General features: G+C 49.0%; 4 protein-coding genes and 2 long non-coding RNA genes across 10 annotated transcripts; 2 read left to right on the top strand and 4 right to left on the bottom strand.

The window, feature by feature from the left end:
* Positions 1-16745: 16745 nt before the first annotated feature.
* Positions 16746-39549, bottom strand: LOC309520043 (relaxin receptor 1-like). Its single transcript, XM_082201420.1, has 18 exons — positions 38820-39549; positions 33668-33814; positions 32582-32680; positions 32239-32344; positions 31051-31122; positions 30507-30578; positions 29195-29266; positions 28929-29000; positions 27640-27714; positions 26861-26932; positions 23139-23210; positions 21551-21622; positions 20989-21060; positions 20802-20873; positions 19650-19879; positions 19085-19495; positions 18211-18426; positions 16746-17578 (listed from the first exon to the last, which is right to left on the bottom strand). The coding sequence occupies exons 1-18, from the start codon at positions 38872-38874 to the stop codon at positions 17391-17393; spliced, it is 2175 nt and encodes a 724-aa protein (XP_082057546.1). The 5' UTR covers positions 38875-39549; the 3' UTR covers positions 16746-17390.
* Positions 39550-51396: 11847 nt separating this feature from the next.
* LOC309520156 lies at positions 51397-53868 on the top strand. Of its 2 annotated transcripts, none has more exons than XR_014214147.1 (5): positions 51397-51545; positions 52236-52327; positions 52543-52605; positions 53077-53188; positions 53733-53868. It is a non-coding gene; the product is annotated as an uncharacterized lncRNA (long non-coding RNA). The 2 variants fall into 2 exon arrangements; XR_014214148.1 differs by having other exon boundaries at positions 53077-53194; positions 53738-53868.
* A 2145-nt stretch (positions 53869-56013) lies between these two features.
* Positions 56014-92268, bottom strand: LRRC75A (leucine rich repeat containing 75A). The gene is made up of 4 exons (XM_082201508.1): positions 91081-92268; positions 73389-73517; positions 65547-65659; positions 56014-58218 (listed from the first exon to the last, which is right to left on the bottom strand). The coding sequence occupies exons 1-4, from the start codon at positions 91363-91365 to the stop codon at positions 57606-57608; spliced, it is 1140 nt and encodes a 379-aa protein (XP_082057634.1). The 5' UTR covers positions 91366-92268; the 3' UTR covers positions 56014-57605.
* A 52-nt stretch (positions 92269-92320) lies between these two features.
* On the top strand, positions 92321-96229 carry LOC309520168. Its single transcript, XR_014214162.1, has 2 exons — positions 92321-93075; positions 93791-96229. It is a non-coding gene; the product is annotated as an uncharacterized lncRNA (long non-coding RNA).
* Positions 94685-104887, bottom strand: TMEM248 (transmembrane protein 248). Of its 3 annotated transcripts, XM_082201552.1 has the most exons (8): positions 104729-104849; positions 101563-101672; positions 100642-100818; positions 99543-99828; positions 98920-99070; positions 98215-98398; positions 97863-98006; positions 94685-96880 (listed from the first exon to the last, which is right to left on the bottom strand). In XM_082201552.1, the coding sequence occupies exons 3-8, from the start codon at positions 100798-100800 to the stop codon at positions 96860-96862; spliced, it is 945 nt and encodes a 314-aa protein (XP_082057678.1). In that variant the 5' UTR covers positions 100801-100818; positions 101563-101672; positions 104729-104849; the 3' UTR covers positions 94685-96859. The 3 variants fall into 3 exon arrangements, with proteins under 3 accessions (XP_082057678.1, XP_082057679.1, XP_082057680.1); XM_082201553.1 differs by lacking the exon at positions 101563-101672 and having other exon boundaries at positions 104729-104887; XM_082201554.1 differs by lacking the exon at positions 101563-101672 and having other exon boundaries at positions 100642-100814; positions 104729-104846.
* A 3848-nt stretch (positions 104888-108735) lies between these two features.
* On the bottom strand, positions 108736-122158 carry NCBP3 (nuclear cap binding subunit 3). 2 transcript variants are annotated; one of them, XM_082201167.1, is made up of 13 exons: positions 121866-122158; positions 121197-121262; positions 119463-119568; positions 118084-118209; positions 117696-117827; positions 116338-116429; positions 115088-115196; positions 114648-114747; positions 114411-114517; positions 112651-112945; positions 112001-112158; positions 111148-111315; positions 108736-109644 (listed from the first exon to the last, which is right to left on the bottom strand). In XM_082201167.1, the coding sequence occupies exons 1-13, from the start codon at positions 122115-122117 to the stop codon at positions 109409-109411; spliced, it is 1947 nt and encodes a 648-aa protein (XP_082057293.1). In that variant the 5' UTR covers positions 122118-122158; the 3' UTR covers positions 108736-109408. The 2 variants fall into 2 exon arrangements, with proteins under 2 accessions (XP_082057293.1, XP_082057294.1); XM_082201168.1 differs by having other exon boundaries at positions 116356-116429; positions 121866-122157.
* Positions 122159-122685: the final 527 nt, after the last annotated feature.

Here is a 122685-nt window from a genome sequence, read left to right as displayed (position 1 = left end):
CTACCTCACAGGATTGTTGTAGGGATTGCATGAGGATTAGGAGAACCTTGTATGCCACCATTGAGCTCCTTGGAGGAAAAAGTGGGATATTAATGCAATAAATAAATAAATGTATAGCGCATGGATATATTGCACATTTTAAAGTGTTACGTCTTTCTTTATGTGTGAGCAATGCCAGGAACAAATACATGGAAACATAAGCAGATCCAGTTGAACTGCTTGTCTAGTTCTGTTCATTTTGCAAAGGGGATTCACACACATGCTAGAAATGTAGGTTTGGGCAACTGAAGTAGATTATAGCATTATTTCACCCTGGCACAATAAATCCACTTTTTTGAGATTAGGAAAGGGAAATGCACGGAGGAGTGTTGGGTGAAGGGATGATTAATGGGAAGATGCTGAATCACAGCACAAGGGAATCAGGGCAAAAGCTTGTTGTCACATCAGCTTCCCAGCAAACAAATCAGAACCAACGCTCAAGAAAGTCAAAGCATCGTCTAACTTCTGGAAGCTTTATGCAGGAGCAAGTCAGGGTGAATGTTCCATCAACAAGCCATCTAGAGGCATCTTGTGCTCATGTGCAAAGCACTCAGGTTGGTAGCTGAACACACTCCTGGCCCCTGCTTGGAGAATAGAGCAACTTCTGAGAATACAGAGACTTTGTGGGTCCCTGTTATGTCTATTTTTGGAAGGCCTCTGCTTTGTGATTTCCATACGTAAAACAATTTTATATAGATTTTGTCTATATCTTATGCTTTCCCTCTGGGCTCACAGGCAATGGGGTTATGACCATGTAAAAAGAAAAGGGGAGGGAGGGAGAGACTCCACCTTTAATGCCTGATATTATAACATCCTTGCTCAAAGTCCACATCCTGTTGTCCTTTTAAAAGAAAAAATCATTGCGCACACCCACCCACCCACCCCACTTCTCAAGCTTTCTCTCTCTCCCCCCTCCCATCCCAGTTACTTGTAAAACTGTTCCAACCAATAACCCGCATCAGCAGGAATACACGGAGCAACATCTTGGATTAGTTAGGCACTTTTCGGATGAGCTCAAAGTCATATTTCACTTGCTTCTCCAAGTCATAAGGTTTTGAGCTTGTCACATTTCTTGCCATGAAAAGCAGCAACCACGTTTTATTCATTATCTGTCCTCCTCTGCGAAAAGGAGCACCTGCAAAGCATCTCAGAGCCAGGCTGCCTCAGCCAGGCTTCATTCGCTTTGACACTTTCTCCCTTGCTTATATCAGGAAGTGGAACTCAGAACCTCAGACATGGCTGCTCTGAATTGCGGTGGGATCATCGCCTTGTAAGCATTCAGCCTCCTAAGTCCTAACATGAGCTGGGAAGACAGACAAACACACAAACACACACAGAGAGAGAGCCTGCTGCCTCACATTCTCTCTCCTCTACTAACACTCAGCCTCCGTCCTTGCAACCACTCAGATTCTTCCCAGCTCTGGTCTTGGTGGCGATCAATTATTTCTCAGAGTCAGAGTCAGCACAACTCAGCTCAAATACAGGGAGTCCTCAAAGAGAAGACCATTAAACCCAGCAGCGGATGGCATGGTAAGGTAACTGCGCCAACCTGACCTCCCAACAGGTAAGTCACTGCTACATACCTGAAGGAAGAGAGTCAGAGTGAGGCAACAGGGGGGCTTCTGCTAGTGTTTTTGTGCCATGCCAACCTCCCCACCGCCTTGCACCTCCCTCCCTCCTGGTAAGAAGCAGTAACTCAGCTTCTGGGGGGTCAGGTAAGTGCTGCTTCCCTACCATGCCACGGATAAACCATAAATGATTCGAACCAAAACCAAATGAAGAATCACATTCTCTCATATATACCTGCCTGGACTTGAGGTCTTCTTCGAAAGTCCTTCTCTGAGTTGCCTCACCAATGAAGTGTGTTGGGTGGCTACCAGGGGATCTTTAAGGTGATGGTGCCCCACTTACCTCCAGAGGCTCACCCGACCCCTAAATGGTGGTATTTTGCACCCTAGGTGAAGAAATTCTTGTTTGCCAAGCTCTATCATTGTGGCAAAAACTTTGCTCCAGCTGATCATGGGTGGCTACACGTCCTTGACAACTGTACTCAGCAATCTAGTCTAAACAGGGCAGTGAATGTGTAGCAATGCACACACCTATACCCCTAGTCCTTTGCTGCGCTGTTAATTCCTAAAAGTCTGCTGCTGCCTTGCTACTTGCAAACTCTGATTGCAAAGTCACTGTAACTTAGTGACTTAGTGATCATAATGAAGATTGCTTTTTAACCAAAATCTCTTGGTTGCTTTAGATTTTGATTAAAAAGCAACCTTTATACGATCGCAGATGAGTCACTAAAGATTGCTTTTTAATCAAAATCTAAAGCAACAAATGTGAGCTTTGTGGCCAAGTGTGGGGAGATATGAACGCTGGTCTCCCAGGTCCTAGTCCAACACTCTAACCACTATACCACACTGACTCCTAAAGCTGAAAAGACAGGGTTTTAGAGGCATACTACGTTCAACAGCAGAGGCAGAGCATAACCATGATGAATAGCAGTCAATGACAATGTTTTTGCTAAAACTTGGAAAATTAATAAAAAGCATTTGGCTAAAAGAAGTAGTCAATGACAGTGTTATCCTCCCTGAATTTGCCCAAACCTGTTTTATTGCCATCCAAGTTGCCCTTGTGGGAGCAAATACCAAGAAGATGACTTCGTAAGAGTTGCAAGTTAGGCCTACCTCCTTCATTTAGCAAAGGCCAAGCAACCTTCAGCTTTTGGTTCCTCCCCTTGTTGCTCCTAACCTGACCATCCGCCATGGGCTTCCTTTCCTCCTCCATCTTCAAAGAGAACTTCCAAACCAGAATGCTATGTGCCAACTCAGCAGCCGGCCTCTGATTAAAGATGTCTCTCAGGGACCATTACAAGCCTTCACTCTTAACCCTTCTCCACCCTCAGATTCCAGGCCTCCCTGCCTTTTCCTGTTATTGTGAGGCCAGCACCAGATAAGATTACATCTGTCCCCCTTCAAAACTATGTATGTGTGTGCATTATAGATATATATTGGGCTTCATTGTTCTTCAAAGGGATTTTCAAGACAAGAGCGTGATCTCAGCTCTTGCTGAGGAAAAGCTACAAATTACAGGAACAAATAAATAACCAAGGGCCTCCACACAGTGCCTGGGACTGGAAGGCCCATAACTGTGCCCCATAAGTGAAAGGCATGAGGAGATAAACTTTGGGTCTTTCTTCGGCTTCGTCCACTCTCACACACCATCACATTGGACCAGAGATCCGCAGGCAGCCTGGTCCCTATTTGATCTACATCATCTTTGGATTCCAGTGAGGCCAAAAGTTTATGGCAACTCCTGGGGTTCCATTTTGTTGCATTTCCCTGTAAGGGGAAAGTATGTCTGAGTTTAGAAAACACTCACCTCCAAGAGGATGGAGGTGCTTTGGGTTTTCAATACAATATTGTTAATTTTCAGTGATATGTTTCTAGAAAAGGAGGTGCCAGGACTCACCATGAACGCCTCCCTCATTCTCTTAGGATGGCAATGGTGCTCACCTGAGAGGTGCAGGAACTGAGTTCCAGCAAGTTCCAGCTTTAAAAAATGCCCTATTTATTCCATTGCTCTCCTGCCACCACCACCACCCCCCCAGAGAAGCCCAGGGTGGCAAACACATCACTATTAAAATGTGTTTAAAATAAACAAGCAAGCACATAAATAAATAAATATAAAAACAATTGGAAACATTCTCTCGTCCGGTGATCTCAGGGTTGCTGGGAACAGTATGCTGGGAACAGTACTGCGGTTTAGCCACCAAATGTATGAGTAAATAGGAATGTTTTCACATTCTTCCCGAAAGTCAATAATGATGGAGACAGACACCCCTCACCAAGGAAGGGCATTCCACAAGCAGAGAACCACCACTGAAAAGGCCCTGTTTATGGGTCAACATCAACCTGGCGGCCTCCGGGGATGGCATAACCTTACCTGCCGGTAGTGGGGTCTGAGATGGTTGATACTGGGGGATGTGTTCTTTTGGTTGATACTGGGGGATGTGTTCTTTTATATCCCTGGGTTCCAAGCTGTTTAAGACTGGTACTAAGACTCTGAATTGTCCCGATAGCTCACTGGCAGCCCATGCAGTGCTTTTAGGATCAATGACCCATAGTCCCACTGGACTGCCCCCTTACCACTCAAGCAGCTGCCTTCTGCACTAACTCCAGCCCCCAGACTGTCTTCAAGGGTAGGCTTACTGACAGCACATTGCAGTAGTCCAGATAGGAGCTCACCAGCCCGTGAAATCTGCCAGTCGGTGAGCACCTGGTACAGATACAAGAATGTATCCAACAGTCTCACTGCGCAAGTGGGATTACTTTCGTTTGTGTAACTGAACTTCTCCTCCACCTACTCATCCTGCAGGTCCTCAGATCTGAGCAGAAAGCATATTCCACTGGTGCAATGACTTTGCCATATTCAACGCATAGCTTTTGAACTCCACACACACATCCATGAACAACTTGACATGCCAACTGTTGTGTGCGAGGTCATTTTGGATCGGAAATACTAATTCCTCCCTCTCAGGAAAAACTCCCCTTTAGTTCATTTCTACCCTGTCACTTCCTGGTCCCTTCCAACTATTATTGTCCTAAGTGGATAGCATCAACAGCCAAGTTGGGCACTTGCAATGTGGAATGGTAGCTTCAGTTGCACAATTGCATCAGTTGTGTAGACTCCATGTGTCAACAGACAACTCTGGGGCTTAGGCTCACCTACCCCACTTTGCCATGGATGGCCATTCGTCTCCCAGGTGGTGGTGAAGCTGCAACTAACAGGACACTATACCTTATCCATCTGTTGAGGGATTGGCTCTCAGCAGCTGCAATTTCCTAGCATTTTGGAGCTTAAGTGAATATGAAAAGCCCTGGACACAACAAGGAAAGCCCTTGTTTTTATATATGTTTTTTATTGTTAATTCACTTCTGGATGCCTCTGGGAAGCTATTCATATATGAAATAAATCAGTCTTGAACTGAAAGGTACATCCTCTCCAGCAATTCTGATTCCAATTATATTTTCCATTATTTCCATGGACCTGGTTTTAGTGGCCACTTCTTCCAAATTGCAGACTATTGGCAATCCTTTGTTTTCCCACCTGTATGCCTAAGGCCAAAGTAGGGCAGAGCTCTCCCAAGATTCTGAACCCCCCCCCTCAAAAAAAAGCCCACCTCCAAAGCCACAGTCCAGTTTGTCCCCCATCACCCACAATCCTATTTAATACACTGATTGAGAGGCTTCTTGGATGCTTCTGCTCATCTTCTCAGCTCAGCCAATTACAATAATCACAACCAACAGGTCCCGCCCCTGTCTCCAGCATCTCTCTCCCACAGAAATGGCTTGTGGGGGGATTCTTTTGCTCATTCACACACCCACACACACCCCTTTTAACTCTGTAAGAAGCCATGGAGAGGGTGTGTGCACAAAGATTTATAATGAGGGGTGAGATACTCATAACCTTCTGTGTCAATCAACCCATCCAAAGCCCAACAGAACCACGTCCTCTTCCTGTGTGTGTTCCATTCTCATACTGTTTCAGAAAGTGTGAATTGGATAAATTCCACTATAGAAGCAAACTCAACTGAATCTCTGGACTTCTTTACCCTCCCTCCTCTTCAGCGATGGAGTAGCAGAAGGATGGAGGGGCAGAACCCCACCGAGCATTGTTGAACATGTAACCACCCAAACAAATGGGAGAGTCCAAGCCAAATTAAGGTTTTTCAACTACAACTGGTGTATTTTAGTTGGATGAGGAAGGGTGGAGGGGTATGTGAATTTCCCTTCTTATCATGTTGGTGGAGAAACACTTTTGTACAGTGGTACCTCGGGTTACATACACTTCAGGTTACATATGCTTCAGGTTACAGACTCCCCTAAACCAGAGATATTACCTCAGGTTAAGAACTTTGCTTCAGGATGAGAACAGAAATCGCGTGATGACGGTGCAGCAGCAGCGGGAGGCCCCATTAGCTAAAGTGGTGCTTCAGGTTAAGAACAGTTTCAGGTTAAGTACGGACCTCCGGAACGAATTAAGTACATAACCAGAGGTACCACTGTAATCTTAGCTACAGCATTTAGCATTTACTTCTGCTGCGGGAGCTGGGGCAAATCTCCCAGGGGCGAATGATGAACGAGAAAGGCTGAGCTGGGGAATTCAAGGATCCAGCACTCAAAGCAACTGATGGGATATATATTTTGGTATTCCAGTTACCGTTTTGAAATGCAAGGAAGTCACAGACCTGTGAGGAGCAAAACTCCCTTCCTAACAACCACCCGAAGCCAAATTTCCACCTCTGCTTGCTGTCCCTTTGGAGTGAGACGGCTGCTCAGCCAACATCTAATATCCCCCAGAGCCAGCTTCAAGCCCGATAGCCTTCAGTGGGCTAATTTTTCAAAGCGGTAAGCTGATATTTCTGTATAAAAAGCACATCTGCAGGGTAACTGCCATTAAGTGTTGGTGAATTATGGTCCCAGCTTATGGATCACTTGAGCTTTAATGCTACAAGCACCTTAATGCTTTCCCCCGCTTTTCTTTCTTAACAAAGTTTTGACTAATTGCTTCCATATGATTGGCTTAAAAAAAAAAAACCAAATGCTAGTGCTCCAGCCCACACAAGCCTATGAATAATGAGCTATGAAATTGTAGCTTTTTGATTGGCCTTGATTTAGTGAACAAATGCCGGGCGCTCTTCACGTTTCCTTTGCATCTAGGCAGCCTTTGGGTCACAACTCTGAAAGCGCCACTTCCTCGTGAGAATGTGCTCCACGCTGCAGCAATCTGGCACAGGGCTATGGAGAAGGGGCTTGGCTAGCATTTAGCCCAAAGGAGCAGGAGGCATCCGCCTTTGCGGCTTGCATTTACAAGATCTGGGCTTTTTAAAGGTAGAGGTAAAGGGACCCCTGACCATTAGGTCTAGTTGTGGCCAACTCTGGGGTTGCAGCGCTCATCTCGCTTTATTGGCCAAGGGAGCCGGCGTACAGCTTCCGGGTCATCTGGCCAGCATGACTAAGCAGCTTCTGGCGAACCAGAGCAGTGCACTGAAAGGCCGTTTACCTTCCCGCCAGAGTGGTACCTATTTATCTACTTGCACTTTGACATGCTTTCAAACTGCTAGGTTGGCAGGAGCAGGGACCGAGCAACGGGAGCTCACCCCGTCGCGGGGATTCGAACTGCCGACCTTCTGATCGGCAAGCCCTAGGCTCTGTGCTTTAACCCACAGCACCACCCACGTCCCTTTCTGGGCTTTTTAGCTTACAGAAAAGGGGGATGTGATAGAAGTGCATTAAAGGATGATGAGCATGGAGAAAGAAGGCAGAGGGGTTTTTTGTTTTTCTCCCTTTCACATAACATTAGAACTCATGGACATCCAATAAAGCTGAATGTTGGAAGATTCAGGACAGACAAAATAATTCCTTCAAACAGCACGTAGTTAAACTATGGAACTCTCTCCCACAGGGGGCAGAGGTGGAGACCAACTTGGATGGCTTTAAAGGAGGATTGGGCAAATTCGAGGAGGAGGAGAGGGCTATTGATGGCTACTAGCCAGGATGGCTATGCTCTGCCTCTAGTCGGAGGCAGCAATGCTGCTGAACGCCAGTTGTTGGAAAACTGCAAGAAGGGAAAGCGCTGTTGCACTCAGGTCCTGCTCGTGGGTTTCGCATTGGGGGCATCTGTTTGGCCCCTGTGAGAACAGGATGCTGGACTAGACGGGCCACTGGCCTGATCCAGCAGGCTCTGCTTGTGTTCTTACGTATGTTGAGATCCACCCTCAGGTGGCATGAAAGGCAAGTACACCCTAGAAAGTGACCACTTGACCACAGATGTATACCGCAGGGGAGGAACTGTAGGAATGAGGCGGCCTTTCCTTAATTCCTGATCTTCTCATTGAGGAATGCTTAATAATTGTGGGCAGAACTGCACGGTATCCTGGGGCACATTTTCAAAAGCACTGCTTAGTCTTTGCTAATTCCTCCCCCTCGTTCCAGGCCCTGCAAAGTTGTAAAAATTCTTGTTCTTCTTAGCAGGCTTCCTTGACTGTATCCTGTTTTGGTTTCTTAGGCCAAGTGAGCCTAGTCAATCATTTTCACCTTCTTTGTACAGCAAAGGACGCCGTCGTGAGGTATTAACTTTGGCCCTTAGGTGCACATATAATATTTTTATCAGATAGGTGTGCCACAGTAACCGAGAAAGTTAGGTAACAATATCCACCGATTCATATGGCTTCTGAGTGCAGGAATATCAGACCTCACAAGTGGAATGTGGTCTGAACGCAAAGCAGGATCTGGGCTTTCCCCCAGCAGATAGTCTTACACTTCCACTGAATGTATGGCTGCCTGCATAATCTCCAGAGAAAATTCCAGGGTCTTAACAGCATATCTTGCTACTTATTTGTGTTGGCTCGACTTAGGGGTTCAACTCGCAATGCAATTTAACAAGATAAGGGGCATTTCACACATCCACTTGGGAGTGGGGGGTTCCTATCTTTCTAGTGACCTTTTCTCATTTCCCACAGACATAAAATAGGTCACCATATACGTAGCTGAATCCTTCAACGTGTGCCCCAAGGATCACAGCACCTTAAAGCTGTATTTGTGAAGCACTGCTCAATGCGCCCAACATGGGTGCCAATGTAAATAAAATAAGGAGGGGGAGGTAAGCCCCACCCCGCATAATCCATCACAATACATGGCGCGCGCGCGCACACACCATTTGAATGGTAATGCCTGTCAACTTTGGGGGCCCAGCCCCCTCTAATATTTTATTGGGGAGCCGAAGGGACCTTGGCCCCTAGGAGTTGGCTCCTATAGCACCCTAGTAGACCAGCTTCCATTGCCCTGGAGGATCCCACCCCAGAAATCTGGTGCCGTTGAGAGTAGATGTTAACAGGCCAGAGGTGGACAAAGAGTCTTGCCTGCTTTAAGTTAGCTTCTCATGTGTCCCTAAGTGACACATATCATGAATAGGTGAGCTAGCCTTCCTGTCCCACTCTTCTTCATTTTGCTTATATATTCCACCACAGAGTCCCACCTTTAAAAAAAAAAGTTCTGGGCCTGGTTCAAATTAAGCTCTACATACAGAGAAATGCAAGTTCTTCGTCGCAGAGCTGAGGCATTGATCTTGAAGGACCTTAGCTGCTGACAGGCCACGGATGCAGAAGAATATGAGGTCGGGCGGCTGCAGACCTTGTTTTCTCAAACTCCCAAAGGACAGCGATGCATCAACATGCCGCTCGCATTACATCACGCTTTTCTCATGGCTGTGGAACTATAAGTTTCCTTCTTGAACATTTCTCCTCTGCCACCGTGAAACCCGATTCTCATTTTGCAGCCCAATGTGGCCAGTTCGCCTCTTGTGCAAACACACGGAAACATTTAACAAGGACCTGGCTTGTGACCTGCTTTGACCCTCTGGGCTTTGACATGCGCCCTCCTGCCTGCTATAGCATACTCTGCCCCTGCTGCACCCTCTTTCCCTGCTCCAAACCTCAGCACTAATGAGGGAGATATTTATGACACTGAAAACAGCACAATAAATATTGCACCTTATAATGTGCCTGCAGCCAGTCGTATTCATTTTGGAGATATGAATGTGGCTGTACAGAAATAAACAGTTGTTTCTTGTTTGATTTGTTAAGGAACTTTGACAAGCTATAAGTAAAAAAAATAAAGGGGGGGGGGAGATACCAACCTTTCACATATACAGTGGTACCTTGGTTCCCAAACAAATCGGCTCCCGAATGCCACAAACCCGGAAGTGTTCTGGTTTGCAAACGTTTTTTGGAAGCCGGGTCTCTGTTTCGGCTGCCGGCATTGTTTGTGGGGCCAATCAGAAGCAGCGCCTTGGTTTGTGAACGTTTTGGATGTCAAACGGACTTCCAGAACAGATTGAGTTTGAGGTACCACTGCATTACAACAGATACAGTTTGTCAACAGTGTACATTGCTGAAATCTTCAGAGTAAGCAGTTTGATTTGTTGTGTGAAAATCCCAGGGCAGGGGGGTTGGCAGTGGGTGGCAGGCAGGTGGCAAGTGATGGCAGGCAGGTTGTTGTTTTTAGCTTTGCATTGTGCATACAAACTATAGCATGGCAACAAGTGCAACTGCAGATGTAACATTTCATTAGCAACAATGGTGCATCTCTGAACCATCTCATTCCCCCTAATTGTGGATTCAGGACTGGGACAATCGAGAAAACGAAAGCGAGGTGTGGGAATGCTCGGGTCAATCTTGAGATATGCAGCCCCCCCCCCCAAAAAAAAAAAATACATAAGCACAGTCCAGTAATAACTCAGCCTGTTCAGTTCTTTCCAGAAGCTGTAATGTGCTGAGCGTCTGCTGCAAAATAAAGAATCAGAAAACGCAGGGTGGAGAGAAAGAGTGGATTAGTTTGTTTGAACCCCAGCAACTCATGGTATCTTCACTCCTATTGGGGCAAGGAGAGGCAGAGAGAATACAACATGTTGTAACTGATAAAACTGTGATATAACCCTTTTTGAAGGCCCAGACCATAAGCAGAGCTGAGCCAAAGGTGGAGCATCTGCTTTGCACACAAAAAGTTCCAGTTTCAATCTCCAGTAGGATTGGGAATTATCGCTTGCTTGAAACTCTGGAGAGCTGCTGCCAGTCAGTGTAGACAATATGGAACGAGAGGGACAAAGGGTGTGACTGGGTCAGCCTCCTATGCTCCTAAACAGGCCCTCAGTTTGCCGCCGTTCTTTCCGCACCTCTGCTCCTTCACCTTGAGCCCCATCCTACGTTCCCCTTTCCTGAGAGCCAAACCCAAGCGCTGGCGTTATGTTTCAGAGCTGCTAATAGCCAGACTATGAAATCATCCAGAAAATAATCCCTGAGCCATTTGAACAGATCGTGACAAATTTCCTCCATATTTCTAACCCTGGAGTTGGGGTGAGACAGCCTGGGACTAATACCTGCCCAGGTCCCTTTCCCCTGAGCCTCCAGGCGACTGAAGTCGAAGGGGCCCAGAACAGGTCAGGTTCGGGGCCTGAGCAAGGCCTACCTGGAAGGACAGGCCTCATGCGGGATTGATTAGGGGGCAGGAAGTAAAACTTGACATCGCTGACACTTAACACCCTCTCCACATCCTGTCTCCTAGACGATGAGAATAAAGATATTGTATTTTCAGTGGCACTGACATTTTTATACCTTTTAATGAAAGGAGGAAGCTGGCTCCCCGCCCCCCTTCTCCTTTTCTTGGGAAACAGACCTGCGAGGTGGAGAGAATGTGAAGCATGCTTGCAGTGTTTCAGGAAGAAAGGGGTATTTGAGTCGGAAGTTGTATGAGGAAGGGGACTTGTTTGTTTTAATAAAGTCAAGCGAATTCCCCCTTTCCCAATGCAGAAGAGGAGAGAGAGAGAGAGAGAGAGAGAGAGAGAGAGAGAGAGAAATAACATGGCTGGAAAATGACATTCACAGAAAGGAAGCCCGATGTTTGCAGTTAATAATATTTTCAGGTGGAGAATGGTACCTCTGGAGGGTGGGGCAGGGAGAGATTTATAGTGGCTGCGGCTTGTAACACAGTGTTAAGAAATGACATGAGTCTTCTGATGTAGTAGCACAAAACAGAAGAAATACAGCACAAAGAGTTCTCCGGGTTAGGTAGAATAGAAGCTAATGGAATGGTTTTGCTCTAAGTTAAGCCCCATTCCAAGAAGGTCCCCTGCCTTCCTTTAGAACTGTGGTCTACTGACTAGTTAGATCTGGAACAGGTCCTAATTTGGCCCAGGAGGCCATTTTCCACGGACCTCATCCAATTGTGCTGCACCCGGTGACACTGCTGCCACTGACCTCAGTTTTCTGGTTTTACCATTCTAATGAAATTCTCTGCGCTCCACCAAAGTGCATTGCAGAATTTTGGATAACTTTCATTGGGCCCTCATTGGAAGTGCACAAATCTCAGCCTTCTGGAGAGAGCAGGGTATTTAAGCCAGTGCCTGTGATGGTGATAATAATAATTTTATTATTTGTATCCTGTCCATCTGACTGGGTTGTCCCAGCCACTCTGGGCAGCTTCCAGCATATACATTAACATAATTAAACATTAAACATTAAAAACTTTCCTATACAGGGCTGCCTTCAGTAACGGAGCTGGAGTGCAGCAGGTATAAGCTGCAGTTCCACTGTGGAGGCTGCAGGCAGGGATGATGGGAGTTGCAGATCAACAACAACTGGAAGGCTGCAGGCACCCATTGCTGGCACAGAGCAAGGGTGGGTAACCAGGGATGGGGTGTGTTAGAGGAGTCATTTGCTGTCTGTGAGGGAGCTAGGCAGATCTGTCAATTTTGGTGCTCAAATTTCCTCATTTTTCCAATCTTAAATTCAGTTTTCCACATTTCTGAAGGTATCTGCATTTTTAAAAAAATCATTAAAATTCATGAATTGATTTCTCCTCATAAATACATTTTTCTATTATATTTAATTTTATTATATTAATTTTGATTGATATACATTTTTGCAAACAATTTCCCCTAATATAGTGCATTTTTGTATGCTATTTCTACTAATACACGCATTTTTATGCACATTTCCTCCTAACAGATGCATTTTTGTATATATTGTTTGCTTGGAGAACTGCATCTTAAAACTTGTACAAGTGCAACTTTTAAAGATGTTTCTCTTCTGGTGTTAGTATATTGGCTTGAGAAATGCAAATTCAGAAGAGTTTATTTTCATTAAAATGCAAAGCAAATTTGTCCTCAAGTCTCCACTCATTGCCCAACAGCCTGTTGAAAAAAGGACAGAATGTAATTAGGCCAAACCCAGCTAACATGCAACTAATCTGCTGCCTGTGGCCCACAAATGATAGGGCTGGCTAGGAGTGCAAGATGTTGCTGCTTCAGTTGTGTTTTAAGATTCCGGTGACTCTTTGCTAGCTACATTTGGACAGTTGGATGCATCTCCTCGTCAACTCACATTGGAGACAATCTGTTGGCTATTTAAGTGGCCTCTGGAATGGCTGGCTTGGAAGCAAACAACTCCCACCTGCCTGTGAGTGCAGGGGCAATGTGCTGAAATGTCACCCAGGTTCCCATCTGCTTTTCCACATTGTAATCTGCCCATGATTGATGCGTCGGGAAAGAAAAGAGAAGGTGCAAATGAGACCCAGAAGAACAAAAGAAGAGAAATGGTGAGGGGGAGAAAGAGAAGCAAGCTGGAGAGGGGAGAACACAGGTGTGGCAATAAATTCTGTGTCATAAGCACACATGTGGACATTGCATATGTGCAATGGTTTTCTTTCTGCCCCATTGGCATAATATTTTACAGAAGGGGGCAATCTGGCTTACTGGGGGTCAATTGCTCTGCCTGCAATCCAAACGTCTCTCCTGTTGACTTTGACCTTGTGTGATGAGACTCTGCAATACTTAGGCCACCAACAGCCTGATAACCTTACAAATTTCCATTGGTGCAATCTGCCTGAAGGGTAACGTATCTGCAACTTGGGGTTTTGTGCCGGAACAGTCATTGGTACGACCAACCCTCAGGGAGCTATAATTTCTAAAGGAGGGAAAACAGGCCTTGAAACCTTACAAGATATAGGACATAGTCAATGCCTTAATATCCACAGGCATAAATTGTCTAGCCAGTAGAAAATGAAGGTTTTTCCTCCACCCTCAAAACTTGGAACCTTTTTACTTTTCCTGGGAATATTCTTTAGAAAAGCTTAGCTGCCATCTAGTGGAATATCTATGCAATGCAACAGTGTTCAACGCATACATTTTTTTAATGGAGTCTTAATGGTGCTGTGGTAAACCTCCTCGTTTGGTGTCATCTGCAAATTTGATGAGAATGCCATCAATACCTTCATCCAAGTCATTTATAAAGACATTGAACAACCATGGACCCAGGACAGAACCCTGTGGCACCCCACTTGCCCCTTTTTTCCCAGGATGATGAAGAACTCTTCGGGTTTGGTCAGTCAACTATATACGGTACAAATCCACCTAATAATAACATTGTGTAGCCCACATTTTACCAGCTTCTCTGCAAGAATATAATGGGGGGCTTTTTCGACATCCTTACTGAAATCAAGAAACAGTACGCCCACAGCATTCCCCAGATCCACCACCAACCTTGTAACTTTTTTTAAAAAAAGAAAAGAAAAAATTGGTCTAGTATGACCTGTTTTTGGGAAACCCATGCTGGCTCTTAGTACAGTGGTACCTCGGGTTAAGCACTTTATTCGTTCCGGAGGTCCGTTCTGAACCTGAAACTGTTCTTAACCTGAAGCACCACTTTAGCTAATGGGGCTTCCCGCTGCCGCCGCGTTGCTGCTGCACTATTTCTGTTCTCATCCTGAAGCAATTTTCTTAACTCGAGATACTATTTCTGGGTTAGCGGAGTCTGTAACCTGAAGCGTCTGTAACCTGAAGCTTCTGTAACCCGAGGTACCACTGTAATCACAGCATCCTTTTCTAAGTGCTCATAAGATCACTGTTTAATGATCTGTTTTAGGACCTTTTCTGGCATCAACATCAAGCTGAATGGTAGGTCCTCCTTTTTCCGCTTTCTGAATATAGGGACATCGGCCTGCCTCCAGTGCAAGGACCTCAGCCCCGGGGGGGCAGATTTTAGACCACTTTGCTGGTCAGGTTTAGGCTATTTCCCTCCTACCCACCCCCGTCCTGAAGCGTGGGAGATTGTCAAGGAAGAAGGCCCCAAACAAGATGGCGGGCGCGGGCGGTCGGCCAACCCTCATTTAGGATGTCGGCGCCGACTTCAGCATCAAGATAGCGCTGCTTCCGCCCTTTCTGCTCCCCGCTTCCGGTCCCAGAGCCTCTCCGAAGATGGCGTCTACGCCTTCAGCGTCAATATGGCGCCGCTCCCACTCGATCACATTTCCTCTCCAAAGAAGCCCCTCGCGACTGGCACCTCATCCAGATGGCGCTGCTTCCGCCCTTCCTCCTAGTCCGGCCTCCTCTTCGCCCGCACAGCCTCTCTCAAGATGGCGCTGCTTCCGCCCTTACATCTCCCCTATCTGCCTTTCGCCCTGCAGAGCCTCTACCCAAGTGGCAGCTGCGGACGAGGCAAACTCTAGCGCCTCGGGTACCGTAGAGCATGTGCAGAAGGCGCCACACACACCGGGAGCTCACAAGGAGCTCAGAAAGGAAGAAAGAGTCCAGCCATGCCTTGTCTTCCCGCACCCCCACCCCCACTTTCCCAAGCTGCTCAGATCGTGACACTTCACAGAACTGCTTTTGCAGCTTTTGGAATAAATGCACTTGTATCCAGTTCCTGTCTTGCTCTCTTCCCTGCCCCTCCGTGTTTTAAGAACATAAAAATAGCGCTAGTATATGGAGCCCATGCAGTCCTGTATCCTGTTCTCATAGTGGCCAGATTCCCCAATGGGAAGCACACAAGCAGGACCTGAGCAGAAGAGCGAAACTCTCCTCCTGAGGCTTCCCAGAACTGGTATAAAAAAACATCGCTGCCTCCAAAATAGTGGCTAACAGCCATCAATAGCCCTCTCCTCCATGAATTTGTCTAATCCCCTTTTAAAGCCACCTAGGCCATCATTATGGGACGCAGGTGGCGCTGTGGGTAAAAGCCTCAGCGCCTAGGGCTTGCCGATCGAAAGGTCGGCGGTTCGAATCCCTGTGGCGGGGTGCGCTCCCGTCTTCGGTCCCAGCGCCTGCCAACCTAGCAGTTCGAAAGCACCCCCGGGTGCAAGTAGATAAATAGGGACCGCTTACAAGCGGGAAGGTAAACGGCGTTTCCGTGTGCGGCTCTGGTTCGCCAGAGCAGCGATGTCACGCTGGCCACGTGACCCGGAAGTGTCTTCGGACAGCGCTGGCCCCCGGCCTCTTGAGTGAGATGGGCGCACAACCCTAGAGTCTGGCAAGACTGGCCCGTACGGGCAGGGGTACCTTTACCTTTACCTTAGGCCATCATTGCCTCCTGGTGGAGTGAGTGCCATGGTTTTAACTGCTGCGTGAAGAAGAACTTTGAGGTCCTGGGAAGATAACGGTGGTATATAAAATCTTTACATATTTACGTAAAGATGCGTATCTACGTAAATATAAATGTAATAAATAATAATCAGCAAAACCAAATAAGAGTATTATGTTGCCTTAAAGTCTTAAGAAACATATTTTGCAATAAGCGTTTGCGGATTATGGTCCACTTCATAGAATTATAGAGTTGGAATAAGTCCAAAAAGTCATCTAGTCCAACCCCCTGCAGTGCAGGAATCACTTTGTTGGGTGTGTGAAGCACAGTTATGAGTCACGGTGGGATGGAATTGTCAAGTGAGGTCAAGTGGAAATGAAATGCAAAAGATAATAATACAGACAATGAGAATTACCTTATTAACACCACCATTTTAGAAGGATGTTGACAAGATGGAATGTGTGCAGAGGAGGGAGACCAAGATGATCAGGGGTCTGGAAACCAAGCCTTATGAGGTATGGTTGAGAGAATTGGGTATGTCTGCCCTGGCAAAGAGGAGACTGAGAAGAGAGATGATAGCTATATTCAAAGATCCAAAGGGTTGTCACATGGAAGATGGAATTTCTGTGAGCTGACAAATGATGGACAATTGCCTTTTTTGCAGTGATGGTGCTTTCTAAGCCTGCTTAGAAGTGGTGCTTGCAGGAAATAAGAGGAAGGCTATAGTACTAGCCAAAGGTCTCTCACAATCAAAGAGTCCTGAAACCTACAAAGTTCAAAGTAATTTGAACCTACAAAGTTCAAAGTAATTTGAATTTCCCCCCTCCATATGTGGAATTAAATCCAGAGGTGCTCCATCAGTTCGCCCTGTCCTGACACTGAATGGTGAACAGGAAGATACTGGCCTAAAGCGGATTCTTAATTTTTCTTTTTCCTTAAGGGCAAATACCTCCCCTTTCACAGAATCGTAAAGTTGGAAGGTACCCAAGGGTCATCTAGTCCAACTCCCTGCAAAGCAGGGATCACTGCTAAAGAATCCCTGACAGATTATTATCCAGCCTCTTTAAAAACCTCCAACGAAGGAGAGTCCACCCACCACCATTTTGTCATATGACGAATGTGCTTTCCACTCTGGAGGGCAAAGGAATTCCCACAGAATCTGATCTCTTCAAGAAACTGGGCAGATGCTGTCCCATTCATCTGACTCCTGGAGCACTTTCTTCTGCATATCACCGCTGGCAATATTGACTGCAAATCCCCTGGTGAAATCAAGGAAGGCCACCGAATTGTTCTAGGGCAAAAAAGAAGGGGGTGCAAGAGAGCATGAACGTGGACCCTTTTGCTTGCAGTCAAAGTTTCTAGTCCCTGCCACTTTGGACAAACGGGGAGCCTGCGCAAGTGTCCTTGTACATCTTTTAAGAACACCCCCCCCCAGGCCTAAATGTCAGGTGCTGCTGTGGACGGTTAACAAGACAAAGCTCTTCCCTTGCGTATCCTGCAGAGATGGCTTGTTCTTCTGAAGACACTGCTTGAGCTTCTCCTGGAAGGAGGTGGTGGTGATGGTGTAGAGGATCGGGTTCAGAGCGCTGTTGATGGGGAGGATGAAGATGACCACCCAAGAGGTCACAGTGCCTGTCCAGAAAGAGGAGTTTATATTAATATAATCACCCGCCTTGCACCCTGTGGTCCCAGGGAGTCTCACAACATTACAACACAACATTAAAAACAGCTTACAAACAGAAGGTGGGTCTTAAAATGTGCGCCTCAAATGTCAAAGTCCAGGGTGAAGAGGTGTGTTTTCAGCATCCTCCAAAAGCTGTACGATGAAGGTGCCAGGTACACCTCTGGGAGGAGGGAATTGCACAGCTTAGGGGCTGCCACAAAGACGACTCTCTCCTGGACTGCCACCTCCTGAGCCTTTAAGGGTGGATAAGCTAGCAAGAGAGCCTCCTCTGCTGATCTCAGCACCCGAGAGGATCTGTAGGGAAGGATGTGGCCTTTCAGGTATTTGGGGCTTGAGTTTTTTAGGGCTTTGAACACTTAACTGTCCTCCGACTAAACATTAGGAAGAACTTCCTGACAGACCCCCTTGGAAGTTGATGGACTCTTTCATTGGAGGTTTTTAAGCAGAGGCTGGGTGGCCATCTTTCAGGGATTCTATAGCTGCAGTTCTTGCATTGCAGGGGGCTGGACTAGATGACCCATGGGGTCCTTTCCCACTTACAACTCTATGCTTCTAAGATGAGTAAGGTCAAGGCATCTACCTGGAATGTCCAGGTCCAGCAACGAAAGCAGCTTGAGGAGGAAGATGGGGATCCAGCAAAGAGCATTGGTGAAAACAATGAAGAAGAATCTCTTGGCTAGGGCCACCTCCACAGAGACAGTGCTGCGCTCGCCTGTCCTGGCTGCTGTGGTGTGGATGGAGTAGAACATGCTCACGTAGGCCAGCACAATGATGGCAAAGGCAACCAGGTTCAGACCTGTTGGGCGGAAGGGATAAGAGAAGCCTTAATAGGAGCACAGTGTGGAATCACTGCTTTTGGGAGACAGATTGCTCAAAGAGCTCTGAATTCTGCAGACGCCACTCAGGACTGCTAAAGCTGAAACATGTTTTAAATCTGGGAGTATGTTGACTGACATCTGACTTGTAAAAAAAGCCCTTTGCTTTCATAAACATGTAACTGTGAAGAACATATTTACAATATTCTCATTCTTATTCACTTTGTTCCTTATAGAGAGCTCCGGCACAGGTTTTTCCCTGTTAACGTTTAGGGATCTTCCTCTGTCTGTTTCACGTCAGACAGATCACACTGAAACACACATTGTCCTCAGCAGTATCCAGAGAAACTTCTCTCAGCAACCATTCTCCCTCACACCGATAGAGAGAGAAGACAGTTAAAAAACGAGAGTTACTTGAATAACAGTCACAACAGAATGGAATAGCTCTCTCACATGACTCACAGCCAGGCAATCACATGAGAGCTACTGCCAAAGGAAATTTAACGTAAGTAAACATCCCCATTTCAGGAAATTCAACCATTATCCTTAACAAAACTGGCATCCAACACAGCAGCATAGGCACCCCCCACCCCTCCCTCCAAATCTGTAAAGCTCTCCCGCTGAGTGAGAGGTGCTTACCCAGGAATATCCCCGTGGAATAAACCCGAGCCCCGTGGCGCTCTGTCCCGTCGGATTGGAGCGGAAAGCACACGCCGTTCCTCCCGTAATACGTCCCGAAGGACTCCTTGCACAGAAAGGGCACCAGAGTCAGGGAGAAGCCCAGGAGCCAGATGACCGCCAGGGTGGAGAGAGTCCGCTTCTTGCTGGCCCTGTGGTGGCTGAAGGGGAAGATGACGGAGAAGGATTTCTCCAGGGTCATGTAGGTCAGCTGGAACACCGAGACTTCGGAGGATAGCATGGCCAGACTGCCCACCAGCTGGCACGCTGTACTCGCCATCCAGGTTTGGGCGTGCTGGTTGTACTCTCCCGAGAACCTGAGGTCAAAAGCTCCGAGGAAGAAGAGGTAGATGCCCATCAGGCAGTCGGCACCTGTGGGAGAGGCAAGGAGGAGACGGTCGGGTGCCTGTCAAACTACCACTGCCCTGCTCTTCTTCAGCCTGATCTTAGCTCACAGAGTTGCAGCCAGCTGGACTAGATGACACTTCAACACTTGACTTCCCCTCTCCAGCCCTTCCAAGCTTACAGCAGAGAGATTTGATGGCCAAGGCGTGGTTGCTGTTTTCTGTGGTGATGAAGGACCTGGTGAGGATGACGAAGAGGTTCCCCAAGCAGGTGATGAAGGCGACGACCCAGACAAAGACTCGGAGGACGCCGCTGGCCAGGAGGTTCTCAAAGGAGGAGATGCCGTCGGTGTTGGGCTTGCAGCTACGGACGTGGGGTGCAAAACTGCAATACTGGAACTTCTTGAAGTAGCTGCCGCGGAGGAGGAGATTTAGAGTTGAGAGGGTGGGAGGTAGTCTTCTCACCCAATGCAAATATTATTATTATTATTGGTGGTGGTGGTGTTACTAATTGCATTTATTAATTGCAGCTAGAAGATTGAATTCACCTGGCCTCAACCATGCAAGAAACACTTTCGTGAGAATTCCCTTGCTGATCAGCACTTAATGATGATAAGCTGCGATTCCCTGGGGGTACCTTCCAACCACAATTCTTTGAGAAAACTTCCTGGTTTCTGATGAAGTTTGGGGTAACTAACCCCTGCCTCATTCCTACCTATACACATTTCTTTCCTTCTCCTAATGATATGAGGGCTGAAGCAAAGTATCGCATGACTCAAGTTTCTTCTATCTCTTGATGCACAATGGAAGAAGACACACACACACACATACCCTCTCCCTAAACCCTAGGGTTAAGTTTGCATGAAAAATAAGTGGCAAAAAACCCCTCTTGCCTAAGCTCCACCCACTAGGAATGCTTGCTGTTCCCTATGCTGCAGGTGGCATGGCCACCGTGAAGCTCTTGATGACACCTTGTGTTTCTATGCATATAGGAAGATTGTCATGGAACTTCACGGGGAATTGCCATGGAGTCACTGTATGTTTTATTTTTTAGTCTACTTGTACATCCAGGTCATTGGGCCCCAAAGTTTACATTTTCACCCCTGTTAGGGACGGTGCCAGCAGTAAATAACGAGCAAAATGGGGGTGATGTGGAGGGCTCCCCTACTCTGAAGTAAAGTGAAATTGGGTAAGCCCTGCAGTCCTGCAGTCTGCCCTGCCCATGCCCCACTCAGAAAATTGCAACTACTACTAGCTTGTTTTGTAGGGAGCGCCTGCCCTGTGTCAGAGGGCTGCCCCACACTGCGTTTTGAAGCTCTGAAAGGGTGGCTTACATGTGATGCAGATCGGTGAGCTTCTCAAACATGCGGCTGTGAATGTTGGGGATCTCCAGTCCTTCCAAGCTCCTACAAAACGAACAGCAACAACAAAGGTGAGCTGCCTCTTGCAAGGAAGGATTTAAGGAGGTTTGCATCAGCAGGAAAACCAACCAATCAGGGTTTTGCTGCTTGGGACACTTACAGAGAGCGCAGGAGAGGGACATCGTCAAATTCATCTGGATAGATCTGGTGCAGAGGGTTATTTGAAATATTCCTGCAAGGAGGGGAAAGACATAGATTGGTGGGTGATGCCTTTGAAAGGAATCTGCTTAATAAACATAATTTATAAAAACACAGATTTCAGAAGTTGCATTTGATATTTTGAAAACTTTGACGTTTCGTTTCTGTGCACCTTTAAGTTATTCTTGCTAATGAATTTGAAGGCAGTAACATTAAGCACCTGATGCCTTACAGACAGATGGTTTTGCAAACTGCTTTGAGGTTTGATTACAGTCAATGATTCCAACATTCCAAGGAGTTCAGCTAGATGCCCCTTCCAGCTCTACTGTTCTATGATGCTACTGCCCTGTCCATCATCAAACCTTTGTTTTTTTACATTGTTTTCATATAGAAGCATCGCGCTGCAGAGCTGGAAGGGACCCCATGGGTCATCTAGTCCAACCCCCTGCAATGCAGGAATCACAGCTAAAGGATCCCTGGGAGCAGCTCCCCAACCTCCACTTAAAAATCTTCAAGATACATACAGCTGCTGCAATTCATGCAGACCCTTGAAAGATGACGGCAGGAGATCCTTCAGCCTGTTGGAGGACAAGTCACTGTTGGAAGAGAAGAAAGGAAAGTTTGAGAAGAGCTGATTCATGGAAAGCCAGTCAGCGTACCACATTTTTTTACTGCTGCACCTGATACTAATATATAGGTCAGTACGGTGTAGCAGTTAGAGAGCTGGGCTATGACTAGGGAGACCCAAGTTCAAATCCCCACTCAGACATGAAGTTCACTGGGTGACCTGGGGCCAGTCATACTGGGGCTTCTTGGTGGTGGCTCCAGGGAAACCAATATTTCATCTCCATGGTAAGCAGCATGCATCTTGCAGGTAAGGTCTGTTGCATTCAGTACTTTATTTCCCGAGAAGTGGAATGGCCTGGAGGTTCCAGATTTGAAAGGATGGAGACTTTGGTTGCCATCATTTTGGTTTTGGAAAAAGCAGTTCAGCAGAGGCTGACTGCTGCAGGAAGGGCAGATTCCCCACTCAGACATAAAGGGTCATTGAGAGCAGCAGGGCTGGAGACAAAGACCATGTTTACACCATCCATTTAAAGCGCTGCGATACCACTTTAAACAATTATGGTTTCCCCCCTCAAAGAATTCTGGGAGCTGTAGTTTGTTAAGTGTGCTGGGAGTTGTAAAGAGTCCCACCCCATTCCCCTTCTAGAGAGGTTTAGCAATCCCATGGATGGATTGCATTTCTATCCCAGTTTTTTCATAGAATCATAGAGTTGGAAGAGACCACAAGGGCCATCGAGTCCAACCCCCTGCCAAGCAGGAAACACCATCAGAGCACTCCTGACATATGGTTGTCAAGCCTCTGCTTAAAAACCTCCAAAGTAGGAAACTCCACCACACTCCTTGGCAGCAAATTCCACTGTCGAACAGCTCTTACTGTCAGGAAGTTCTTCCTAATGTTTAGGTGGAATCTTCTTTCTTGTAGTTTGGATCCATTGCTCCGTGTCCGCTTCTCTGGAGCAGCAGAAAACAACCTTTCTCCCTCCTCTATGTGACATCCTTTTATATATTTGAACATGGCTATCATATCACCCCTTAACCTCCTCTTCTCCAGGCTAAACATGCCCAGCTCCCTTTTTCTCTCCAAGGAGCTCAGGGTGGTGGCCTTGGTTGTCCTGCCCCTCATTTAATCTCCACAACAACCTTGCGTAGGTCAGGCGAATATCAGCAGAAACCAGCCCACAAGATTACACCCCGTGAGCTTTATGGCTAAGCAGACATTTGAACCATGTTCTCCCAGGTCCTAGTCTGGCACTCTAAGCACTACACTGCCCTGCCTCTCTTCCCAGGGAACTCTGGGAACTGTAATTCTGCGGTGGGACTTGGGAATCTCCTAACAACTCTCAGCCAGAAGATGTAAGTGGGCAGCAGAGAGAGGGCAATGTAGAAATGTCAAAATAAATGAATCCAAATCAACCTTTTCAGGTTAGGTAACATGGAGCAGGTGTCAGTGGGAGGCACCACTTGGATTTTCTCCCTCCAGCAATAAACTATACTGGCTAGGCAAGGCCTGGCCAGTTATCGTGAAGGCCTGCCGGATACACTTACAGTTCCACCAGGCTGTTGAGGTTGGAAAAAGTCCCTGCCTGGATCCGCTCAATCTTATTCCTGTTCAGCACCCTGGAAGACAAAGGCAAGCAAAGATGAGCATAGGTTTATCATGTGTTATTCTCCCCCCTTCTTTTTTTAAAAAAGGTTATATTATCCATTCATTCTCATTTATATACAGTGGTACCTCGCAAGACGAATGCCTCGCAAGACGGAAAACTCGCAAGACGAAAGGGTTTTTGGTTTTTTGAGTTGCTTCGCAAGACGATTTTCCCTATGGGCTTGCTTCGCAAGACAGAAACGTCTTGCAAGTTTGTTTCCTTTTTCTTAAAACCGTTAATACAGTTGCAACTTGACTTCGAGGAGCAACTCATAGCACGCTGTGTGGTAGCCTTTTTTGAGGTTTTTGAAGACTTTGGTGATTTTTGAAGCTTTTCCAAAACTTTTCCGAAACCGTGCTTCGCAAGACGAAAAAAACCGCAAGGCGAAAAAACTTGCGGAATGAATTGATTTCGTCTTGCGAGGCACCACTGTACGACCTTTCCTTCAAGTCGCTCAAAGTGTTGTTCTCCCCTTCTCCTCAGTTAACCCCCACAACAACCCTGTGAGTTAGGCTAGGCTGAGATGCAGTGGCCAAGTGGAGTTGTCCTAGCCCAACACTCTAACCACTACACCACACTGCCACCCTCAGTCTCGCCACCTTCACAACTGGCACACATGGTTCTTGGCCTCCTCATTTAATCCCCACAACAGCCACGTGAGGCAAAGAGTGATCTTGTGCTCAGGTCCTACTTGTGGGGTATCCCCATGGGGTCATTTGGCTGGCCTCTGTGAGAGAAAAGGATGCTGGGCTAAATGGACCATTGACCTGATCCGTCGGGGCTCTTCTGCTGCTTGCATGGAACCTCCAGACCCAGAGGCAGTCTATCTGTATTCCTAGAATGTTGGCTACCTTGAGAACAGGATGTTGGGTAAGTTGGGCCACTTGCCTGACTGTTATGGAATAAAAGTCCCCTCAAAGTATCTGCTTTATATATATTATTTACACAATGGGCTGCACATTATTGGTTAATTCTGGAATTCTACTGTAAGCCAATCAGGTTGTGGATTCACTTATATCTGGAGCATGATTGGGTGGTTCCTGCCAACCAATCATACTGCTGCATTGTTCTTGGACCAATCAGACTGCTGCATTCTGAATCCTATTGTTCTAGGACCAATCAGACTGCTGCAATTTGGATCCTATTGTTCTAGGACCAATCAGACTGCTGCAGTTTGGATCCTATTCAACTCAGTACATAACACTGACCCAGCAGAGCTCTTCTCATGTGTGGCTCAGAGGAGCCTCTCACAGGGAGGAAAGCCTCTCTCTTGCATCCTGGCTCCTTTGGGATTTAGCCTTCAGCAGTGAAGACAGTGAGGAGATGGAGGGGGCAAGAGCTACATCATTCCCTGGTTCACACAGAAGGTCTTCGTCTGCTTCATCTCCCCTATAAAACTGTCACTGGGGCAGGGTCAATGGCAGGGGGTGTTTACGCCTCCCATCTTCCCTGTGTTTATCTTTCTGCGATGTTGACATGAGAAGGTCTTGGGGATCACACTCCTGGGCAAAGCCACAGATGATGGAGACGTCACGCTGATGGGAAGTCTGATGGCGCAGAGACTCTGGGTTCCATGAGCCCAATTATACCTTGGGGAGCTCTTGCTGAAACCCTCACCTGAGGTGGGGGGGGGGGCGGGGAACGGTGCTTTGTGGAGCAAGCTTGTTTTCTGCTGCTCCAGAGAGAAGGCGCCGAGCCAATGGATTCAAATGACAAGAAAGGAGAGCCCGACTAAGCCTTAGGAAGGACTCTCTGACAGTAAGAGCTGTTTGACAGTGGGACAGATTCCCTCTGAAGGTGGTGGACTCTCCTTCCCTGGAGGGTTTTAAACAAGGGTTGAATGGCCACCCATCAGAGATTCTTCAGCCACGATTCCCACATTGCAAGGGGTTGGACTAGATGACCCTGGGGGGTGCCTTCAAACTCTACAGTTCTATGATTCTGTTAATCCAGTGGTTCTCAAAGGATGTGGTGCACCATACTGGTGTGGCAGGAAAGGATGGTAAGTGTGGCAGGAAGATTCAAGGGCAATCAATATTATATTTTGGGAATGATTCATGTTCTTATGTAGCTGCATTGTTTTATACTTCCTGGATGTCCCACAATCATATTATATGTGTTCTATTTTTGTTTTCCAATGTATTTCTTGTCAATAAAAAAAGTAATTGGTGGGGCATGAGCAATTTTTTATTCTGAAAGTGTGGCCCGTGAAACAAAAAGTTTGAGAACCACTGTATTAATCTGTCAGTTTGGGTCCTACACTCTGCAGCTGCAGAAAACAGGCTTGCTCCATCTTCCATGGGGTATTTGAAGGTGGCTCTCATATCACCTCTCCATCAACTCTTCTCCAAGCTAAACATGTGCAATTCCATCAACCATTCCTCATAAGACTTGGTTCCCAGACCCTTGATCCCCTCAATCGCCCTCCTCATCTTGCTGACATCCCACACGGAAGTGGACAGAGCTCAGATTCAGAGCCAGAAGGCCTAATCCTGTCCCTGCCTACATGGATTTCACGTTCTCTGCACGGAACAAAAAGAGACTGGTTCAAGTGTGGCCAACGACTTGCTAAGGCTGGCTCACCCTCTTTGAATATCCACAGAAGCAAGTCAAGAGCTGTGTTTCTTTTGACTCTTGAGAGCTGGACATGAGGAACTGGACATTCCAAGGCTGCCTTTCGTTCCCCCGTCTTAGGGGAATTTGTCATGTGTACCGGGATGATATACACAATGCAAGGGAAGTGGATTGAATCCTCTCCAAGGGAGGCAACAAAACTGTCACACTTCAGAAAAGTGGAATGTGGGTCAGCCCTGCACGTTCTGCAGAAGAAACTCTTGGCTTCGTCATGGATGAGAAAAAAGGAGCTGAGCTTGAATCCTGGCAGGATGGAGACCTTGTGGATGAGCTGTTCCCGTGTCTGAGAGATTGCTAAGTTGCCTGCCCTGAATGCAGTGGCACGCCCCCTGAAGGAGCAGGCTCGCAGTTTGGGGGTGCTTCTGTATCCAACTCTGTCACGGGAGGTTCAGGTAGCAGACCCTCCAAGTGTCCATATTTCCCAGGGACAGTCCCAGATTTACAGAAGCCGTCCCGGTTTCTGATTTGATCCCATGTTATGTACTGAGTTGAATAGGATCCAAATTGCAGCAGTCTGATTGGTCCTAGAACAATAGGATCCAGAATGCAGCAGTCTGATTGGTCCGCAGGAGCCACCCAATCTAACTCCAGGTGGAAGTGAATCTGCAACCTGATTGGCACAGGAGAATCCCATAATGAGCCAATCACGTGGGGCCCATTGTGTAAATAATGTATATAAAGCAGACATTTCGGGGGAACTTCCATTCCTCACTACTATGAGCTGAATAAAGAGTATGAAATCCACACTCGACTCCGAGTATATTTCATCCCGGAATGTCCTGCTTTTCTTTAGGATGCCTCTATTCTCATCAAAGAAATACTGGAGGGTATGACTGAATTACGTGACCCCTTCCAGCTCTACCATTCCTTGATTCTATTATTCTAATCGTTTGGGATCCCAACAGATTGCGATTTGTGCAGCTAAGGCTGTGTGCATGAAAAACAAAGAGAATTACGAGGGGAAGGAAGGAAGACAGTTACACTCACAGAACAGTGACTTCATTGCATCCTCGGAAGCTGGAACTTTGCAGAGTGTGAAGCTGGTTGCCCTCAAGATCCCTGGATGGTGGAGAAAGCAAGCAGTGAATTTTTTTTTAATCCTGGGAACTGTAGTTTGTTAAGGGCACTAGGAGACCTCTCAGAGAGCTGCAGGTGGTTTATCCATCGTAGAATCATAGAACTGATGTAGTCCAACCCCCTGAACTGCAGGAAACACATCGATCCCTCTCGCCTTCTGGGAATTGTAGCTCCACGAGGGGAAGAGGGATCTCTTAGTGACTCTCAGCAACATTAACAAACTACACTTCCCAGGATTCTTTGAGGGAATCCATGACCACAGAGTGCTTTAAATATATAATGTAGATGGGCCACCACCAGAAAACCATCCTTGCCTTTGTAAAAGGATTTGAACAATACCGAATCTTTCTATTTGATGTTGCCTGTCACAGCCCTTCTCTGCACCCAGCCAGGGTGCCAAGGCCTGACCCCTCCATCCACAACCAGCCAAACCCTCCACAGTCTTCAAAAAGGAGGCTGAGACGGGTGACCCTCCTCTACGTGGGTGCGGGCAGACAACAGCAGCATGTCCCTCTGCGTGCCGTCTCTCCTTAAACAGGGCCTGCTGACCCCTTCTCCAATCCCACCCACCCTCTAGCCAAAGCAGCTCTCCAGAGCAGAGCTGAATGCAGAGGATGGCTGAACCTTGCCCAAGTCAAATGGGCCCCTCCTGGTCTTCTGTTCCCAAAATCCAAAGAGGGGGAACTCACAACCAGTTCAGCTTTGGCATTTCTGAACAAATCGACGTGTTGGGGAGGCCTCTCAGGAGGTTGTTGTGCAGGTCCCTGGAATGGAAGGACAAAGGGATCAATGGTGATGGACAATGTGCACCCATGAAAATAGAAACAGTCCATGCCAGGGATTACAGTGATACCTCAGGTTACATACACTTCAGGTTACATACGCTTCAGGCTACAGACTTCACTAACCCAGAAATAGTACCTTGGGTTGAGAACTTTGCCGCAGGATGAGAACAGAAATTGTGTGGCGGCAGTGGGAGGCCCCATTAGCTAAAGTGATACCTCAGGTTAAGAACAGTTTCAGGTTAAGAACGGACCTCCAGAACAAATTAAGTACTTAACCCGAGGTACCACTGTATAAGGAAAGGAACTGAAAACAGAATTGGCAATGCTGTAATGCAGTTAGGTTTAGGGTTGGTGATGGGGTGTTCAGCAGCAAAACAGACTCTTTCAGGGGGTAGTGAGCTCTCCTATGGAGACTTTTAAACCAAGGCATAATAATAATAATAATAATAATAATAATAATAATAATAATAATAATAATAATAATTAATTTGTTATTTATACCCCGCCCATCTGGCTGGGTTTCCCCAGCCATTCTGGGCGGCTTCCAACAGAATATTAAAATACAATAATCTATTAAACATTAAAAGCTTCCCTAAACAGGGCTGCCTTCAGATGTCTTCTAAAAGTCTGGTAGTTGTTTTTCTCTTTGACATCTGATGGGAGGGCGTTGCACAGGGCGGGCGCCACTACCGAGAAGGCCCTCTGCCTGTTTCCCTGTAACTTGGCTTCTCGCAGTGAGGGAATTGCCAGAAGGCCCTCGGCGCTGGACCTTAGTGTCCAGGCAGAATGATGGGGGTGGAGATGCTCCTTCAGGTATACTGGGCCGAGGCCGTTTAGGGCTTTAAAGGTCAGCACCAACACTTTGAATTATGCTCGGAAATATACTGGGAGCCAGTGTAGGTCCAGATGGCCACCTGTCAGGGATTCATTGTAAGGGGGTTGGAGAAGGAAGCCCAGCCAAAGCCAAGCTTTCAGCACCACAATTCTATGGCTCTATAGTCCGAGTGTAACTTAATATTCTGCCTGTATTTGCTTGCTGTGAATTAAAGACTGTGAGTGTCCCCGGCTTAAAACACATGCAGATTTCATTTAAGCATGACATCATTCCCAGGACAGAATCTGGAGCAGAGGATGTGCAAGCAAGACTCCAGTACCCCCTTCCCTCCCTGCCCCCCCATAAACTCCATACTTACAGAAATAGAAGCGATTTCAGCCCCTCAAAAGCAGTTGCAAGGATTTCAGTTATGTTGTTGTTCTCCAGGATTCTAGGGTGGGGCGAAATGGAGATCATGGTATGGTGAGCTTACTGATATACCTCCATCCAGCATGAGACATTTAATCTCAGGGTCGAGGGTTTGAGCCCCACATGGGGCAAAAGATTCCTGCATGGCGGGGGGCTGGACTAGTTGACTCTCGTGGTCCCTTCCAACTCCACAGTTCTATGATTCTATGTACTTACAGCCATTTGAGACGAAACAAGTTGTGGAAGATGTGAGGCTTCAGATGAGTAATGTTGTTGGAACTGAGATACCTGGAATGACAAGGGAAGGGTTGGGTTTGTTCTGGATAATACAGTCAAGGTTCAGGCTTCCTAACTCCTATGAGGAATAGACAATAGAGGTCTCTTTCCAGCATTCTGGTTTTACAGGTATGTGCCTGATCTGGGGGGGGGGGGGGAGGTCATTATTTCTACTGGAAAACAACCACACCTGGTACCTGGAAGGAGCCTGGTGGGAGAAGCAGATGGGGAAAGGGGAAGGATCCGCTGAGGTGTGGGGCTGGGCTCTCAATGGGGTGAGGGGTAAAGAAGCAGAGCTCTGCATCCAGCAAGGAAGGGGCCACACGAGGGCAAAGCTCTCTTTGCCCCAGACAAAGCATGTGTAGAGCCTCCTACCTCCAAGCCATCCATAGACAATACGAAGTCATAGGCAGCCCTGTTTAGGGAAGTTTTTAATATTTAATACTGTATTGTTTTTAACACTTGACTGGGAGCTGCCCTGGGACGTGGGTGGCCCTGTGGGTTAAACCATAGAGCCTAGGGCTTGCAGATCAGAAGGTCGGCAGTTCGAATCCCCGCGACAGGGTGAGCTCCCATTGCTCGGTCCCAGCTCCTGCCAACCTAGCAGTTCAAAAGCACGTCAAAGTGCAAGTAGATAAATAGGTACCGCTCCGGCGGGAAGGTAAACGGCGTTTCCATGTGCTGCTCTGGTTCGCCAGATGCGGCTTAGTCATGCTGGCCCCATGACCCGGAAGCTGTACGCCGGCTCCCTTGGCCAATAAAGCGAGATGAACACCGCAACCCCAGAGTCGGCCACGACTGGATCTAATGGTCAGGGGTCCCTTTACCTTTACCTTGGGAGCCGCCCAGAGTGGCTGGGGAAACTCAGCCAGATGGGCAGGGTATAAATAATAAATTATTATTATTATTATTATTATTATTATTATTATTATTATTATATCTCTCTGTCCTCCTGCACCTGTTCTTCCCTCTCCAAGCCTGCAGCTTCTCCTGCCTCTGCCTCTTGTCTCCTGGCTGTTACTGGATCCCCCAGATCACTGATTCCATCTTCCACATCAGTCCTCAATGCCACTTCTTCCAGACACCACTCGTGTGTCCAGCCAGTCCCTGACACCCTGTTAACCTACTGGAATGTATAAAGCTGGGGTTGGCAAGGTGATTCCCTGCCCCGCTCCGCCCCCCCCGAAGTCTTTCTTTCCTTTTTGCATGACCTGCCTGATCCCATGCAGCAAAACCAAAGCTCGTCACTCACAGCTTCTTGAGCTTGACAAGTCCAGCAAATGCAGAGGCGGATATTGACTGGATCCTGTTATCTTGTAAGAAGCTGTTTGGAAAGAAAATTATACAAAAGAGAGATATCCTCAGGATTAATATTGAATCCATGGTATTCCTGCCCCCTCCCACCAGGACCTGGGAAATCAATCATGGAATCGTAGAATTGTGGCATGGGAAGCCACCCCAAGAGTCTTGCAGTCCAACCCCCTGCAATGCAATGATCGCAAAGACCAGCGTTCATTGTTGGATTAGTTGGATTTTACACCTGAGGGTTCCACATTGGCTCAGGAACATTTAATTCCAGGCTGGAGACATTTCATTGTTGTTGTTGTTTTAAAAAAGAACACTATGAAAACAGAGGGTTCTAAAATGCAGGTTTTTTTAAGGCTGGTATCAAATCCCCTGCATAGGCCGTGCAGTTCATACAATCATTGGACTGCAGAGTTGGAAGGGTCCAAAGGGTCATCTAGTCCAAACCCCCTGCAAGTTGCAGAAATGTAGAGATTGGGTATCATACTTACAGTAACTCCAGTTGCTCGTAGGCAATGAACTGATAGTCCAGCAGGGAAATGATCTCATTATTCTTCAGATCTCTAGGAAAAATAGAACAAAAAGTGACTCCAGCAGCTGCGAAGGTGGTTTCACACATTACACAGCAACAAACCCAAGTTTGCAAATGAATGTATGTGCACCACAGAGGCACGGTCAATCCTGGCCCTCTTATGAGGGCACCTGTATGAAACAGGTGTCTATAAACACCTGTTGGATGGATTCACACTTTAGGTGTAGACCTAGAGACAGCATAATCAGAAAATTTTGCTGAATGCCCAGAGTCGTCCCTAACAACTGAACGACCCAGAATGGAGGGCTGGAGTGCCATTGGTGGATGGGGTGGGGGGGAAGGAATTAATCTTTGGACAAAAATCAGATGTGACTGCAAAAAAATATATCAAATTTATATATTTTTAAATTACCTTTTCCCAACACTCCCAGTTAAAGATATTGGTGAAATTAACAAAATGACAGACAGAAACCTCCAGGCAAAATCCAGTCAAAGTTGAGCACTTTCCATCCCCACTGATTTCAATGCTTAAATGGCTGCTGGTCAGATTCTTAACTGCTCTTTTTAAAAAGATAAGAAGTTAGCCGTGATTCCTGCATTATTGCAAAGGGTTGGACTAGATAACCCTTGTGGCCCCTTCCAACTCTACAACTCTCCTACCTCGCGGTATCAACCTTTCTCCCTGCAGTTTAACCCCATTGCTCTATGCCTGAATTTAAAATCACCACCCCACTTGTGAGCCCACCTATCAGGAGGATCTGGCAGGTGCCAACATCACACCTGTGTACAGAATCATAGAATCTTGGAAGGGACCCCAAGCCTGGTCTAGTGCAACCGCTTGCAATGCAGGAGTGCCATTTCCTCTGCCCTACATATTTCCACCTGCCTTGGGGTGCGGAGAGTGGCTTTGGCCTGAGTAGCCTTAGCTCCTTGCTGTTGAATGAAGCCACCACCCCACCCCCACCCCCACCCCATGCATAGCTGTCAACATTTCCCATTTTAGAGAAAACTTCCCTTATTCTGAATAGGATTCCTCGCAAGAAAAGGGAAAAGTTGACAGCTATGCCCCCATGGTATTCCTCCTCCACCCCTGTGTCGGCTGCCCAAGGACTAGGATGGCAGGGAAATCTCACCCGCCATTACTCACAGCTCTGTCACGCTGGGTGAGACCTGGGGTACGGCACGTAGGCCCCGATCCTGACAGTTCACGGCGGTCCCCAAACACCCGCATCCAGCTGGGTACTGATTTAGGGCTGAGGGAACAGAGCGGAAGGCCAGCTAAGAGTCCAGAAATGGAATAATGATGATTTTGCACAAGGAACAAGATGGGGGGGGGCAGATTAGGCAGGAAAAGGGATGGCAGGGTGAAGATGGCTATGGATGGAAACAATTGCAGAATCATATAATTGCAGGGACTCCCCCAAGGGTCATCTAGCCCATCTCTGTGCTGTGGATGGTGTGAATGTGGCCGCACACAAAAATATACTCACTGCAGTTGGCCACTCTCGATCCATCACTTGTCCTGCTGCTGCTCTTGCCGTTGTTGCTGAGAAGTTCATTGAAAATCTTGGGCCACCCAACATCATTCACTGTAAGGAAGGATTTAGATTCTGTTATGGATGGAAGTTCGGGCATCTGAGCTTCATCCTCTCCCTCAGTACTTAGCATAGTTAGTTAGTTAGTTAGTTAGTTAGTTAGTTAGTTAGTTAGTTATAGAGCCCACTTTTCCTCCAGGGAGCTCATGATAGCCTATGTACTCCCCCTCCCCATTTTAGCCTTACAACAACATCCCTGTGTGGTAGGTTAAGCTGAGAGGCAGTGACTGGCCTCCAGGGTCATCCAATGAGCTGCATGGCCAAGTGGGGATTTGAACCCTCGTCTCTCCCAGGTCTTAGTCTGGTGCTCTAACCACTACACCACACTGGCGCTCTTTGTCAGGGAGCCTTGGCCCATGTACCAAGACCACCAAGTTCCCTTCTTCCCATACATACACCTGCATTCCCAACTTGAGAAGTGGAAACCAAAGGTTATCCTAAAGTTTCTCCTTAACAGTTGCCACCAACTTTGGACTTCAGGAGGCCTGAACTCTGGGGCCACCGAAAACCTGAATCTCATAGCTGAGCTTTATCTTCGTAATGCTACAATTCTGTGATTGGAGGTTTATAAACAGAGGTTGGATGACTGTCCGTCAGAGATTCTCGACCTGTGATTTCTTCCAGTGGCGTAGCGTGGGTTGTCAGCACCCGGGGCAAGGCAAGTAATTTGCGCCCCCTAACCCATGGATTTGTGCCCCCTAACCCATGGATTTGCGCCCCCTAACCCATGGATTTGCGCCCCCTAACCCTAACCCCCAGATGTTGCGCCCAGTGCAGCCGGGCCCCCCTGCACCCCCCACGCTACGCCACTGATTTCTTCACTGCAGGGGGCTGAATTCGATGACTTGAGGATTCCTTCCAACTCTACTATCCTGTGATTCTAGGAATCTCTGAAGGCTCCCTGAGCCATCAAAGGTCAGAATGCTTTCTTTGGCCACCTCTTGAGAGGGGAAAGCCTCACAGAGTCTAAGAAGAAATTACCACAGTTCTCTTCGTCGGCTCCGTTGTCGCAGTTGATCACCCCATTGCAATGGAGAAGCTGAGGTAAGCAAACGGTCATGTTTTCGCATGGGAACATTCCGGAAGAACAGCCGCCATGATCTGGATGAGAGTCAGCCAGAAAAGCCTCTGTCAAAGGGGAATTTGAGACAAAACACCAGAAATATTATATCCCGCTTCTTCATCCTTAGACAGTAATATTGACATGCTTTCCCTGAGCATATAAAGAGTGCTAGTCTTGCAAGTATAGGGAATGTCCCTAGGAGGGAGTACCAGGAGTCAGGAAGACTAACTCCTGGGGGAGCAGGCTGGCCCTATTCAAAATGATGATGTCCACTAGCCATGGGGGCTTCACAGTCATTTTGCTTGTTTGTTTATGTTTATTTATGCCTTGATAGCCCACCTTTCCTCCAAGGAGCTCCAGGTGGCATACATGGCTCTCCCCCCTCTCATATTGTATTCACAACAGCCCTGCAAGGCAGGTTAGGCTGAGCAGCAGTGACTGACTCCCAACGTCACATTCAGTGAGCTTCATGGCCGAGTGGGGGATTTGAACCCGGGTCTTCCACATCCTGGTCCTATACCTTAACCACTACACCACTCTCAAGGGGCTTGTGTTCCGCCCTTCAGAAATGTGAGTTTTGATCTAGGAGGTGTCGTCACAGGCAATTAAAACCAAAGTCTATTCTGTCACAAGGGCTGTGTTGTGTAGTGGTTAGAGTGTCAGATTAGGACCTGGGATTTGCAGGTGGGACTCACCGTCCCCAGTTGGACTGTGCTATGATTCCCTCATTGCAGGGCGTTGGACTCTACAATTCTTTGAGTCTATGATTCACTGGATTCTTGAGCAGTGATTTCTGCATTGCGGGGGGGGGGGGGGGCTGGACTAGATGACCCTTGGGCTACCTTCCAGCTCTACAGTTCTATGATCCTGTGATTCTAATCTAGCTTGCTCAAACAATGACCGACTGCAGTCCATTAGATGCCCCCGAGCAGGCAGCAAGAAGCTAGAGGTTTGCTCTACTGGGCCAGAGTCATCCTGAGGATTCGAGACCAGGTCTACGTGCAAGAAAGATCATCACATTGGGACGGGGAGGGGGGAGAGGACCTGAAAAAATTCCCAAAGTTGACATCCCATGAGCTATTGTTCGCTTACAGGCAAGGCATTTTTTCCACATCAGCTCTGAATTATGGCCCACATTTCAACTGCCTTGTTGACTACTCTTCGCCAAAGTTAGAAATAGACTGCAAATATTTGGGAAGGCCTGAAGCTCTGCAAAAAAAAAACCTGTCCCTTTGAGGCCCAACAGCAGCTTACCCAAATTTACTATTGTTTGTATCTGAAATGTTTGCTCTTGGGGAGAATTTGGGGACAGGGGGAGGATCCTAAATCCCAACTGCAGGAGTTAAATCAACCTTCTGCAAACTACTTAAAAGTCCTGAGCCTGGAGCAAAAGTTTCCCTGCAGCTTTGATTAATCGCTCTCCAAACATGAGAGCTGGTCCAGGAGTTGTTGGGAGTCTGGACCATAAAGAATACCAGAAGTATGAGTCCAGCTGTCAACATCTGAGCACCTTCTAAAGCGGGGGGGGGGAGGTTTCCAATAGATGGCCCAAGTGTGACCGTTTTTGGTGATCGTCAGCAACGTTTGGACTCTGTCAGAAGGTGGTGCACGCTCCATCATTGGAGCTTTTCAAAGAGAGGTTGGATGGCCATTTGCCTGGGACTGTTTAGCATGCAATTCCTGCGATGCAGCGGGTTGGACTAAAGGACCCTTAGGGATCCCTTTCAACTGTGCAATTCTATGATTTTAAAATGTAACTGCGTTTTGCTTCCTGCAGGGCAGGGCAAAATGGGGGGTCTTTTCCACCTACAGAACTTGACCAGACTGGCAGCTGAATTCTACGGCAAGCCCAGTGAGTGGTCCACACTCTTCATGGCATCTGACGGCAACCTCCTAATTTAGCTGGCCACGGGATACATGTTATGTATTCATTGGTCTGTGTTTGCCTGAGCTTGAGTCTGGACTAAGGAATCTGAGCTCCTGTGTTCTGATACGATACATGTTGTCTAATCACAGAACATTTCAGGATTTGGGCCTCTGCCATTGACCCTTGAACTCTGAGTCATGATTCGCAGTTTGGAAGTTTAGACAGCCAATCATTTTGGGAGTGGGAGTGGCCCAGGGTTTCAGAAATGTATACAATGGTACCTCTGGATGCGAACGGGATCCGTTCCAGAGCCCCGTTCGCATCCTGAAGCGAACGTAAGATGCGACTGCGCGTGCACAGGTCGTGTTTCGCCGCTTCCACACATGCGCGTGACGCCATTTTGAGCATATGCGCATGCGCATGCACGAGCGGCGAAACCCATACGTAACGCGCTCCATTACTTCCGGGTCGCTGCGGAGCACAACCCAAAAATATTTAAGCTGAAGCATATTCATCCCGAGGTATGACTGTACAGTGGTACCTCGGGTTAAGAACTTAATTGTTCCAGAGGTCTGTTCTTAACCAGAAACTGTTCTTAACCTGAGGTACCACTTTAGCTAATGGGGCCTCCTACTGCCACCGTGCTACGGTGACACAATTTCTGTTCTCATGCTGAAGCAAAGTTCTTAACCTGAGGTACTATTTCTAGGTTAGCCAAGTCTGTAACCTGAAGCGTCTGTAACCCGAGGTACCACTGTATAAGCAGTTGCTTTGCTTCTGTTTCCCAGTTATGTAGTTCAATAAAGGTTCTTGCTATTATCACTGTGCCTTGCCCCATGGGAACCTACCTACACTTCAGTACAGAAGAAAACAGCCATGGATCTGCCACCACTGCCCTCCCACTTCCCCCAGCATCTGCTACCTGAGGCAGGCAGCCCACTTTGCCCAATACTAGGGCCGGACCGATTTAATGGGCCAGTGCCATTTGTTTATTAGATTTCCATCCCACCTTTCCTCCAGGGAGCGCAAGGTGGTGTCACATGAGATTCCTCCTCCCATTTCATTTTCTCCCCACAACAACCCTGTGAGGTAGGTTAGGCTAAGAGAGACTGACTGGCCCAAGGTTGACCAATGAGCTTCGTAACTGGGTGGGGATTTGAACCCTAGACTCTCCTAAGTCCTAGGCCAACATTCTGACCACAATACCACACTGGCTGCCCACATTCTGAAGTCTCAGAAGCCAGAGGGTGGCTCAACAGGAAATTTGCCTCTCCATGATTGTATGAATGTACATCTCAACAGTTTGCACGCACAGGCAAGCAAGTGTCGTACACTCATTGAACAAAATGTGTGGATGCAATAGTGGAATATTGTAGAAGACAATCACAGCGTGGAATCGTCATTGCTGTTTCCAGACTCCTAACAACTGTAGGAGCAGAAGATCATTTAATCCATTAGCAGTGGACCAACGTTCCCAGCAAATGTTGACGCAAGCAGACTTCGCAGGATCCGTGCTGAATGGCTGGATCACTCAAGCATTTCTGAGCATCACAGACAGACTCACTCATGCAAAGGAAGGACACGACATCCGCAGAGCTGAAGGAAAGGGGGGGGTCAGCTGCCACAAATACCAAATGGATAAAGAAATGCTCAGGGTTACATTCTTTTGGGGGTGAAGACACTCGAAGGAATGGGTTCACACAATGCTTCTGGTTGAGGAGATCATGGGAGGAGGGGAGATTTAAGGCAGTGCAAGCCCAGAGGGAGACACAGGGCACCACAACTATGACATAGAGAATTGAGCAGAACAGAAGGCAAGAGGGATGCTGAATTTTGGCCTCTCACAGGGCTCTGCTGAAATGTGAAAGTCCCAAGTCCGCTCCTGCTCTGGTCCTGCTTGCAGATTCCCCTTGGGGGCATTTGTTTGGACACTGGGAGAAGAGGATGCTGAACTAGATGAGACATTGGCCTAAACCAGTGGTTTTCGACCAGGGGGCTATGGCACCCTGGGGTGCCTTGAATGCTGGCCAGGGGTGCCATGAGCAACACTGGCCTCTGTCCTTCTTTCCTCTTTCCTCCCTCCTCTGATGCCCTTTTGTGTCTTTGCCTTCCAAAGGCTTCTACAGCTGTTCGTTGCAGCAGCCCTGACCTGACTACAAGTTCCGCAGGCAAATGGTGCCTCTGGGGCTGATTGCCAGGAGCTGAGGAAGCTTTCGAGTAAGCAAGCAAGCGGGTGAGAGAGCCCAGCCAGCCAGTCTGCCAGCCCTTGCTGTTGGGAAGGGATGGACAAGTGGGAGACTGGGCAGACAGGCAGTGTGCTGGCCTATCTTGTCCTTGTTGTGTGCAAGGTCTACCTGGGAGCTGAAGGGGAGTCTTTCCAACATGTAGGCACAGCATGTTGCTGCCTCCCAAGGTAAGGTGCTGGTCTCACGTTCACCTTTGGCCAGCTGGGGGCATCCTCTTTCCAGGCCCCTGTGGGTCAGTGTGAGGAGGCACCTCTCTTTGGGGCAGGGGGTACAGCTCAGAGACCAGGGATGGCAGCAGCGGCTGCTCAGAAGACTGCTCTCCCAAGGAGAGGCGAGAGGAGAGGAGGCTGAGGGAACACTCCCCAAGGGAGGGTGTTCGAAAAAGGGTGAGAGACTGCCAGCTCTGATGGGGGGTGGGGGAGATGTCCTGAGAGAAATTGAAATTGAGTGTCAATGACCAGTTTGCATGAAACTGACCAGGTGCTGCCATTCCCCTACCTGACGCCCTCCAAACTCCCATCGTTTCCAGCCAGGGGAGCCATTTGATGATGCAAACTGATCTAGAGTTGTGGTCCAAAGAGGGTTGAGAGCCAGTGTGGCGTAGTGGTTAGAGTGTCAGACCAGGACCTGGGAGAGACGAGGGTTCAAATCCCTCACTGGGTGACCCTGGGCCAGCAGTCACTGCTTCTCAGCCTAACCAACCTCACAGGGTCATTGTGGGGATTAAATGAGGAGGGGGAGGAGAACCAAGCCACCTTGAGCCCCTTGGAGGAAAAGATGGGCTAGAAAATAAATAAATAAATATTCTGCCTTTTACCAACCCATCAGCGCCAACCCATCTGGGCAACCCAGCACTTAACATTTCCCCTCCCATGACTGATATGTTGGGTTCTGTGCAAGAGGAGAAAAGGGTGGGTTTGTGTTGTTGTTTTTTTAAAAAAAGAAACAGCCACTTACTTGTAACCATCTGGAGGATCACCAGAAACAGCTTCATGGTGAACTTGGAAATCATCAGTCCAGGAAAGGAGGAATCTTTAGAGGCGCCCCCTCCCCAGGAAAGATGCTCCTGCCTCTACTCTGCTAGGATCCCGCACAAGGTGACAGCTGCCTTCTGTGCAAATGTTTTGTCGCTTCCGGAAGAATCCCAATGAGGTCTGTTGATCAGGAACTGCATCCTTGAGTCAAAGAATATCCCCAACCGCCAACCACTCTGGTGCCATCAACAGCTTCTGCTGGGGAGCCCCAGATCCCCTTTCAAGGCTGTTTCAAAGGCTGACATCCACAAGCGCCTGGCTCCCCTTGCGATGTAATAAAAAGTGGAAAAGGAATAAAATACAGGCAGCTTGATGGTTACTTCTTTCTGCTTCTCCTGCTGCAGGTCATTTTGAAACGGAATAAATAAATGCCTTTCCTTTGTGTGTGTGTCTAACTTTTTCTCTGTTGAATAGGGAGCCTGCTGGAAGGTTTCTCTTCAGACTGTCCAGATGGGGACTATGAGATATAGAGAAGAGGAGGCGGAGGAGGAGAGTCCACAGTTCTTCCCCACCACCAACCCTGGTGGCTCTCTCTGTAATACTTGACAGAAGGGCCCTCTGCTGGGCTAGCCACTGAATGAAAACTTGCTACATAGAAACATAGACTTGTGCAATCAGAAGAGACCCCAAGGGGCATCTAGTCCAATCCCCTGCAATGTGGGAATCACAGCTCAAGAATACCTGACAGGTGACCAGTCAACCTCTGCTTGAAAACCTCCAAGGAAGGAGAGTCCACCATCTTCAGAGGGAGTGAGATGCCCACTTTGGAACAACTCTGGGCTGCTGTTGTTTTCCTAATGAGGCAAAGCAGATCTTACTCTGTCTTTATTTCCAAGTTAAATACGCTCTCCAAGGCAAAGTGTCCTTTTTTCACCCTGGTTTGTGTGTTTTTTACTGGACCAGTCTTTTCAGCATAACTTTCCCAAAAGTCTAATGAAACCAGCTCCTGGAAGATTTTAAACAGCTTGTATTTCTGAGACATGATGCTTATTTAAAGTTCAAAAACAGCTTGAAGGGAAATACTACAGAACATCCAGATCGGCTGTAGTGGTTTAATTTTCAAAGGAGAAGCCAGGCTGTTTGCAAATGGCGGCCCGTGAAGATGAGAGAAGGAAGCAGACTAACAGAGATGCATGAGTGGCAGTGGGGAGAGATTTGAAAGCCTGGCTCATAAGTTGATCATGGGGACATCAGAAGTAAATTCTTGGAATGGCACTAAGAACATAAGAGCCTTCTGGATCAGGCAAGTTGCCCATCTACTCCAGCAGCCTAAAATCCTAGAATTGGAGAACTGGAAGAGACCCTGAGGGTCATCTAATTCCAACCCCCTGCAATGTAGGAATCACAGCTAAGGAATCCCTGATGGATGGCCACCCAACCTCTCTTTGAAAACCTCCAAGAAAAGAGAGTCTAACTTCTGGGTTCTCACAGTGGCTGACCAGATGATCCAAAGGGAAACCCACAATCAGGATTCAAGTGCAGAAGCACTCTCCGCTCCTGTGGTCTCCAGAAACTGGTATTCAGAAGCATCATCAGCTTCTGAAACAACATGAGTAGCTCACATAAAGCGAGGGTTCTTAACAGGACTTCAGCAGCCAGCAAAAGTGACACGTATCATTATCAACCAAAACTCCAGGGAGGAAATTCATCCTCTGCATTCAGAGCTGATCATGTTCCTTCTGGTCCTTAGCAATTCTCAGGCAGCTGGCTATTAGGGGTGCAATAAAAGCTACCCTGACTCAGAGAGGAATTACCATAAAATCTTCTGCAAAGGATGTTCACATGGAGTGACTGAAATTGCATCCGGCAAAGCTTGCTTTCCCCAGAGAGCTTATCTCAAGTGGACAGAAAAATCTCACAGGCCTTACTCTAATGCCAGCCAATAAAATAAAAATAAAAATATCAGTTTTAGCTTGCAGCCGGAAATGCAGCCATCACTCACCATTAAGGGTGGATAGATTGGTAACTGCTTGGAACAAATAGTTATAAGAATTCAATTCACATTAAAGCTCCTATATATCTGAAATTGGACCCCGCTGGATCAGGCCAAAAGAGGTCCAGCCTCCTTTTCTCACAGCACTGTGCATAAGAACTGCAACAGGAGAGCAGCTCCAGTCTCTGCAGCCACAAACAGAGCTGGTCCCTTTGAAATAAGTGCTCTGATGTTTTCAGCACCTGGCTGTTGGAGGTGCATTTTCTTATTGAGACAGGTGCTACTTCAGAATGGTGGGCACTCTGGGGTTGCAAGCAGAGGATACAAACAGCCCTGCCCCCCCCTCAACCCGAAAAACAGGGAGAGGGATACCAGGGGCCCATTTGAATCACAGAATCATAGTACTGTAGAGTTGGAAGGGACCCCAAGGGTCATCTAGTCCAACCCCCTGCAATGCAGGAATCACAACTCATTCCATGGAGTCTTTGAAGACCATAGATCTCTTCCTGCAGGATGTTTTCTGCCTGCAAGCGTCTGACGTAGTCAAACACTGTTTAAGTGCTTAGCTGCACTTCTGGGACTTGAAGAGCAAATCTGAGCCATTTAAAGAGGAGGTGGAGGGTCTTCTCTGCAATAGGACAAGGCGCCCCAAACATTTTAACAACTCAGAGGGAATTTGTTAGGCATTTGATAAACAGCGCAAAGGACTTCTTGATTCAGTAATAATAAAACAAACTGAAAGCTTTATTGCCCTTTACACAATCGGTGTCTGTTGTAAAACTATTTTCTAGAATCCATGTCTGGAAGAGCATCTGTACTCTTGCCAAAGTTAATTTCTTTCCTACTGGCCTTAATGAAAGTGTTGTTCCTTGTGAGCCTGGGGCAAATAAAGCAGGAAGCAAGCAGATGTGCAGCCTTCCCTCCAACCTCTGGAACCACTGAACTGTAGTGCTGAAAGGGACCCTCGAGGTCACACAGTAAGGTAAAAAGGTAAAGGCGACGATGGGGTATGGCGCCATTTACCTTCCCGCCACAGTGGTACCTATTTATCTCCTCACACTGGTATGCTTTCAAACTGCTAGGTTGGCAGGAGCTGGGACAGAGCAATGGGAGCTCAACCCGTCACGTGGATTCAAACCACTGACCTTCTTTTATCTGTTTCTCTGCACCTGCAACTGACTCTAATGTTCACTTTTCATAGAATCCTATAATTGTAGACTGGGCATCTTCCTCCATCTCAAGCCCATCCTTCCTTCCCCCCCCCCCATCCCAACTTGCTCCTTTGCAGGGAGAAAAGCCAATAACTTACATTACTCAAGGGATGAGATCCCATGTCCGCTAATGGTTCCTAATTCAAATTATAGGGAGGATTCTTTGTTGAGACAAATGCATTGCGCGCGCGCACACACACACACACATGGGAGGGGGGAAATGCTGATTATCTGCTGAGGGTATTTTTCCACAGCACAAAGTGTTTTTCTTCTTATTTCTCAGAAGAAACTAAGCTATTCTGCTCCTAAACTGGAGAGAAGCGTTCCAAAGAAAACTGAAAATTCTTCCAGGTGAATTACAGTCCGGTAGCTGCGCTTGAACCCTTGGTTTTGTCCAGAATCAAATTTGAGATAAAATCATAGAATAGTAGAGTTGGAAGAGACCTGAAGCGTCACCTAGTCCAACCCTCTGCAATACAGGAATCCCAGCTGATCCTGGCTTCTTACCAATGGAAGAGCGTTGCAAGCTACAAATCAAACCGAAACGTAAACATTCCTGTTAATTTCTAGTCTTTAGTCCATGTCAGGTTTCCAAGCTCTACTTCCTCCCTCCCGCAATTTTTACTGCTGTGCTCGAGACATTAATGCAAGAGGTTCTGATAAATTTGCCAAGGTCACCTACAGCAAATAGCTGGATGCCCTTTATTGCAGCTGGCAGGTAGCAATAAATGGGTCTGAGGGAGTCAGCCCAAATAATCCAGATACTAGCGCTTTGTTGCAAAGCGGTGAAGGAAACCCTTTCATTTTTATTTTATTTTTAAAGTACCTAGTGTCTTACTATATAAAATCTGCTGCCGGGTGTGCCCAGGAACACCCCTGGGGTCCCTTCCAACTCTCCAACCCTGCAAGTCTATTTCCCCCCAGCTAGTGTGTTGTAGTGGTTAGAGTGTCAGACTAGGGACCTTCGAGAGTCCAAGGTTTATTTTATTTTATTAAAATATTAAATTTTTATTATTAAAATAATTCAACATTAATACATACATGTTACGAATATACAAACATACCTACATTTCAAACAATCCTTAAAAATATTCATACATACCCACACTCAATCCCACAAATACTTCATTTTCCCACCACCTCACCCCTCACCCCGCCCTTGTGATAAACTTCCAATCTACACAATTGCAATTTCTTTCCACTTCTATTACTTTCTTTCACATACTTTTAATCCAATTTTCTGCTTCTTTTTCTGTTACACATTGTTATCCATCTTATTTAGTATTTCAGTATTTATAATGGAACTTGTTTATTCTAATAGGAGTTCTGATTTTTCAATATGATTTTGCAAGTATCCTTTAAACACCTTCCAGTCCTTGTCTATCTTCTCTTTTGAGATCCTTCCAATTTCTCCCATTGTTTTGGATATATTGTAATACTCCAGTAATTTGGCAAGCCACTCTGTTTTTGTTGGTATAATACCACTTTTCCAATTTTTTGCAATCAATAGCTTTGCGGCTACTGTTGCGTATAAATATAATGTCTTGTCTTCTTCCTTTAGACTTCCTGGTACTATTCCCAATAGAAAGTCCAGGATTTATATATTCCCCCCCAACTGGGCCATGAAGTTCACTGGGTGACCTGTGGGGCCAGACACTGCCTCTCAGCCTGAGCTACCTCACACGTTTGTGGTGGGGCTTAAATGAGGCAGAGGACCCCAAGGGTCATCTAGTCCAACCCCCTGCAATGCAGAAATCACAGCTAGGTGTTGATACTAGACTCCCTTCAGCCATTAGGTACACCTTTTACGGGTCTGTTTGGTACAAGGGAAGTAGCGTTCATGGTAAATATTTGCCCATCGCTCTCCTCTTTGGATAACTGTAGAAACAGAGATCTTATCAGTTGCTTTATGATCGAGAGCCTATGGTAGTGGGCAGGTGGTATCACTTAAGGGAAAAAACCCCTGAATCAGCCTTATTACACCATCCCAGCAGCCATCTGGTTCAAAGTTCTCTCTGTCCGTCTCCAGGAAAGGGGTAGAAAATAAAACTCTGCCAGTCTGGTAATCCCCTGTTGCAAATGGATGAGGCCACCCATGGAATAATGTGTTGCTGGGTGGTCATCTGTCAGGGATTATGTTATGTACTGAGAACAATAGGATCCAAATTGCAGCAGTCTGATTAGTCCTAGAACAATAGGATTCAGAATGCAGCAGTCTGATTGGTCCTAGAACAATGCAGCAGTATGATTGGTTGGCAGGAACCACCCAATCCTGCTCCAGATTGAAGTGAATCCACAACCTGATTGGCTTACAGTAGAATTCCGAAATTAGCCAATCATGTGCAGCCCATTGTGTAAATAATGTATATAAAGCAGATACTGTGAGGGGACTTTCATTCATTCCTCCTCACCACTATGAGCTGAATAAAGAGCATGAAATCACTCTGCGACTCTGAGTATATTTCACTGGCGACGAAGGTGGGATCCCGCTGAGCTGACTGCCACACACAGCACCGCAGCACCGCCACCTGCCGCACCGCTGCCTCGCACCGTGTATCCAGGCTTCAGCTCCGGGACACAAGGAACTCAGAATGGCAGCCAACAGCAGCTTCTCGCCATTCAACCCAGCATCTGGAGACTGGGAAGCATACGCCTCCCGTTTCACCTTCCTCCTAGAAGCCAAAGGGGTCACCGACGAAGAAGACGCCAAGAAGAGGGCGATATTCTTCAGCGTCTGCGGAGAGGAGACGTTTGAAATCGCCCGGGCTCTCCTTGCACCTGAAGACATCGCTACTGTTCCATACAAAACAATAATGGAACAGCTGAAGGGGCACTTTTCGCCGCAGCCCTCAGTGGTGGCTCGTCGAAATGCCTTCTACGCAAAGCGACAAGCCCCTGGGGAAACCATAACTGGGTTTGTGACCTCTCTCCGCCAAGCCGCCCGGTTCTGCAACTTCTCAGAGCTGGAGAACATGCTTCGTGACCGCCTCGTCGGTGGCCTGAAGGATGAGAAGCTGCAACGACACCTCTACGCTAAGAAGGACCTAACGTTCCAGGTCGCTCTGGAGGAGGCCCTGGCAACGGAAGCTGCCGAGAGGTCGACGCAAGAGGCACGGCCGAGCCTGCCATCCCAACCGAGGGTCCACCACGAAGACCTCACCGACGACTCAGGATCCGACAGGGAGGAGGTGCACCGAGTACAGCAGCGCACTCAAGCAGCGCACAGACCACAGCTGCCTCGACGAGAAGGAGGAAACTGCGCAAGGTGCGGGGAGAGTCACGAGAGGAGGACCTGCCGTTTCCGCAACGCAGAGTGCAGGCAGTGCAGAAAATCGGGACACATCGCCCGGGTGTGTCGGGCTCGGCCCACCCGACACCAGGCATCAGATGACCAACCCAAGAGCCCCAGGTCCCGGGGCCCAACGCACCAAGGCAACTCGACGGAGCTCACGGACTGCCAGGTATACCAGTTGCCCCACCCCAATGTAGAGAAAATTTATGTAGAGGTACAGATAGAGGGGGCCCCATGCCGCATGGAGCTTGACACGGGTTCAACTCTATCCATAATCTCGGCAAAGACTTTAAGGAAACTGTGTCCTACTGGGGGTCCCAAACTCAGGCCGGCCCCATTCACCCTCCGGGACTTCCAGAAACGTAAGGTCCCCACAATGGGGGTGGGGACCTTCAGGGTGCAATACCGAGGGCGGACACGGCAACTGGACTTGCTTGTGGTCAAGGGCCCCTACATTAGCTTACTGGGATTGGCATGGTTTGGACCACTGGGGCTAGCTGTCACCGGGGTGAACCACACTAGCTTACAAGTGGACGTGGACGCCATATGCAAGGAATTTCCAGGGGTTTTCGACGGGAAATTGGGACAGTATACGGGCCCCCCCATTGCACTACAGCTTGACCCCGCAGTACGACCGGTCAGGCTCAAGGCCCGCCGGGTCCCGTTCTCCTTGAAACCCCGTATAGATGAGGAATTGGACCGACTCGTGGAGCAAGGAGTGCTGGAGCCGGTGCCTAATGCCCCCTGGGAAACTCCAATCGTCACACCCGTCAAGCCTAATGGTTCGGTCCGCATCTGCGCAGACTACAAATGTACCATAAACAAGGCCCTCACGGCCCACGCATACCCAGTGCCAGTGGTCAGCCATGTCCTTGCCACCCTGGCTGGGTCGAAAATTTTTGGCAAGCTGGACTTGGCCCAAGCATATCAACAGCTGCCAGTAGATGAGGCCACAGCAGAGGCACAGACGATTGTGACACACAGAGGAGCGTTCAGGGTAAAGCGGCTGCAATTCGGGGTCAGCGTGGCACCAGGCATATTCCAGAATTTAATGGACTCTCTCCTTAAAGGGATTCCTGGTGTCACCCCCTTCTTCGATGATGTGTTGATTGCCGGGCCCACACCAGAGGAGTTTGAGGACCGCCTCCGCACCGTTCTGCACCGTTTCCAGACGGCGGGTCTCAAGGTGAAGCGGGAAAAATGTCTACTAGGAGTGCCTCAGGTGGACTTTCTGGGATTTATGGTGGACGCAGAAGGGGTCCACCCGACTGGGGACAAGGTACGGGCTATTTGTGATGCCCCAGCGCCCAAGAGCAAGACTGAACTTCAGGCCTTCTTGGGACTATTGAACTTTTACCATTCCTTCCTTCCCCACAAGGCGGCGGTAGCGGAGCCCCTACACAGACTCCTGGACAAGCGGGCCACTTGGGTGTGGGGCCAGTGCCAGGAGGCCGCATTCCAGGCAGTCAAGGACTTGCTTGTCTCAAACTCTGTCTTGGCACACTTCGACGAGAGGCTGCCGGTGGTGCTAGCATGCGACGCCTCACCCTATGGCATTGGCGCTGTCCTGGGGCACCAACTCCCGGATGGAAGAGAGGTACCAGTGGCGTACTTTTCCCAGACACTCAACGCAACCGAGCGGAACTACTCGCAAATCGACAAGGAGGGTCTGGCAATCGTGAAGGGAGTAAAAAAATTCCATGATTTCTTGTACGGGCGGCCCTTCACCGTGGTGACTGACCACAAGCCGTTGCTTGGCTTGTTTGCCCCCGAAAGGCAGACCCCCCAAGTGCTGTCTCCTCGCGTCCTCAGGTGGTCAATTTTCCTTGCCAGCTACCAGTATGCACTGATTCACCGACCTGGGAAGGCGATGGGCCATGCGGACGCCCTCAGCAGGCTACCACTACCGGAAACAGGCCCTGACCCAGCACCTGCACAAGAGGTTATGAGCCTGGAGCTGATTCCCGACCGCCCCATTCAGGCACAAGAAGTTGCACACCATTCCAAGAAAGATAGGGTCATCTCCCGGGTCCTGGACTGGGTGTGGAGGGGATGGCCCAGCAGCAGCCCCGGGCCAGAATTCGCCGGCTACACAACCCGCAAACATGAACTGTCGGCCCACAAGGGGTGCCTGTTATGGGGAGGCAGAGTCGTTGTTCCCCAGCCCCTCCGCAAAAGGGTCCTCACAGCCCTACACGAGACACATCCAGGGGTAGTAAGAATGAAGGCCCTTGCCAGGAGTTATGTGTGGTGGCCGGGGATTGATGGAGAGATAGAGGCCTGGGTCAAACACTGCCAGGCCTGCCAAGAATCCCGCCCAGATCCCCCAAGGGCCCCAGTCCAGTCCTGGGAGTCCGCCCGAGCACCATGGTCACGCCTGCATGTGGATTTCGCTGGCCCCTTTCAGGGGAAAACATTCTTCATAGTGGTGGACTCCTACACCAAATGGCTGGAAGTCGCACTGGTACCGTCCACTTCCACGTCCGCAGCCATCCGGGTACTACGCAGGCTGTTTGCAACCCACGGGCTCCCTGACACTCTCGTCTCAGACAACGGGACTGCATTTACGTCAGGAGAATTCCAAACCTTCACAGCACAGAACGCCATCCGCCACATCCGTTCGGCGCCGTTCCACCCTGCCACCAATGGCCAAGCAGAACGCATGGTGCGGACCACCAAGGACACCCTTCGCCGCATGACGCAAGGGGACTGGGAGTACTGCCTTGCCACATCCCTTCTAGCACAGCACAGCACCCCCAGCTCAACGACTGGCCGGAGCCCTGCTGAACTACTAATGGGTCGGCGCCTTGCAATCAGATTGGACCGCCTTCACCCCGATAGAGCTCAGGATGAGGTAGTGGTGGGGGAAGGCAGGAACCCCCGGACCTTCGAGGCCCAGGACCCAGTGTACGCAAAGAATTTTGGGGCAGGCCCAGCATGGGTACCCGCCACAGTCACCAGGGTCACTGGCCCCGTGTCGTACGAGGTGCTAACGGATGGGGGGCAATGCTGGCGCCGCCACTGCGACCAGATACGGCGACGATTCCCGGGAGAAACCCAGGAGGAGGACAGGTCAGAGGAGTCCCAAGGGAACAGCGGGGCAGTGAGACCCATAGAGCAGGAGGGGCCAGCAGGAGAGGCAGAATCAGTAAATACAGAGAGGACCCGTGAGGCCGAAAGGACACCAGAACCAGAACCACGACTGAGCGAGCCGGTTGCACCAGACCAAACAACCCCATCACAGCCAGCATCCTTGGAACACGAGCCAGAACCGGGAGCCCGGACCAGGGAACACCCCAGGCCGCAACGCACACGTAGGCCGCCGGCATACCTTGAGGACTATGAATGCGACCTCCCGGGCAGGACTGGAACTTAGAGGGGAGGGGTGTTATGTACTGAGAACAATAGGATCCAAATTGCAGCAGTCTGATTAGTCCTAGAACAATAGGATTCAGAATGCAGCAGTCTGATTGGTCCTAGAACAATGCAGCAGTATGATTGGTTGGCAGGAACCACCCAATCCTGCTCTATGATTGAAGTGAATCCACAACCTGATTGGCTTACAGTAGAATTCCGAAATTAGCCAATCATGTGCAGCCCATTGTGTAAATAATGTATATAAAGCAGATACTGTGAGGGGACTTTCATTCATTCCTCCTCACCACTATGAGCTGAATAAAGAGCATGAAATCACTCTGCGACTCTGAGTATATTTCACCAATCATACTGCTGCATTGTTCTAGGACCAATCAGACTGCTGCATTCTGAATCCTATTGTTCTAGGACTAATCAGACTGCTGCAATTTGGATCCTATTGTTCTCAGTACATAACAGATTATATAGCTGTGATTCCTGCAACGGCTAGATGACTCTTGGGTTCCCTTCCAATTCTACAGTTCTAGGATTCAGTCTACAAGAGGTGGGAGACTCCAGGGGCATACCCTCCAACATTTCTCCAATGAAAATAGGGAAGTCCTGTTTCATCATCACCATCATTTAACTGGGTTTCCCCAGCCATTCTGTGCAGCTTCCAACATATATAAGAACATAATAAAACATTAAACAACTTCCCTATAAGTTGGCAACCATCACGGTCTCCTGCAGGCATGAGTTCCATAGTTCAACTCCTTGCTGCACAAATGAGTCCTTTGTTTTATCTATCTTCCAACATTCAGCTCCATTGGATGTCTATAAGTTATGATAGAGGGAGAAAAACTTTTCTCTGTCTGCTTTCTCCATGCCATGCATCGCTTTATAGGCCTTTATCATGTCTCCTCTTACTCAACTATTTGCTAAAGTCCCAGGTGCTGCAAATAGGGGTGTTGCCCTTCTCCGGAGGACCCTAAGAGTCATTTAGCCTAACCTTCTGAAATGCAGCAATCAATGCTCTGCTATTCTCTCTGAGGTCAGGTGAACAGAACTATACAGAATATGCCATACAGTGGTACTTCTGGTTACGTACTTAATTTGTTCCAGAGGTCTGTTCTTAACCTGAAACTGTTCTTAACGTGAAGCACCACTTTTGCTAATGGGGCCTCCCTCGGCCGCTGCTGCCACTGCCACGCGATTTCTGTTCTCATCCTGAAGCAAAGTTCTTAACCCAAGGTACTATTTCTAGGTTAGTGGAGTCTGTAACCTGAAGCGTATGTAACCCGAGGTACCACTGTATGCAATTGCACCATAAATTTGTATAATGGCATTATATTGCCTTTCTTATCACTTTACTGAGGCTGTGAATTTGCATTTTGTACTTTGCATTTTGCCTTATTGTACACTTCAACTCCTGACACAGGTACAGTAGTGCCTTGTTAGTCGAATGGCTTGGCTCCCAAACAAATTGGCTCCCAAAGGCCACAAACCCAGAAGTGATCCAGTTTGCAAATGTTTTTCGGAAGCTGAACATCTGACACACCTTCTGTGACTTCTGATTGATGCTCCTGCAGTCAATCAAAAGCTGCACCTTGGTTTTCGAACCATTTCGGAGGTCGAATGGACTCCCGGAAAGGATTAAATTCGAGAACTAAGGTACCACTGTATTCTGCCATAAGTGGGGAAATGGGCCCACATCTCCCCAATGGCTGCTTGATGAACAGCCATCGTCACATTCCTGGCAGCACCACATAATGTAATAAGAACAAGATTGTGACTTCTAATAATATTAGAAAGGCAAAACTGTATTGTATTGTTTGAGCTGAAGAATTTTCTAGGCGCAAATTCAATTTCATTGCATCATATATACACCTACACCCAGTTCTTTCCAAGTCAGGGTTTGTAAACTGGCATATGATCATTTCCAGTTGGAATTATATGATCTGTAAACTGGTATACGACGACTTATTGGATGGTTGAGAAATTTGATTCCATTCAGTTGCAGGCCAGCCTCCCTGATTTGCAATTCCCAGAACTGAAAAACAGCATCCATCCTTTTATTAATATAGTAGTTATTTTTTAATTTATTATTTATTAAATTTCTCTACCGCCCTTCATCAGAGGATCACAGGGCAGCTTACAATATAAACACTCAACAATACATACAGTCATAAACAAATACCGCCCCCCCGAGTTTATTGTGTATTACTTGTCAAAACTGCATAAGTAGAATACTGATTAATTTTCATTATACTGTATATTTTTTGGAAATGTGGAGAACTGAATTGAAACTTGGAAAGATGAAACTTGAGAGAAACCAAAACTGAGAGATACAGCCCATACAGGCTGCGGCGCTTAAGGAGGGCGGAGTTGCAGCCGGCCCCCAACATCTCTGAAATACGGACTAGATCCAGCTCAGAAACGCAACCCCCCGCCGCCGCCGCTGCACAATGGTCTCTTCCTCCCTCTTCGCCCTGCCGAATGACGAGCCGAGCGCTTTTCGCGGGCTGCCGCGGTGCTTGCTGGGAGCCGTACTCCTCCCTCGCTTTCCCGCCTTGCAAGAGAAGCCAGGGATGGGCTTCCCGCCGCGCACGAAATGGAGTCCTCGGCTCCTCCCAGAAGCCGCCGCCCTCCACCTCCCCCAAGATTCCGAGATGGTACGTTCGAGCCAATCAGCCGCCAGTTCCTTTTTGCCACCACCTCCCGCCCGTCTTCATGGTACGTCCCGAGCGCTTAAAGGGAGCCGCACGCGGTTCGTTCGTTCTTTCGCTCGTGCCGCTGCCCTTCTTGCGCTTGGGTCTTTGAAGGGGAGGAAGGAGACGATGAGGCCTTGCAGGCGCCGAGGTTTGTCCGCGGGGCGGGGAACGAGGCCGAGCCTCGGTTCCTTCAGCACGGGGCCTTTCTCTTGGGAGGGGGGCTTCCCTCTCCGCGGGATGATGATGCCGTGATAGGAAGTGCCGTCAGATGCGAGAACTGACGAGAGATTCCCACCGGCTGACCTCGGAGCAGAGCCACGCGGCCCGCCTTTAACCCCCGTCCCGATAGGGGGCCGTGAAGAAGAATGCCCCCCATTATCCCCGCGTGGGGATGGAGGAGGCCGTGGGTGCGCTTGAGTCCCCCCTTGAAAGCACGTGGTGGCGTGATCTGTCCTTGGCTGCGAGGCGCGGGTTGGGCGCTCGTAGAGAGGCTGGATCTGCAGATCCAAACGGAGGACCTGCCCACGCGGTTAGCAGGGGGGACCATATCGGAAGTTATTTTATCTACCCCATTTGAAATAGCGTCCACGGGGGAGGCAGTGGGCTTCCGAAGTGCAGGGTTGTTGCTTTCCAGCTTACATACACCATAAGCTCATGGAATAATAGTGGGGGGTTTTTTGGTACCCCGCCCATTTGACTGGGTTGCCCAGTAAATTGACATCACAGCTGGGCTCCTGCAGAACTGGATTCTTCCAGCCTCTTCCTTGAGCCACTTACTTTTGAGGCGGAGGCAGCCCTTCACTTAACTGCCTTCCTGACATTCGCTCTCTTGTTGTAGGTTTGTTTCATTTGCCACGTGGGGCCAGACCTGAAGTGGCAGGAGGGAGGATGGATCCTGACCCGCCTGCTTAGAAGCTAGCTGCCCTAAAGGTAAGCCTACAAGTCTCTGATACAGAGTAGTATTCCCTAGGGAAAGCCTCACAGTGATGAAACAAAACCTCAACTAAGCTGGAATTACCGTCAGACTTTTGCTGTTGAGAAGGTTCTTTCTGAGCAATCCACACCCGTGGGGAGGAAGTGCACCTGCTTCTGCTCCCTCCACAAAAAATAGCTCTGGTTAACAGGGTTGTCCTTTTTCTCTGCAGGGACCTGAAGCTGTCCTCTTCCCAAGAGGAGCATTCCTGATTCCTGTAGCCCTGGCTTCAAAGGTATGATGAGGCTTTTTTTATTTCAGAAATGGGAGGGGAGGTCCTTCTGTGTCCTGGCTGGTGAGAGCAAGATAGTTTTAATGCTTGAGGATAGCCCAGTTCACATCTAAAGCCATGTTAATGCTCCCTGTGAATGAAAATGTTACAGCCAGAAGATTGCAGCTACTGTCAAACCACGTGGGCCAAGCCAGTTTGGATTACGATAGCACAGTAGAGCATGAGTCTCCTCATCTCAGGGTCATGGAATCGAGCCCCATGTTGAATTTCTAGATGGCCCTTGTGATCCCTTTCAACTACAATTTTATATATCATTGATGTTTAATAATGTCTCTATAATCCACCTGGATCAGGGCTTGTTTGTTTGGAGCACTGTTACAGTAATCCAAACAGATTTAGCACCAGGTGTTGAAGGGGAAATAAATTGGAACTGCAATCCACTGCTGAAAACCATTTGTGCTTTCTTGTTCATAGAGGGTGAAAAGAAGCAACTGTTTGTTTTCTCCTCTGGGTGGCAGCAGGGTCAAGAACAGAGGGCAATGGATTTCCAAGAGCCTGGAAAAGCCAAATGCTTCACAACCAAGAGGTATGTGTGTTCCCTTGCCTACACTTGCTCACTGAGGCCTGGCACATTAGCAGGGCAAATACGTAATGACTGCCTTCAAAGCACTGCACTCTGGTTTCGTAGAGTCTCCTGAATTGCTGTGACTGGGTGTAATTAAGTGTGGTACCACTTGGCCTTAGGCAATCTCTGCTGTAGATTCCTTGTGCCTGCTTCTTCACAGAGTGGAGAGGGGTGAAGATTAAATCATTAGGGCCTATGGTAGGGCTGGGCAATACCTGGTTTTGAACATTTGAATATATCACAAGGTCTGAAATAAGGTTGGAACTATGTAGAAGCAGCGACTGGCTTCAGGTTTTTCCCACGTTGTGATTTTTGCATAGCGCAGACATACAAGAAACTAATATGATATGGACTGGTTTGGGGCAATATATTGCCCAGCCCTAGTCTGTGGTAGATGGTGCAGTTAACTTAAGCAGTGCTGGTCATGGCATTTCTACTGAAATGAGTTTGTTGGAAGGAGTGCCAGTTACTGTATTTACATGTAAATTTTCATGATGTCTTTCAGGTTAGTGGCTGATGACTTGTTACCACACACAGCTCAAAAGCGGCCTCCCCAGCATTTCCTTCAAGATCTTCCCAGGTGCACCCCACCACCTCTATATCTTTGCATATGGCATACCTGGCAGTGTGGCTGTGGCTCCCTAGAAAACAAGTAGAGTCTCATTCCAATCCAACTTCATCTTTGCAAAGTTTTGGGAACAGGGCAGAAGACAGAAATCTGTTTTGAAATGTCTCTTCTGTCTGTATGTGGCCACAAATATTTATAAGCTGTGAGCGAATAAAACTTATTTTTGAATGTACAACTGCATTGCACTGGTTTTTTACGTGTGCCTGAGGGAAAGCGTGCAAACAGGCTACTCTGTGACATAGGCTGTGTTCAAACTAGGTCAAATGCTCATTGTCTGCAGATGTTGGTGGGTTTCAGTTATCACCCTCTGCCAGCACAGCCAGTAGTGTAAAATTCCAGGAGTTGTAGTGTGGAAGGCTACAAGCTAGCCCTTTTAAGTATGAAGCAAGCCAGGAAACATTGCTTGAGTTTGAGATGCTTCTGGGCCAGAGAGGTGGCCCTCAAATCAAATACTTGTGTGCACACAGAAGAGGTTTAGACTTGGTGGTTCTCGCTATCCTGTTGGTGATAGACCAACCGGGCCCATCATATCCTATGAGCAAGCAGGAGTGACAACCTGCCCATTGCTTCTCAGGCTCTTTCAGAACTTTAAATGGCTTTTGCCTTCCCTCTGCTGTATAGCACCAGGCAACATGGTAGCTGTCAGCTATAACACCCTCACAGGGCTAGTGGGAGTGAAATACCGTAGCCATTGTCTTGGGGTTTGTTTTTTTCAGGGAGTGTTGCCACATGGTGACATTTTGCCCATCAACAAAGAGTGAGGCTACAGGGATTTTTTATCCTTTCCTGTGAGTGTTAAGTGGGAGGGGGGGCGACTTATTTAAACATTGCAGTCCTTTGTGTTGCACGAAAGCCACCTCTATTTAGCTTGCTTATTTGCTCAGACACCTGTAAGCGTAGCAGCTCACAGGAGAGAAACTTGAAAAATGTGCTTTTGTGTGAATTGATGCCTTGGCGGATACTTTAAAAACACTTAAGATTCCCTGATGGAAGTTCAGTTAACCAGAGATTTGGCACCAGCAATTTGAGTTAATAGTGTGAGAGAGGCTCATTCTATTTGCTGTAGAAGCTTCATGCACAAGGTATCCATAGTTTTGGCACTCTGCCCCTCCTTTGTTTTTTTTAAAGATATGCTTTTTATTAGGTTTTCATTTCATATACCCCTTGTCCACTCAAAAGGGGCAGTGTGCTCATTCCCTGTATGGTGAATGGTGGGTAGCTGATTGTTCTGAGACGCTTGGTGAGTCTTATCACAGACTTTGCCCTCCCTGAGACTGGCATGCTTAGTAATAATAGTCTTAAGCACTGCAGGCTGTGAGGCAGTAAACACTTTATCTCGCAGGCAGCAGGATGTCGCCTTCATTAATGCACCTGCCTGCATTTCCCAAGCAGACAGGTGCATGGATGATTACAAATTGAAGGCTGAAGCTACACAGGAAGTGAAAATGGAAGGGGTAATGTCACATCTCTTGGGCATGCTTGTGCCATGCAGCTTCCCCTTACTGCCTCCCCCAACTGATTCCATCCAAGGGGAGAAGCTCAATAGATGGCTAAATCTTAGCTGCTGGCATGTAAGCAGTACTGTTAGGCGCTCTTTTGAAACAGCCGGAGCTTGTGGTGAGCAACAGCCAGTGGATTTGCTCATTCTGTTCACGTGCCTGGGAGTATCTGGCTCACAATCCAGCATGCAGAGCATTCAGCCTTTTTCTCACGGCAACACTCATTCTGAAGGTGTCACAGATAAGCCCAGATGCACAAGGGCAAAATCTCAAACTGGAGCAGAGCTTGGACTGCTGTTTGAACACATGAAGGTGATCAACACAAAGTCTCGCTCTTGGGCTCTCAAAATCCTGCATTCGCTCTTCCAACCAGCTTCAGGTAGTGGGAGAAGAGCCTTGTGGCCCTGCTGCTGCCTCCTGGGCTCTTAACAAAGGCCATTGGTAATGCAGTTACACCCCCACTCTGCCAAGGCACCTCCTGTCACTCCCCCTCCCCCTGTGCTAGCCACCCTGGCTAGTAGGCAGAGGAAAGAGCACATTCTTTGGGTCAGTGTCTCCCTGCATCAGCTGCAGCCTTTGCCTCTTAAGAGCACTACTGCAGGATTAGCTCCCAGCACACAAGACGAAGACTGTCACTTAAGCTGACAGCTGAGAAACCCTTCTATTTAAATAAAATACTTTTATTGTTACGCCTGCTTGACAAAGCATATAAAAACAGTTTCAGCTACATGCAAACTATGACAACATTTGGAGCCACCGATGGGGTGGGGGGCAAGGTTAGGTTGGTCCCTCTGGAGTGTAAAAGTGGGCACTCCGGTCAACTGAAAATGTGGAGTTGCATTTGTGCCATGGGGAAAACAGCTGAAATAAGCCTGGTCCAGTGTCCCCCGTCCCTCCCCCGTGGAGAAGAGAGGTGTTGGAAGCTGAAATAGGCTTTCCTCTATGAAGATCCTGGCAGTTGTGCAGGGCCTGTTTCAAATTGGGTGTTTACCCAAATTAAAGCACTTAATGCATATGGGGTTACTGACTTAATCCTGGGTGGGTTGGAGTGGGAAGTGAGTGGTGGCTTACCATGTCCACAGGCAGACTGGAAAACGACAAGAGCTAATATGCTCGCATGGAGCTGAAGTTCAGCAAGGCCTTAGCTGGCAAACGGTCCACTAGTGGAGGCCCCAGGGCTGCGTTTTGTAAACTAGTAACTCCCCTCTACGGTCTCCTCCTCTGTCACAGTGATGGGAAATACAAAAGAACCGAAGACACCACACGGAGAGACTGTTGACACACAGCTATTTCACACCACAATTGCGACATGAACATCTGGAAGCATTGGCTTGATTCCCTCTGGTATTGTCACCAGAAGCCACATGTTGGTGACCCCTGAAGCAAAGCAGGCCACACTTAAGCCCCAGCAGCTTTGGAGGGGAGAGTGAAGCAAGGGGAGTTTGGCTTTTCCTGCTTTACTGGATCGACCAACCTAGAATCTGAGGCTTAGGGCAGCAACTTTTGCACCTGCCTTCACTGCACTGAAACTCAGCGTGTTAAATTGTGAGACTCAGCGGCAGGGGAGGAGAGGCAAAATCCACTTATTTCTTGCATTGTTGGTGCTAGTGAACAGTGTCTGTTCCTCTGCTGCATGTGGAAAGGGGGAGAGAAAGGCAATTTCCCAGTCCTTCTGGATCAGGCTGATGATATGCACTCCTAACATTTGAAAAATCAGCATTTCCCCCAGTTCTGTGGGATAACTGGCCCCCTGCCTTTGATGCAAGGATAAAAATCCTTTCCTGAAACCTCTACCACGAAAATACTTGGGAACTTTTTTTTTTTAAAGCAATCAATCTGTAACCACTATAAGGAACAGAAAATGAGCAAACGTGAAAGTCCTGGTGAAGAGTTCTGCGTAACTAGGAACCTACACCGGACAAAGACTGGCTCAGTTGTGGTGTTGCCTTCTCAGTTTGTCTTTCGTTCTCTGGAACTAAAGAGGCTGCAACACTAGAGATCTCCCCTCTGTGTTTGTCACAAGATCTTGGGAGTTGAAGGGCCGAGAGCATCACTAATGTGCTGAAGGGTGGAGCCTGCCTCCCCGACACCACTTCTTTCTGTCCTCTCATTTATTATCCTCACAAGAGGACCCTCCTCAGTCTCTGGAGTCTGGGGCCAAGATCCTTGCTGCTGATGCTGCTGTCATCGGGGTGGGAAATGGGTGGGTGTCTGCTGAGAGCATTCTGGCCAAGTGTGAGGTGCCTGCACCTCATGTTTGAAGCAGCCCCGGGGGATCCGCCTCCTCGTCTGCCACCTGACTCTCCAGCAGCCTGACCTCAATCGCCTCGCCTGTCTGCAGCTCTCCGGGACTGGCAGTGCCCATGCTGCTGCCGCTGTCACCGCCACTTGCATCCTCATCCGCGGAAGGCAGACCCTCCTGACTCTCCAAGTCACTCACCTGGCCCTCCCCGAACTCCAGGATGGTGGGGAGGTTCCCCTGGGTGGGGCAGCGTTTCTTGAGGCTGACCAGGAAAGGCTGCGGCAGGGAAAAGATGTCGACGTTGTTGCCCAGATCGATCCACGTCATGCTGGGGAAGTTCCTGGGGTCCTTCAGCGCCTCTGTCAGGTCCCGCAGGATAGCCTTGGTCAGCCTGTTGCCGTTGAGGGAGAGGGTGGACAGGTGGGGCAGGGCGCTCAGGACGGGCAGCAGCTGCAGGAACACCTCGTCCGTCAGGTCCGTGAAGCAGAGCTCCACGTTCTCGATGTACTCTGAGGTCTGCTGGAGGTAGGGGATGACCCGGTCCAGCTCCTTCAGGGTCAGGGGGATGCCCGACAGATCGACAGTGTTGTCCCGGGGATTCCCCACCAGGATCATTTTCAAGCTGCAAGAGAAGAGGAAGAGGAAGGGGCTTCGTGAATTGTCTCTGGCCAGTCCCTAACCCACACTGCTGGAAGGTGGAGGCACCATGGAAAACCTCCCGTTAAGGACACAAAGAGGAGGAAATGGAAAGAAACTAGGCAGACATTTCAGGGCCAGGGCTAAGAGAGGCTCAAGCAGCCATCGGTTTTGATCGTGGCTAAGAAATTCCCATGTGTGCTCAGAATTCAGCCCAGGGTTCCCCAATTGGCTAAAGCAGTCCACCTACATTTTTAGGTGAGCAAGCTGTCCTGTAAGGTCAGCAAGTGACAGAGAGGGAGAGAAAACAGGTTCATCTCAACTTCCATGTATGTTTGGATAAAAGGCACAGACAGTGCTATTTTTCTAGGGGGGAAATTAGTTAACCCTTGACCAAATAAAATAGTTAATCCTTGACTAGATAACCCTTAGGGTCCCTGTCAACTAGGATTCAATCCTACAGAAACACATTTTATTTTTTAAGTTGGGGGGGAATCCACCCCACAGGACAAAGAACCTGGGAGCCCCTCAACTCTATAATGCTCCTCAAGAGCATGCTAAGCGGCTCAGGCAGCGGCAGCATCTCCCCCTCAAACGTAATCTGCCGTCCAGCAAAAGGGCTGCAGAGGTTGTGGCTGCCAGATGCTTTCGAGGTGCAAATCTGCTGCCTACGAAATCCCTTCCTCTGGCTTTGTAAGCGCCACCTTACCCCACCATGCTGCAGAGCCTGACGTTGCAGTGGAGAGTCTCTGCCAAGCTCCGAGTCGGCTGCCAGGGCCAGCTGCTCTTCCTCACCCTGCAGAGCCACCTGTGGGCGGCCACTGAGCACCCACCTTCCCTGCTTGGGGGAAAGGGCTCGCTGACTCACACGAGGACCCTTCTGAACACAAGAGCAGGCAGGCACAGACCCGCAGGCGGAAGCCGGCCAAAAGCAAGGCATTCATCACACGGCTCATGGCTGGAGCAGAAGGCAGCCCAGATGCACTGTTGTCGGCAGCCCACACAGGCGCCTCAAGAAGCTTCCTTCTGGGGCCTCAGATGCGGGGGGGGGGGGCGCTGAAGTCAGTGGTCTCAGCAATGATGCGGAGTCACAGCCCCAGTGGCGCCTGGAGAGCATCCAGCCACACTTTGACCACTCAAAAGCAGAACAAGTCACGTCGCTCCCTGAATCAAGTGAGGGGGGCACAGGCACAGCCAGACTCCACCAGTCGCTGCTGGGCTGACTTCTCCTGCTCCAAATCCAATTGTACGACGCAGCACTGCTGAAAAGCAAGGCGACAGGCAGCTGTACACCCTGTACACCGTCACCTTGCACCACGGGGCCCTCTGCTCTTGCTCAGAGGCACATGTGTCGCTGGTTTGTTGTTTTTTAATCCTGTGTTTCTCCCATCCAGCTCAGCCCTTCTGCTCTCGACTGAGCTACTGTCCGTCTAAGATTCGTGGGGGAAGGAATAAAACAGATTATCGGGCATTGTGGTGGCTCTTCTCTCTCTTAATGGAAGACCATCAAATGAAGAGTTGGTCACACAGAAAACCAGAGAGGGTCTGTGCCAGAGCCAAGCCCTACAAGGGAGGAATATTCCTGCCTGCTCCTGCTGCAACCCCAGCCAGTCCATGTCCCCCACTCCACCCCAACGGAGGGGCAGTTGCAGCCAGGAGAGGGTTCTCCTGCCAGGTGCGGAGCCCTTCTGGTGAACATGAGAGAAGCATCCGCTTTAAGACGTAAATAATTTGTCCCCTGTGATGCTAAACAGCAAGGAAGGGAAGCCAATTCAGATGCTTGCCTGCCTGCTCTGACCTTCCCGCTGGCTGGCCAGGAGTCAGCCTTGCCAGAAAGGGCAGCAGAGAATCTGAAGTGACAAGTGCCGTTTGTGCCGCTAAAGCGAAGGCAGCAGCTGGCTGGGAGCTGCAGCCTGGAGGGACACAGCCGAAGAAGCAGCAGGAGGTGAAGGAGTTTGCCACGGAGGCTGGGGTGCGGTGGGGGGAAGGCCACCCCCTGGTGCTCGGTGGCTGAGAACACAACTTCAGGATGAGGCTCAAGATGTCCACAGGATCTAGAGCCCCGCTCAAGACCCCAGGAACCATTCCAGTCCAGCTGCTACCCAGAACGGTTCAAGTTTGGCAAAAAGCAGGGAAGAGGAGGGGGCTCCCTTGGAAGAGTCACCCTGTAAAACGTTCGCCCATGTGGGGAGGATGGGCTTGTCAAATTTACATCCTAAAGTTGTTCCCCACCACTGGGCAACAGAGGATGGAGGCAACTCCTGCGAGAGACAAGTGCTGTCTCTGCTTTTTCCAGAGGAGAGATTCCACCCACCTGGGAGCTCGCCTGCCTCCCATCGCAGGCCCGGCATCAAAACTGCAAATTACTGCATTTAGAGAGAGAGGGAGAGAGAGAGAGAGAGAGAGAGAGAGAACTGCTCCGTAAACAATCCCATTGCACATTCCTTCCTTGCAAAATGGAATCCGCTGCCTTGCTGGCTCCACAGACTGGCTGTAGTTATGTCCGCACGTAAAAATAAACTGCTAGAAAGCAGTGGCAGATGGGACAAGAACCCTCTCTCATTTTGGGTGGGGGAGAGACTTGCAGGTGCAGGTGTCCAAGACTTTTCAAGGGCCTTGTGAGCAGAGGGTAGATATCAAGGCGGCAGCTGTTGGGAACAGACCCTTTCCCTCTTGGGCAGCCCTTGTGGTTCACTGCCTGCAGCCTCTGCCTGGGGCATTGAAATGCAGGCGCTGCTCTGGAAAAGTGAATGCAAGTATTTCCTTTCTGACTTTAGCATGATACACAGACAGAGCGCCTACCAGTTTGTTAGAGGCAGCTGAGGGGGAAATGTCTCCTCCTGCCAGAGTCACGAAGCCAGTAAAAAAAAGTGTGTTTATTTTGTTGGGAAATGTTTTACTTTTTATCAAATAAAATATTTCTTCTTCCAATTGTTCTGAAACTATATAGAAAGTAGGGTGAGGGAACTTAAAAGCCAGGGAAAAGGAGAAGGAAGGAAGGAAGGACTCTAATGGAATGGAAGAATAGGGTAGCTGCAAGGGGCATCAGGGGCCACATGCAAAGGGGTCAAGGGCCGCATGTGACCATATAACTAGACGTTAACTAACCATTAACAGCTAAGAGTAATCTATGTAGAGATGCAAGTATTTTCTTCTGAAATTTTAGCCAGAAGTTAAGTATCTAAAAAGACAAGGGCAGAGTGTTAAAATTTAACAACGCAACAAAAAGCATACATTTTTATTCTCTCTCTTTTGCTGCCTTCAATAATAACCCCACAAAATAGTTCTTTCCAAAAGGTTTCATGGCTTAATCACATCATCTGCTGCTACAAAAACCCACTTCAATTCGTAGGATGAAAATCACAAAGGGGAAGAGGAGGGGATCCAGGTCACTGTGTGTCACGATGAAAAAGAGGCTCTCTGTTAAAGAAATAACTCCTAAATACATTAACATTCTGCCTGAAGACAAGAACACAGGAAGGCAGGAGGCATCTTCTTGCCCCTCCAAGATCAGCAGGGATTTCCCCCTGGAGGGAAACTTCAAAGTGTTTCCAATTTCTCTGACAGCAGGTTGGCAGATGAAGCCAAACAGAAATTAATCTCCAATTAATCTGAACAAAGATTAGAAGGAAGGCTGGTGCCCAAGCCAGGATCACTCAGGGTGAGATGGTTTTTTTCTTTTAGCGGGGGTGAGGGGTGGAGTAAGGAAGCCAGGAAAGAACCCCTACCAACCCCTGTCTTACTTTACCCAGCAACAGAGAATCTCCACCTAAGGCACATCCTACAACCTGCAAGCTCACTCCCTCCTCTGGCTCCTGAGCTCACAAGAGGCTTCAGTCCGCATTTCCCCTGTCAGAGGGAGGGGAAGCCCCGCCTTTATGAGCAGGGCACACTAGGTGCAAAATAAAATAGGCAATAACAATACGCTTAAATGTAATATAGCACTGTGTATTGCAAGCACTACAGCAGGCAGAAAAACCATTACATGTACCCCCTAAGGCCCTCTGAAATTGTCAAGCACTTCTCGGGGGGCAGGGTGTGGATAGGAAACTTGCTTTATTGTATTTGTACATATTTTAAGGCACCTTGATATCCTGTGTGAGTGGGTGGCATATAAATATTTTTTATAAATCAGCAATGTCAGCACAGAGAAGCAACAAACAGCCAAGCCCAGCCACATTTTGCACGGAGAGGCTGCTCTAACTCTGCACTGTTCTTTCTGCAAGAGGGGAGATTTACGGTCTCCAGGTGCTTATGAAGCCAACCCTGGAGGGGGTGGGGGGAATCCCTCCACACAAGAGAGACAATAACAGCCCTACTGCGCCAGGCCTCCTCCTCCTTTACATGGTCCAGCTTATCTGCATGCCCAGCGAGGCCTCTGCAAAGGCAGGGAGGGATTGGCGCAGCGGAGTAAGTGGGGGCTGGAAGAGATAGGAGGAAGCTCCCATGGAGCCAGGCCAGACCCTACAGAAATGGGAACATCCCTAACCAGAGCTGAGCTCATTTGCTTTGCAAACTCTTTGAGCTGTTTGTGTGTGTGTGTGTGTGTGTGTGTGTGTGTGTGTGTGTGTGTTGTGCTTGCAGAAAAGAGAGAGCAATGGAGGTCACTCACTTAGGTCAGCCAAATCTGCTCAGTTCTTGCTGGGAACGCAGAAGGATCCCTGGTGGCAGCAAAAGGCTCCCTTCTCCTCCCAGCAAGGAAAGACTCAACAGCTCAACTACTATTCATCTTTTAATAATACAGTGGTACCGCGGGTTAATAACTTAATTCGTTCCGGAGGTCTGTTCTTAACCAGCAGGCCTCTTGCTGCCGCTGTGCCACTGGAGCACAATTTCTGTTCTCATCCTGAAGCAAAGTTCTTAACCCGAGGTAATATTTCTGGGTTGGCGGAGTCTGTAACCTGAAGCGTATGTAACCCGAGGTACCACTGTAATAGTATCGTCGTCCTCGTTGGCTCGTAATTACATTTGGAAAGGTGGAGGTTCTCTGTTTTTCTTGGCAGCTTCTGACAGCCGCCTTTGCCCACCTGACTCTATTCCACAAAATGTGGAATGCAACATCCCTTTTGTTTTAAAAACCGGGCATTTCTATCTGTACCATTTTGTCTGCTTAACTCTTTGCCCCCCAATATTCCCCAAATCCCGCCCCTGCCAGCCCTAGCTGGTAATTGGTTGGGGGAGGAAGGGGCCCACAGTTACTTCTGGGAAAGATGACTTGGTCAGTCTTAAGAGGCAGAGATGGGAAGTGGGGGCGGGGGGGGGGGAGAGGGGATGGGAAAATGCCAGGAGCTCTGCACCCTCAGTTTCTTCCTATTTTAACAATTTTTCCAACAGGAAGACTGTTGGAAACGGCTGAAAAACAACAGCTCCCTATGAAATATTCTGTTTTCGAAGGATTGACAATTCTTCTAAAGACAAGGTTTTGCTCAGTGACACACTGTAATGTGAAGTTTTGTTTCAGGCCAGACAAAATCTATAGCATTAGAGAAGGTTTTCCTTGAAGTTTCTACCCATTGGGCCTACTTGAGGCGGCTGAAAATGGGTGGTGGTGCAGGGGCAGAGCCAGTCCTAAGGGATAGCATCATCAGCTGGCAACTAGCAAAATCACTTTCAGCCTGCTATCTAATCCATCTTTCGAAACTGCTAAATAGTTCGCCATAGCAGTTGCCTTGTGGCACAGAGTTCCACAGCTTCAAGAAAATGCTGGCTGCCAACTTCTGGAGGGCACGAGATGGGGAAAGGACACCCTAAGTGGAGAAGGCTTGTTCTTTTATATTTTCCTGCCCCAAAGTACTTTTACCTACCCCCTGGAATGTCTTCTCCCATTCTCAGATCTATCTGATAAGAAAAGCCCCGCTTCTGCCAAAAGGAATCATTCGTAGGCAGATCGCTTGGGGGCACGAACTTGGCTTATATGGCTTCTGCCCAAATCAAACCCCGTGCTGGCCTGAGAAGGCTCCTCTGGCTTCAGGGCCAGCCCCACCAAGCCACAGGCTCAAGACGCAAAAATGCCACTGCTAGGAATTTATGTGGAAGGCTTCTGCCATTCCTCTCCAAAGCTCCAAGTGGGTTGCAAAGGTAGAGCTCTCCCTGGGACCTGCTGGCTTCCACATCCCCCCCCTCCCACCCAGAGAGTGGGAGGGACAGCACTGCCTGAGAGGTTTTCTCTGCCCCAGAATAGGCCTTTTGCACTCCAGCCACCGACTTGCATCTCTTGACAGGAAATAATGCAATCAAGTCTGTTAGAAGTCAGGAACACACACACTGAGCAAACTGCTAATTAAAAATGGGGCTGGTAATTAGAAACACCCAACCAAATCCTTTAATTTATGCTTCAGAGAGTTCCTCGGGTCTCTTGTCTTCTCACGGCCACATCAAGAGTAACCAGGATTATATCCGATTTAAGTGGACATCAGCGCAGAGGGTGGGCTGCAGGCCATGTCCCCCACCCACCCCCATCATCTCCAAGACAGACCAAGCTTTGCTGGGCATACAAAAGAAGTATTTGCTTATTCAGGCCATGCTTCAAAGCCACTCCAAGCCTCTTTTATGTTTTGGTGGGGGACATAAAGAGTCTGAAGGTGCCCCAACGAGCTGGTCGCAGCCCCCAGCAGAAAACTCCTAGCCTGGAGAGGGCAGGGCAGGCGACAGCAGGAAGAGAGGCTTCGGTGAGAATGTAGAAGAGAGAAAAGGACCACAGTGTGAGGGTGGCAGCCCACAGAAAGCGCTAGTTGGGCAGCTGAACTGGGCACTCCACCAGCCTCATCTGCTTTCCAAGTACCAGGCCCCGATCCAACAGCCCTCCTGACATTTTGCCATTTTACCATTCAAGCCACGCAGGGGACAGACAGTGCCTCCAAGGAGGGCCTGGCTCACCCCATGTGCTCCAACATCACAGAAAAGGCCAGAAGACAGAGTTCATTAGCTCACAGAGCCCAGAGTCTTTTCACCAAATGCTGCCACCCACTGAAGGCGAGATTTCCTGTCTTTTTTTCTTCCTTGGCTGAACAGACAGACGTTAAATGACTGGGACAGCTCTGCTGGTCGAGCAGGAGACTTTTCATCTCAGGGTTCGAGCCCCACAATGGGCAAAAGATTCCTGCATTGCAGGGGGGTTGGACTAGATGTGACCCTTAGGGTCCTTCCAACTCTATGGTCAGGAGGAGACACAAGTCATTTTGCAGTGACTTGGGATGGAGGCTCCTTTGCACTGCTGGTGGCTCCACCTCTGCCTCAAGCCCGCCCGTCCCACCCTCAGCTCCCCCACGAACGCCCCTCTACCAGTCCTGTCCCCCCCCCCCCAGCCTCACTCACCAGGCCTGCGGCTTCCTCTTCACAATGCCCTGGCGTCGCCACTGAGAGTGGGGGCTCAGGTGGTAAGTCAGCTGCCTGCAGAGCTTCTCCATGGTTCCCAGAGAGTCGCCTTCCTGCAAGAGGAATTGGGAAGGGGGTCAGTTGAACAGGCACCAGTCCACATAGCAGTGATTTCACACTCTTTATTGCAGCTGCTAAAACAGTGATTGAGTTTCCCCCCAAACCTCAGGCCTTTATATACATTATTTACAAAGTGAGTCCTGTCTGATTGGCTGATTCTGCTTCTCTCCTGAAGCCTGATTGGTCTTCTCCTGCAGGCCAATCAGTTGTTGCAATCTACAATCCTACCAGCCTAATAGGCTGATTAACTTCCTCCTGGAGCCTGATTGGTCTTCTGCAGGCCAATCAGTTGTTGCAATCTACAATCCTACCAGCCTAATAGGCTGATTAACTTCCTCCTGGAGCCTGATTGGTCTTCTCCTGCAAGCCAATCAGTTGTTGCATTCTAGGATCCTACTTGCCTATTGTTCTAGGATCCAAGCTTAGTACATAAGAGCAGGCAGAACAGCCTCTGTGCCTCCGCCAGCTCCTGGGGTGGGGGGAGGCTTTGAAACTCCCACCCCCATTCACCTTACCCAGGTCAGCTAGAAAACAAAATATCAGCAGGACATTTCTCCTTATGATGCAACATCACTGGGAGGTTCAGCTAAGCTAAGCCTGGTCGGATGGCTGCCTCTCAAGGATTCTTCAGATGAGATTCCCATATTGGTGGGGCCTGGGCTGGTTGCCCTTGGAGTCCCTTCAAAGCCTATGGTTCCATTACTCAATAAGCTCTTTGCCATCCCACCTAGAACATGAGGCATCCTAAGGCAACTTCAAATAGTGCATCTAATTAAAAAGGGCCCATGCATGCTTTTCCAGCTCAATCCCACCACTCCAAACTTTATTGGAAGACCACCCTCCACCCCGTCCCCCCAAGCATTTGCTGGCTTAAGCAGGCAGGGCGGTTGATGCTGCCAGCTTCACATGGTCAGTTTGGCATCTTCATATGACAATGGCAGTAAAGGTAAAGGGACCCCTGACCATTAGTTCCAGTCATGGCCGACTCTGGGGTTGCGGCGCTCATCTCGCTTTATTGGCCGAGGGAGCTGGCGTGCAGCTTCCGGGTCATGTGGCCAGCATGACTAAGCCGCTTCTGGCAAACCAGAGCAGCGCACGGAAACGCCGTTTACCTTCCCACAGGAGCGGTACCTATTTATCTGCTTGCACTTTGACGTGCTTTCGAACTGCTAGATTGACAGGAGCAGGGACCGAGCAACGGGAGCCCACACCGTTGTGGGGATTCGAACCATCAACCTTCTGATTGGCAAGTCCTAGGGAGGAAGAGGTGGCAGGTGGAGCCCCATCTGACTCCCGGGGCCGTAAAAGTATGTTTGTCTGAGTCAACTGAGGGTTCCCTGCTCAGCCTTCACCAAGCCAAACCAAGATGGATGAGCCTCAGTTCAGAAGATGATGCGGACAGGGAGCTCAGCAGATCCACCTGCCTCTGGCTGCAGGAGCGACCCTCCTGGTGCACCGCAAACACTCACGTTCCTAGCACAAAGGCAGCCAGAGGGAGGAGGCAAAGTCCAGGAAGACACCCTGGTCAGCATCCCTGAGAGCAGCGCTCCCAACAGGACAAAGAAAACACACGGGATGGAGTTGGGAACAGCCTGCTAAATGAGTAGAGCAGAGCTATATGGCTTGGCCTTTTGTGCTGGCAAAGGCAGCTCGCTGACCAGCCCAAAGCCAGCAGCCTGCTCTCACCCATCAAATTTACAGCTCCTTGAGCACCTGCCCTGGTTCTTGTCCCCTTGTCAGCCATGTGGGGTCAAACTCCACTGCTTCCCAAGGGCAAATGGGGGAGCGGAGCACGCTTGTCTCCTTCTACAGTCATTGAAAGGAGGGCAGAGGAGGCCAATGGGCTCTCAGCACCAACGCACATACTTGGAGATTAAAACGTAGCTTACGACATGAAAACAATAGAAACCTATGACAAAATTGGTCATAAACAATAAAGGAAACTAAGCGGTTTCCAGCTGTAATGCTTTAAGAGATATGATTTTTTTTTACAAATGGGTAAAAGTTTAATGGTAAGGATTTGCTGAACTAACAAATCGAACTGGAATACAAAGAAGGGAGGTATGAGGAGGTCCGAGGAAATAAGTGTATGGAAGATATGTTATTGAAAATTAATGTGTGTTTTTAACTGTTTTTTATTTTGTATGTTTATTTTTTCTTTTTCTTGTTATATCTTAAAAACTTTTAATAAATATCTTTTAAAAAAAACAATAAAGGAAACATTTTTTAAAAATACAAAACCAAACCAAACAATTGCCACATACAGTGGTACCTCTAGTTATGAACTTAATTCGTTCCGGAGGTCCGTTATTAACCTGAAACTGTTCTTAACTAGAGGCGTGCTTTCACTAATGGGGCCTCTTGCTGCCGCTGCACCACCGGGACACAATTTCCGTTCTCATCCTGGGGCAAAGTTCTCAACTCGAGGTAACTCTTCCAGGTTAGCGGAGTTTGTAACCTAAAGTGTTTGTAACCTGAGGCGTTTGTAACTCAAGGTACTACTGTAAATCGCTACAAAATCTAAAATAAAGATGCGAGAAACCAACGGCAACAATCCCTCCGCTCCCATAAACAACACACATCTCAGCAAGAAATAGAGAGCTGACACTGGAAATAATCCATAGGTGGTCTTTAACCACTCGCAGACTGGCTTATGCAGCTCCTTCTTCCTTGCAGAGATGCTGGAGTGGTTGCCAAGAAACTACTACACGTATATACATGTGTGGTGGTCCTGTGCCAAAGTACAGCTCTTCTGGAACTCAATTTTTCAAGAAATAGGTAAAATTGTTGACCGTGAGATCGTTGCCTCCCTGCAGATAGCACTCCTCAATCTATTTGAAACTGGAAATGTCCCCACACACTGCAGAGAGATGGTGTTGCATTTATTATTGGCCACCAGGGCTATTCTTGCCAGGCACTGGAAAGACTTAAATGGGGCTGCCCTTTTAGCATAGTACGACAAAGTGGGCGAGATGGCGCTGTTGGAAAAACTTACTTGCAAATTAGAAGCAGCAAGAGGGCAAAATAAAACTAATGAATTCTCTGCAATATGGCATGCTTTTATTAAGCATGTAAAGGATGGTTTGCACAATTTGAACCTGCATCCAGCATTCAGAAGTCTATGGCTGCTTTAATAAAATACAGTGGTACCTCAGGTTAAGTACTTAATTCGTTCTGGAGGTCCGTTCTTAACCTGAACCTGTTCTTAACCCGAAGCACCACTTTAGCTAATGGGGCCTCCTGCCGCCGCCGCACGATTTCTGTTCTCATCCTGAAGCAAAGTTCTTAACCCGAGGTACTATTTATGGGTTAGCAGAGTCTGTAACCTGAAGCGTCTGTAACCTGAAGTGTCTGTAACGCGAGGTACCACTATATAGGCCACAACTTTCCCTCTCCCTATATATGCTCATGTTACTGTTAAGAAATGTACAAATAAGCTCCTAACTGATACCGATCCCCTCCTCATCCTGACCTTTCCGTTGCTTATTGCATAATTCTGTAATATATATCTTTCAAACTAAGTGCCTTTAATATTTTGCAACACTGCATTTTAAAAAAAAATAAACAAAAAGCCACTTCCCTGTCCCCATCTTGCTCTGAGAGAATTAAGACATAATGTCAGTCATGCATGAGTATGATCCAGGTCTCCGCTGCCGCCCCCCCTCCACTTCACAACAGAGCACCTTCCTCTGTGGGTGCCAGAACTAAAGACAGCTGGTCTGGTCTGGCTGGCTGCCATTCTTGGGGGCAGGAAAGGCAAACTGCCACCCCCGTTCCGCTGGTCTCTGGGATTCGCTCTAGGCTAGGCCATAAGGGCTCCCTATTCTCACAGGCTGCAGAGGGCCGAGATCTCCCTTTGCTGGTAGGGTTGTGTGTTGCGTTTGTGGGACTCTGCACAGAAGCAAAACTTGGAATCTCAGGAAGGATTCTCAGGTCAGCAGGCAGGGTTGGGTGGGGGCGGAGCTCCTAGCAGGGACTGGTGACTCAGCCAGGTGCCCTGTGCCCCCCACCCCTCCCCACAACAGGAAAGCAACTAATTGCTCCATCCAAGCCAGCCCCCTGCTGAATTACTGCATGAATTCTTTATCAAGCCGCGTGAAATATTCATGGCGACCTATTTTACAAAGCAAGATATGGACCACGGAGGGCAGGTAGCAGCGCACTGTGGATCATTCCTCCTGCTTCGGAGGGGTTGGAGGAAGGAAGGAGAGCTTTGGGAGGCCTTGGCATGGGACGGGCAGGGCATTCCTTGAAGTGGGAATCTAACTGGTCCTATCAGTTAGGCGACCGCCCAGAGGCCATGTCACCATGTGCAAAAACAAGGCCATGTGCAGCAGCCCTGCTCCGTGGGTGGACACAGGCTGGATGGTGACATTTGGGAAGACTGTGGGTCTTTGTAGACAAGCAGAGAGAGAGAGAAGAAAATATATTTGTGCAGCAAAAGCAAAGGCAGTGGACTGCTAACTGAAAGCGGGTTTTTGTTCTACCAGGAGAACAAATCTTTTATTCAAAGTCCTCCAGCATAAGGCGAAAGCACCTTTGCTCAGTTGTGTCACTCTGAGCCCTTGTGACTTCACAGCGGTGACGCTCCCAGCCCTTCCCAGAGGCCAAACATGCAGCACCTTCCCAGAGAAGACCAGAATGCCAAAGACTCCCGTCGGGGGAAGTAGCAATCTGCTCCAGACTAATTCCGGGCTTGGCAACCGGCTGCAATCCGACTCGGAGAACCTGCGAGGAGAGACTCCGTGTTCCCTTCCCTGCAACATCCTTTTGGGGACACAGAGGAGGCGCTGGCCCAGTTTGTCACCAGCAGACGCCGGGCTGCCATCACGTCCCACAGCAAGAGCACCGGCAAGAACATCTCGCAGCCAAGGAGGCCGAAGGAGAGACGCTAAGCCAGAGAAGTGCTACCTGGCAATGCAGAGCTGAGAGATGGTGCAGGGTGTGTGTGTGTGTGTGTGTGTGTGTGTGTGTGTGTGTGTGTGTATGTTAGGAGCAGACGGAGAGGGTACATAGCAAGCAGGTTTCTGGATTTGCTGTCCTGGAGACCAAACAGAGGGTCGCAGGAGAAGTACCAGCAGATGGGATTGTGTTCTAAGAAGTGCTGGAGCACTTGTGGATTGTGTTCTAAGAAGTGCTGCAACAAAAGAGAAAGAGCAACTGGAAGAATTTACAATGGCAATGGGAACCCAGGGACTGAGACTTCCTTTTTCTTGCTCACACATTTCCAGGCTTGCTTTAACCATCCTAACAGAGAGGCGCTTTGTTTAGAAAGGGAAAAAATGCCAAATGAATAACATTCAGAAACGTGGTTGCTCCACCTGCCCCCCCCCTTGGCCACCACTACTGACCAGGTCCATCCCCAAAACCCAGGTGGGGGGGAAAAGTAGGTATGAAAAGTAAGATGGCCGCCTCCTTGCACACATAGCTACACCCACGCCCAGCTCCATGAATCGATTCCAATAAAATAAAATAAAATGCCCAACTCCAGCAAGCCTCTCTCCTGTAAACCTTGCCCCAGAGACCTCTGAAACCTCACTAACTCAGCCTGCAGGTTAAGGAGCCTTGCTCAGGGCAACTGCATTCACACAGGAGCCCAAATGCTGAAATGAAAAACAGAGTGTTCCTTTTTGCTCCTAGCGACTATCCAAATGCAGCTGGAGTAAACAACGCATCATACGCCACTTTATAAAAAACAAAAATATTGTTAACTTTAAGGAATTCTATTTGTTGTTTATTCAGTTGTCAACAAGCATGTTTTAATGACGACAGCAAGGGAGGAGCCTGTTTCAAGGAAATGAGGGTTTATTAGCGGTCAAAGCTGCATCATTTGGCTGCAGCCACCACTGTGCCCCTGCTTTCCAAACAACACACCCTCTGCATGTATGCCTGTTCCCCCTGCAAGTCTTTCTTCCTCTGCTGCCGCCCATCTCCTTGATTAAGTCGTTCATCTCACCCACATTAAGTCTGTTCGACCCACTTGCTGCACAGCAGGGGTTTTTTTTTGGGGGGGAGAAGAAAAATATCCTGAGCCTTCACTCTGCATATCCCAGCCCCCCGCTCTCAATTAAAGGGAAGATTCTCATCACAGTTCCTCACCTGTAGAAAAACAAGATTTGCCTGAGGGGGGAAAGAATCAATACACTTCTACCTGTTTAGTAACTCACATCCCTCAATTACATTATTAAATGAACTGAAATCAAACGGCAATTACTCTCGCAAAGCATCAATAAAACATTGCAGCACCAGTCGCTCAGAGCTGGCCCATCGCCTCTTTCTGGAGAAGCACCACTTTCCAGGGATGGGATTGCTAGTCCAGGATCCCTGCTCGGATGGGAAGCATTGGCTTGGTTCAAACCCTGAAAACATTATTGTTGGGGGTTTTTTTAAGGATCATCAGCTTATCTGGAAGGCTGTGGGTGCCTGTGTAGAGAGATGTCTTACTGGCAAGGAGCTCACCCTGGAACACACAACCCACCCTGAAAGGTTGGCTCCCAAGGGCAGCGTCTGGTTGACCAAAGATTCACCCACAACCTTCAGAGGCTGGAGTCAGAGGGATCAACCCTTGGAAATTCCAGTCCATCTGCAGCAGCTTTCCCCAACGTGGACCTCCCATCTTGCCCAGCCAGCATGGCCAATGGTCAGAGATGGTGGAAGCTGGAGGCCAAGGCTGGGGAAGGCTGACCAATGGTCAGGGCCAAGACCTTTGGGGGGGACGGACCTGGAAATGGTATTAGCATGGGTGTTGGATGTATGTCAGTCAGCGCTGAGTGGCTACAGTAACAAAGGGAGGTGTGGAAGGCTGTGGCTTATGGACAGGCAAGAAATGGAGGCATGTCTCCCCCAGGAGAGGAGCCAAACCAAGAATGAGCCCAGCCCTGAGCAAGCAGAAAGAGTAAAGCCAAGGAGAAGAAAGTCGTAGACTCTTCCGAACTTCCCTCCCCCACGTCAGAAGAGCAAAAAAGCATCTCCCCTCCCATCAGATGCAGCTGCAGAGAGTAACCCAGAAATCTCAAGAGACTGCCATCGTCAGCTGAAGACTTGTCTGTGAAAATCTCCCAGGAGAAATCTAATCCCATTATAGGGAGCGATAAGCAAAGGCTGCCTGGAGGGAGAGGAAGGCGAGACAAGGAGGAGGGGGCAGCCGGGAGGCAGGTGCGTCGTCACCTTGAGGAGTGCATGGGGGACATTGGGCCGAGTTCACGGAAATGAACGGACCTCACTTAGTCATGCTCCTTTGTTTCAGTAGGGCTAGTCTGAGCAAAGCTTAGTGCAATACCACTAATGAAGTTTATCATGGCAGAAAATTGTCGACTTCTGCCAATCATGTTAACATGCTGCACTCTGCCGCAGAGGAGACTTGGACTTTGAGGGATGGGGAGGGGTGTAGTAGGGTGTCAGTTCCCCAGCCCCAAACAGGCTGCCTCTTCTGCATGTTTTGCTCTTTTAAACGGTAACAAAATGTAGGAATGACTGCAAGAGAAGGAGAGGGGCCAGCAATGCCTGACTCTGGGCTGGGAATGTAACCCTCCCTCCCTCCCACCCCACCCCAGCCAACATGGCCAGACTTTGGAATATCAAAGTTCAGAGCTTATGAACACACCTACAACATGCCTCCTCTTGAGAAGAAGGAAGCAGCAGCAGCTATAGCTCCCCCCCCCCCGCCCCCAGCTTCTCACTCTTCCTTTCAACAGCCCAAAGCAAACCCCACCAAGCACTCACCGGTTTGGGGCAGTGGATGTACCTGGCCAGGCTGATGATCAGGTCATGGGTAATTGGATCAACCAGGTTCCTGAAGCTGGCGTAGCGATACAGGACATCATCCAGCGAAGTTGACTCCATGCCCAGGTCCTGCAAAGGAGCAAAGCCAGTCAGGTGGGCGGGCACCTTGGAGTGCCCAGGCAAACCTCAGCAACTGGGCGATGCCAGCAGCCACAGCCCTGCAATCACACCCAGAGCCGACCCCCAAACGTTCAGGAAGGTTGCACTACAAGGCCACTACCCCACCATACCCCAATATTTGAGGATTCTAGGGTTGGGGTTGTCTTGACCTGAGAAGCTGCATAAGTCTGGACGGGCACCACTAAGTAGGTAAGAGGTGCCAGCTGGATCAGGCCAAAGGCCTGTCTTCAGTGGCCACCCAGATGCCCCCAATGAGAAGGCTGCATTATGGGCATGAGTGTAAGACAAGAGTCAGCAACATTTTTCAGCCATGGGCTGGTCCACCGTCCCTCAGACCATGTGGTGGCACGGACTATATTTTTTTTTGGGGGGGGGGGAAATGAATGAATTCCTATGCCCCACAAATAACCCAGAGATGCATTTTAAATAAAAGCACACATTCTACTCATGTAAAAACATGCTGATTCCCGGACCATCCGCAGGCTGGATTGAGAAAGCGATTGGGCCGCATCCGGCCCCCAAGCCTTAGGTTTCCTACCCCTGGTGTAAGAGCACCCCTGAAGTGGGAGAAGGAGCAGAGGTCATTTGACTCTCTTCCTCACATGCCATTTGTTTGCTGAGGCACCTGATGGGTCGAGTGGACTTGTAGGGCTGTGTGGGTCAAGGAGGGAAGGGTGAGTTTTCCTCCCACTCATCCACATTGCTCAACCAGCCAGGTGGGTCACATTGATACCCCCATGGCCCTGGACCAACTTCTGCTCCCTCACGCCTTGGCAGCTCCACTTGCAAGAGGAGATTTGAACAGGCCCCTCTGAAAGGGAACCCCAGGCACAGGCAGCAATGGGGAGCAGCCCCACACAGATTCAGGCCAATTGCTCAACTGGATCTCCACTCTAACTTTTGAAAACAGGGGGAGGAAGGGGGCGGGTGTTCCTTCCCACAGAAGGGGTCTTGGTGGGTAGGTGGGTGGGAGACAGCAATATGAAACCTCGTCAGCGCAATCAAAAAGGTTTATTTCTGCCTGGGATCCCTTATGCTGCTCTGGGGATCCTGCTGCTTCCCCAATTTCCATTCATTCCAAAGTGTGACCTGAGCAGTGGTTGGATGGAACAGGGTGACAGAATCTGAACTCCTGCCAGCCCTGTCAGCTGGAGAAGGAAGGTGAGCCATCAAGTCTGGCAGAGCCACCCATTGACACTTGAAAACCAGCCAGGGTCAAGTGGAGGTTGCTGGGGGAGCAATTGCATCACGTCTCTGCAAGCACTTCTGGATCCTGTAGGGGATATTCTGAAACACAGAGCCCATAAAATTCTGCCCCTCTCCCATCTTGAAATGAGCATTCAGCGCGCACACGCACAAGCCCCAAATTGCTGCAGCACAGTGATGCTTCCCCTCCCCACCCTATAGTTGAAACCTCCCCAAGTGAGAGCAGCATCCAAGCCAGATGAGCTCATCCCTGGCACAGTCTGTCACTAAGAGTCTGACTTGACTGGGCAAATTGCCTCCCAGCTGAGCACACTGGGCTATCTATCAACCAAGACGGCTGTTAACAAACCTCCCCAGTAAACAGGGGGAAGTAGGGGAGGAAGGAAGGTGGTTTAGGGCCTGTGCCAATGGGCTCCTATATCTGTTCTGTACACTGAGGAGTGAAACCCCCTTCTGTGCAAGGACTCTCAGCAGCCCCCTTTTATTGCATTTCCTGCAAGGAATTTTGTGCAAATACCCCCATGGCAAGAGCACCATGCACCTGCACAGCTTCTCTGCGCATGAAGTAATGGGCTTCAGTGGCTGGGAAGCTGGGACCACTTCACCTGAACCACCTTCAGCTGCACGAGGGACCAAGGCCACAGGGGCAGCTTCAAGCAAGTCATTTGCAACCACAGCAGAAAGTCACAACAAGAAGAGAGAGAAACGAGGACACTCTTGTTCCAAAGCAGAGATGAAATGTGCAACACACAGAGCATCTTTGGGGCAGAATATGCAAAGAAAGAGAAGGAACTGCCAGACATCAGTTGAGCAATGGCAACTGACCGTTTCTGTCAAATTTGGCAACAGCAAATAATGTAGTAACAGAGCTGACACACTGCCTTTCTTCCACGAACAGGAAGCAAATCTTTAAGTGACCTGACAACTTGGATAAGGGCTCCAGAAATCTGGGTTTCTCTACAAGTCAATGGACCTCGGGGGGATGGGGACAGAGTGCAAGGCCTTCCCCATCCCCATCCAAAATAAAAATGCCCATCAAGAAGGATAGATGACACCAGGTGAGCGTCAACCCTTACCGAAGCCATCACCCAGAAGACAGCACTGATGACTGATGCCAGTCTGGGCAGAATTTGGGAGAGCAGCATTTTACCCCAGTGAAAACAGAGCTGCAGGTAATTCTCTCGAGGTCAAACTGCAAGCCTTTCCAAAATAGTGTCAGCTTCTTCTGAGATGTCACATCAAGGGTCCCCACACACCCCAGAGATGAATGCCGACTGTCTGGGCATGTGATTCAAGTGGCCATGAGTCCTTGGTGCCTCTAAGCCTGAACAGAGAGGGAGCAAGAGCAGCAGGACTCAAAGATATGGATCCTAGGAGCTCTCCTGCTCAGAAGTCCCATAGGACAAGGAAGTCCTACCTTAAGAAACATTGGGCTCACTAAGAAACTGACCTGGACACTTTCCCCATTATCTCAGACATTAAAATAACCCTTGCCTGCCTCTCAAGGGATTCACATTTTAAGGGTCTGAGCACCTGACCTCGAAGGGAGGCGATCATGGTGGAACCATGATTAAAGTTGGTGGCAGTCGTGGGGTCAGATGACCTTGACTGATGACGGGCAGGATTTTAAGGATTCCTGTTCTAGAGACTCTTTAGCTTGTGAAGACATCCTGGGAGCAGCACCCACTATTTTGGGGAGCTAGAGATGAGGAATTTACACTCCCACATCCTTTTAACAGCCCAGCCCTCCCAGTTCTCCACTTCTTCCACCTTTCCCCACACCCAAATGACCACTCGTGGGGCTACCACAACCTGATTACAGGAAGGCTGTTATTTCACTCCATATCATCCCCATGAGCTTTTACAATTGGCCTCCCACTTTTTCCCATTAACACACTCAGCATGCAAATATAGGGCTGCCATACAACTGGGATTTCCCAACTGTATATGGGATTCGTCCACTGAAAATAGCATCCGGGCGGAATTTCTGAAAATTGGTAGAAAATGTCCAGGAAAACCTGGACATATAGCAACCCATGTCAGAAGTGTTGGTTTTTTGGCGGATTTCCTTAAAAATAGCTCAAAAACTTCAGTTATGTGGCAACCCTATGAAATAGAACAGCTATCAAACTTCCTTCTGTCTCCCCAACTCCAGCCACCACTGTCTCTTTTAACTACTTTACTTCCTCTTCCTCATAGTGTAGCAGTCTCTTTCTCCAAATGGGCAGCTGCTGTTCCCACTAGATGGGCCCTACTCCCACCGTGAATCCCTTGCCTCCCCAACATTTACCCACTTTAACGGACTCCTCACTCCTATATCCCTTTTCCAAACTCCCGGCTGTTCTCTGGGCCCATCCAGCACAACTCAGGACTCAGGAAGGGGGAGCTAGTAGCTGCCTGCTGGTTCCCAGGCCCTGGGTCCTTGCCCTCTGGCTCCTAGGGCAGCCCTTTCCTTGGACGATGAACCAGAGAATCTCGAACTCCTTTGGGGCTCCTTATGTGAGGCAGCAGCAACCTTCCAGTCCAGGGCTCCGAGGCAGCTGGAAACACTCACTGCCCGACCCCTCTTTTGCTTAAGGCACCCAAATCCCACCTGCCCCATGCTGAAAATTGCCCCCAGCAAAAGCAGCAGCAGCAGCAGCAGCAGCAGCTAGTTCTATTAAATGCTGCGACAGGAGGTCTCTCCAGGGGCTGCATGCCTGCTCCTTGTACCCAACTGGGACTGCTGGATCACAGGGTGCGGTAGGTGGGCCCGTCTCTCCCCCCCCCCAATTCAGCCTCCAAATGACCCACACATCGCAGTCACTCACTCCCAGTTTAGAAATCCCTCCCTTTGGGAGAAGCTGGAGGCTAAAGCAGAATAAAGCTGCCACAAGAGCAGATTTGGGAGTGAGCTACAGGCACACTCGCAACCAGTGGCGTAGCGTGGGGGGTGCCAGGGGTGCCGGCCGCACCAGGCGCAACATTTGGGGGGGGGCGCGTTTGGCCGGCCCTCCTCGAGGAAGCAGGAACCCCACTGTCCTCGGACCTCCTCCGAAGCCAGGCGGTGGGGCGGAGAGACCTTCTCCCCGCGCCAGCCTTCGGAAGGCTGCTCCGAAGCCTGGCGGTGGGGCGGAGAGACCTTCTCCCCGTGCCAGCCTTCGGATGGCTGCTCCAAAGCCAGGCGGTGGGGCGGAGAGACCTTCTCCCCGCGCCAGCCTTCGGAAGGCTGCTCCGAAGCCTGGCGGTGGGGCGGAGAGACCTCCCCGCGCCAGCCTTCGGAAGGCTGCTCCGAAGCCTGGCGGTGGGGCGGAGAGACCTTCTCCCCGCGCCAGCCTTCGGATGGCTGTCCTGAAGACTTGTGGTGGAAGCAGTGGCGTAGCGTGGGGGGGTGCAGGGGGGCCTGCTGCACCTGGCGCAACACCGGGGGGGGGGGCGGAAGAGAGACTCGAGTGCTAAAATCCACGGGTTAGGGGGCGCAAATTACTTGCCTTGCCCTGGATTAGGGGGCGCAAATTACTTGCCTTGCCCCGGGTGCTGAGAACCCACGCTACGCCACTGCTCGCAACCGGCACATGGTACAGCCCCCTCCTGGGTCCAGGTGGGGAGGTCAGAAAGAGATCTACAGTGGTACCTTGGGTTAAGAACTTAATTCATTCTGGAGGTCCATTCTTAACCTGAAACTGTTCTTAACCCGAAACACCACTTTAGCTAATGGGGCCTCCTGCTGCCACCGCACGATTTCTGTTCTCATCCTGAAGCAAAGTTCTTAAACCGAGGTACTATTTCTGGGTTAGCGGAGTCTGTAACCTGAAGCGTCTGTAACCTGAGGTACCACTGTACATGGAAAGTGGAAGTCAGTGAGGGAGGGTGAGGGAGAAGAGCTGTCTCACTCTTTCTCTTAGGAGCAGGGAGGACAAGGTTCGCTGCTTTCAATGCTCTTATTATTGAGATCCTTTTATTTCTCACACCACACCCCCTGAAATCTTCCTCCTCTCTGTGCAGAAACAGCTCCCGGGGTCATTATTCTGTTCCTCCCACAGCCAAGGAGAGCCAAGGAAGAGGCACAGGGAAGCAGATGCAGAGGGGCTCCCGCCCAATGGGTCACACAGACTCATCAGAGAGAAAACAAAGCAGGGGGAGAATCAGCGCTGCCCCTCCCCCAGCATCAGCGGAGAGAAACTGGCTGGGAAGCCGGAGCAGGAAGCAGAAGACTGCCAAGAGGATCCCTCCATCCGGCAGCACAGCGGGTGGGAGGGCAACAGAGGCAGCTGTGCAGCTTCCGGCCAGGGGTGTGTGTGTGTGTGTGTGTGTGTGTGTGTGTGTAGAGGGAGCAAGATGGGACTCTGTGCTGTGGCAGAGGCAGCAGCAAAGTTCTCCTTTCCTCTGAGGCTGCTACTGCTGCCACCAACCTTCCCCCCTCCAACGCACCATCCAGAAAAAGCCACTCTGCATTTGCTGGGGAGTTCTCTTCTCACCTGCGGGAAGGGCAAAGGCAGGTCCATGCCCCTAGAAATACAGTGGTACCTCGGGTTAAGAACTTAATTCGTTCTGAACCTGAAACTATTCTTAACCTGAGGTACCACTTTAGCTAATAGGGCCTCCCGCTGCTGCTGCGCAATTTCTGTTCTCATCCTGAAGCAAAGTTCATAGCTAGAGGTAATATTTCTGGGTTAGCGGAGTCTGTAACCTGAAGCGTCTGTAACCCGAGGTACCACTGTACAAGCTGGACCCAGCCAGGGGAGGTGTGTGGCTGGTTGCTGGGATCGGTGGCCTGGTCTCCTATCCAAGCCAAGAGCGTTTTGAGTTGCGTTGGGTGGCAGGGGTGAGGACAGGTCTGCTTGTGCCCAATGCCTCCTGCTAGGAAGCCGCCACATCTACCCTGCCATGTTCAAATGTGGGAAGGTGCTCTGTACATGCCTCGAGGCCTCTTGGAATCCTGTGCACCAAATGCAAAGCAAAGCCCCTTTCCCACTCTCTCTCTCTCCTTTTCTCCTCTTGTGATTACTGTATTGTCCTGCAGGTTGCTACTGGCCATGCTGCGCTTTCCCATCCAAAAGGAAGCCCAAGCATGTGGGGTGTGCTTGTGTGAAATTATAGAAATGAGAACCCCCCCACACAAGGGAGGAAGACCAGAACCCTCACACCTGCCCAGGCCAGCTCGCTGGGCTTCCCTCGCTGGATGAGCCCCAGCATGGGGAAAAGCAGTTCTGGAGCTCAGCCACGGCTGGCTGGCAGAAAGCCCAAGGCCCCCCCCCCACCATGCCCTTGTGACACAACTCCCCCTCCTTGAGCAGCTGATAAGCTGCCACACACAGAGCCAAAGGGTTAGCTGCTCCCTGGCCCATCAGCAGCAAGCTTGCCCTGTCTGGGGAGCTCCAACTGACTCTCTGGGCACAAGCCTTTCCTTCTGCTTCCCCTTGCAGGATTTGACCTCCCGTCTCCACCATTGGATGTGCACCAGACCTCCCTGTCCCTGAGCTTTCCATTATCCTCGCTGCTCACACACAGCTGCCCTTGGCTTTCGCTCTTCCCTCATCGCCTCTTCTCTCCCACGCAGCCCCCTGCTCCAAATGCAATTTCGCATCATTTAAGCCAAGATGGATTACGGGCGGGGGGGGGAGGCAGTCCGCCCAAGTGCAGGCAACGAGGCAGGGCCTCTCCTACACTCCTCGCCCTCCCCAAAAGCTTGCTTCTCCAAAAGGGACAAATATATTTGAAAGGTATTATTTGCAAGAGCACAGGAAATGAGGAGCCTGAGCCCGTCCCCCCTGCACCTCACACTATGGAGAATGCCAAATGAAAGATCTCCTCCTCTTCCTCTAGGTTCAATAAGCCCAGATTCTTAGTGAGCTTGTTTTCATTCCTTGCCAAAGAGGGATAAGCCGGTTTACATACTGGCATGCAGGGTGTGTACTACACACATATCATGTATGCACAAACAAGTGTGCGCACACACAGTGCCGAGCTGAGAGCAGGGAAGGTGCATCAGGACCCCACGAAATGCCCTGGAAAGGCAGCTTTTCCACCTGCTCTTAGTTAAGCCTCTCTCCCCAGGTGCCAGCAGAGCTGCTGAACTCAGCCAGAACTGGAGATTCCTGCCAGAGCCAGGAATTTGGAATATGCTCCCAGACCAGCTTACAACTCCAGGGCACTATCCCTTCTCCCTAGCTAGATGCACATGGACACACGTACACTCCCCCACACAGAGAGAAAGCTTCCAAGCCCAAAGCGAATTGCGAGGCAAGGCTTTTCAGTCAATTGACTTAGAAGTGGGGGTTGTCACACACAACGCCCAGAAATCAGCAATGATAGAATACAAGCGCAGCAGGTATGGAACAGCTCGGAGTTAATGACAGACTCTCGCACCAAACTCACCTCTCAAGCAGCCACAAGACAGCTCCATGGACAGACCCAGGAAGGGGTGTGCTCTGTCCTCCGCCCTGGCAAAAGGCTGGCATGTTGGCCATGGGGAAGGCAATTGTGCAAGGCGGGGGGGGGGGGAGCTTGCCTGCTACTGGGAGCTTGGAAAACAGAAAGAAACTTTAAGAGACAGCTTCCCACTCCCCAGAAAATCTATTTTCTACACAATCCAGGCAGCAGCTGCTGCTGCCTTAAAGCACCCCAAGGACTGGGCTACCCATTCCTGAGGCTGTCCTTGGGAACAGATTTCCATTGGATCCACCAGCTAAGCCTAAGAGAGCTTAGGCCGTCACACAGAAGGATCAATATGTGGACTGTTTGCAGGTGGGGGAAATCGTGCCCTGAATACGAAAGGAAGCAGATAGCAGCCACCAGACCCAGCACCACCCTTCTGGGAGGCTGGTGGCGGAAGACTCTGCTTGGCAGGGGTGTCTCCTGCCAAAGGGATATTCTAGGGACTTTAATACTGTTTTATTGGTTGGGGTTTTATTATAACTCTGCATGTGTTTATGCGGAAAGGTTTAATGAAGGTCAGGATAGAAACCCACAAGAAGAAACCAACAGAGAGAAACAAGGCAGAGTCTGATCCTCTGAAGGAGCGACCAGGAGGCGGCAGCCCATGCCAGCCATTTCTGAGCTGAGCTCACTTCTGGAAAAGGAAGACTTTGGTGACCAGGAAATGTAGATGACCCCCTTGCCTCCCCTCATCCACCCGCTGTCACTTTCTCACCAGAATGGGGCACCCCCACACACACACTCCAACTGTCTCTATTCACTTTCTGGCTGAGTTTCCTTCAGAGCTGAGCAGTCTCCCTCTGGGTGTGTGATGACACCCAGGAAGCAAAGCCGCTTAAGAGCTATTCCCCCTCCTGGAGAAAATGTGGGCGGGGGGGGGCGCGGGGGGATCAGACTCTGCCGTTCCCAGGATTCTTTCAGGGACAAGGAGCCATGCAAGTTAACTAGCATAAAATTAGCATAAACACGCTGCGTTCCCATAAGGCAACTTGCACGATAGCCGCGCACAAAGCTGGAGGCTGTTCCCCTTCCCCCTCCTGGGCGCACGTGCCTTTCTTCCTCTGGCAACGAAGCACGCCAAGTCCTCCGCAAGGCTCCCGAGGCCGGCCCAGTCTCCCTCCCTGCCTTTAATTAATTTTCAACAAATGTAACTCAATTACTAGAAAGCCTTTGCGCACCACCGCTGAAATGCGCTGGCTGGCCAGCCTTTGCAACCAAACATGCAGGCAGCTTGCCTCCGACCTCAGCAAACTCAGCCAATAGGGCTGGAGTTCCCTTCCCCAACCCTGCAGCCCAAACACACACTGTCCATCCAGCCTCTCTGGAATCGCTTCTTGCATGCATGGATCACAGACTGTGAAGGTGCAGTGGCCATTGGGAGGGAGAGGGCTCTGTGCCCCTAGCCAGAAGGGACCACATCTCCCACGAGTGGCCAGTTCCACTGCCACAGCCACACACGTCTCTGTTTCTTTAAAAGAGTGGGTCAGATGTGGGCCGGGGGTGTGTGTGATAGATGCTCACCACCATCCAGCCCACAAGCAGCCACAGGAAGACACCTGTTCATCATAAGCCACTGCCACAGCTGTGCTGCCTACCTGCCTCTTTGGTGGAAGTCTGTTGCTCTTTCTCAAACCACTCAGCTCCAACAGGGCCAGAAAGATGCTCACGTGTTCCACAAGCCCATTTCATTTTTTTTTTATAATAATTTTTATTACATTTTTTACAGAAATAACAAAGAGATCAAAAAGTAAGAAGAAGAAAAAAAAAAAAAAGACCAGAAAAAAAGGAAAAAGAAAAACACAACCATTTCGATAACTCATTTCAAATTTCCATTGGACTTCCCCCATCCCTCGCAGAATGCATTTCTTAACAATAAATTTATCAGCAAATTATATCCTTATTTCATATGTTTCTTTCAATTTTCAATTACAGTTTAAATTTAAATCTCTTGATCAATATATACTCTGAACAATATACCATAATATCATTTTTACCCATTTAAACCTTAATTCTTTCATAAATCTTGTCAAATTTCATAAATAATTAAGTTTTGTTACTGGGGCTAGATTCCCAATCACACGACATCTTATGTTTCATATAACTTATAATACTTTTGCAAATAGTTTTTAAATTTTTTCCAGTCCTCCTCCATTGCTTCTTCTCCCAAGTCTCGAATCCTTGCAGTCATCTCGGCTAATTCCATGTAGTTCATCAATTGCGTGTGCCAGTCCTCCAGTGTGGGCAAATCTTGGGTCTTCCAATGCTTAGCGATAAGAATTCTTGCTGCTGTTGTAGCGTACATAAAAAAAGTTCTATCCTTTTTAGACACCTTCTGGCCGACAATGCCCAGAAGGAAGGCCTCTGGTTTCTTGGGAAAGGTGTACTTAAACACCTTTTTTAACTCATTATAGATCATTTCCCAGAAGGCCTTCAGTCTTGGGCAGGTCCACCAGAGGTGAAAGAATGTTCCCTCAGCTTCCTTGCATTTCCAACATTTGTTATCGGACAAATGGTAAATCTTAGCTAACTTAACCGGGGTCATGTACCACCTGTATACCATTTTCATAATGTTTTCTTTCAAAGCATTACATGCAGTAAACTTCATACCGGTGGTCCATAACCTTTCCCAGTCATCAGACATAATATTATAACCAATGTCCTGAGCCCATTTTATCATTGCTGATTTAACTGTCTCATCTTGGGTGTTCCATTTAAGCAGCAAGTTATACATTCTCGATAATAACTTGGTCTTTGGTTCAAGCAACTCTGTCTCAAATTTCGATTTTTCCACCTGGAAACCTGTTTTTTTGTCTAGCTTAAAAACCTCATTAATTTGGGCATAATGCAGCCAATTTTGCACCTTATCCTTTAGTTTTTCAAAGCTCTGCAATCTCCAGTTACCTTCAATATTTTCTATTATTTCCCAATATTTCGGCCAATAAGCCTCCATATTGGTTGTTTTCCGAGCTTTGGCCTCTATTGGTGAGATCCACCTCGGAGTTTTGCTTTCCAATAAGTCTTTGTATTTTTTCCAGACCATATATATTGCTTTTCTGACAATATGGTTTTTAAACATTCCATATGATTTACCCTTGTCATACCACAAATACGCATGCCAACCTAACGAATTGTTGAAGCCTTCCAGATCTAGGACATCAGTGTTTTCTAATAGAATCCAATCTTTCATCCAGCAGAAGGCTGCCGCTTCATAGTATAGCCTTAGGTCCGGCAGGGCAAACCCCCCTCTCTCTTTTGCATCAGTTAATATCTTAAACTTTATTCGGGGCTTTTTGCCCTGCCAGACAAACCTAGAAATGTCCTTCTGCCACTTTCCAAAGCATTCCACTCTGTCCACAATCTGCAAGGCTTGAAACAAAAACAACATCTTTGGCAAAACGTTCATCTTTATAGCTGCAATTCGGCCTAACAAGGATAATTTCAGTCTTGACCAAATTTCTAAATCTTTTTTAACTTCTAACCAACATTTCTCATAATTATCTTTAAATAGATTCAAATTCTTGGAAGACAGATTGACCCCCAGGTATTTCACTTTCTTAACAATATTTAGTTCTGTCTCTTTCTGAAACCCTTCTGTTTCCATGGCCGTCAAGTTTTTCCCTAAAACTTTAGTTTTTTGCTTGTTCAACTTAAAACCCGCCACCCGACCAAATTTCTGGATCAGTTCTAAAACTCTTTTTGTACTGGGTTCTGGCTCCTGTAGTGTTAAAACCAGGTCATCTGCAAATGCTTTCAGTTTATATTGTTTCGCTCCGACCCGTATTCCTTGTACCTGCCGATCCTCCCTTATCATGTTCAGCAAAACCTCCAGGACTGAAATAAACAATAAGGGGGATAGGGGGCACCCCTGTCGTGTTCCTTTTTCAATATGAAGTTCTTCTGTCACCACATTGTTCACTATCAACTTAGCTTTTTGTTCTGAATAGATTGCTTCTATTCCATTCTCAAACCCCCTTCCCACTCCCATCCCTTCCAAATTTTTCTTCATAAATTTCCAGGAAATATTATCAAAGGCCTTCTCCGCATCAATAAAGATCAATACTGCTTTGGTGTTAATATTTGTTTGTAAAAGTTCCAAGATATCAATAATGTTCCTGGTATTGTCAAACAAATGTCTACCTGGGAGAAAGCCGGCCTGGTCTTTATGGATTATCTCATTTAATACTTTTTTAAATCTGTTGGCCAGAATATCCGCAAATATTTTATAATCCACATTTAGGAGTGAGATGGGACGGTAGTTCTTGAGTTGAGTCTTTTCAGTTTCCACTTTAGGTATCAATGTGATGAATGCTTCTTTCCACGTATCTGGTGCCTTCCCTCCCCCCATAATCTGGTTACAAACCTCCTCTAGTGGTTGTATCAAATAGTCTTTTAACGTCCTATAATACTTGGAGGTAAGTCCATCAGGTCCTGGAGATTTGCCCAGCTGCATATTCTGAATGGCATCCTCGATTTCTTGTTGTGTTATTTTACAATTCAGGGTTGATCTCTTCTCTTGAGATATTTCTGGAAGACCATTTTCTTTCAAAAATTGTTCTATCTCGGTTACATCCTCGGGTCCTTGTGTGTACAGCTTTTTAAAGTATTTCTGGAAACACTTTCTAATTTCTCCCGGTTTCTGAATGTTCTTTCCTTCAACTTCTAGATTGGTAACATAGTTTAATTTTTGTCTCTTTTTCAACTGCCAAGCTAGCAGTTTCCCACATTTATTCGCCGATTCAAATGATCTTTGTTTCATTTGTTTAATTCTCCATTCCACTTCTTGGTTAATCAGTTGCGCATATTGTGACTGGTGGAATTTAATTTCTCTTAAGGTCTCTTTGGATTTTGGGTTTAATCTTAATTTTTTCTCGCCGTCTCTTATCTTCTCCAATATCTTGTCTTTTTTACCATTCCAGAGTTTTTTCTTGATCGTATTCTGTTGTATCAGAAACCCTCTCATAACAGCTTTGCTCGCGTCCCAGATTGTTCTTTTTTCCACCGAGGTGTTCAAGTTGATTTCAAAATAGTCCTTTAAAGCTTTTTGGGCCTTCTTTACAATCTCTTGATCTCTTAGCAGGTTGTCATTCATTTTCCATCTGAAGGAGTCGGCAGTAGTAAATCTCATTTCCATTTTCAGGGCGTTATGGTCGGAGCAAGTCTTTGGGCAGATTTCTATTTTTGTGGTCTTAGGTGCCAGCCCTCTAGTTGTCCAAATTTGGTCGATCCTTGTCCATGACAGGTGGGCCTCCGAAAAGAAAGTTCCTTCTTTACCTAGGGGGTTTCTCGTCCTCCATGAGTCAATTAAATCCATATTGTCAGTTAGTTCAAAGAAAGTTTTTGGTAGTCTTCCATCTTTAGTCAAATTCTGGTTCTGTGACTTATCCATAAGAGTAGAGACAACCCCATTCATGTCTCCCATCATAATGATGTTAGAATAGTCCAGATAGTCCAATAATGTCTCATGCAGCTTCTTATAAAATTCTGATTTCCCCTCGTTTGGTGCATAAATTCCTAATATCAAAATTTTCTCTCCTTGGGTCGAAATCTCAATAGCCAGGATTCTTCCTTGTTCATCTTTAAACAAAAGTTTCGGTGAAAGAGTCTCTTTGGCGTAAATCACCACGCCTCTCTTCTTGACTCTGTCTGATGAGATGAATTCTTGGCCTAATCTTTTATTTGTTAACACCTTCCTGTGTACCCTTGTCACATGGGTTTCTTGCAAGCAAATTATATCCAAATTCTCTTTCTTTAGGATATGGAAGATCCGTTTGCGTTTTTCTGGGGAATTCGCGCCATTAATGTTCCAACTATACAGCTGCAGAGACATCTTGTATCAATCTGTTGTTACTCTTGTGGGGTGTCCTCTTTTTTGTCCGAGTCCGAAGGTGGTAACTCTTTCCCTAACTCTGGTGGTGGCCAAATAGCTGCTCCTTTCTGTAGGTCTTCTCCGTGATCGTGTAGGAACTTCTGGCAATCCTCTTTCGTTTTGATTTTTATCTTCTTTCCTTTGTATTTAAATGAGACACCTTGTGGGAACTCCCACCTGTAAGGTATTCCGTTACCTCTCAAAAGTCCAGTTAGGTCAGTGTAGTTGGCTCTTAGATCCAGTAATTGTTTAGGGATATCTTTGTAAATTTGTGCTCTTCTATCCTGGATCACAAGTGCTTTATTGAAGTGTAGGTCAAGTAGCTTGTCTCTCTCCTGTTTAGTCCTTAAAATAATCAAACAGTCTCTAGGCCTGTCCTTCCCAACGACTCTTCCCAATCTAAATGCAGTCGTTATTTTGAAATCTGTGTCTTGGTTTATACCCCAGAATTTGGAAAATTCTGCCGTTAAAAAGCCGGTCAAATCCTCTTTCTCAATCTCTGGGATAGAGCGTAATCTCAGGTTATTTTCCCTGTTTCGCAGTTCCACCAAAGACAGGTAGGCCTGCTGGTCTGTAATATGTTTGTGGAGCGGTCTTACCTCTCCTTTCAGTTCCTCCACTCCTTTAGCTGCAGCCTCTGCTTTTCCAATCGCAGCCTCCGCCAATTTTCGATTTTCAGATGTTGCGTCGTTTAAGTTTCCAATATCTTGTGAATGCTTGGCCACCTGTTCCGAAAGTTTGGTAATTGAAGATGTGGCTAAGTCAATTTTTGCAGTTTGATCATCCACTTTTTTGTTCAAAATTGCGAATTGTTGTAACATTTCCTCTAAAAGAGTGTTAGATCCTCCAGATGCCATATCCTCACCTATTGGTTGTTCAGCTTCTTCAGCTGGTGTTGTTGGCGAGGGTGCAGTCTGTAAAACAGCAGGGACTGAAGATCTACGTCCCTGAGAAAACAAGGTTGTTTGTGTCAGTTTGCCTTTCCCTGCCTTCGACGCAGCTCTTGTTTTTACCCTGTCGCTCATTCCACACCTGTCTTTGGATTCAAGGTCAGACTGTCAAAAGTTTCATGAGAAAGGCAGGCACAAGCGTAAACAATCTAACCACAGAAAGACAAAGCAAAGTTGGTTCTCAGGAAATTGTAAGTCCCAAGTTCCACTAGAGGGAGTAATGTTGCAATTCAGGGAAGAAGAAACAAAGTTTCAGACGCCATTAAAGTTCCTTAAGTTAAGTAAATTAACGATGATCCTTGGAAAAGACCTTTTCCCTCTAGCAGAGCTCTCACAATATTGCCATAAGTTTCTTAAAAGGTGCAAAGTATAGTTGTTTAATTGTATCCAACAGTAATGCCTCTAAGTGTCCATTTCAAATTTATAAGTGTATCCGCAAAGTAGCCTTTTGTCCCACTGCAAGTCCGGGACTGGGGGTTTTAAAGTCTTTAGAATTTAGAAAAGTCCAGTAGAGGAGAAAGTCCCCAAATAAGGTACAGAAAATAGCAAGGAAATAAAAGTAACTTGCCTGCTTCAGTTTCCGACTTTTCCGAACGTATGATGTCTCACTTTAAAATCTCTCCGCACTGCTTCCAGCTTGTCAAATCTTTGCTTTGATCACTAGCATCCTCGGGAGACGGACTTCCTTTTTCTCGCCTCCCGCTTTCAGCCAAATTCATAAATTTGTAATCCAATTTTGAGTAAATCTTACTCACGAGTAGTTGGTTTGTAATCCAATGTAAAAGGAAGAAAGGTCGGCGCTCATCCGCAACAGCCGCGCGGCTTCACTCCCGCAGAAAGAGCGATGAATCCACAGCACCGCTTCCCCTCCGCGCTTCCGGAGCCCCTTACGGGGTCCCTTCTTCGTTTTGGGGGTCGCTCTAGGTGCCCGCCGGATCCCACGGCCACGAGCTCACTCTGCTCGTGGTTTTTCTTAGTGGGTCGTCGCTTTGCCGCAGCGAACGACCCTTTTCTGCGGAGCCCCTCTTCGCAGCGCAAAGAGGACCGCCATTGCTTGCTTCGCGCCGCCTCCGGAAGTCCCCACAAGCCCATTTCAAGCACCACGGTCACAAGTTCAAAGAGCTCATCTCCTCCATAATAGTGTCACCCAAGCCCACAGAGGCCCAAACTCTTCACGGCCCTCATGGCAAGGAACATGAGGCTCCCTCCCTGCTTTGGCCACCAAGGATGCTCTGCCAAGGTTGCAGGTTCAATCCATGTAAGGGATAGCTGCATATTCCTGCACTGGAGGGGGTCGGACTAGAGGATCCTCAGGGTCCCTTCCAACTCTATGATTCTCTATGACTCTATGATCTTGCAAGGCTTCGTCCTTGGTCATTTAAGACTGGAGAAGTCAACTGAAGGAAGGAAGTTTGAGTAGCAGAACAGGCTCAGACTCCAGTTGTGTCAGTCAGGCCACACTTATATTCTTGGATTCAAGAAGCCTCCTCTGCTGCCTATCAAAACTCTACATCCTGCCCCTATCTCAATGGAAGAGCCAGAAGGGAAGCTCCCAACTTCATTCACATAATCCCCCCTTGGAGCCCCCATTCCCAGCAAGAGGAAGGAGATGGTGGCTGGCAAAAGACTCTCCCCTTCAGGATTCAGCATGGCTCAGCTCGGGCTTCAGCTTCTGTGAAATGGCTCCTCAGAGAGGAAGAGAGAAGAGGAGAATCCCACTCAGATCTCTCCGTGGAGAAGAAGATGAAATCTCACGCAGCAGAAACTGGAGCCTGGCTGTGAATCTGAGGCTGCAGCAACAGCAGCTTTCCTTGGCAGAGCCTGTCAACAAGGGCCTGGTGTGGACTCGCTTGCCATGGCACTTCGCCCACTTTCAGTCTCACACCGGTTTTCATACCACTTGGCAGTTTTGTTTCCTCAAACCAGGAAGGAAACGTAAACAAGTCCAATTCAGGAGAGAGTGGGACAGCCATCTCTGTCCACAATTTGCAGAAGTGGAAATCACTAAACAGGAAGTCATTAAACAAGCTCAAGGCCACCCTCCAAGTCAGGTGTCAGGCACAGGTGGCCCTGGTGCACAAATTCTCCTTGTTTACAACATGCTTTGTGTTGGGGGGGGAGGGGAGAAGGACGCAGGCCAAATCATTATATTCAGGGACCAAATTTGACAGGTGGGTGGAGTTGCTCATGTGACAGCACAATGATGTCAGGTGACCTTTTTGTCCACAGGGGTCTTGCAGAGTGCTTTGCAAAGGGTTTCTGACTGGAAGCTACTTCCAAACACCCTTTCAGCTGAGCCACGTTTTTACCTGCGTGTCCTACAAGATGTCAGATGTGGGGCATGTGAGAAATGAGTTGGCTGAAGTAGCCTGGCAGCCATAAATTTCCCCCTTGCTGGAGCACAGCCTATAGGAGGAGCCTCCCATCCCAGAGCTCATTTGAGGGAGATGGAGGCTTCCAAGGCATAATTCAAGGGAGCACCAAAGCCCTTAACCAGAAGTGCAGGTTAAGGTACAAGAGTCCACAAGCCCAAGAAATGCTGGTAATTGGGGCCAAGACACAAGCCAACCCCAACCCTATGTTGAATGACACCTGCCAGGAACAGCATCGCCCCATTTGTCCAGATCAGATCGCATGCTAAGCGTTAGGATATACTATGCTTAAAAGCATCCATGGGTCTTGGAAAGGCCCCCCAAGGGAGAGCCAAGACGTTCCTCCTGGGGTACCCCCTTCTTCCTCATTTGTGGTCGGGCAATCCCCCAGGAAGGCTCTGCCCTGAGGAGGCTCCAGAGCAATCACCAAACCCATCAGACCAACAATTTCCCTTCCAAGACCAGCGAACCTTCCACGAACCAGGCGAAACTCGCCCGCTTGCCCTCGGCTCTGATCGCGACCCTCCTGGACAGACAAGTGGGGTGGGGGAGGTTGGCTTTCATTCCATTAAGGGGCAGGGAGAGGGAGAAGCCGAGCTTCTAGGTGCCCCCCAGTTCCGCCTCCCCGGGCACGTGGGGGCTGCGAAGCCGAAGCTTCGCGGAGGAGGGCGCTTCGGTCGCCCGACCCCCATCCCTCTTACCTGGCGCAGGTGCTTGAGCAGGTCGGTGGCCTCCTCCTGCTTGCCTTGCTTGACCATCCCCAGCATGTCCTGGATAAGGCCGATCCGGCGGTGATACGGGGGGAGGCCGCCGCCGCCCCCTCCGCCACCGCCCCCCTTGCCAAACTTTTCTCCTGATCGCACGACGAGGGAGGCCAGGAAGTCGCCGCGCTCCCGGGGCGACGGCAGCATCCTCCGGCGGGCGGCCGAAGCGGCGGCCTGGGGGCTGCCGGGCAGCGGGCAGCCCTTGGTCTGCTTGGCGCCCATGCTGGATGGTGCCCAGCCGCCGGCCGGCCGGCCTTCAGCGGGACATGGCAGGCTCCGGCCCACGAGGAGCAGGCGCTGCTGTCGAAGCGCGGGGCAGCCGCCGGCCCAGGAAACACCGCGGAGGCGAAGAGGAGGAGGGGGAAGCAGCAGCTACGACGGCAGCGCCTTCTCCGGGCATCTCCCGCGCGCCCAGCAAGTGCCCCCTCCGGCTCCCGCAACTGCCTCCCTTCCCCGCCCTCTGGCAACTTCGGGAAAACTGTTGCACGGCAGACCGAAGAGGGAGGGAGGGAAGGAGGAGCCGCCAGCGACGGAGGAGGAGACCGAGACGTGCCCGCCGAGTGTCCCCGGCGAGCGAGCGAGCGAAGCTCTGGCGGCTGCTGCTGTTGCCGCCGCCGCCTCCCTCCGTCTGGAGCTGCTCAGGCGGGGCGGAGCCCGCCTCTCCCCGACCGGCGGCGGCCTTGTGTCTGCCTGAGAGAGAGGGACCGCCCGGCCGCCTCCTCCTGGCTCCTCCTGCCGACGGCGGGGGGGAAGAGGCACAGCCGCCGCCTCGCCCTGCTCGACCGGGCTGCACGTGACGAGCGCGCATCTGAGGACGTGCAGAGCGCGCGCGCCACGGAGAAGCAGCTCCTCGGGCTCCCCCGCCCGTCCTCTTCACGAGCAGCTGCCGCCGCATGGAGCTCAAGCGAGGCCTCGCCACGACTGGAGCCGGGTGCTTCAGTGGCAACACACGCAAACACACACACACACACACACGGGCGTGAAAGACGCCTCCCCATGCAAGACCCAGGCACGCCCCGACTCAGGTGAGGCGGCGCCTCCCGGGGCTCCCCCTTGACACTGGCCCCCGAAAAGCCGCGGGGCCGGAGCTGGCCAAGGAGCCCGCCTTCGCCACGCCAGGCCCGGGGAAGGGGGCTGCTGGGAGGCCCGGGGTCCCGAGCGCCTCTCCTCTCCTGCCCTCTCCCCACATCCCGCCTCTGTGGTTTCCCGCGCCCGGGTGGTTTGCTTCCCGCGAAGCGTTTGGGACTGAGGAGCGGAGCTCCGGGCGGGCGGCTCAGCCCCGGACTGCGACCTGGCGACCTCGGGGCGCTGTTAAAACTACAGTTCCCATCCCGCTGTGCTGGCCCGCGCTCATGGGATCTGGAGCCGTCAGCAAAGCTGCACTGCAGAGCCGCCTTCGAAATGCTCAACCCATCCAAGCCTGGAAAGCAGAATTAAACGGCGGCTTTTGCCAGCGGGCAGTGGATCCACTTCTGAACAGCTTGCCACGCCCCCCCAAAAAAACCCAGACACCACAAGCCAGCTGGACCGTTCTGTGTGGAAATTCATTCGGTGGCAATTCATTTGCTAAGTTGGTGCAGTGGACGGATTCATACATCTGAGGAACATAGGATGCCTTTTACTGCCTCAGGCCATTGGGTCTACACTGACTGGCAGCAGGGGTTCTCCACAGGCTGGCGTTTAAGGTACGGCCCCAAACGCTGCTCTTCTGCCAAGAATATACCCAGCTGTAACTCAGCTCTGCATCTCCTCCAACGTAACTGTGAAAGAAAGAGGCAAGTGTGACATTAAGAAGCAAGGGGTTGAGCCTGGAGCAGCAGCAGCCTGTGGGGTGTGGAAGATGCAGCCCTTCTTCAGAAACTCTCCACAATAGTAAAGTTTCCTCCTTGAATACATTTGGGCTTCAGAAAGTCTGGCTCAAGAGCATTTTAAGTAAGTAGGTTCCCTCTATTTTTATTTGCCAGGAAAGATGTTTTGCAAAGCCGCCTTAGTGCTTTTTTTAGTGAGCATAAAAGCAGGCAACTCCCTGAGGTTCTGATGGGCAGCTATTTATTATAGATTTTGGCCTCTGAATATCAACTTTAAAAATACCAGATGGGTTGTAGGAAGCCCTCTCCGCTTTCTGTCCCTTGGGTATTAAGTCTTTGGGGGGGGCATTTATTTTCAGGCGCCTGTTATGTAGAGTACCCAGCAAGAACTGCAACTGCATCAACTGACAAGCCAAAGTGTTGTCACAGGCAACATAGGCATGAATATTCCTGCTTGCTCTTGGACCAAACTCACCCATTCCAGTTACCTCAAAGGGGATCCTGTCGCCATCTAGTGACGGCTTCCTGACACATAAATTGTGAGGTTCAAGGTCAGTTTCACAGAAGCCAGTTTGGGCTCTCTCCATATTGCCCCAGCATCTGGATTGGCAACTTGGGGTGGTAAAAACAGGGTGAGATGGTGCTACCTCAGGACCAAAATGCTAGGCAGTGGAAGCCCTGAAGGTGGCTTTGTGACTCAACCAGGAACTCCCTTCCAGAATCACCGGCCTGGTTCTCTGGGTACCACCCACTGGACTGCTGCCTCTTGGCTGCTGGGAACTGAAAAGCCCATATGGTTTGGATCTCATTGATGATTTTTTCTTATTGTCCATTTGAAGCTCAGATGCTGGTACACAGCTCCAGATCCTGGCCCCATAAAAGGCAGAAGAAGTTCCACATAGGAGAGTTGCCCTGTGATCATTCTAGCTGCCCTTTTCCAACTCTCTACAATATCCTTTTTGAGGTAAGGTGACCACAACTGTATTCAGCACTCCAAACGCTATGACACCATAGTTTTGAATACAGTGGTATCTTGGTTTACGAACAGAATGTGTTCTGAGAGTCCGTTTGACTCCCGGAACCATTCAAAAACCAAAGCGTGGCTTCCGATTGGCTGCAGTAGTATCCTGCAGCCAACCAGAAGCCACATCGGACATTCAGCTTCCAAAAATCGTCCGAAAACCGGGATACTCATTTCCAGGTTTCGATTGTTCAGGAGTCCCATTTGTTCAGGAGCCAAGGCGTTCGGCTTCCAAGGTACGACTGTAATGGCATTGAGTTATTGACACTTTTACTTCCCTTTCCATTCCTAATGATGCCTAGTAAGGAATCTGCCTCTTTAAAATAAAAATAAAAAACAAAACAAAAAACAGTTGCTCCATATGGGGTTGACATCTTCATTGAGCTAGCTGCTACAAACCCAAAGTCTCCTCCTTGGCCAGGTCCCCCATGAGAATATATGTGAAATGAGATTTTGTGCCCCAACATGCATCACTTTAACTTGTTTATATTGAATTGCATTTGCCATTTTACTGCCCATTCCCTGGGTTTAGAGAGGCCCTTTTTGTTTAACGACCCTGAACAATTTGGTATTGTTGGCCACCTTCACTGCTCAACCCTAACTGTAGATAGTTTGTGGTGGCTTTAAAAGAAGACGAGACAAATTCATGGAGGAAAGTCTCACACTGGGTGTAAGGTGCTTCCAGAAACAAAACACTCTCAAGGGAACTGAATGATAGTAATAAACTTTTATTTTGCAAAGCAATATCCACATCTTACAAACACAAAAAATTAACCTAGGAGAGAAATGTCATTAACAAATCAGTTACTGACCACCAAGCCCAAAGGTAAGTCAAATGCCACCTTAACTCTACAACATCTCCTGCAGAGGAAGCTGTAGGTGGGTGGGTGGGGGGAGAATAGGGAAATTACAAACCTTCATATCATGCCAGAGAAGCAAATTGGAATGGCAGGTTTCTAATGAGGAAACAAACAGAATCAAAACTGATTCAAGTAATAGTGAAAATGAAAAAGAAAAGAGGCAAGATCAATATGATCCGAACAGCCACTGTCACATTCCACTTGTACCCTCCTGCCTGGAAGTGTCTGACTTCTACATGCCCACCACCAGCCCTTCCTCCTCCTCCTTGCAGATCAGCTCTGAACCACTAACTACAATGGTCTAGAACGGACCATAAAAGCAAAAGTTAAGAGAAACAACATTCTTCTTCTGAAGCCCACCATCTATTTTCCATTTAAAACTTCTGTTTGGTTGGGATTTTAATTTGAAGAGGATGCATTTTTATTTTTTTTTAATCCGCTACCAGACTCCTTGCCCAATCCTAGACCCCGAAGGTCTCTGGAGATCATCCCCGTATCTTGGAGACGTGACAAGACACCAAGCAAGCAAATGAACAGATGAAGGAACTCTTCCCAACGAAAGCAAAGCCACACATCGCGTCCTTCTGTGCAAACGCTAAAAAGCCATTCTCAAAACTATCGTGGGGGAAGAAACAGGGTTGCTTTGATATGGAAAGATGCCGCGGCTGCCACCAGAGAGGGAAGCTGAAGGGGGGGGGGGCCGTTAAGGCAACCAGCCTTCGGGGGGGGGGGGGCGATGTCCTAGAACTCTCTACATTCTTAAAGAGTGAAACTGGAAGTGCAAACTAGGAAGCCACTCCAATGAGCGAGTCCGGAGTTTTACCCGTCTGGGCAGCATCCCTTCGCAGCACAAACTGGCCCTCAGCATCTCTCTCCGCAGGCAAAAGGCACGGCAAACACCAGGCCTGGTCCCAGGGGGCAGCTTGCCCCAATGCTGGCTGCCACTTCCTTTCACCATCAGGGACTCCCCACCACCACCACCACCACCAAAGCCCAGCAGAAGTTCCCAGTCTCAAGAGCAAGAGCTGACCTACACATGAAGATAATAAAACTGCATCATTCCAGACAAGGCGCTCAAATACCTTCCCACATTAAGAAGATAAAAAATACCTGCACCTAAAAAAGCAAGCATGTCAGAGAGGCCGCTAGCCTTGAATCTTGTCCTCAAAATTCTAGTTTCCTACAGACTGGAAGGTGGTGACACAGGTGCAGCAAACTAATCTTTCTCTCATACACCCTGACCATACTGTCTGGAATGGTGCAATCCCAGGAATTCTGTAGCATGTCACTTATCTGCATTAAAGGGGGTGCACTGCAGAAGCAACAGCAGCCTGATTTGAGGTCCAGGATGGCACCAATGGAGATTCTGCCTGTGTTGGCTTAAAAAATTAGCAACACTTAAACAAACAAACCCAGAGTGCAAAGTGGAAGATGCTTCTCTTGCTTTCCTTAAACTAAAATTACAAGTACGCCATCTTTCCTAACTACAGCCAGTATTAAAATATGAATATGCCAGGTGGGGTTTTTTTGTCTTGTTTTTAAAGAAATCTAGAAATGTTGGTATCTTTCTGCAAGCAGGGAGGAATTGGGAAGAAAGAGGAACAAACACATTGACTCAGTGGCTTTAGAGCTGCAGTACAGTAGCAGAGAGGTGTGCCCTGCCTCAAACACACTGGACAGATCATGGGGGAAAATAAGGTGCTTTTTCTGAGACACTTGCAAAAGGCATCCGGACTGTCCCACTGCAGCAAGACAGACACACACAGAAATGTCTCTGGCTCCTTCACAAAACAGCCTGCCACGAACAGGCAAAGAGGCTCCCCACAGCCCAGGGCTGTATCGGCTTAACTTATTCCAAGTAGACTCCGCCTCCTATAAATAACCGTTACAGGCACTTAAAACGTCTTTGGTTGGAATAACCCAACGTCAGAAGATAATTAATTCATAACGAACCAGGGTCTAGTTCTGGGTTCGGCAGGCGATGGTTGCAGCAGACACTGTCGCTTTTGGAGAAAGGAGGCAGGGGGTCACGCTTCTGAGAAAGCAACCTGGAGGAGGAGAAGTCAAGAAAGAAAGAAGGGGGGGTTGAGCTACCCATCAAGGAAGCTGGTACTGTGGCCCTGCCTGTCACTGTCAGGGCAGAACTAGGAAGTGGGGCATGGGTGGGAATTAGAAACTGCACAAAAGTCCAACTTGCATTGAGCTCTTCACTGAGCACCACCCAGGAAAGTGAGCAGGATGGTGCAGCAGGGGTTGGCCACACTTTGCTCCTGCCTCTACAAACCTGCTTGGTTTCTGTACTGGCTGCGGAGGAAAAGAAGCCCCTTTCTTTCCTTCATTCCCTGAGTGTGGGGGCTGGGCGAAGTCATAGCAATCCAGCCCACTGCATTTTGGTGTTGGACGTGCAGGGTGCAAAGGCCAGCAAAGACGGCAAGCGGATAGTCGAGAGACAAGTCACTCTCCTCCTCTGCTGGGCTTTCACACAGGATTTGAGTTAAAAATCCTCTCCCTGAAGGCTACACATCAGTACCAAGTGGGCAGAAAGAGGGGAGCACTCTTGGCTTCCACTCTGCCAGCCCACAGCCTGCTTTGTACTCTGAAGGCAAAGGAGGGATGGAGCACTCTGCCTATCCTCCTCCACCAGAACCTTCTATGAAGGAGGAGGTGGAGGCGGCTGGTAAAACATTATGTACACTAATATTCTTGGGGCTAATTTACCAGGCTGGCATGAGTAACATCGAGTGGCTGGGGCAGAGGGAGCAGTCTAGCAGGCCAGGAGTCTACCCAGCTCAGTGCTGCTTCTTAAGCAGATGGGCTCTCCAGGGTTTCAGGCAAGGCTCTGTCTCGCAGCCCATGTCACAAAGGAGACCGTCTCGGAGACTCCCTCCCCCTGCCTGAGCCACTGACCAGAAGAGCAGCCACACCCCCACATACCTGCCTGACTCTGGGGTGGCTGCGCACAAGGCGCCCAGTCAATTGAGGCAACGAGATCCCATTACGTGGGCACTCAAGGGCTCCTTGCCCACCTACCTTTTCAGGACAGAACTCTGAGTTGCTTTGCCGCAGTTTGCTGGGCCTGCCTTTGATGACTGCATAGCAGAACATAGTGATGACCATCACGAAGAGGAAGTAGCTAGTGTGCATTAAATGCAGGTTGATGAGGGAGCGGTCGTCCTGCACAAAGGGAAGAAGAGGGGGAGGGCTGAGATTTTTCTGAGGCTGCAGGAACTCTACATGCAGTTTCCACCAAGGATGGGGGCAGGGAGGGAAGCATCCCCGAGGCTGTGTTTTGTACAGAGTGGATCCCCCCACCCACCCCACCACATGTACAGTTGCAGAATTTGAGCACATTGAATTTGAGCAATGTAACTGCATGACTTACATCCGGGACAATAACCGTCAGTTTGGGATTCAACGCATGGTAGACTTTTCCAACAGCTCCTTTGTAACACCAGAAAGGGTTGTAGTCTTGGGCATATTTGGTGTTTGAATCCCTCGCAGTAGTGAAGATCTTGTACCAGAAGGTCGCGTTGATGTATGTCTCTGGCACACAGTGCGGCGGCTGGCTGAGGAGCGAAGAGACAAGGGTGAGCTGGGTTGGTCAAAGCACAGCACAAAGCCGGCCTGAGACACAACTCTGCCACACTAAGGTAGCTAAGCATTCCACACCCCTCTAACACCTTGATGGATTGATTCCCCGTGCTGCCCGTTCTCAAGCCACTCTCTTTGAGCTCCTGCCCCATTTTGTAAATTGGCTCTGCCTCCACCCCACCCCTCACACCCCACCTCCGGCACCAGCAACCAATTTACCATGCAAGGGTGTGGGGCAGCATGGGTGATTTAGCAAGATTGCTCCCCTCAGCTCAAGTCCCACTCATTCATTTTTGGGAAGGGGAGCCAATCTGTATGTGGATAAACTACAACCTCTGCTTGCTGCTTCTCGAAATATATGTATCAAAAAGCCAATTAAAAGTTTTTAAAATATGAAGCATATGAATAACCCTCAAGGAAAGCCACCTCTTGAACTGTCTCAGGGTCTCAGAGGCAAACCTGAAGGCGTTAAGCCGCCTCAGCAGGAGATGCTTACACTGTGACAGGGAAGACCCCAGCGGCAGCTGTGACGGTCATGCAGGTTGTGAAGACAGCCTGGTCACAGTGGCCATGCAAGACGCAGTCATCCGAATTCCAGGCAGCCGGCAGCGTGAAGGTGATGTTGATCTCCTCATGTGCTTCTCTGCCTTTTGGGGGGATTGGCAGGGGGGAGGGGGGATGAGAAAAGAAAAACATTGAATTAGGTTCAAAGTAGAAGCAGGTTATGCTCAATAAGCAATAAGCAAGGGGAAAGCTGCAGCTGCAAAGAACTGCAAAGAAGCTTTGCTCCGGCCAGCTCAGGGTTCATTTGAAGCAGAGTGCAATACTCAAGAGTAGACCCAGTGAAATTAGTGGGCCCAAATTAGTCATGTCTAAGCTGAAGTACACATAACTGAAATAACTGCAAATACTTCCCCCTTCCCTCCCAGCTTAATTCTCCGACATTTCCCTGTGTCTGTTTTTGGAATGCATGCCCCACCCCCCACCCTGGGCACTCCTTTGTAAAGCGCCACAGACACACAAGGTGCTGTATTAGCAGAGGCGTGTGGACTACGTTTCTGCTACTTTGGCAATCTCCCACAGGGCTCAGCACAAATTCAGCTGCGAGTCCTGTTGTACCTGAGAGTCCAATTTGATGTCCGAAAATGGTGGAACTCAAGTGCGTGACATTCCGCGAGAAGCCCCCAAAGGGCTTGAGGGGGTCCAGTGTCAGGGTGATGGCAACCGAGGTGTTGATTGGACCAGAATCCTCAAGCGTCTGTGGCGACGGTGTGGAAGGACGGGCCTGACTGCTGGTCATGGCACTTTCCGGGGTCGTGGTGTCATTTATGAGGTGCTTTAGCGTTTCATTCTCCGAAATGCAGAAGTCGAGGTCGTTGAACCGCAGAAGGAAAGTATTCCAGTCCTTAAAGACAAAAGGGACCCCTGACCATTAGGTCCAGTTGTGGACGACTCCGGGGTTGCGGCGCTCATCTCACTTTAATGGCCAAGGGAGCTGATGTACAGCTTCAGGGTCATGTGGCCAGCATGACTAAGCTGCTTCTGGCGAACCAGAGCAGCACACGGAAACGCCATTTACCTTCCCGCCAGAGCGGTACCTATTTATTTACTTGCACTTTGACAGGCTTCCGAACTGCTAGGTTAGCAGGAGCAGGGACCGAGCAACAGGAGCTCACCCCGTCGCGGGGATTTGAACCATCGACCTTCTGATCGGCAAGCCCTAGGCTCTGTGGTTTAGACCACAGCACAAATTTTACAAGTATCCTATCATCTTTTACGAGGCAGAATGTCCCAGAAGAAAACAGAAGAGATCTAACCTCCCTCCCGCAATTCTACAGCAGACAGACATGCAATGAAACAACAATTGTCAAGTCTGTGGGTCTTCCCCATTCTTATCATTTCAAACCTGAATGGTCAATGCCCGTTTGTGGTCCCAGGAGGGTGGCTGCAGAACGGAAGCACCTGAATTGTCTTATCAAAATGAAATCTGCCTTAAGCCTTTGGACCACTCACTCCTCTGACCCAGGCAGCCCAGAGTCTTTGGGCAGAGACAAGCCATCTTTTGGCTCCATCCCCCCAGAAACCAAGCTCCTGTCCCATAAGGCAGTAAATTCATTCCTGTCCACGTGGTGGTATTTCTCTCCGGCTCCAAAGGCCAAGCTTCCAGAGCACATCCACCCTTAAGGTGTGAAAATTCAAGCACTGCTTTGTGATCTACCTCTGTCATTTCAGGCGACTTGATCTCCTTGATTTTGAAGAAATAGCCCAGAGTCAGGAAGGCGATGGCCATGGCACTGACACTGATCATGAACACCACCAGTGGTGGGCGGCTGCTGATGTAGACCTTGAGGTTCTCCAGAGGGTTTATGTTGAACATTATTCTGGTCAGGCCTACCTGAAAAACAAGGAAACCGCAAACTGGAAAGAGGGCACCACATTCACTGCCAGGAACCCCAAAGGCCTAATTACTCTGAATGGCCCAGAACTTGTCCCAGGGATCAATCTAATGATATCAAAGCACACAATTGCAAAGGCTTCAGGATAAATGGAGAAGCAGTGAGACTCTGCCAGAGCAAAGGCTTTTTGTCAGTACCTTGTCTGCAAGGGACGCAAACAGAAGGAAAAGTAGCACTGCATGTCCCCCTCACATTCACCCCATTTCATTTATGCAGATAGAGGGATAGGTTATTCTTCCCCACCATGAAGAAAACTGAAAGAGGCTGCAATTATTCTGGAAGGTCCTTAGGGAGAAGAATGCTTCTGCCTGCTCTTTTTGATCACATCCCCTACACACACACAGCCTCAAGAAAGGCGCTGGATGGCTTGCTAGTTGCCCAGGCCATCACAAGATTCAAGTTCAGGGGCTCTAGTTTCAAGAGCAAAAGTCCCATTTCAAGAACACAGGATGGGCAACCTGTTTTGTTTTCTTTCCGCCTCAGCTGAGAAACACTGGATTGTATTATTTTGTGGCATCCAGATACCACCATGTCTTCACCTCGAACCCACCACCCCCTGGATCCAAGCACTGGCTGGCTCATGCACTTCCTAAGCATGTGAGGCATTGGGCCTCCCTGCTCCCGCATTGCCTGAGTCAGGTGCTTTTGTTCTCCAGGTGGCCCTGAGAGCTCAGCCCCCTCACCTCTGCCTCATGCCCTTCTCTTGCGCTTGGGTGTGGCCAGAGAGAGACACTCAGCAGCCTCCCAGGGTCTTGTTACCAGGTCAGCAGTTCATGGTGACAGATGAGAAGGCCTAGGAGAGACGTCAAGGAGCCCCTTGTTTGCAAGAGTGGGAATCAAAACAAGCAGAACCAGAAGAAAGCCATCTTATTAACTGTCATTATTTGCTTCACAAATGCCAGGTCTCCTAAAACTCGGATTTGAATTCTGTTTCCTCATAAACAAATCCTTCCCCTGTATCAAGACTGACATTCAGGAAGTTTGTTAAAAAAAAAAAAAAAGCAGACAGCAGAAAGAAGTTGTCCCTCCATGCCGTCGGGGCTGGGACTGGTGCAGGAGCTGTAGTTACCTATACTTCATCAAAATTAAAGGTAATTTCAGGGAAGTTTTCCATAGCTAATGAATAGCAATATGGTCCAAGGTAACAGTCCCCTACCCCAGCAAGCTACTTGCAGCTCAAGCTTAAATTAAAAAGCGGGGAAAGCCCCCCAAGTGAACCAGCAACCCAACCAGAGAGAGAAATGGTGTTTATGTTCAGTAGACCATTCAAAGGCAGGAGGCAAACACCACTTTGAAAAATCTTTGTGCTGTCAGAGCAACACGTAACCTCACCAATGATATATGCATGTAAATGAGCAACATGCATTTGTGAGTTTGTGGTGAGAAGTCCACTTCTCTTCCTCTGCTGCTTTTCCTGGTTAAAAAGCAGAGCCACTTGCCAGGGTGTACCAATTTAACTTGCAGGGAACACTTTGTGTCCTTCGGTTGAAAAATGAGAGAAAAACACCACCACCCCACACTGTCAAACATTACCCAAAGGTAAACAGCACAGGATGAAGATCCAAGCCTTGTAGAACAGGAAAGATCAGTTCAAGAGCCTGGCTGTCTCTGAAGCACGGAAGCAAACTTGGCGGGGTCAGCTGCCACTTGGAATACATCCAGGCGTTTAAGGTGATGCCCAGACAGACGTTTCCTCCATCAGTGGGGGATTCTTAACTTACTTAGGAAAAAATTATCCAACTTTCCTGCAAAAGTTGAAGGTGGCTCACAAAGGAGGAATAGTCGTACCTTGGAAGTCCAATGGAATCCGTTCTGGAAGTCCGTTCAACTTCCAAAACGTTCGAAAACCAAATTGTGGCTTCTCATTGGCTGCGGAAGCCCTGTTGGACGTTCAGGTTCCAAAAGAATGCTTGCAAACCGGAACAATCAGTTCTGGGTTTGCGGTGTTTGGGAGCCAAAACGTCCGAGTTCCAGGGCGTTCGACAACCAAGGTATGACTGTACACAAATGCAATTAAAATCCCTAAAAGTAGCAGCTGACAAAGACATTAAGAGCAGCAGCTGAAGAGCTACTAAAGGCCAGGTGGCTTTCTGGGAAAGGGATGTATTTGCACAGTGGCCGAAAACTATGATGGGGGAAGGTGGACCTCCCTGAGCAGGTGGGAGCACCAGAGCTCAACCATGGCTGCCACAGGCCCTTTTCCTTTTTAAAAAAATATGCTTTATTGTTCATACTTGCACCTGTACATCAAATACATATCTTCCCTATTTTACATACGTCAGTTTTGTCAAAACGAAAATCCAACGAAAAAATGTAAGTCTATATTTAGCACATAAGTTTGACTTCCCATCCTTTCCCAATTTTTCCACTCTAATAAACCTATTACCTCAATATATTACTCATGAAATAATAATTTTCATACATATATAAATCTGTTTTCTCCCTTTGAACCTATATTACTCACAGAGATTAATCACAGGCCCTTTTCCTGGCAAAACAGAAGCAGGCCAGTGTTGATTATCTCAATACTTGGGAGAGTTCTCTGTCAGTCTCCTCAGAACTCTGTCCTCCTGGGCCTGAGTCTGGCAACAGACTCAGCTGACCGAGCATTTGCTTGTGAACCAAGCAGGAAGGCTGAGGTCAGGGCAAGGCGGGTTGCAGAGAGACTGTGCAAGGGGAGCACTTACCTTGCTTCCTGCTCTCTCCCTTCAATTGCTTGCCACCTGTGTCTTATGTCAGAAGCACTTCAACAAGTCCACCTGAGGACTGGAAGGCGCCTGCCTTGCCCACCAGCCTTCCTCGAGGGAATCCGCTGTGAATGCCAGAGAGGTTCTGCCACTGTTCCAGAGCTCCCAGACATTCTGTCAGTCACAGGCACAGTGCATGGAGTCCCTGCAAGGCACTGGACTCAGCTGCAAGTTGCCAATTCCTTCCCACTCCCTGCTTTTGAGATTGGCAACAGGCATTGCACAGGAGCAGTCTCTGCTCCCGCTGCTGACCCAAATCCCAACAGCAACTGTGGGGAGCAAGGAAAGCAGTGCAAAAAGGGTTGTGGAGCGGCGGGCGTCCTCTCACTATACCTGCAACTGCTTCACCCACCCTGCTTTCCTTGGGCAAAAAGCAAGCATGACGGCAGGAGAAGGGAGACAGAAGCCCCCCCCCCCCAAGTTCCGTCCACCTGGGACAGGAAATAGCCACCCACGGACGGAGCCTCTCTGCTACTGCTGGTCCCCCAGGTGCGGTTGCCTTCCAGCCCCAAGATAAGAAGGATGGGGGCTTGAGGCCAGCAGCATCCGGAGGGGCGCCGCCCGCCGACCACAGGTGCTCCCCTCACCTGGGATGGAGATGCTCCTGCTTGTAGCCTTTAGTGAAGGAGTAGAAGCCAAAGCCTGCCCTGCCCTAGACCCTCCCCTTCCGCGTGAAGCCACAATTAGCAAAGGCAGAGAGGCTCCAGGGCGGCGGCGGCGGCAGCCGGACCCAAAGGACTGCTCCTCCCCTCCTGTTGCCGGAAGTTTCCCTCCTCCTGACCAGACGCTACCGTCAAGCAGGGAGGGAGGGGGAGGCCCAAATCCGAGGAGGGGGAAGGGGCATGGAGGGGACATCATGGGCGCCCCCCCCGTAGGTGTGCTGGCTGGGGGGGGAGGAACCCTCCCTCATTCCCTCCTTTTAATCCCCCCCCCGGTTCCTCGCCTGCCTCAGGGCAGCGGCAGCCTCCCCCTTCCTCGGTGTGCCCCAAACAGGCCTCGGGACCTGGGGGGGGGGGCTTTTCACCCTCCCCGCCCAATGAGACGTACTAGCCGCGGTGGGGTGGGCACTCTGCACATGCGCAGGGGCCCGCCCAGAGCTTACCGGCGGCAGGCTCAGCGCCGGGGCTGCAGCATCTTTCTCTTCCTCCTCCCTCCGGCTGCTTCCCGGCCTCGGCCGCCGCGCGAAGAACCCTCCTCGGCTGCCCCGCCCGGGAGGAGAAGCAGCGCGACGGCGGCGCAGCGGGGACAGACTTCCTCGGCCGCCCGCGAACGGGAAGATCCGGGTGACGTCAGCGCAGCGTCGGCCAAGCCCCGCCCCTCCCGAGTGCAAACGGAGTTCCGAAGCGCCTGCTAAGAATGCGGGGAGGGCGGGAGGGAAGCGGAGCCGGCTGGGGCTCTGGGCGAGGGGGTTTCCGGCTGCGCCCTGCAAAGGTTGAGCCGGAGGGGGGGGTAGTCGCATAAAAGGCCCCTTCCACACCAAGGGCGGCTCTTGCCTCGTGGCTCCACCTGGTCAGCCTCAGGTCAGGTAACCCGTCACTGGCTTAGAAGTGCGTTACACTTAAAAGACAAGATGCGCCCTGGAACTCAAGCGGGGGGGGGAAGGGTGGTGACGGATGAGCTCCCTCGGTTTCTTTCTCTGCCTCTCCCCGCCCCCAGCTCCTTATTCTAACGGGGCTCCGGGAGGGGTGGGGCAAGTGCGACCCCCCTCCCCGGTCATCTCACTGCAACTCCCATCACTAGTGAGCATCCATGACCCATGATCAGCCACGATGGGGCTGCTCTCGAGGCTCTGCAGGTTCCTCATGCCTGGAATATATCTATGCGCTCCTGATAACTGAGAGGTGCTGGCTCAAGCCCTCCTGCACACACTACACCCATCCTTCCCTCAGAAGCTGCATCTTCCTCACCACTGGGCTACTCATGTGCAACTCGGACAAAGGCACAATGGAACAACAAGGCAGCCCCCAACAGCCTGCTGCTAAATCAAGCCTTTGGAACCCCTCCTTTTTTCTTTTTTGCACAGCTCCCCAAAGTCAAGGTGGCCTCCAGAGGTCCCTGATGCTGGAACTCTGCCATAGTAGGGCCCAGGGGATGAGTTGATGGGCTCCATATGAAGGAAAGGCAGCCTAGAAATGTAATCATTGCATAAATATTTCCCACTGGCTCCTCCCTCCTCAGCCCCAATCCACAGCAGGTTTCTTTCCCCTCCATAAAACCAGAGCTAATGGACATCCAAAGCTGGTGAAAGTTGGAAGCCTCCGGACAGATAAAAGGACTTTTTCACACAGCACACAGTAAAACTATGGAACTTGCTCCAACAGGAGATAGTGGTGGTCTCCAATCTAAATGGCTTTAAAAGAGGATTGAATAAATTCATGGAGCATGTCCACTAGCCATGATGACTATGCTCAGCCTCCGCTCTTCTTGAATAGCAATTGCTGGAAACCACAAGAGGGAGGCCTCTTGTGCTCAGGTCCCACAAGTGCAAGAGTCAGCAACCTTTTCCAGCAGGGGGCAGATCCACTGTCCCTCAGACCTTGTGGGGGGCCGGACTATATTTTTTTTTGGGGGGGGGGGATGAACGAATTCCTATGCCCCACAAATAACCCAGAGATTCATTTTAAATAAAAGCACACATTCTACTCATGTAAAAACACCAGGCAGGCCCCACAAATAACCCAGAGATGCATTTTAAATAAAAGGACACATTCTTCTCATGTAAAAACACGCTGATTCCCGGACTGTCCGCGGGCTGGATTTAGAAGGTGATTGGGGCCTTAGTTTGCCTACCCATGCACTAGTGTGTTTCCCATTAAGGGCATCTGGTTGGCCACTGTGAGAACAGGAGGCTAGACTAGATGGACCGCTGGCCTGATCCGGCAGGCTCTTTTGATATTCCTGTCTTTGTATGAAAGAAGCCCTGCTGGCTGGAAGGGTGAGTGAAGACACCAACAACTACAGCCCTGCCAGGCTGAAGACCACCAGCAAGCAAGAACTCCAGGTGCCACACAGCAGGTCTGCCAGCAACATTCCAAAGTAGCAATACAAGGAATGTATACATTAGATGCTTCCCTCTAAAGGAATAAAGCCCACTTCTATCTGAAAACCACCAAGCAACTACTGCCTGCGGTCTGTTCATCTGGCCTCACAGCTTGCTCCATCTTGAAGGCTGGGAAAGAGCACCCAATGAAATGTGCACCTGAAACATGCAAGTGAAACAGCAAATCTGAGCTACAAGCTTCACTTCTGCCACCAACATCCAACCTGTGCAAAGAAGCAGCATTCTAGTATTTCTGCTCCCTTGAAAAGGCTGAGCTATTTGTTCCAAGGCCTGCCCCAACTTCCTGCTGCTCAGTCACTCTTGCGCCTATGAAGCCATCCACTTGCTCACTCTGCTTGAGCTGTCACAGAGTTCTTCTGCAGAATACATGGCAGTCAGAACTAAGGCTCCAGGCTCCACAGACAGTGAAAATGCTGAGATCTGCCAAGTCCAGGGTAGGAACTTTACTTGCAACATGAATCTTTGATAAAGTATTAATTGTATTGATAGGTAGCTACATATCAGGCTTTAGAGGGGGGGCACACACACTTGAACAGTCTTTTACAATGATAAAACACTGCATTTACTTACTTTTGTCAGGTATGATCTTGAAAAGCCATATTTAAACACATAAGGTTCAGTTAAATTTTTTAAAAAGGAAGCTTTAGAGACCAAATGCTGTTAGTTTATCCTCCCTGCTTCCTAGGCTCCAGGCCGCTCTTCTCTGAAATAAAAGCTCACAGCTCATGATCCCTCAATTTCCCAAAGCCCAAAACGTTTCTCTATGCATAAAAGTGGGAAGGGGGGGGGCCCTCCCACTTTGTCAAGGGGAAGAGGCAGAAAACCCAAAGATGGAAGACTCATGGAAAACTTCAACAGGGCAAGGCAATAACTTTTTCTGCTACAGGCAAAAAATATTCTGGGTGCTTCACAACTTCCTGTAGAACAAAGGGGAAGGGTGTTGGAAGAAGAGCCACACAGAGAAGAGCTTCCCAAGGAAGAAGAAAGAAATAACTACCTTTGGCATTGGGGGACATTGGTGGCAAGGGAGAATGAATCAACCAAAGACATTCATGTCATGAGAACAGAAATTGTGACAGAATGTAGGCACACGTCCTATGCTGGGGACAGTGATCCACCAGAAACTGGCCCTTGCAGCTGCTCCCACCAGTTCCACTCTGGCTTCAGGCCTGAGTACCACACCCAGCCAGCCTTGGTCACCCTGATCATTTCTTTTAGCAGAGAGATGCAGGGGGCAGAGTGCTATCCCCTGCTTAAACCCTCTGAGGCTTTCAATACCACTGATCGTAGTATCCTCTTTGAGCAGCTCTGGGAGTTGGCATTTATTGCTGTGGTTCCACTCCTCTACCAGAGACCAGCACTGGCAGACAAATGCTCAGCCACCTGGCAGCCTCGTTGTGTAGCCTGCAATGTTCTAGATTTTGTCCCACATGCTGTTTAACATCTCCTGCTGGGGTGTGTAGTACGGTTTTGTGGTGCAGCATCATCAATATGCAGATGACACCTTACTTGCTCCTCTCTGTTCCATCAGAATCAGGAGAGGCTGTGCAGGTGCAGCCTACAAACAGAAGCTCTGTCCCTCTCTCCACCTTATTTTGCATGCATTCAAGCAGCCATTTAAAACTTATTTGTTCCTGCAGGCCTCTATTAGGTAATGTAATTGATGTAACTGTCAACTGTACTTTATTGCCAATTGTGATTTTGCTTTGTTTTTAGATGTTGGTTTTGTGGATTGTTGCAAGCTGCCCTGGGCTCTTGTGAGAGGAAGGGCAGGGCAATAAGTGCAATAAATACTTCTAAGGCTACTACTACTATTACTAAGAACAATGATAATTTCAAAAGGGCCTGCACAGGAGAGGCTCTCATCAGGCACACTATGGGGCGGAGCTTCCATTCAATCCTATGCACACACACAACCATGTTATATATATATATATATATATATATATATATATATATATATATATATATAATTTGAACTGCACATATGAAACCACCATGGTAGCTTTCACACTGTAGCCAACAGCAAAAAATAAAAATCACAAATATATATATATAAAAGTTAGTATTTCCAATGCTGGATTCCTTTGAACGTTACAGATGGAAATAATTTTAAAGTTACTTTCAAAGACAAAGAAAAAGCACCTTTCAGGATTTCGTGTACCCTTTTCAGAGGCTTCCAACTGTTCAATCTTCATTTTAAGTAGGAAAGGATCCTGGAAACAGAAAGCCAGTTCTGGTGGGTTCTATCCAGCATTGCTGGCGTGGACTGTTGCTGCCTTCACTTGGGATTTGCGGCCAATATCATTCCGGAGGAGGAAGAGCAGGCAGCAGCGGCCGCTGGAGCTAGCCCTCAGAGCCTGCCCCAGCTAGCAACCCGCAGAAGGACCAAGGAGGTCATCAAGGAAAGTCCCAAATCCTTTGAAGGAACTGCTGGAACCATTTCCCCCTCTTAAAAGAAACCAGTACGTGGAAAGCCTAAAGAACATACAAGTCTCCTACAAAACCCCCAACTGCTTTCTAGGGGAACAAACACACAGACATTCACTCACACACTCTTAGCCAAGGTCACCTCTCTCTGCCCCGCAGGGCCACCTTGCACCGCAGGGATCGGACATTCAGCAGGGCAAGAGGCTCCTGGGTCACGCCGGGCCCGGCTCCCACTTTGGGGCCGAGGGCAACAGTCACCTGGGAGCGGCAGCAGCAGCGCCCCAAAGGCCGTCACGATTCTGTGTCTGAGCCTGAGCTGCTCTCCCGGCTGATTTCGATCTGCAGCGAGGGCAAGTTGTCAAGGCGGCTCTTCTTCTGGCGAGACTGCTCCTTCTCTTTAATGAGGGCCCCCCAAGCCCGCTGGAGCTCAGAGTCCTCTTCTTCGGGAGAGGCCGACGACTTCTCTGCTTTCTCGGGGACTTTCTCCTGCACCTTTGCTGCGGATCCTAAACGGGTCCATAAGTTTGCTAATAATATACAGAAAGAGAGAGAGATTGGAAGAATTGGTAGCAGCAAGGAAAAGGGGCACTCCCAGATAAGCACCAACTCCTGAGTGACACATTGCCCAAACTGGGGTTTTAATGAGTCCTGACATTCTCTGCACACCGAGGGTGAAGGTGAGGCTCAAAGTGTGGTCCCGCTTTACCAAAGCACCCCCCTCATTCATAAGAACTTCAGAACAGCCCAGCTGGATCAGGCCAAAGGAGGCCCACTGAGTCCAGCATCCTGTTCTCACACCAGCCAACCACATGCTGCTTCTGAGAAGCCTGCAAGCTGCCTTGCTTCCCCAGCATTTAGACAAAGGCATAAGAAGAGCCTGCCAATGGCCCATCTGGTCCAGCATCCTGTTCTCGCAGTGGCTCATTCCACTCGGCAACTGGAACCAAATAAAAAGAAAAACCCAACAGCATTGTTGCTCTTTCCTTGACTAGGCAAGCACATCTCTCTCTTGAGGGTAATACTGAATATGGGAGGGTGGGTGGACATTAACAGCTAGTTTGGGCGGGGGGGGGGAGGGAGAGAGACAACGAAGAGCCAAATGTTGGCATATGAAATATTTTTGACTGAATCTCATCAATAGCTCTACCTGGGACCTGGGACTGTAGTTCCACCAAGCCACTCTTCTCGGGGCTGGTGCAGATGCAAATAATTCTTGATACAAATGGCTCTTTCTGAAGCCAGACTAATTCAATACATTGCATTGTTTGAGTATATTACACCAGTCCTGGCCCAGCTGCACTGGCTGCCAATTAGTTTCCAGGCGCAATTCAAGGTGCTGGGTTTGACTTATAAAGCCTGAAACACCTCATGACCGCAATACCTCAAGGACCGCCTCTCTCCATATGAACCTACCCGGACTCTGCAGTCATAATCTGAGGCCCTTCTTCACGTGCCGCCTCCAGGAGAGATCCAGAGGGTGGCAACACAAGAACGGGCCTTTTCAGCAGGGGCTCCCCATTTGTGTTCTCTCCAGGAAGGTTCGGCTGGCACCTTCATTATACGCCAAGTCTTTGGCTGATTGATATTCTGTGGCCTTTTAAATGTGTTGTGGGAGGGGGAATTATTCGTTTGTTTTTGTTCTTATTATGTATTATCTGTTTTTATATTGTAATTTTATATTGTGAACTGCCCTGAGATCTACAGATAAGGGGGAGTACACAAATTTAATAATAATAAAGAGTTTCATCTACATCATACAAGAAGTACAAAGCGGAATTCTTGCCTTGCAACAAGGGGTGAAAGTTAGGCCAAGAGACTGATTCACCCAGTCAGCACCACCATGCTGAAATCCCTGCTCAATCTGCTTTTGCCACACTATCATTTCTGCCCAATGGTTGAGCCTCAGCGTACTTGGCGATTCTGTGGTCCTCTCTGGGCCACCATTATTTCTATAGGCAAGGTCGGCTGACATTATGTAGCACCTTCTCCCCCAGGGACATTATGTAGCACCTTCTCCCCCAGGGACTGACCTGACTTCTTCTCTCTGGTATCAGAGTAGAGGCCTTTCCCGTCCTGCTTGGGGATGCCCAGTCGACTGTGCACATCGGAGAGAGGCTCACGGTGGGATGTGGAGGGGCTTCCAGGTGGGGTGTGGGCTTCTGGGGAGTGTGGCCTCTTGCCAAGCCTCTGCCGAACATCTGGAAACAATGGAAGGAACAGTCATCCACTGGACTTAATTCTGCTTGCTATTATCCCCACATTCCTCCACCTGCTGCAAAGCACCCGTACCAAGCTGTGTGTATGGTAAGAAGACTTTGATCCAGAAGTCAGACGGAAGGGTAGCAGTGACAGAAGGGTGGAAGAGGATAAAGGTGGAGCAGAGGAGGAAGAGAATCCTGGGAAGGTGGGGGAGAGCTGGCCCAGGATGAAATTACGAAGCGTCCCCTTCTGAAATGGATTCTGAGAGGTAGCAATGAGACTCGTTGGTTTTCCAGCTCCGGGGTGGCATGAAGGAGCATGGTAGGTGCTGAAGCTGGGGATCTTCCCAGCAGGCAACTTTTAAAGATCAAAAGGGCCAATCAGAAGGCAAGATGGCAATCTGCAGCTTCACCAGATGTTTGCTTCACAGCAAGGGAAAATGCGAGAAGGAAACTGGAGGGTTGGGGGATCTCGGAGGTGACTTTGTTGAACATACAAAAGACATGAAACTCCTTCCTCTTTGGGCAAATAATTTTCTTATTTATGTACAATGCACTGTACTGTGTGTATTCAAACTGCTTCCAGGGCATTGTATATCCATAATACAAAAACACTTACAAAAACTAGATCTCCCTAAAGCAGAAGCAGACTGGAGCAGCCCCCTGACAGAGAGGACCCCCATACCTGATCTCACGGAGTTCAGTGGCTGGCGCGGGCTGGGGTTTCCCTGCCGCTTTTCCTCCAAGAGGAGCCGCACATCAGCCACTTTCTCTGAAGTCCCTTTGCTTCCAATTCGGTTCTTGATGTTGCTGGCTGCAACACTATCTGCTCTCATCGAGTTCCTGTGATGTTTAAGAAAAAAAGAAAAACAATTCCTAATTGGCCCAAGGCTTTCCAAAAGGCCTTTCTGCATGGGGGAGGGTTTTTTTTGTGGTGCAGGTGTGCCTGTTGGCGGTGGGGTCAATATTGCACGCTGGAAAGAAAAGGCTGAGGCACGTTGCTTTTGTTTCTCCTCTCTCTCCCAGTGTGCTCCCAAAAAGTGGTGGAGAGGATAGCAGATCAGGCCTTATACCAAAATAAAGATGCCAATTCCCCCTGCTTAGCTGGAAGACCCTCACATTCTGCCCCACTGAGCCAATGGGGATGCGCCTCCCAGGGAAACTAAAGGCCTTGAATGCAGAAGGCCCAGCCAGCCCTGGCCATCTGAGAAAGGGCAGAGCTCACACACTGGCACTCTGGCCACCACCTCCCCCTCCTGGCCCTAATGGGATGGCTCAGGCCACTGCTGCTTCACTAGGATGCCTTTCTGAGAATCAGAGGCCTAGTGGTAATACCTGATGCTCTTCAACTGAGACTCCACCTCGTCGGCATACATGGTCATCTTCATGCTCTTCTTGGGGGAGGGAGTGGAGATCATCTTCAGCTCCAGGTCATAGTCCATTTCATCCGAGTCAGACTCGCTGGCTGCGCTGGACCGCCGGGAGGCACTCCGCTCCCGCGACTGCTTGAACGCCTGCAGCTCATCCCTGTACTCCACAACCACCCGGTCGTCTTCATCCATGTCCTGATCATCATCATCTTCCTCCTCCTCTTCCTCCTCAATAGGTTCCTCAGGAACATTTACTAAACCTGCAGAGCAAGAAAGTCATTTTAAGAGACAGCATCAGAACTGCAGAGTTGGGAGGGAGCAAAGTCATCCAGCCCAACCGTCTTGGGAAGGAAACCCTTCACCACAGCAACACCTTTGAAGGGAGAAGATGTCCTCTCCTGGTCTCTGCTGGAAAACATCTAAAAATGGATAACTCGCCACCTTCCCAAGTATCCCAGTAATGGCTGGAAAGTCCATACTGGGGCAGAACCCGCCCTACCAAGGTGCAGCATGGGGGGCATGGGGAAATGAAGTAGGCAAAGGCCAAGGGCAAAATAAATAAATGGATCCATTCGCATCCCAACGCAAGTCTTTCTGCTCTGCAATCACCATCATTAATTGTACTCAATAGCAGAAATAATATGAAATGGATTTTAACAGTTTTTAAAAGAAGCCCTATAAATGGGCTAGCTGCTAATTAAAGTACAAGATCACAACTTCCAGAATATTGGTGGAAAGTTATTATGTTGGTTTTTAAACTAACTGTATAAGAATAAAATGGGTTTTCCTTGTATTCTTGTCAATATTGCATGGGTGTTTTAATTTTTTTATTTTAAAAAATAATTTCTGGTTTTCATAAGGAGTAATTTTTGTGCCTTCAAACGGCACTCAGCCAGAATTAGTCTGACTCAGCTTACTGGAACCATTTTTGTTCTCACAAGACTCTTCTGCACTTCCTTAAAATATTCATCCCTCACCCTGCCTGCTTTTCAGGGTGTTTCATTACAAGGCTTCCCTCTCCTTAAAGGCTGTTGGGTTGATATACAGTATTCTAATGCCACATTTCAGAGCCAAAGCCGCATGACACATGCAGGCTTTCTACATGACCTAAAACAGGGAACAGCAATAATGAAAAATCCAGCCCAATATCTTTTAATGACCAGACATTGGGCAGCAAGAGGGTCTTTTCCCCTTGGCTGTGTTCAGAGACCAGCTGCCTTTATAGCTTAACAACTGGTGCCTGAGTTTGCATCTTTCTTCCTGCCTCCATTTTTTCCTTTCAGGCCTTATCTCTTAGACTCGTTTGAAGGAAGGGAAAGTCATGTATTTTACTGATTTGTAAGCCACTCTGGGACCAACTAACCATGTTTTGAATAAGCACAGCAAATTAAAACAAAAAGGTCTTTGCCCAACACATCCTTGGGGTTCCCAGAGCAAACTGCATGACACCTCAAGCAGCCACACACCTTCAAACAACCAGAGGTATTGGCTTGAACCTCTCAAGCCCCTCAAGGCAAGCAAGGTCACCCTCTTCCCCAACATGCCGATTCCACAAGGCCCCTCTGCAAGCCAATAGCTTCTTCTGCCAAAGGGTTTTGCCTGCATGCAGAATCCAGCCGCTGCCTTTGTTTGGGAAGAGGAACCCTAAAGGAAGCCTTTGCTGTTCTGCTTTTGCAAGGCCCACAAACCACATGGGGACACATTGCACCTGTAGCTCTCAGGTACCTGAGTGGCGATGTTTGTAAGGAGGCGTGAGGCCAACATCATCCCCAATGAGAGTCCTTTTCTTAATCACGTCGCGGTGGAGCCTGCGTGAATGGTATCTCCGCTTCCTGGAAAGCCAAAAAGAGAGGACACAGCTGTCACATACACCACCACCAAGAACAGAAGGAAATACCTGTCTGTTCCCTTCCCCAGCAGGGTGGGTCACAGAGCTATAGGCTGCCTCCCTTCCTCACTCACCAGGAGTTGCTCAATATGCCTTTCATGCCTCCATAATTGGGATTCCCATATTTCATGTAATACTGGCTCCTCCTGGCAGCCCCAAGCTCCTTTTTGTCATCTGCAGGAGCAAAGCACAAGCTCAGGGACTACCGTCGGATACTTGCTTTAAAAGTGCCCATCTTATCAAGAGCACCCAATCGAAAACATTTCAAAAAACAGGATGCAATTTTAATCAGCAAGGCAGCAGCACAGGCAAGACACACACACCCCAACAAAGAAAAAGGCCAATGGAAGACTCAATTGCCATTCCACCCATCTACCCTCAGAAAATGTTGTGTTTTCATAGAGCATCTAAGACCAAGCCAGGAGGGAGTGGGAGAGTCCTGCTGGAGGAGGAACCGCCCATCCTGTTTATTTTTACACTAGAACAAATCATCCCTACAGAAGAAGCGCTTTACCTCTGGTAGCAAACCTCATGAAGAGCTTGTTGCCTTTGGCCAGTTTACTGGCTGGACGCAGGTCATTCCGCAACAAGGAGTCTTCCTCCGCCTGGGAGAGAGTGTCCAGCTGTGGAAAGAACACCTGTCAGGCTCAATCTCTCTGCAGGGGCGGAAACTACTGCAAAGGCCTGATTGTTAAAAAGCGGCAGCAATTTCAGCTTCGCCTGAAGACACAATTTGGGCGCGGAGAAGCCCAGAGGTCCTGTACCCCAGGGTTCAGAGACCGATGCCAGTAAGGGGTGGGGGAGGGCTTCTTGGAAGCATATGGCTGCCCCCTGAGTGGAGGAAGAAGGCTTAACCAGATAGGCCACTTTGGTGTGCTCCAGCAAGACTCTGCTTGCCTTCTCATGACATTCCATGGGAGCAGGGAGGAGAAAGAGAGTAGTGTTCTTATATGGATAAATAGCCAACTACAGTGGTGCCTTGCAAGACGAAATTAATCCGTTCCGCGAGTCTCTTCATCTTGCGGTTTTTTCGTCTTGCGAAGCACGGCTATTAGCGGCTTAGCGGCTATTAACGGCTTAGCGGCTTTAAGAAAAAGGAAACAAACTCGCAAGAACTCGCAAGACGTTTCGTCTTGCGAAGCAAGCCCATAGGAAAATTCGTCTTGCGAGGCGACTCAAAAAACGCAAAACCCTTTCGTCTAGCAAGTTTTTCGTCTTGCGAGGCATTCGTCTTGCGGGGCACCACTGTATTTGATTGCTGAAAGATGTTCTTCCTGGCAGCCTTAACATTATTGGTTTTTTATTACAGCTTGAAAAACAAGGAAAACATGAAACAGAATACCCTGTGGGTATAGGGTGGTATACAAGTGTAATAAATAACAACATCAAGTACGAAGCACTTTTTAAACATAAAAACTAAGAGAGAGAAAAGAAGGGGGGAAAGCAAAATACTTCTGATTCTTTGTCTATCAGCTATATAAACTTATGCAAAATACTTGCTCTTCTACTTTCCATAAACCATCCTTTTTTCAGTCCTCAAACCCAGATAGCAGTAGAAAATATTCCTAGGCAAATGGGGAAATGAGTACGTCTGCATCAGAAAATGTTCGGATGCCCAAGTGAAACATGCCTAATTCAGCACGTTTATTCTACTTTTATTCTTTAGAAACTGCCAAGTTCACCTAATGTTTATCTGACACTAGACCCATTCACTGTTACTAGTGAATTTTCCGCGGAACTATAAAGCAGTGAAAATTTCCTGACCCAGCCTCCTGCACTGACCTCGGTCTCATTTGTATGGTCGTCTTCCACCTCGCCCTCCTCCGCCTCGTCATCAGAGCTCTCTTCCTGTTTCTCTGAAATGAAGTGCACACAAAAATGAATGTCAAAAGGTGGTGTGTGCCATTGGATGATGTGCTGCTTCACCACCTCCAACTGCCACAACTCCATAGAAACCACCCCACGAAGTGGGATCCCTCCACAGGAAGGAGGGGAGAGGAGCAGGCAGCTTGTGCAACAACACACCAGCACCCTGAGCCACATGGGGTTGAGAAGCAGAAGTCCATCTACAAGAGGGAACCCAACTGAGAATGTTCTCAAGGTACAGCTTTGCTTTCTCACTGAACAGCGAGGGATGGTGATATTCGAAAGGGCACACAGCTGAAGGGCAGGGAACCTGCTCTGCATGCATGTGGCCCCAGGCAGCAGCAGTGGGGCTGGAAAGGCATGGAGCCCTGAAGGAACAGAGGATGCTGCCCTATGAGACCGAGACAGGCCTCTGGTCTCTCCAGCTCAGTACTGCCTACACTGACTGGTAATGCTCTCCAGGGCTTCGGGCGGAGGGGTGCAACCGATGTCAGTCTCGCTGAAATTTAAGGGCATAAGTGAAGTAACATCCATTAGTTTGAATGGCTTTGCTCTGAGCAGCACTAACAATGGTTGCCACCCGGGGGTTTTTCAGTGATTCCAAGGATCTGCATACCAAGGGGTTGCTCTGCCAGTGAGCTCAGGCCCTTTCTGTAAAACAGTCAACGTTGTCTCAGTGATGTAACTCAGTGCCAAGCAAGCAGTTTCATAAGCACATCCAACCTGGGCTGCAGGTTATTCATGACCATTGGTAGCCACCTTGAGGGTCCCATGTGCCAGGATGAAAATAAGACCACAAACATCAGTTTTTAATATATGACCCTGCAAAGCTGCCTGATGCTGCCAGATTCTGCTGGCAGCTATGGCAGCTCTCAGAGGTCTTTCCCAGCCCTGCCATCCAAAAGTCTTTTCTCCCTGGTGACAGAGACAAAACACACTGAACTTTGGACCCCTGGGCTTTTGCCACCCCGCTTGTAGCCTGCCTTTTCTTGAAGGAGCTCCAGGAAGCAGTGACTTTACAATGGGATTTCTCCTTTCCAAGCCTGAGAAACAGTGAGGCCTTGAACCAGCACTTCACACAACCGAAGGCAATACTCCAACCAGTGTGCCACCCTGGTTGGTCCCAAGGGTGGCACTCCAGAAATGCACTGAGCAGCTCTGAGTGCAGGTGCCCAGGCGAGCCATGCCTCAAAGGCCAGAGCTCAGGGACTCCCTCCCCAGGGACCAAGGAAAGGTCAGCTTCCAGAAGCATCTACCTTTCTTGCTTGCCTCCACCACCGCCACCTTCTTGCTGTTTTCTTGGGGTTTCATCTTCTCCTCCTCAGGCATAGAGCTCATGTTGATGAGCGCTCGGGTGGCTGTTACCTCGTCAAGCCAGACAACGTTGCCTTCAAGCAAAGCAGAGAGCCAGTCGGTGGCCCAGCCAGATAAAATGACAGTGCTGCAATGTCCCAATGCACAGGGCAAGCATGAAGCTTTGTTACGGTTTGTCTTGTGCATGAGGTGAACAATCCTGCACTGCTAGCATCTAAACACAGAATGGGGAGCGGGGGGACATGACAGACAGACAGACAGACGGAACTGGGACCAATTCACCCCACATCAGCCAAGAGCCGGGGGGTTACACACCCTCAAGCAACTTACATGAAGTGTCATCCAGCCACTCGATGTGAGCAGGAGGATACTCCTTGAAATAGGCAAAGATGTCCTGGGTGCTCATTTCATCAACACCACAAACGTAGATGGTGTCCAGCCGGACTTTCGGGATGGCTGCAAAGAAACCCATTATCTCCTTTAGCTGCCAGCAACAGGAGGCAGAAACACATGATGGGGAAAAGGAAAGGAAGGGCACGAGAGGCCTCACTAAGTGGCAATGATGAAAAAGTCATTACAATTTGCAGAGAGGCAAAGAACCGCAAGAGAGGAAGATGGTGGGGAGAATAACAACCCACCTCATGAGACATTTTTTAGGGGCAGGGTTTGAGATAAACTACTAGACTATTTTATTTTAGAATGAGTCAGTTATGTTTTAAAGAGAGGGTTTAAAACTATTTGCATTATAGCAGCACTTTCTCCAGTTTATTGATAAAGCTGACTCTTCCTTCCAATTTTTAAAAATCCTTTAGTTTACTACAATGCTGGTGTTTTTTGTATTCAGTATCATTTCTCTCGCCCTCTCCCTATATATTCTCAACAGGCAAAAGCCAAGCTCTGTTGGGCTCAATCTCCAACATGGGGGCATATTTACGTAGAAAAAAATTATAAACCACTTAATAGTAACAAGTCTAAGCAGGGTACATACATTAATTCTCAATAATAAAATCACCCCCAAAATAGGCATACATAACTAGATTATGCCTGTGTTACCAAATGAAACAGTATAGTTAGCATGCCTGTCTAACAGCATTTGCAGTTCTTGTTTAATAAACTGGGGCATTTATATTTCTAAATTTATTAACAGTAAAAAGTATATTTTATATGCTTATGTATAACTTAACACATGAATATCGGTATTATTTCTGTGATCATTACATTTTGAAGAACATAGCAAATTATGCTTCTTAGTATTAAACTAAGTTTAGAGCTGGTAAGAAATAATGCCTATATTTCCATTTCCTTTTAAAAAAAACAAAAAACCCCAGAAAATACTGATTTTTCCCAATGCTTCAAAATTTCCAGAAATTTTATATAATGATGTCCCCACAGCCCCTGTTACACATGAACACTTTAAACATTGTAATCCAAAGTGCTCAGCCAGAAGGCTCCACATATTTATACCACAAGTCATTTCATACAGATATGATAGCTTGTGAAAAACTAGAAGTTTTCTGTCATCAGCCTCTTCTCCCAAGTAAATAGATTTTATTGCTTTATAAAACAAGAAAACTCACGAGGAGGAAAAGCCCCTCCTTCACAAAGGCCAGCTCTGGAATCCCCTGATACAGAAAGGAGCCTGAAGCCCGAGAAGAACAAGATCTCTTGTTGCTTAAGCCACTTTCTAAGCCACACACAGCTCCAAATACCTTTCTTCACCATGTCTCGGTCCAACGCCACGTTTCTTTGTGCGAGATTCACCTCTGCACGGAAATGAAAACGCTTTGCTCTTTGCTCCTTCTTCTCGATGGCTTCCTACAAAAAGCAAAGGCATCAAAAGGAGAAAGAGCCGGCTAGTCAGGCATCATAGGCAAACCAGGAGTCATAGAGCATCTGGCTCCAGACACAGGAGGAACAGAGAAAGTTCATCACAAAACCCTACAGCTAAATCCCTCGTCTGACAAAGGATTGCCTCATTACCTGACACAGAACAGCAACAAAACTTATGGCCTGGTACTTCAGGAATGACAGGCCTGTTCCCTTACAACAAGCTTCCATGCAGTTTGGACATTTCTGCCTCTCCCAAATTGGGTGACAAAATCCAAAGTAAGTATGGTGGGTGAAGTAAAACCTAGAGTCAAGTTAGCATTGCAGCAAAAAGTGCCCAAAGGAGTGGCTTAAAACAGGGATGCAAACATCTGAGGGAGAATGCTGGAGGCTGGCTTTTGAGGTAGTTACAACAGTTTGGTGACACAAACTCTCTTTGGGTTTGATGGCTGGAATCTTCCTCTCAGAAGACAGGCGTCAACTGGCATAAAAGGCTGTTTGGAAGCAAGTCCTAGCTCTACTGCTAGTACCAGCAGACACCCCCCCCCAACAAAAAAGGGAACAGTTTCCTTTCTGAAGTAAAACTCCTCTTATAAAACAGGGCAGTAGAGGGGCTTTGCAGCCTCAATGCCATGACACTCGGATACTTCGTGTAGCTGTGACACAGCCATCCACAGCTGCCAAGAACTGCTTTCCAGCTGCCTAGGGAGGTCTCCCCTGCTGAGAGCCTGCCTCTCTCCACCTGGCCTAGGGCAGGGCCTGTCTGGCCTCATAAGGATTGTTGCTGCGGTTGCTGCCCAACAAGGACTGGGGTATTTTGGGGAAAGTTTTGTTGGGAGTTTTTGCTGTTGTTACTGATATTAACTTTTTGCATATTTTTATGTGGAAATTGTTCAGTTTGGTTATGTAGATTTTAATGTGTTATTTTAATGACTATTTGCTATGTTTGTAATTATGTAAATCTTTTCATATTGTAAGCCGCCTTGAGCATTGTTTTAACTGTGAAAAGGCGGCATACAAATAAAATGATGATGGTGGATTCCCAGCAGCTGCCACCTTACGAGCCTCCTACATGTCCAGAGGTGGCATTCTCAGCCCTTCAAAATAATACCTACATAGGCTACAAAAACACAGAAAGAGCCATTTGGCTCAACCCCTGTAACAAACCCAGCCTCTTCAATAAAGCATTACAGCACAGAAATACCGTGTGCAACAGCCAAAGATAGCTTGTATCACAAACATAAAGGTGCCCATTATTAACTGAATGTGTAAAAAACTAGCAACATAACAAATGGTATATCAGCTGTAGAAAAATAGACCAACTGAGTCTGAAACCCGCCATTTGCTAGAGCAGGCATCTCCAACCTGTCAATCATGATTTACCATTTGACCGTGGGACATCCCTTGTTGATTCTGGATGATTGCATGATACTGAAAGCTCCCCCCCCCCGCAAAAAAAATAAATCAACAACAAGCTTGACACCTTTGGTCAATCCAATGAGAAAATCACTACCAGTATTTTTATGGTGGTAGTAGACTGCAGTCTCTTGGGAGTTGGACATGCCTGTGCTATAGCTTCAGATTTAGTGTAAAACCTCCAAGCACGCACGGAATACCTTTGAAGTGACATCAATCCCAGTGATGAAGCTCCCGGCTTTGTTTTCATATCTTCTGCTGGTGTCCTGAAATGAAAACAAAATCATAAGTAAAGCAGATAAGCAACCTACAATTCTACATCGGGCCATACACAGGTGCTGCTTTTGAGGCCTCAGAAGGCCAAAGGACACCAGACGAGAAACTGTTTACTGATAAAAGAGGGGAGCCCACCACTGCTGCCCACCTTCTGTCGAGAGCTCCAAACCAGGTGACCTTCTTCGTAGGGCCAATTCACAAGGCCGTTTCCACCTGCTGCAGCTTTTCCCTCGGCCAGGGCAAAGGGCAAGTGCAGCCAGGCGGCTCCCTCTGCCAAGCGACAGAAACCCACTTAAAAAACAAAAGCGGGGCCTTCTTGAAAGCTGACCCCGCTACCCCCGTGTTACGTGGGGCTTGAGAGTGCCACGGGCGACCATTTGTCTTCCGAGCTCTCGCCGACCTGCCAGAGCCCGGCCCTGAGTGAGGAGGCGGGTGCGGAGGGGTCGGAGGCCCCACCCATCGCCATGCGGGGATGGGGGGCACGAGGCCCCTCTACCTGTGGTGAAAATGCACTCTGCCCATGCCCAAGGGAACTCTCTCCTCTCTCCCGACTTTGCAGGCCCAAGGCCTTCCCAGCCCCCTGTCTCCGTTACCGGCAGCAGCTCCCTCAGCGAGCGCCGAACCGGCACCTCCAGCTCCTCCTCTTCCCCGTCGTCGTCGTCCTCCTCGTCTTCGTCTTCTTCTTCTTCTCCTCCGGCGGGGGCGGCGTCGGGCGGAGGAGGCGCGGCGTCTGGGCCCGGCGGGGACGGCCTGGCCTGCACCACCAGCAGTTCGCCCTCCTCCACCTCCATGGGCTCCGGCTCGGCCGCCTTCACGGAGATGCGGAGGCCCCGCACCGCCGCCATCGCCTCACGAAAAAGCCGCCGCCGCCGCCGAGGGAGGGAGGGAGGGACCGGAAGCAGGAAGGGCCCACAGAGGGAAAGGCAGCACCGGATGTCCGGAGAGAGCGTCGCCGGAAAACGGCAGGGGGCGCCGGTGCAGAAGAGAGAAGAGGCACAGAGCGGGCCCAGGACGAACACCGTCTCGTCATCGCCCCCTTCAGGCGCGTCTCGGAACAAGACGTACCAACAGTAGGGTTTAGGCAGGGCCAAGCTGGCGGACTCTGACCGGCAGCCTCTTCGGGGCGGGCAGGGAGCACGTTCTTCTCACTGCAGCTGCTGCCGGCTTCGTCATCTCGGGTCTGCTTGTCCCCTCCCTCCATAAATCGGTCCAATCCGTCTCTAAACCCATCCAGGTTGGCAGCCACCACTGCCTCTTCTTGTGGCAGAGAGTTCCACAGTTTAATTCTGCGCTGCTGCGTAAAGAAGGTCCTTTCTCTCTTTTGCTTGCGAATCGCCTTCCCTTCAGCTTCAAGGGAGCAGTCCATTTGAACTGGGGCTAGGAGAGGTTTTCTCCCAATCCACTTTTTCTGCA

This window comes from Podarcis vaucheri (genome assembly GCF_965113315.1).
Source record: "Podarcis vaucheri genome assembly, chromosome: 15".
In the NCBI taxonomy this organism is placed as follows: domain Eukaryota; kingdom Metazoa; phylum Chordata; class Lepidosauria; order Squamata; family Lacertidae; genus Podarcis; species Podarcis vaucheri.
This window is presented reverse-complemented; position numbering and strand designations above follow the sequence as displayed.

Coding starts and splice junctions, on each gene's coding strand:
- LOC309520043 (XM_082201420.1), bottom strand. CDS start 38,874: ATGATTTCCAAGTTCACCATGAAGCTGTTTCTGGTGATCCTCCAGATG. Junction 33,815..38,819: donor GATCCTCCAGATGGTTACAA/GTAAGTGGCTGT, acceptor CCCCTTTGACAG/AGGCTTTTCTGGCTGACTCT. Junction 27,715..28,928: donor CTGAAATCGCTTCTATTTCT/GTAAGTATGGAG, acceptor CTTCCATTCCAG/GGACCTGCACAACAACCTCC.
- NCBP3 (XM_082201167.1), bottom strand. CDS start 122,117: ATGGCGGCGGTGCGGGGCCTCCGCATCTCCGTGAAGGCGGCCGAGCCG. Junction 119,569..121,196: donor GGATTGATGTCACTTCAAAG/GTATTCCGTGCG, acceptor TGCTTTTTGTAG/GAAGCCATCGAGAAGAAGGA. Junction 112,946..114,410: donor TTACAAACATCGCCACTCAG/GTACCTGAGAGC, acceptor CTTGCTCTGCAG/GTTTAGTAAATGTTCCTGAG.
- TMEM248 (XM_082201553.1), bottom strand. CDS start 100,800: ATGTTCAACATAAACCCTCTGGAGAACCTCAAGGTCTACATCAGCAGC. Junction 98,007..98,214: donor TGACGGTTATTGTCCCGGAT/GTAAGTCATGCA, acceptor CCCTTTGTGCAG/GACGACCGCTCCCTCATCAA. Junction 96,881..97,862: donor CAGAGTTCTGTCCTGAAAAG/GTAGGTGGGCAA, acceptor CTCCTCCTCCAG/GTTGCTTTCTCAGAAGCGTG.
- LRRC75A (XM_082201508.1), bottom strand. CDS start 91,365: ATGGGCGCCAAGCAGACCAAGGGCTGCCCGCTGCCCGGCAGCCCCCAG. Junction 73,518..91,080: donor TGCTCAAGCACCTGCGCCAG/GTAAGAGGGATG, acceptor GCTCCTTTGCAG/GACCTGGGCATGGAGTCAAC. Junction 58,219..65,546: donor AAGAGGAAGCCGCAGGCCTG/GTGAGTGAGGCT, acceptor CTTCTCTTGCAG/CTTGAAAATGATCCTGGTGG.